This window comes from Cibotium barometz, chromosome 14, assembly GCF_041138505.1.
Source record: "Cibotium barometz isolate CiBa-2024 chromosome 14, ASM4113850v1, whole genome shotgun sequence".
Lineage (NCBI taxonomy): Eukaryota > Viridiplantae > Streptophyta > Polypodiopsida > Cyatheales > Cibotiaceae > Cibotium > Cibotium barometz.
In genome coordinates, this window is record NC_141059.1 from 50,295,211 (window position 1) to 50,439,389 (window position 144,179).

General features: G+C 43.9%; 2 protein-coding genes across 3 annotated transcripts; one reads left to right on the forward strand and one right to left on the reverse strand.

Moving 5' to 3' along the window:
* Window positions 1–24,285: 24,285 nt before the first annotated feature.
* Window positions 24,286–111,523, reverse strand: LOC147632145 (zinc finger protein-like protein). 2 transcript variants are annotated; one of them, XM_086808779.1, is made up of 7 exons: window positions 111,152–111,521; window positions 100,863–101,341; window positions 100,579–100,693; window positions 67,617–68,306; window positions 66,352–66,426; window positions 62,971–63,096; window positions 24,286–24,943 (listed from the first exon to the last, which is right to left on the reverse strand). In XM_086808779.1, the coding sequence occupies exons 1-7, from the start codon at window positions 111,452–111,454 to the stop codon at window positions 24,692–24,694; spliced, it is 2,040 nt and encodes a 679-aa protein (XP_086664905.1). In that variant the 5' UTR covers window positions 111,455–111,521; the 3' UTR covers window positions 24,286–24,691. The 2 variants fall into 2 exon arrangements, with proteins under 2 accessions (XP_086664905.1, XP_086664907.1); XM_086808781.1 differs by lacking the exons at window positions 24,286–24,943; window positions 62,971–63,096; window positions 66,352–66,426 and adding an exon at window positions 67,175–67,542 and having other exon boundaries at window positions 111,152–111,523.
* LOC147632146 (uncharacterized) lies at window positions 92,398–94,679 on the forward strand. The gene is made up of 3 exons (XM_086808937.1): window positions 92,398–92,923; window positions 93,022–93,670; window positions 93,794–94,679. Exons 1-3 carry the CDS (start codon window positions 92,398–92,400, stop codon window positions 94,677–94,679), a joined length of 2,061 nt encoding a protein of 686 aa, XP_086665063.1.
* Window positions 111,524–144,179: the final 32,656 nt, after the last annotated feature.

A 144,179-nucleotide genomic window follows, 5' to 3' on the forward strand; every position in this document is an offset into this window, starting at 1 on the left:
AGTGCCCAGAGATGCTACTTATTCAGGGTGCCGAGAGATGCTAGGTTTTTCCAAAAAGTACCCTGGATGTGAAAAGTAGTGTCCTTTTTTATTTAAAAAAATGTAAAATTTTGCCAAGGCAATGGATATTCCTTTAGATTTATTTGCACCTTAATTGTATGCTATGAAGTTTACATCAACTATAAGAAAATGCAGCTAGATAGAGTTTCTCTATTGCTCCAAGGGGATCCTATCCAATCTTAGGGTAAACATGCTATTTATACTTTAGAGTTGTTTTTCTAAATGTGTCAATATTTTTAGTTTGCTTATGAATTTGGATGTTTATGGTTGGCAGAAACATCAATATAAGAAAATATTTATGATTTTTTAGCTGGAGCCCATCATCATTGTCATAAGTTTCTACCAATGTTCAATCCAACCTTAAAGCTAGATAATATTTTAGAAGAGCATATGGAGTACTTCCAAGAGGAGGTTAAAGAATATGAGAGGCTTACTTTCAAAGATAGTTTATCTCTTTCATCATCAAAGACCTATGTGCATACGCAAGATCTTTCGCTTTACAATAACAGGTAAAAGGTTAACAAAAATTCAGCAAGCTACCAGATCTTTCGCTTTCTCCTCCATGTGAAGAATCTTTCACATGGAGGAGAAACATGGCGCTGAGGATGCAATAACACTAGAAGAGGAAAGAAAATCTGCTTCAAGTTTGGATATAACAAAGATAAAATTCAGCACAATACATGAGCTAAAGATGATGTCAATGTAGCATCAAAAAGTGATATTGCTATTCCAGTTCTTCCTTCTTTTAAGTTTGAGGGTGAGGAGTATGTTTTATTATACAACTTACAAGTAATGTTTAATATCCAGGAAGATTATACACTAGAGCTTATTCCCAATGCTTATAGGGATGAGGAAGGGTTTGTTGAGCATGATGGAGATGAGTATGCTACTCTCGAGGATATCTTGTCAAATAATGTTGATCCCAAGAATGTAGTACAATTATGCTACAACAAAGCCATAAGCTACAGAGAAGAGCTTTCATCTGAATAAGAGTTCTTTGAAATTCAAAAGCATCTGTTGAGCATGATTGAGATGAGTATGATGCTCTTAAGGATGTCTTATCAAAGTATGTTGATCCAAAGAATGCATTAGATTTGGCTCGCTGAAGCTCGCGCTCCCCCTGCTCGCGCTCCCCCCTGCTCGCGCTGCTGCCTGCACGCCCTCCCCCCTTCCCGCCAACGCGTCTGTCCCCCCCTGCCTGCCCTTTGTTTCTACCGCCCTCGTGCTTGCTCCCCCCTCGCCTGGTTCTCTTGTGCCCCCTGCCCCAGCGCTATAGCGCCCGTCCCCCCTGCTCCTCTCCATCGTGCCCCCTCCCTTCTTCAGCGCCCCGCCCCCCTGCTCCTCTCCATCGCGCCCCCTCCCTTCTTCAACGCCCCGCCCCGCTAGTCTCCTCCCTCTCACCCTTTCACGTTGCTTCCGCCCCCCCCGGGTTTTTTTTCTTCGCCACCGCCTTACTCCCCCCTCCCCTTCTTTCTGTTTTTTCCGTCCCCTGGGTTTTTTTTGCCTTCCACCTTCCCCCTCCGCCATTTGTGTGCAACTCGGCTCTTGCAGGACTCTCCGCATTCGCTCTGCCTTCGACATAGCTTCAGACTCTGATGGAGGCTCCTCCTGCCCCACCTCAGAGGGACTCTTCCGCAGCCCCCTCGCCCGCCTCCCCTGAGGATACTCCCATCAAGCTTTCTCTTTCGCCAGAAGAGGAAGCGAGCCTCGTCTCGGCACAGAGGTGGAACACCTCTCTAGGCACATTCCACCATCTGCCGTATAGTCGGCACTCGCCCCAGCAGAGGGGAGATCCGGGATCTTCTCCAGGCCCGCCTTCTTGCAGATGTGGGCAAGATCTTGGACGTTCAGCTACTACTGGGCCGTGGACACTACCAAATTGAGTTCGAGACAGCCCCCAGAGTGTGGCCTAGGTCCTAGCCATGAGTCCCCTTGACATCAGGGGCGCTCGGGCATTCTTCAAACCTTGGCAACATGGCTTTGACCCAACAGCGGGGCGGCCGAGCAGGGAGAGCGCCTTTTCCATGTTACAGTGTGCTTCCCTGGACTGTACCTTCCACTCCTTTCTAGGCTAGGAGCATTGGTGGGCTCGGTGCTTGAGACTGGCCCCACAGTAGCTTCAGTAGAGCAGCTGGGCTACCTTCGGTTAGAGTTTTGGTTCCTGACATCTCCTCCTCTGAAGGTTATTCAACTACCTAGGATAGGGGGGATGGATTGATCAAAGAGTGGAGTTTTCAGGGCTCCCGAACCAGTGCTTTATCTGCAGGCAGGTCGGCCACATGGCCAAGGCCTGCCCTCGCAGGAGACCCTGACCTTCACACCGCAACAGCAGGCCCCCGATGGCTCGCCCACAGATGCGGCTCGGCAGGCAGCCTTCGAGACACCTGCTCAGCCCACAGCGACCTCGGAGTGGCAGCCTAGACAGGGGCGCCATCGAGGGAGACAGCCACAGCAGCACGCCCAGAGACCGATGCAGCAGCAGCCACCATAGTCTCAGCATCACTGGGTTCCTATGAGGAACAGCTTTGCTCCCCTCCAGGAGGAGACCCCTCCCCCTTCCCCCCCTCCCACCTCGCTTCCACCTTCACCTCCTCCCGTTCCAGCTCCGGTTTTGGCAGCAGTTTCTTCTCCACCCCCTCCTCCCCCCACTTGCCTCATCTCCCCGGGAGGCCCTGGCAGTTCCCTGGCGCTCACCTGCAGTCCGACGGACGCTGAGCACCGACCTTGCTCGAGCACCGCGCGTAGAGAGGAGACCTACCATGCCGATTCGGGCTTCACGGATATCCTCTATCCGCAGCGCGATGCTGAGTCGTCTCGACACACTAGACAGCGCTCGGAGGCTTTTGATTACTCCTTCACACGGCTTTTTGGAGCGGAGGGCCCCCATGAGCCAGCACCCATCAGAGTTCGTGTAGTGATACCTCCGGCCCGAGGGGAGGAGGCACTTGATTCAGCGGTGGCCTTCTCATTTCCTCTCTGTGGCTCTAGCGACTGGGATGGACTCTGGATCTTGCTATTAGCATTTTGAAGACTCAGGCAGTTGAGTTTTCTCATCATGTGAGCAATCTGGAGGTGACATACGTGATAGGCCGACTATGGGAGTTGGCTCATTTTTTCTTTGATACCGGGAGTGTGGATGCCTCCGGGATTTGACATTTGGTGGTTCACATAGTGGCAGACTTAGCATGCGACCCTGGATATGTATGCATACATGAGGTTGCTCTGTCTAAGCGGGAGGCAGTCACCATGGGACACAACCACACTGGCGCCTGATCCGAGATTCTTACAGCACACCGGGTGGACAGATTCGTAGCCGCTCAGATGGGGACTATTCTCCATCCAAGCCGCTTGCGAAGGCCCGCCGTACGGCTGAGACAGCCTCCACCTCGGCAGGTCATCCTCCATGAGGATCATCTCATGGAATGTACAGGGCCTTGGCGGCGCACACTATATACGTTATCATGGTTGCTTGAGGCAGGAGCTTCAGAGATGCCTGGTTGGGGAGCAGTATTGATATTATGATGATGCAAGAGCACCATTTGGGTGAGAGCAGGATCTGGAGATACGGTTCGGTGATGCTTGGTAGATGGGACACTTGTTGGTCTCTGTAGGGTTTGGCCCCTTGGGTGGGCAGGGAGGAGTATGTATGGTCATTGCGGATGTATGGCGACAGGCCATTATGGATCGCAGGATCATTGTGCCTGCTAGCAGAGCACAATATGTCATTCTGAGGATGCATGATGAGCTCTTTGGCGTGCTCAATGTCTATGCGCCCAACCATGCTAGTGCCAGAGCAGAGTTTTGGACCCAGGTTACGGATGCATTGCCAGAGGCCGCACATTGGTGTGTCGGGGGTGACTTCAACATGCTTGAGGACCTGGCCGATAGGGTGGGAGGAAGTCATGTTACAGTGCACGGCTCGGAGCTCGCAGTGTGGGAGCGATTTTGCATGACACTGAGGATCACTGATGCATGGCAGCATGAGGCTTTCTCCCGCTCTCAGGACAGTCTTAGTTTCTCTCGGTCGGATCGCCGCGGTAGGGAGGGACTAATCTATCACAGATTGACCGCTTCTATGTGGGCGACAGGTTAGGGGAGCGAGGGGGCTCCGTCGGCATTCTCGTTGGCACCTCTTTTTCAAACCATGCGCCAGTTATTTTGACACTTGAGGAGAGGACACAGGAGACTAGCTTGCAGTTGAGGATCCCAGAGAGGGTACTTATACAGATCCTAGTCTCGCTGAGGACATTGAGAGGATTTGGCATGACAGCAGCCAGAGCTCAGACCAGGATGCAATAGGCCAGTGTGCCCAGGGACTCATCGAGCTCAGCTCTTTTTTGCACGCTGCAGCCTTGACACGGCTGGGAGAGACTCGCGAGCGGGAGCGTCGGTTGAGACGTAGCCTTGCTTCGCTTCAGCGCCTTCAGGAGCAGCAGCCTACATGTGAGTGGGTGGCGTCCCAACTGAGCCAGGCATGCTAGGAGGTTAGAGAGGCAGAGGAGCAGAGACATGAGTTCTACTATCGTCGCCAGGCCTCCCAGTGGACGCAGCTGGGTGATAGAGTGATTGGGGAGTTTTTTGAGATTACTGGTATGTGTAGAGGAGGGTCACAGATCGTATGCGCACAGTTCTGGGTGAGCCTCTTTCAGAGGTTGAGCTTGTTGAGGCCTTGAGGGTCCTTCCGCGCCATAGTTGCCCTGGGGAGGACGGATTGACGCCTGCCTTTTTTATGCGCTACTGGGACCTTTTGGGGCCAGGCCTCCGTAGGGGCTTTCAGTATGTTTTGGACACTAGGGTGATGCCACAGAGCTTTTCAGAGGGCTTGATCTTTGTTATCCCCAAGGGGGAGGGAGTATCAGATGATATTCGGCATTGGAGACCTATTATGATCCCCAATACTGTCTACAAGGTCTTAGCAAAGGCCTTGAGTTTGAGGATCCAGCAGGGGAGTTGATTCATGCTACCCATACAGGATTCGTCAAGGAGCGCAATATCCTTGACAACATTTTCACCTTCTGGGAGGAGGCGACGGCCTGAGCTAGATTTCTCGGTGAGGACCTGGTCGTGATGCTTCTCGATTTTGAGAAGGCATACGATAGAGTCGATTGGGGTTTCTTAGAGGGCACTATGCTTCGCCTGGGCTTTGAGCTAGTTTGGATTCGAGGAGTGGCGGCTCCGTAGGGGCCTTCAGTATGTTTTGGACACTAGGGTGATGCCACAGAGCTTTTCAGAGGGCTTCATCTTTGTTATCCCCAAGGGGGAGGGAGTATCAGATGATATTCGGCATTGGAGACCTATTATGATCCCCAATACTGTCTACAAGGTCTTAGCAAAGGCCTTGAGTTTGAGGATCCAGCAGGGGAGTTGATTCATGCTACCCATACAGGATTCGTCAAGGAGCGCAATATCCTTGACAACATTTTCACCTTCTGGGAGGAGGCGACGGCCTGAGCTAGATTTCTCGGTGAGGACCTGGTCGTGATGCTTCTCGATTTTGAGAAGGCATACGATAGAGTCGATTGGGGTTTCTTAGAGGGCACTATGCTTTGCCTGGGCTTTAGTTTGGATTCGAGGAGTGGCGGCTCTATATTCCACAGCAAGTAGCCAGTGCTGATGGCAGGAGGACAAGCCGAGTTTTGAGTTGACCAGATCAGCCCGTCTCAGGGGTGTCCTCTTACCCCGTTTCTTTTTCTCTTCTTTGCTGAGGCTATGAGCATGTATCTGACAGTAGAGGAGGATGGTTTGAGAGGACTCCAGCTCCCAGTCTGGGGGGAGGACCTCCTCGATGCTGAGTTTGCATGGCCAGGAGGACCTGCTCGATGCTGAGTTTGCATGGCCAGGAGGGCCAATCTTCAGCGGGCAGAGCAGTCGCTTCAGGTTTTTAGTGCAGCTTCGGGAGCATTAATCAATTGGCACAAGAAGACAGTGGCCTTTTGGATCAGTAGTGCTCCCACTCCGGCATGGAGCCCAGACGACCCGAGTTTTAGATGGATTCCTCCTGGCACAGCAGTGCGATATTTGGGATGCCAGATTGGACTAGATTTGTCACCTGAGCAGCAGATTGCCCCGCTTCTTCTGAGCATCCGGAAGAAGCTTTTGTATTGGAGTACAGCTCGGCTATCCTTGACTGGGAGGGTGGTGGTGGCAAATCAGGTGCTTTTAGCGACCATGTGGTACATCACGTCTTGCTGGATCTTCTCGAGCTCTTGCATCAGCCAGGTACAGAGGCTGATCAGGAACTTTCTTTGGTCTGGGCGGGATGGTCAGCCAGCCCGGGCTAAGGTTGCTTGGGCAGTTATTACACTTCCGCTGGCCCAGGGAGGCTTGGGCATTATAGATCCAGTTGATCAGAGTAGAGCCTTATTGGGGAAGCTTATTGTTCGGGGGCTGCTTCCACGCGCTGAGCCTTGGAAAGAGCTTCTTTTTCAGCGGCTGTGCAGGCTCGGACTCCCCCAGCAGGGGGAGCCTTGGAAAGAGCTTCTTTTTCAGCGGCTGTGCAGGCTCGGACTCCCCCAACAGGGGGCACTTGGGCACCAGAGATACGATGGATCTTCATAGAGAGATGAGGAGGACAGGCCTCAGTAGAGGATGGGAGGACAGATTTGCCTTGAGCATCTTGCGAGCTTGGGAGTTGCTGAGACCGGGACTCTCTCAAAGAACTCCTTCTTGTGATGAGGAGCGGGCCAGACAACCGCTCATCTGGAGCTCAGAGCGGTACGCACAGTAGGGTCATATGCTGGGTTCTCGGCCTCGTCTAGCCTGAGGACAATTGGCGACAGGCCTAGCACGTAGTTTTGGAGACTGGCAGGCCTTCTGTAGTCTCCTAGAGGAGATCCAGGTGGAGCGGCTGAGTCACTTTAGAGGGGGGCTGATTATGAGGGATGACAGAGGAGTGGTTCACGCCTCTCGAGCCAGTGGCCCCACAGTGGATGGGAGCCTTTACACAGTTGGAGATCCTGATTGGCTGTCAGAGCTTGCACTGAGGATGGTAGATGCCTCTACTATGAGATCCAGGATGAGGGCAGACTTCAGAGAGTGGAGGCGGAGTCGCCTTTGGTTGTAGAGTGCATCTTTTAGAGGATACGGGTAGTGGGACGGTTGCTTCCCGGAAGTGGCATATTGATCCAGACCCTACAGATGTGGACTCTGATTGGCGCATATGGGCATATGCAGCGTGCCCCTTGGCCGGCTCCAGTAGGACCCTGGCGAGTATGAGTGGCATGATCCTTATGCATTCCCCGAGGAGGCCACAGAGATCACCTTTTTCCAGTACACTGTTCGGTTGGGGAGACATATTTTGACGGATAGGAGGATGGTCTCTCCAGTTGCATCGGAGCATTGGCGGCAAAAGCTACTACAAGGACTCTCACAGGAGTTCCTAGAGGATTTTTGGACCAGTCTCTGGGCTAGTCGATAGGCACGCAGGATCTCGACTTTCCAGTGGGCTGGTCGCCCACACAGGGGCTCTGCAGTTGGCACCTGGCTTGTCTACAGCGGTCTTCCAGCGGCCTGCGTCCGATGCGGCCACCCTTTGGAGACACAGAGACATTGCCTATGGGACTGTCCTCAGATATAACAGATTTGGTTGCGGATGCTGCACATTCTGGCCCCCCTCTTTCCAGAGGGCATGTATACGTGGGGTGCCACTGCTTGGTCGACTTTGTCAGGGGGCCTGCTATGGGCTACGAGACGGAGCAGGACAGCCAGGCCATCAGATTCATTAGGGGCCAGCCTCACCTCGTTCCTTCACCGGATTTCTCGTCCGTTCGGCTGGACACAGGAGAGGGATCTACGATGGGAGCTCCTCAATAGCCTCACCATCTGGTTCACGTGGAGAGCTCGGTGTTTCAGGGCCTTTGAGGGGAGACTGGAGCCACCAGCAGAGACCGTTCGAGGGATTTGGCAGGAGTTGATCCACACCCTACGAGGACAGTATGACCGCATCCAGGGCGACTCGGATGAGGCGATCTTGTGGCGCCAGGCCTTTCATACCACTTGGCACAGCGACCCCTTCTATACCCTACACGACGCGGGTTCCCCCCGCTGGCACTACAGGGGCCACCTGTTTGGCTTTTCCCTCCTCCTATTGTATGATATAGCCCCTCAGTTCTTTGTACTGATTTTTGTATTTTTCGGCACCTAGGGAGAGTCTCCCTAGCTGCCTTGCTTGGATCTCTACTCTGTTTTCTTATGAGCAGGAGAGGGTCATTTGTAGCCCTACGGGAGTTTTTTATATAACTAATGAAAGGATATTTTCTCGAAAAAAAAAGAATGCATTAGATTTATGCTACAACAAAGCCAAAATCTACAAAGAAGAGCTTCCATCTGAACAAGAGTTCTCTGAAATTCAAAAGTGTCTTAAGATATTGGAGCATCAAAATTTATGCTAGATGATGTTAATGGTATTGAAGAGAAGGATACTCATGTAGGAAGTTTGATTGATCTATGGAAAGATAATATATTGGTTTTGATGAAAATACAAAGGTTATATATATATTAGAAAATTTATATTATACATTGTGTTTGTTTTAAGGCTATTATATATGTGGTACTAAATTTGTATGTTTGTTTTGTATCTAAGTGTTAAGTGTGATGATTTTCTTCTTTGAGCAAAAAGAAAGAAAAGGACCACAAAAAATATGTTGCATTAGCGCACTACATGAAGTATATGTATTATTCAAAGTTGTTTATTCTCAATCACAAATATACAACAAAAGACATAGAGCTCGGGATAATGAAACACCGAGCCTTGAACACTTTTGGATTTTCTTCTATGTTACAGGCTTCTAGGGTAGGGTATTTTCTTTCATACACTACATATGCCCTTGCACTTGGAATAGAAGATCCCAAAGAGCTCATTGCCTTTGGTAAGCACTACATGGTGAGGTATAGGGCTAAAGAGGAGGAGGAATAAAGTGAAGTTTCCCATAAAATATGTTCAAGCACAAGCTTTAGGTTCTACAGAACCACAGGCACCTATAGGATTAACCACAAATCTCTACAATGTGCCCTCTTACTCAAAGAGGAATTGGACACTTACAAAGTCTCGCAACCTTTAGACTATAGTAGGATCAATCCACCATTGATTGATACATACTTTTTGTGCCCTCCACTCTGCATGCCTTTGTGTTGCATTTGATTCTTATATGCATCTCTTCTTTTTTCCTTTTGTGGTAGTTGAAATGCTATCATGGGTTTTAGCTTTTGTACTTGGTGTTTAATCCTTAATCATTGTAGAATTCTTCTGTAGAACCATTGAAACAATTCTTTCAAATTGTTTGCTCTAACTTTGCCTCCACCATGTGTGTGCCAAAAATATGCACTCCCTCCTAGCGTGGTAATGGAACTTTTCCATTCCTTGAATTGACCAGATTGTTGGACTTCCATACTCCTTAAAAACCAAGGGAGGTGATTGTAAATAATATGCTTAAAAAATGATAATGCATGTTAACAATTACAAATGTTGTTTTTTATTTTTTTATATTTAAAATTTTAAATAAATGTGTGATATTAAAATCTATCCATGCATCCTTCATGGACTTGCGAAACACTTCTAATGTGACTATAAATTGTTTCAAGTCATTGGACTTCTAATCTTTCTTTTCACAAAAAATGAAAGATCTTGTCAATTGACTTCGACACTTGTTCTTACATTACCACTGTCAGCATAGTCTTTAAGAGCATTATGTAAGGCCTTCCACTTTCTCAAAACAAATAGTAGTTGGGTCCCCTCTTTCTAGGTTTAATGTCCTGATTTGAGATAAATCATCATGCTTTTACACCATTAATGGATGGCTTCAACACCATTTTTGGACTTCTTTACATCTACTCCAATCTTAACCTTTCTTTCGTGTAGGAAAATTTTTGATAGAACTTCTTCCAGTGCTTTGATTTCTTTTTTCCTCTTGCATACAAGCATGATCTTCCATGCAAATCCAATATACAAGGATATAATTTTTTTAATTATTTTGCATAGCGTATGTAGTATGCATATGTGTCCCTCGAGTGTGATAGAAAAATATTGCACCATTTCTTTTTGTATTAATTGCAGTGCTTTGATTTCTTTTTTCCTCTTGCATACAAGCATGATCTTCCATGCAAATCCAATATACAAGGATATAATTTTTTTAATTATTTTGCAAAGCGTATAATGTAGTATGCATATGTGTCCCTCAAGTGTGATAGAAAAATATTGCACCATTTATTTTTGTATTAATCGAAGGTCGAAGAATATGTATGAATCAAGATGTGAATAAATGATAAGGGATGTGAATGGATGTGATGTGATGTAAATCGGGATGTGAATGAACAATAAGGGACGTGAATGAATGTGTTAGTATGTGAATCGAGATGTGAATGAATGAGATATGATGTGGATTGATGTGTGGATAATGTGGGCTGATGTCATACTTCAGTTCATCTAATTTTGATCTATAAATGGCCTTGATGTGAAATGGATGACCAATGAATCCAGTAATTCTTTCATTTAATGTAACGCGTTCTTTTGTAACGCCCTAAGGTTTTGGCAAGATCATTGCTTTGATATTGTTTCCTTTAAGATTTTCGTGTCTAATTTTAAAATTTTATGAGTATCCTTTTATACCAATACCAACATCATCTAAACATTTTTGTATGTCAAGAACAGAGACCTGATTCTGAGTTATAAAGTTGTTCACCGAAATGAGCATACTTCCTTGCATGAGAGAAAGAAGAGAAGAGAAAAGAGACAATGTAAGGGTCAGTTCGAGAACATGCACTTAGCCAATCCTAATGAGGGTTAACTCCTCAATGTGAAGCTGCTAGTAGGGGCTCACTCCACCACCACTTGTGTCACCCAAGGGGAGATTTCCTTGAGCTAGGTAGGGAGAAATGAGAGAAGGATATATAGAGAGCTCAACTCCTAACTTAATGCCTTGGTGTGTGTAAGAGTGAAAGAGAAAGATAGACCAGGAAGAAGAAGAAGAAGCAGGCAAAGCAAAGAGAGTATCACCTACAAGCACACACATACAATCAACCAAGCAAGCATGTATTCACCACCATAGCCACAAGAGAGTGAGTGAGTGAGTGAGTGAGAGAGAGAGAGAGAGAGAAAGACCAAATTGTGATAATGGGATTGTATAACCTTTTCATATTTCATAAGTCACTTATATACATGAGCTCTCTTTTTACAATGGTTGGCCGCCCATTTAACAATTGGGGACCCAAAATTGGTTCTTCTAGCTCTATGTGCACCTAGGCTTATGCTCATGGTGGCCGGCATTACACATGTCGTAACCTCAGTCATCCCATATATATTTTACATGAAGCGCTTAGCGTGGTTTTAAATAAAAATGGATTACATGAAGCGTAACCATGCCTAAAATAATGTGAACCATTGTGGTTAACATACCTCCTCCCTAATTCTGGTCCGTCCTCGGAACTGCCAAGAAGACTCAGCGGTAGTAGAGGGAGTATGTGCGGACAAAATCGTGCCATGATTTGGGATACTGGGGGGATTCATGGAAGGATTTGTAGCTAGTCGAGAATGCAGTCTCCATCATGTCTTCGAAGGTTTAGAGACTCCAACTGGGCATCCACTGGATGCGCTCATCATAGAAGCTAAAAAGCTTCTTAAGAGAGTGAGGCCATTGTTGTGCGGTCGAAGGTGAGGCCTTGGACTCCTTCATGGTAATGGTTCCATTGGGGAAACTCCACCAAAAGGGTGGTGAGTGATGAGGTTAAAGAAGCAGATTGTGGCAACTATGGTAGGATCCATAACCTAATCATATTTGCTAAGTGCATGTTCCTGAACCAACACTTGCATTGTCTCTTTTCTCTTATCGTCTTCCTCTCTCATTGAAGGAAGTATTCTCATTTAGCTGCTCCCCTAATGAGCATACTTCCTTGCATGAGAGAGGAAGAAGAGAGACAATGTAAGGGTTGGTTTCAGGAACATGCCCTTAGCCAACCCTAATGAGGGTTGACTCCTCGATGTGAAGCTGGTAAGGCTCACTCCACCACCCCTTGTGTAACTCAAGTGGAGCTTTCCTTGAGCTAGGTAGGGAGCAATGAGAGAATAAGCGATGGAGAGCTCAACTCCTATCTTAATGCCTTGGTGTGTGCAAGAGAGAGAGAGAGAGAGAGAGAGAGAGAGAGAGAGAGAGAGAGAGAGAGAGAGAGAGAGAGAAAGGAGAAGAAGAAGAGGCTAGCAAAGGGAGAATCACCTAAATGCACACACATATAACCAAGCAAGCAAGCATGCATACACACAAGCTCACCACCATAGCCACAAGAGAGTAAGAGAGGGAGAGAGAGAAAAACTCAATTCTGATCATGGAATTGTATATCCTTTTCATATTTCATAAGTTACTTATATACATGAGCTCTCTTTTTACAATGGTCAGCCACCCATTTAACAATTGGGGGCCCAAAATTGGTTCTTCTAGCTCTATGTGCACCAAGGCTTATGCTTATGGCCATTGTTACATATCGTAAGCTCGGTCATCCCATATATCTTTTACATGAAGCACTTAGTGCAATTTTGCATAAAAATGGATTACATTAAGTGTAACCATGCTTAAAATCATGTTAACCATTGTGGTTAACAAAAGTCTTCAACAATTGTCCTCCTTAATTACCATCATATTCTTTTTTTTTTGCCAAAATTATTTGGCCATGGTAGAAGATAAAAGCATTGAATATTGTTTGGCGGCTCCTATTGGTTACTTGTTTTCCTTTTCAGGATGCAACGACCTGAATTAAACACATTTTGATATTGTTTGGCGGCTCCTATTGGTTACTTGTTTTCCTTTTCAGGATGCAACGACCTGAATTAAACACATTTTGATATTGCTTTAATACCAATATAATGTTTCAAAAAGATGAATAGTTTATAAACAAAGAACTCACTTACCTTGCTACTTGGATTTGTTTTTTCATCCCTCCACTATTTGGATTAAGGTTTTTGATATCCCAACTTTCTCAATCTTATTCTTATGCCAATGCTTGTTGCTTCTTTCAGGTTTGTTCCAACTTTGTTTCAAGTTCCTTAATAGTCTCATCTTGAGATTTGATTCTTTCTATCAGCTTCTCATGGCTTTGATTCAATCTACTATACTACTGATGAAGAACCCTCTGCTCTAACTGTGTTATATAATTGACATATTTATAAACTTGTGCTGATGAACTGAGATCATTACAATGGTGGCCATCTCCTATACATCTTATTAATAAAGTAAGATTTTTGAATGGAGGTGAGCTTAAAGAAAGAGGTCACTTTGGATATAGTTGTCTACTATCACACCATAAATCAATATTCTTTGATCTTGTCTACCTCATATTATCCTTGTCTTTGCTACTTATCTAAATAAGCTTGTTTCTCTCTTACAACAGCTTATACTCATTCTCGAGCAAGCTCAACATGCAAATGATAGACTTTTCGTTTGAGTGACATGGTTGCGTCGAAAAAATTAGATTACTACAACAAAATAACATATATTGTGCAACTAACTAAGCTTAAATAAAGATCCAAAATAAGACATAGTTGATTTAGAGGGAAAGTAATCTAAAAGGGAATTTAAAATTTCATATAATAAGAAGAGGGAGAGTCTGCTTTTCGAATGCAATACATGCATAACAGCGTATTTATTACTAAGGGTGGATAACAAATTATTCTTATGATTAAAAAGTGGAACATTTTTCGCGAAAGTGACATGGCTATGTGAATATTCTCGTTCTTCCATACTCATTTATGAATACTCATTAAATGAAAAGGATGAGTAACTGATTTTGTGTGTGTGTGTGTACTCTCTCAAAACATCAAAATATCATTTTATTCCTTTAAAAAGCTTGGTATTTTATAATTTTTAGTACTCAAAAAATAGAACGACGTGTATTTTCTTACAAGGCCGAGGAATGAGTCTAGATTTTTTCTAATGTAACCAAAACAAGCATCTCCTCTCTATTAGGAAGTGTAAGCTATTTTTCTACATTACTATATGTTTTTTATGCCACATGTAATTTAAACATGATAATTGTTTAACGTTAGTATACACAACCACTTTTTGGATTTGAAATATAATATATACCTATTTGAAACAACTATTTCTCACCAAAACATTATTTAACAAGTCTTGGTGAAGATCAATCTTTGTTAGGGTTTCCTAGTGGATGAAGTCATGGACCCTATTATTCATGTAAGATTCCTCCCTCCAGCTTTTGAGGTGTACAGGTGTAAGAACCTCCCCTTCTGATCTTGTAATCATTCCCCTCTTTGAAATAAAAGAAAGATTCTGTTTTACCCTGTTTTGACCTAGAGAGAGAAAATGTCTAGAGAGAGCTAATCTAAAATTGATATATTTTTGGATATAAAAATCCTCCTAGTGTCTAAAATGGTTTTCCCTGAAACAGAAATTCAAAAAGAACTTTCCAATGTGCAATTGGAATTAATTGAAAATAGGTAAAAAGGACCTTAGCCTAAGGGTCCAGATTTTTAAAAATTTTTGAATTATGCTCCAATTAAGGTTTCTATGGGCCAATTAAGGTTTCTATGGGCAAATAGGATCAATCCAAGTGTGGGGAGGAGATAAATCCAATTTATAAAAGAAAAACCCCTAAAAATGAGTAAATGCTCACATAAGATGAAGAGTTGACTAAGGACAAGGTTTATTAGTAAGAAACTATGAGTATTACTAAAAAAAATGAGATATTTTGGGTATAATGATTCAATTTTGACACCTTGGTAAGGAGAAGGGGGCTCTTCAAGGAGGCACCTATTTCACATGTGTGGTGGAGTTTTAAACTCAAAAATATTGTGATATTTTTATCTCTCCTCTCTCCTAGATCAAACCAAATCAAAAGAGAGCCAAACTAGGTCCAAATCTTGTCCAAATTTAGCCAAACTAAACTTGGAAAATTCTAGAAACTAGTTGGACTTGGTTAGAGGCCTTTCTCACCTATAAATAGATCCTTAGCCCTTTGTAAAAAAAATATGAGAACTATATCATGCCAGTATTATACTGAAATAATGATATTTTCTATTATCCTCTAAAAATCCTCTACAAATTGAAGAGATTGGAGCTTCTCTCTCTCTCTCTCTCTCTCTCTCTCTCTCTCTCTCTCTCTCTCTCTCTCTCTCTCTTCAATCTTCCTTGGAGACTTCATCAACATACCAAACCAATTGATTGGTTGGGGGCCTCTACTTTGATCAAAGAATCCAAGAATCCAGCAATCTAGGAGGTAAAATGTGGTTGGGGGCCTCTACTTTGATCAAAGAATCCAGCAATCTAGGAGGTAAAATGTGGTTTATGGTTTTTTTCTTTAATCTCCAAATGTTTCTCTCTTCTCAATCCCTCTCAAGCTTGATAAGCATTCAATTGAATGGCTTTTTAATACAATTGAAGTTCTTTAATGAATTGTAGTGATAAAACACAAAAATTTTTATTTATGCTTAAATTAAAAGCATGTCTCTCTCTCCCCCAAAGAATGGTCATTCCTATGACCTATTCTATATTCAAATGCAGCTTCTCATGAAGCAATTCTCTAATCTAAAAGTAATTTCTATGCTTGTCAAATTAGAGGCCAAATAAGTGGCTTTTTAATACTTTTATGCTATTTAATTTATGAAAAAATTAAGAATCAAGTCTATAATTAGATATTGATCCAATTAATGGTTATTCTAATCATAGGGATATTACTAAACTTTATGCTTTTAAATTATTGAGAATTATCAGTAATAGCAGCAACGGAGCTATGGTAAAATTTTTGAAAAATTAACACATAAATCATTTTCATTCATAATATGAAAAGAGGACTTCCTACCATATTCTAGGATTAATCATCCTAGATTAATTGAATGATTCTCATTATAATCATGGAAAATTTGATTTTTATGTTTATGCATAAATAGTTAATTAGAAAAAAGAGAAATTTTTAGTAATCCATTTTTATGTTAAAAGAGTAATCCCCATGACAATGGAAATCAATGAAGTAAGAGAAAACTTGGGATGCTAAAATAATGTACATTTTTATGTTAAAAGAGTAATCCCCATGACAATGGAAATCAATGAAGTAAGAGAAAACTTGGGATGCTAAAATAATGTATATTTTATTTAAAAATTAAAGAAAGATTTTAGTTAAATTTATCTTTTTGCATAGATAAGTTTAAATGATGAAAGAGGAGTTTCCACCATATTGGAATTCAAATATTTAAATGAGAAAAGTGTAATAAGTGTGTAAAGGAATTAATGGAGATTTTTACTTAAATTTTAAGAGAAAATTTAGTTAAATTTATCTTTTTATATAGATAAGTTTAAATGATGAAAGAGAAATTCCCACCATATTGGAATTCAAATATTTAAATGAGGAAAGTGTAATTCCTAGCATATTGAAATTAATGAGTATTTTAATTAAATTCAAAGATGGAATATAGATAAATTTATTTTATCTATGAGAAATATTTAAATGTTAAAAGAGGAATTCCTATGACAATTGGAATTCCATCATTTAGATGGGAAAAGAGAAATTCCTAGCATATTGAATTAATAAGTATTTTATTTTAGATGAAATTACTTTATGAGAAATATTTGATGATAAAAGAGGAATACCCATGACATTGGAATGCAATTAATTAAATGCAAAAAGAGGAATTCCCATGGTATTTGGATCCAAGAAATTAAATGAGAAGAAGAGAAATTTTTAGTATAATTCAATTTATTATTAATTATCAAAAGTGAAAATATGGGTAGAATTGATTTCTGTAAATCCCATGAATTCTTTTATTCAAAAGAGGAATATTGAATTTAATTCATTTGAGAAATTAAGAATGAATATGAAAATAGTCGTCGAGAAAAATAACCTTTAATTAGGCCAAGTAATTGGCAGAAATTTAGAAAAAGTCCCATTATCGAGATCAACCTCGAAAAGCTATTAAATGGAAAAAGCATGTGAATGGATGAGATAAGGTGAAAATAGGATGCGATAAGATGTGTATGGGATGTGATAAGATGTAAACGAGATGCTAGGGAAGCATTTTTGACCGTCTTGTGAGTAAGGTCGTGGTGACCTAACTGATAAAGTTGCAACAGCTGACGGAGAGTCAATGGAGGACATCTCCCATAGCAAGGTCGGCCGAGAACTTGACCAACCTCGGTTCAATTTAAATGGTGAGCTTCCGATACGGTGGATGAGGAACCAAGGAAGCGGCCTATGAGTGAAGCGCTAGGTCACCTGTGAAGGATCCTAGAGGGTGCTGACCATACGGTGCTCGGGCTTTGGGTCGTCGAAGATACCCACACGTGCATCGGGGAAGATATTGGAACAAGGAGTAAGAGTTGTTTTCTGAAACCGGGCACGGATCTGGTTGATTGACCTTGCTGGTCCTCAACGGATGAGTCCATGGCTCTTTTATATGGATCTATTGGTTGATCTTGGTGATCTTCAACGGCGATTCCATCTTGATTTTTATAAGTGAATACATTGCCGGTTACTACTATGAGCTAGGAACTATTGAAAAGGCCCCTGAGTGGACAGGTGGTCAGCGTTCTGGTTGCCAATGATGCCATAGATACACCGATGAAGGAATGATTGGAAATAAGGATTTAATCGGAGATTTTGAGGATTATGATCAGTGACACTACGATTTCATTAAATGATTGTTTTAAAGATAGCTGAATCTGAAAAAGGCAATTTCATATTGGTGTGTAAGTGGTGTGACTCGCATTAAATTTGCATGAATATCTGGCTAGGGGACCTGGGAACTCTTTTCCCTAGTACCCGAGACAAAACCTAACCAAATTCCTAATTGGATCCCATCACTATAGTGGTTGGCCGGTTGGCTAACCCATGGGACTGGATGGGGTTAGGATGGACTGATGGATCCGTAAAATAAGACTCAATTTTGTTATAGTACGATAGATGAAGTAAATCTCGGATAGTAATTATTCCATGGAAAAAGAATCAACGGCTGTGCCTCTCGATGGGGAAAAAAGCGTTGGTTTTCATGATCCAAGTGTAAGTTTCTTCCTTTATCTGACCAAGTGACCCACAGGTTCGGTCGGATCAGTTTTGTCAGTAATGACCCTGACTACGTTAGAGTACCAATATCTTGGTGGACTTGCCCGTGCTTTCCGATAGGGGGAAGTTTTTCCAGGTTTGATTTTTGAAGAACCAAGGGATTAGTCTCTTGTCCAGATATCCATGGGGGCGAGGCCCCGAGTGAGGGATCCTGCCCCACGCAAGAAGTGCTACTTCCGCCGCTCCTGGCACCCCCCGAATGCGTTGCGCAGAGGGGCATGGATCTTTCAATTCATGCCCAAAACCCTAAAATAAAACAAAGTAAATATGTCTCCATGGCATATAAGGTTTCTTTTTTCTATCCCATACTACAAAAGGGAACTCTCAGACACACAGAACTTTAAAATGGTAACAAAGTAAGCCACACCATTTGTCTTATATCCTTCTATGTTAACATAAAAGATGTTCACCTCATTGCACACTATGATAGACTTCCTAACAACCTCCCCTATCATGCTGTGCAGTTCATTGCACACCATAATAGACTTCCTAACAACCTCCCCTATCATGCTACATGCCTTATCAATATGCTTAGGGAATTATTTATTAAGTTTTGATCTCTAACTCATAATCTTTCCATTTGTACTTCTTGGACAAATATTAGGGGACAAATATTAGAAGGCACTTGATGTGTTCCCATTCAGGTAGAGGTAGTCTTCTATTTTTATTACTTCTTATATCCAAAAAAACTATTGACTGTAGTTTCTTTTGTTCAACTATGGAAAGTAAGTGTAAGTTTTGCAGAGCAGGTCCTAGTGGCATGCCTATAATGGAACTTCAAACCTCTAAGTATGTGACGTTAAATTGTTGCAAAACAAAACGAAATATTTAAAAACACCTTTTGATGTTATCCTCTACTGTGATATTGAGAAGAAAAAGAATAAGAAGAAGTTCTTCTTTTTCCACAAAAGATACAATAACTAGAAGGTTATGTTTCTCTTGTTTTCCCCTCTTGCTCCTCCTAGAAGAAGAAGAACATTTTCTTCTTCTTTTCTTCTTGAGATCTAAATATAGAACAAGAAGAGAAACACTTCTTTTTATACTTTTTTCTTTTTCCACAAAAGAAGAAGTACAAGAAGATAACACTCTTCTTCTTCTTCTTCTCCTCATCCTCCTCTAAAGAAGAAGAAAACAAAGAAAATGTTAAACGTTTGGCCCAAAAATTTATTTTAAAAAAGCCTTTCATTGTTCCTCATAATAAGCCTTGCTAAATAACATGATTCTGAGGCCTATTTCTAGGCTTATTGCTACAAGGGTAATAAGAGAGCCTCACAATGGTCTCATATGTTGCAACAAGGACTATTTCAAGGGCCCAAAACTAGGGAGGTTCATTGCCAAGCCCAATATTTTGATCCAAAACTATGTAAGACCCAAAGCAAGGGAGGGTTATGCAAGGCCCGATATTTTGATCCAAATTTAGGGAGGGTTATACAAGACCCAAAACTAGGGAGGGTCACTACAAGGCCCAATATTGTTCTCCAAATTTTGTCTAGATCCTTGAATCCCCTTTTCCTCACTATGCCCTTACACTATTGCAGTGTGCAATCTTGCTTGAAGGTATCTCATCTGCTAATGCTTTCCTAGTAGCAACTCTACAACCCTGGTGGGCAACGATGATTCCAAACTTTTTGGTGTCACCCTCTTCAACTTTCTTAGATTGTTAAGATCATCTAGGTCTAGTTGAAAGGTAAGTGGTTTCTTGAGAACTTAGATACAAGTTAGATATCTAGGTGGCTTGCATTTTGGGATCATGAATATGATGGTGTAGACATGTAAGCTTTCCTTAAATTTTACAAATGGAGTAGTGGTAATTTTTCCATTAGTTTGGGAATACCCCAATCAAATGAAGAGACCACCTACAAAGAATCCATGCCAAAAATAGAACACACTCACCACCATCAAAGCATTAGGCAAGAATCCCATAATAAATGTAACTTTGTAGCTGGCCTTTTTAAGTGGGTTTAAAGACCCAACTACTAGATTGCTTTGTCTTCAAGGCAAAGTCTGCATGAGCAGATCTTGGTGAGATCATCAATGCTATCCATGGTCTCACAAATTTGATCGAACTTTTTTAAATACTGAATGAAACCTCCAGCTCCATTAAATTTAGTCATCATCCTTGAGATGTGAATTGGCTTTGTTTTTTCCAAGCCTCTAGGTGTTATGTTTGTGATAAATGTTTATGGTAACTCCCCTTCCCATTTCAAACACCATGCTAAGCATGTCTTTTGTATATTCATGTGGCGGTAGAACGTAAGGGAGTGGTTACACAAAACCCTCTTTTTTAGGGATTTCTTATCCCATGAGGTTGGATGTGTGAGTTCCAATGGTGCTCGTCCGATGTCGGCCTAACTTAGAGGATGGAGATATTATGTGAATTCCCTTTTGAATCCCTTTAGTTTGAGATAGACCCATAAATTGGCTCTTTGCTCTTCCTTCCTCGTCCAAATAGAGCTGAACTCAAGGAAAAAATAGGGGCTAATCTTCACCAATTGGCTATTTTTAGGGTTTTTCCAAAAAACATTTACCTGGCATCTTAAAACATTCGTCCAAATTTTGGCCATTTTGAAGGGTTTTAGAAAATATTCACCCAATTTTGGACATTTTAGGGCATTTTTTTAAAACATTCGCCCAGTTTTCTATAATTTTAGATTTATATAGGAAGAATAATCGCCAACCCACCTACACTTATATATTCATGGAGGTATCTTATTTTTTACCCTTCCAAAACTGGAACATGGTTTTGTGGTGTAGGCGCTTCTATAATGAGCTATTATGGGAGAGTGGGATTCATGCTTGCATTGTGTGCACTTGCAGTTGGCTGTATTAAGGAACACTTATTCCTAATTCTATATTAAAAGAGACATGTCCCGATTGCTGTAACTGTGGTTGTTGAGATGCTTATTAGTTGTGGTCAGCTTGGGATAAAGTAAACCGAGGATCGAAATCAAATGTTTAAAACATTATAGTGTCAGACATGGTTTGACCACTTTTCAGGGAACAAACCTTGAGGTTCCTGGTCATACTCCCTCTCCTTCATTGGAGCTTCGCCCAAAGATAGAGTGCTTTAGTGCTCTTTTCATAAAGTTTATCATGTTATTAGCTGAGCTAATTGATGAATCTGGGGCTCAAAGGACCATGGGAGTTCATGTTTCCAGGAGTTCTTTTGTTCCTCTGCTCATGTCTATGTTTAATTAGCTCATTTTGTCCCAAAGCTCCTTACTTGAGGTGTATCTGAAGGAGTTTTGCCTTCTTAACGAGAGAGATCTATTGAGTGTTGGTCATTTGATGAAGGCATGGATTTGAGAAAATGTGGTTTAATGCACTACAATTGACTATATTGTCGTTTCCAACAATTAGTCCAAATCGAGTTTTGCATCAAGGGTTTCGCTAAGGAGAAACGTTCTCTAGTGCTTCTTGAAGCAAGTTTGAAATTGATTGCAAACACGGTATTCTGCTCAAGCTACAAAAAAACGTTTTTTTTCCATGAGCTTTGAGTTTTTGGGATCTTTTTACTACTTTTTTTTCCCTAGGTTTGCATCTCTAGGTTTACACCTTTAGACTCAACTGTTCATGCTCGTGTATGCAGATTCACTTCTTAAAACTCATGTATCTCATGTGCAATTTCACGTCTGTAGGTGCATGTTTTTTTTTAAAGAACTAAGCTCAAGTAATTTATTTTTATAAAATAAGCCTACCAACTTTTATGAAATAAGCTTATGATAAGGTTAGTGTACAATTATTGGTGGGTAATAATTATACTTTAATGCCCCAATTGTTTTACAAAGGACGAGAATTTTCCTTGAAAATTGTATCTGTTTTATAGAATGAAGTAAGTACGTCCTTATAAGTCTTTAAGGCAGTAATAATAGATTGGTACTATATTAGGTATATGTACATCTAGACTCACGTTTGCATGCTCACGTGTCCGGACTCGGCTAAAATCTCACATCTTTTTTCGCCCAAAGACTGTGAACTCACATTTCCCAACCCGAGAGTTGGTTTAGCTTGGTTTTTGAATTCTTTTGAGATTGTTTTTTTGTTGGATTTGTGTATTTCTAAGCTACTAATTCAAACAATTCATGAATGAAAATTACCATCCCACTCTAGTCCACACCTAATGGAACTTAATGCATATGTTTTCAAAGTGAATTCCACTCCTAATCACAATTGCTAAGCTATTCCTTAGCTCAATGCAACGAAATCTAAGCCTTTTAGGCTCCAAAATAATACAAATCACCAAGAAACTAGGATTTTTCCTTCCAAGATATGAGAATAGACCTCAAAGTCAAAATAAAAAACAAAAACACATCCAAGACTTCAAAACCGTATGTTTTTCAAAGTGTGACACTTTGCAATATCGAGTGATCCCAATAACTTCAAATGGACGGATGTACAAAACTAAGACCTAGGCTAGTCCCAATCGATGACGCCAATTATATTAAGGTCAAGGTAAGGCTGCTTTATCTATCCCAATGCCATCTTACAAAAGATTAGTGCCTGCTCAAGCGGATAAGATGACAAAGCTCTTACAATAAGTTGGGCGGGTGAAACCATGTAAACTACATAGTGGTTAACAAATATGTACCCTATGTTACAAACGTAATTATTCGTATTTATCTCCACGAGTAATGCAAAGGTTGTATCACTTGTAGCAAACCCAATGAAAAGGATGTCTTAAAGTTATGGCTTACAAAGTCGAGCCTTAAAGCTTAGGAACATGAACATACCACAGTTCACATAAAGATATGGGTATGTATAACTATTCAATGTAAAGTCTACTATATAGCTAGTTAACCATGTTTGTGTTCATGTCCCCGCAAGCATAATTGCACCACAAGTTCTACAACTTGTGACAACACAAGTATACAACTTATCTACACTGTAATCTTTAATATTCTCATACTTAGAAAGGATCTTTTCTTTAAAAGAAAATGGTATACAAATTATCTACTCATGAATTGGCTCTCTACAATCACATGCATGTGAAAACCATTGTAAAAAGGTAGCTTTTTCATTGTAGTCGTTAGTAATATAGGCGTCTTTATCATCAAAAACAAGTGTGAAGTTTGTCATGATAGTAAATGGAACACCAGATATAATCTCTTCGTTTTGAGTAGAAAGTTTAACGTCTTTTTGCTCCTGTTCTTGTTTATTGGGAAGTTTTACTTCTTTTTGCCACTATTAGCACTCTTCTCAGCAAGGAACAATGTTCTCCAAATGGACAATCATTTACAAAGTAGATTTCTATCAAACAAAGTCCCAACCAACAAGTTTTGCTTCTATCAACAAATTTCCACCAAATGGGACTGGAAACAATGTTAATCAATATTTTATTTTATCGTGATGTTTTTCTTGTAGAAGAGGCCTTACCCCCACACTGGTAATTATTTCTACCACAATTTGTTTTTCCCAATGGGGCGATACTTATGTCCACAGCTACTTCTCCCAAAGGGGAATGTGCCTCTCTTGGTGGCCTTTCAACCAACTTAGTAGCACTCATCCCATTCCATACTTCTCAAAGCAAACTATGAGTAGGGAAGGAATGCCTTATTCAACAAGCCAATAAATTTTATTGCTCCTTAATAATAGAAAAGTATTCTTCCTGAGCTAAAAATGATTGATCGCACGCATTTTATTCTTTTAAATGCCCAATTGGCTTAGTATTTTTTTTTTGTTTTATGATTTTGTTTAATTCTTTTATCGTTCTAGTACGAAAACATTTTGAGCCTCCAATATAAAAACATAGCAAGATTTCTCTCTTACCAATACTATAAACTAGCCAAACCCACATTTCCACTATTCAATCCAGACAACATCCTTTCACTAAATTTCTACTCCACTCTAACTCTATTTAGTAGCTAGCCCCATGAATGCTAGGCTCCTTGGATTTGGATCTCCAGAAGTGAAATATCCTGCACAACTGAGAAACTCAAGTGCAAAGGCAATTTAAATTCATTGAACTATGCAGTCGACAAGGCTCAAACCTTGTACCTCACGTCTACAGGCCAAGGTGTTACCATTCCCACAAGACTCCGATGGCATGTAGCAAAAAAAATCTTTATTGAGTGTCAAGGCACGAAATGAGCAAAATTAATGACCTCAAAAATATGTGCTATTTAGGTATTGGATTCCTCTATTCGTTTTCCCCTCTAATATTGCAAATAAAGCTACTTGACAAAAAAGGAAAGATCATTTATGTGATGATGAGACTGATAAAAAATTACAGAAGAAACAGGAGTCCTTGTGGATCTTCTCCCTTATTCACCTCCCAACAAATATTAAACCTTCTTCAGTTTCTCTACATGGAAGCTAGGTGGTGACCCATGTTACCATATTACATTCATTTTCTATCAAAAAATGGTTACATTCCACAACCGAGAAGCCTTGACTCCATTAAGCTCTTTAAGAACAACATAACATATGCATGGAATGCTACAAAAACCTGAAAATGCATACCTTATGAACATAACAAATGCATGGCAGTAAGAGGCTTAAATGCCATCTTTATCTCGTGATCAAGTTGAACTTTATCTAAATGGTAAAACCTGCCACAGCTTCTTGTGCTTCAAACTTGCAGCTATTGGCTCTCTAGAGCTAGCCTATGGACATGCACACATACTGTACTGCAATACTGAAACGAAAACCGATAGAACGGCGTCATCCCTGCCAGAGACACCCCACAGCAAGAGCAGCAAAGACTATTATTTGAGGAGCTTGTGCTGACATTGTTCCTGGAGCTCATCTCCGAGCCACTTGACATAGCTAATATCCTCTTTTCAGCTGCACAGGCACGCTTCTCTCGTTCAAGAGCTTCCACTTTCTTTACCGCCTGAAGTGAGGCACCAACATCACTTTCTAGTATAGATGGACACTATACTTAGATTAAAAAACGTAAATAAAGCATTTACAAGTGGCATGTTCATATCATGGAAGCTGCAACAAACCTCTCAAACAACCCAAAAATACATGAGATGTGAGACCATGTGAAACTCCCCCCTCTGATTGTTAAGGAGCCCCCTCCTCTGATTGCTTCTTGGTGTGCGCTAGACAATTTTTTGAAATGTGCTTGGTGGAGTCGTCCCCCCCTGGAGCTATCCTTACCTTCTTTTGCCTGGAATTATCCTTGCCCTTTTGCTGCTGTTGCTATGTCCTTGGCTTAGAATTGTTTCAGGGCTGAAGCATTGTTGCAGACACTCCTTGACTTGTGTGCAGGAACCTGCACGGGCAAGAAGGGCTTCAAGCCATCCACACACGTGCTCACTTCTTCCTACATTGTGAAGCATGAACAAGAGCTTCCTGAATCAATTGACTTCCTCAATTAAGGCAGGGTAGTCAATTATTGACTTGCCCTGCCTTGCAAGAAGTTCTCCCTTTGTTTCTTCAAGCTACAACAGTAGTCCAATGGTGTGATTTCTTTCAAGACTGCCCCGCAACAGGTTTCCAGAGGAGAGTGGAATGCTGTCTGGGTGAGGTGGAAAATTATTTGATCCACTGCAAGAGTGACGGACATTGGGCGGCTTCAAAATCTGCATCATTTGGGCAAGCTCCTGCTTCAATTGCCATGTTGAAGCAGGAGCTGCAATGGGTTGGAGAATGGAAATAGGAAGATGATGAACTAGAACTGGTCGTGGAAGAGTAATCCCAAGAGGGTGAACACCTATGGTGCATCCCAGGTTTTTTGGAATGAGGATCCCCAGCTGATGCTCATGTGAGTAAAAGGGTTGTGATTCGAGACTCAGGTCTTCTAGAATGACGAGTCTGTGAGTGGCTCGGCCGGATGTAGAGTCCGAATCTTCATGTTCCTTTAAAGGAATGATCACAGCTTCATGGAAAGACTGTTGGGTCAGGACTCAGCCCTTAGTAGTCTTCTTTTGCACCGTTACTTCAGCTTAGGATCTCTTTTCTCTCTTTATGCCTACCACTACTAGAGTTATGGAGAAACAGTTTGCAGCTCCAGCCTAGGACTTGGATCTCTTTTCTTCTCTTTATGCCTACCACTACTAGAGTTATGGAGAAACAGTTTGCAGCTCCAGCCGAGGACTTACAGGAGTATCGCTTGTCTTGGATGGAGGACCAATCGGCCAAATTGGCCAACCACTTAGCCTACCAGTCAGTCCTCTCCCAACACTAAGCAACTACTAACGATATATGACGTCTGCTACAGTAAGTACATGCGCAGGCATCTCTGATCATCAAACTACATCACCTGTGCCAGTGGACCAAAGCCCTCACGGAAGAGGCAGTGGAATCTCCCCCGTACCTCATAGAAGGCCCGGCAGCTAAGCATGTAGTGCCTCGTCTTCCACCTATCCTATGGTGCATACTTTGCATATCTGATCAAGGTTGTTAGAGGCGTCAGAGGCGTTTGGTACAAGGCGGGTATGGTACGCGCCTCGAAAGACTCGTATTTTTTAGAGACGTTAGAGGCGTGTTAGAGGCGTCTGTTATATATATATATATATATATATATATATATATATATATATATATATATATATATATATATATATAGTGATAGATAGATATAATATATATGGTGAAAGTTGAGAGAGAGGGAGAGACTAGAGTGTGTATGTATGAGCCTTGAGGGAGGGTGTATATGAGAGGGAGAGAGTGTGTGTGAGAAAGAAAGCTGTATTAAACATCTGCAAAAGGCCAAAATGACCTATGAGGCCAAAATAGTCCATCCTCATCATCTAGATACATCATCAAGATTCAAGGGAACAAAGTAAAATGAAATGAACTGAAATGAACCGGTAGAGTATAGAAAGATCTCCAAAAGTGGGTATAAAAAACATCATCCTCCTAGTGTGTTTGAAGTTTGAAGTTTGAACTTTGGGTCTTGAGACAGGCTTAAGGGAGGGAGGGAGAGAATGAGGGAGAGATAGTGTGTGAGAGGGGCTGCCTTGGGCCCTTAAAGCCCCCGTCTAAAGACTCAAACCAGCAAAATAATAATAATAATAATAATAATAATAAATTGGTGGACACCTCGATCAGGCAGTCGCACGCCTCGAACGCCTCTAACCGTTAGAGGCGCGCCTCGTAACAACTATGTATCTGATCCTCATGTGGGGTATCATCAGCTCTGCCACTCTCGACTCTAAGAACCTGAGCTGGCCAATCACGATACCCATGGCATGCGACATGACATCTTACTTCTGATCATACGTGACATCATCATAACCTGTAGCCTCTCTATGCTCTTCCAAGTAGCCTCACCTAGCCCTCGTCCCCAAAAAACTACACCATACATGGCTGTTGGGCGTATCAAAGTGTCAAAAAGCCAACACTTAGTGCGAGGCTCTTGGAAGTGGGGGCCTGGAAACATTGCCTCTCTAGACGGGCTTGGGAGGTGTGGCATCTGGCTGGTCGATCAGTGGCAACCATGGTCATGCAAAAGCGAGGACCCATAAAGGTCACTCAGTACATACCTCTGGACAATCTCCACAGGGCATCCCTGTACAAGAAGGATAGCCATGATGCAACATCATAAATTGTGCTAAAGATGATGACTTTGGTCTTGCCAAGGTTGACGGTAAGGTTTCTCTCCCAACAAAACCTCTCCAATGCATCCGAGGCTGAATCTAAGATCATGACAATGTCATATGCATACAGCAATATGGGCACCACTACATGAGCAAGCGGTGAGCCTCTGCCTCCAAAGCTGTCCTCTATCTCATCAATGTATATGTCACCGAAGCATCAAACAACAGGTAATATGCACAAACACAACACGCAAAAAATAATAATAAAATAAATGTCACCAAAGCATCAAAATATAGGTTGCTGATATGCAAAAAGCGGGGCGCGCAAAAACCCCCCAAAAAAAGATTTTTTTTGTTTAAAAAAAAAGTGGCATGGCGATGGTGACATGGCACTGACACATGGCAGGAAAGCAATGCAAGGTCACCTTACAAGCTTGGAATGATGCGACTAGCTTTTGGAAAGCAAAAGATTAAAAAGCTTGGCACATACCCCGCTTGGATCTGTCTTCATGCTCTAAGCTATCTAATTGAATTTCTTTTTAGACAGGAACTATCGATTTGCATATATCATTAACCATAGAGTTTAGTGAAAGCAAAAGATTAAAAAGCTTGGCACATACCCCCGCTTGGATCTGTCTTCATGCTCTTAGCTATCTTATTGAATTTCTTTTAAGACGGGAACTATCGATTTGCATATATCATTAACCACAGAGTTTAGTGAATGGCGCTAAATCTTGCCCATGGCTCGCCTTTCTTGCTTCTTTCCCTATGGTATCAGCTCCAACAGCCTCATGCGGCAGCCATTGGTCTAGAACCCCCTGATTCGTTTACCCAGTGGCCACATGTTGGGGGCCCGACCTCATGTGTCATGGGGTGCTTTGAGCATAGAACTAGCCAGGTCCCTTGGAGATTGGATAGCACATAGGCAATTACCCTCGGAGATGCAGGAGAGACCTGTCAGGAGTCCGAGGTAGAGACATGCTCAGCATTGACATCGACTTAGCTATTCCTCAGGAGTGGCTGACTCCTATCCCAGACCCAACTCCCCCCAGTGTGGCTAGGTGTGTTTACCAAATATGATATCCTCATCGCTGTCCATGGTGGAGATGAGGGCAGTGGTCTTGTCACCATTTGGCCACCCGAATGGTTCACTCTTGCTTTCACACTATGTACATATTGTGAAAGCAAGAGTGAACCATTCGGGTGGCCAAATGGTGACAGGTCTACTCACTTTTTCTATTGGATCCCATGGCAAATTGGAGCGATCCGGGCTTCCCTTAGAGGATTTCAGTGGTTGCACCTTGCAGAGGGTGAGGGTGATTGGTTTTCACGCACGGGAGTGGCACATAAACCCATCACCTGTCAAGGTGGCCACGGAGAGATTCTGGCGACTATGGATATGGGAGTGCCGACCTGTCATGCGTCTATAGTGGGACCCCAGAGAGTGGACTTGGCATGACCCCGCTGCTCGGGAGGAGTCTCTGGATGCCCCCTTCTTTGCATATACAACGCGGCTAGGCTGTAGGATCCAGATGCCAGAGATTGATGGCACCTCGCCAGTAGCAGCACATTGGTAGTCACAAGGCCTCTCACAACGTTTCCTCTCAGATTTTTGAAAGAGGCTCTGGGACAGTTTTCGGCCTAGAAAGATCACCCTCTTTCTCTTGCTAATGGCACACAGGGGATTGGCGGTTGGCACTTGGCAAGCCATTGGAGGTCGGCCAGCAACTTGTCCGAGGTGCGGCCACCCTCAGGAGTCTGAGCATCATTGTCTTTGGGATTGCCCGAAGGCTCAATAGATTTGGCGACGGATTCTCCGCATTTTCACTATGGACAGGGCCTGGACCCAAATCGTTACATGAGGCACTGTTGCTTGGGCCACAGAGGCTGCGGTGGTCAAGGCATATGAGGAGGATGGGGGAGGCTTAGCCCTTCAGCACTCTCACCGCATTTCGGCAATATTAGTCACAGCCCCAGCTACTATAGACCACTGGCGACTAGGCTCATGCCAAAGATGGGAGATTTGCACTAGCATTGCAACATGGCACATTTGGCAAGCTAGATCAGCAACGTCATTGCGGGTACCCACACTCCACCTGCCAAGTCCATCAGGAGTATTTGGCTAGACATTATTCATACCCTCCGAGAGCCAGTGGGGAAAGTTATAGGGAGGTTATGACCACATGCGAAACCATCGGGAAGCTTTCTTCAGACTCTGGAGGCCTGAGCCCTTTCCTCACAGATCGAGGTGGTGACCCCACTTGCCATTACAAACCACCTATGTGGTTGTTCTCCCCCCCCCCCCCCCCCCCCCCCCGGGGGTATGAGATAGCATTCTCCTCATAGAGCAACCAGCCGGAGGAGAAGTGTCTCTTCCCTCATGATCATTTGATTCATGCCCATAGATGAGGCGAGTTTGTATCTAGCCCATTGTGGCTGTTTTTTAATTAACTAATAGAAGGATCTTTTTCCTAGAAAAAAAAAAGTGCCTATGGTATCAGTTCATATTCGGTTACCCAAAGCCATGTAGAAGTATTTACAACTGGATCTATAATCTTGACAAGAATTCTTTCAAAATTGGAAACCTATGGTTTTTAAAGATTTTATGTACCCTTGTTTCCCGAAGCGACACTCTATTTCACTCCTTTTATTTATACTCCAAGTGTGATTGCCATTATATACACTATCCTGACTACCATAAGATAAATCGATCTGAAAAATATTATTACCTACCCTTTAGTAGCCTATATGAATTTTGTAACTATCAGTATGTCTAGTCGGGCGGCCATAAGGTCACCTATAGTTATGAACACACAAGGCCAAAACCTGTATGCCGGGTGTGCGACCAATTAACCTCCTAACCATAGGACAGAAAGCGTAGCATGTCATAGAAGTAGCTTGATTGAATTTAGCAGGAACTATTTGTGCTAGTAGATGTGGGGCCTTAGAGGAGAAAATACGTTGTTTCATTTTTTGCTTTTCTCATCTGAAGGCAAGGAAGGTGGAATAGCTTTTTAATCTTTTGATTTCCAAAAGCTAGTCGCATCATTCCAAGCCTGTAAGGTGACCTTGCCACATGTCAGTTCCACATCACCATTGCCATGTCATCAATGCCACGCCACTTTTTTCCAAAAAGAAATAATACCTCTCTTTTTTTGTGCGCATTGCGTTTTTTCATATCAACCTGTATTTTGATGCTTTGGTAACATATAGACCAAAGAGTGTAGGAGAAGTAGACAACCTTGTTTGACCCCAACGGTACTACATGTGTCCCAAGAGAGTCCACCTGGTGCACAAACTCAGCCAGTCACTACCTCGTATATGGCCTTGAAACCCCAAATCATGTCATAGACCTCGCCTCCTCTATGATGGCCCACAGAGTGAAGATATGATCCAAGTCGGAGAAATTCCTCTTGAAGCCTGCCCAACCTAAAGCTAATCTCTACCTCAAGACTGCTCCATAGATCTTGGCCATTCTATGGCCAATCATGATAATCCTTTTACTTATTCCGATCCTTAGGCCCTCTTGCTTTGTGGATGGGCACAATGGTGTTTGTGGTCTAGGATAGTGGAAAGCCTTCACAAAGAGCTCTACTTAAGAGATTTCCAAGGATGGGAGCAAGCACATGTTGCCCGTGGGCAAAGTGTTCGTGCACGTATCTTTGTGATCTTTTGCTCCCCATTATGCGACTTTTTTAGTGCTCAAGTGACATCTGCAAAACCTCCTAGGCTAGACCATAGAGTTCCATTGCAATACCATACAGCCATGTGAATTTTTTTCTATGGTCTCACAGAGCCCGTGTCATCACACGGGGTGTTTATTTGTGATTGTGACCCTACCCTTGTCATTAACCACCCAAGGGTGTGAAATCATCCCCTAATTATATCTTGGTAACTTTGAGCGCTTAACTCATTTTTTTCAAAAAAGTAGCCGGTGATTCAAGGTCTCTAAACTTAAGTATGAGGGGTTGTTCTCTCGACAAGTCCTTCCCAACTTGTCATGCGTCTACAAAGGGGACTCTAGTGACACCCATTTGCCTCCATAATGGCTCCCCAAAGCAAGAAAGATATATTAAGGGTCTATTAAAGATCCAATGGGCCTATGAGACCAAATTGATACAAAAATGTTCATGGCATATCTCATCATGGAATGGAAAATAAAATAAAACAAATCAAACTATCGCACTGGAGTGATACAAAATTGTCCATGGAAATCTCATCATGGAATACCAAGAGCATGAAACATGGAAGGAGCATCATAGCCCAATAGATGGTATGCCACTCTCCAAAATATCAAGCATGGGACTAATGAGTATGGCCACGAGGTTCAACTACGTCATGTGGAAAGGGATGTGGATAGAAGTGATGTGATATAATGTGGATACAATGTATGTAATGGGATGGTTATGAGAATGAATGCATACTCTAGGGTGGCCCTCGAGTGCTAGCTGTCTCGAGGAATCCACGGCAAGCCTCGAGTACCTGTGGGGATCCATGTGACTAATGAAATGGAGGTATGTATCCACTGCCATCGGGGCTGCAGAAAACTCTACCTGGATAATCTGGTGTGGGACTAATGGTTTGCTATGGATCATATGGGAGAACATCATGACCTAGGGCCTCTCAACTCGCTCCCAATCCTAACTCAAGCATGCCATACTCTAGGGTGGCCCTCGAGTGCTAGTTGTCTCAAGGACTCCACGGCAAGCCTCGGGTGCATGTGGGGATCCATGTGACTGATGCAATGGAGGTATGTGACAGTCTTGAAGAGTGCATCCACTACCATCTAGGCTGCAGCAAACTCTGCCGGATAATCTGATATGGGATTGATGGTTTGCTACAGATCATGTAGGAGAACATCATGACCTTGGGCCTCTCAACTCGCTAACAACCCTCATTGGATAAATATGGCCTCTAGAAGGCTGCTCCATACATTAAGGCTGGTGTGACAAGGATGCAATGTCACTCTAGCATGTGTTGTGGGAACCATGGTGAAGCAAGGGCCACTAAAAGTGACATCAAGGTAGCCATAGGATGAGACAATCTCCACAAGATCCCAATCTAGGCGGGAGGTATTGAAGACCATTAGCTTGGTTTTACCAAGGTTAATAGTGAGATCCCACTGAGTGCAAAGATCCTCTAAGGCATTCAAATGTCTCTAAAGCCCCTAAGCTGAATCTGAAAGGAGCGCGATCTCATCTCCATAAAGTAGTAGGGGGATCAATATGCTTGCCAATGTGGAACCAGCCCCGGCTAATCTCTCAATGAAGTTCAAGATCTCATCAATGTCTAGGCAAAAAGAGTGGGTGATAGAGGGCAGCCCTGTTTCACCCAATAGTGTTGGAAATCTCTTGCGATGTACCTCTTGGAGCTGTCACTTGTCCGGTGACGAACTCATAAGAGGGCGATGATGCTCCAAACCATGTCACATGGCACTCCTATCTAGAGTAGCAATAGAACAGGAACACGAACACGAACACGAACACGAACACGAACCGGCCACACGGAGAATGGAAACGAGGGGAAACGGCCTAGATAATTCTTAGAAATGACAATAAGTCTTAACATACATTGCTCATTTTAAAACCCGTATTACGTAACCTAAAAACAAAAAGACATACTTACAGAATTTGCAAAAGTTCGGATGTAACCAAATCAGACACAGTAAAGTCTAGTGCACCACACAATTTGTGAATGCATACTAAGAGATCTCAGAGTTCAAAATAAATTAGCCCATATCATACATGACATACGTGACAACAGACAAAATGTGGCCCATGACCTAGATAGGAGAAACAACCCAGGTCCCAAGGAATAAACTTGCCCAAAGCAGCACATGCATGCAAATGACAAAAAATGTTGGACTCCAGAGTCCAAGCCTCAAGGTGGCATGCAAATAGTAAGGGGATATCATGCATGGCTACTGCTAGTGATGCCTTCAAGGAGACTTATCATGTATGTCATCCAAGAAAGCCATATCATTAAAACCAACAGTTCCAACATCCAAAGCTTCAACCCCATCCTGACCAGGATCTGCAAGTACATGTGTCTCCTCATCATCCGAGGACTCCTCATCAAGCAATATAAACTTCTCTAGTTTGGGAGAAGCCAGATCACCAAGCAAGCGCAAATTAGCACTTAACAAAAATTAAGTCATTGACTTATTTTGTCCCAAATTTGTTCCTCTTCTTGGATGTAACAAGGCCGAACACACTTCATAGTTGCTTAATTGGAGAGGAGCTTGCATCTTGAGACAAGATCCTTACTATCCATGATTGAAGCTCTGGTTTATGAGCCCCATACTCCTCCCACCATTAAGCATCCCCAATCTTAAACCTGCCTCTTTGTGCATCACCCGATCCAAACCTTCCTAACTTGCTGCGATAAAATCCAAGTTGGTCTTTCACCAACCTTCGTTTATCATCATCACGAACCTGCCTAGAAAGCACCGTCTCCTGACCATCCATTGCCTCATCATCGGCCTCTTGTCCACGTCCTTGAAACTCGGGATCCAAGACATACGTAACAACATGCATGGGAGAATGATAACCATTCCATCGTGCTTCACATGATTCTCGAACCCCTTCATATTTCTCATCAAACAAGCCCATTTCCCCTATTTTCTCGATCATTCGGTCAGCCCTCTCATAAACCTTGCCAATGCATGGCTCCCGTTCATCTACAATCCGCATCAAGCAAATGATCGGCTTCATCACATCATTGATAGTGTTGGCTTCATTCCATGATTAGCTTCATCACACATTTCAGGTGTTGTACTTGGACATTTGTTCACTTGCACTTTCATAGATATGCTCTCACATGGTTTGCTCCTCCTAACTTCTCTTTGTTATGTTGCTTACATTTCCATTGTGTTGCACCTCCCCTAGATGAATAGCGTTCTAGCCTTTCAACCTTGTCCCACCAAGTAGCATTCGAAGCCGAACATTTTGAGCCCGAGGAAGCCATGATTTCTACAAATTTGGGCAACAAATTGATCAGCCTTTCAAAACTATCCATGAGAGAGGGCATGAGAGAAATTGAGTCCTTGTTTGTCTACTGTATAAGAGGGAGAGACTTCAAAGGGAGAGAGAACAAGAGGAGATTTAATGTTTGTTGCAGAATGTGTAAAAGTTTCAAACCGAGAGAGAAAGAGAGAGAGAGAGAGAGAGAAAGAAAGAAAGAAAGAAAGATTTTATTAACGTCTTCCAAAAGACCGAACTCGGCCTATGAGACAAATCGGAGTACCTGTATGGAGTATCCTCTGTCATCCCAACAAAATGAAAAAGTACTGAATAAAAAAGCTGAATCTGGGTGTGCAGGGGATGGAGCTCTATTACTAGGAGAATGCAAAGCTATATGCATGGAGTATACAATCATGATATGCAACCTAGCTAGCTCCATCCTGTACCATACTGGGGGTATAAAATGGTATACATCAGTGAAGGGGGTGTCCACAGCTCCCTGAAGAACATGCCTGGGTGTGCTCTGAAGCGAGAGATTAAGCGTCTACTAAAGACGCAATGGGCCACAGAGACCAAAGTGATACAATAATGTCCATGGCATATCTCATCATGGAATGGAAAATAAAAACATAAACATATCTATCTCACTGGGGTGATACAAAACTGTCCATGGAAACTCATCATGGAATACTAGGAACATAGAAACATGAGAGCAGCATCAGCCCCCAGTAGATGGTATAACACTCTCCAAAATATTAAGCATGGGACTAATGAGTATGGCCAAGAGGTCTCCCTCAGCTATGTCACGTGGAAAGGTAGCTCGATGGCGGTGGAGCATGTCCTCGATCTAGAGTTGATGAGGGGATCGTGGCCAACGGCCGGGGGCGTCGGGCACGCTGGAGTGTAGAGGCAGGTAACTCCTCTTGGGTGAGGTGGGTCCACAAGATCCATTGTATCGGTGTCCACCTCCTTGGTCTGGAAGAAACTGGTGATGGTTGGGTGGTGAGGGAGCGAGCGGAGTGGCTGGGACCGAAGCTCTCTCAAGAAAGTTTCCATGTGTCTGCGGAGCTCAAGCAAGAAGAGGCCTAGGCAGCGCTGGTCCTGGAAGTCTGATCCTGGAGAGTGGACCAAATTCCTCACGAAATAAACAATGAAACCTCCCGAGAGAGAGAGAGAGAGAGAGAGAGAGAGAGAGAGAGAGAGTAGCCTTGCTGCCTTGCCTTGGAAAGTTGGTGTCAAAGAAACTCAAGAGAGGAGCCCACTCAATGCTGTCAAGCATGCACAGGCCTAGGGAGTAGAGTACAGTCAAGAGATTGTCAAGCACACAGGCGATAATAGGTACGCTTTTTCTTTTTCCTTTTTTCCTGGCCAAGCGTCAAGCCAACAAGGGGTTTTAAAAACGTTCCAAAAAGGGAGAACCACAGCCACACGTTCCCTGTACCCATTCCCCCACGTCCCCCTTGCCGTTCCCTAGCGATCCGTTCCCCCATGGGCGTTTGTAAGCCCAGCGGGGCGTGCCGTGACAAACTCAACCACATGTCCAAGAGATAAAGATATAGAGAGAGAGGGGGGAGAGAGAAGGGAATAGGGATCTTGCACAGTACACCACATTGAGCGGGGAACAAGCCCCGTCCCCTTTCAGGAATTTATTTGGGAGCAATCCACGGGCACGCTAGCCAGGATCAATACAATCAATGAATACAAAACAGACAGATATGCTGATGTAGAATATCCAAGTCGATGTCAATGTCGATGTCGATGTCGATGTCAAGACACGAGATCTCTGATGTCGTGTACACCACAAGGATGACCCACAAGTATCTCTCACCGGGCTAATACCAAATCCAATATCCAATATCCAAATCGAATGAATCCAAGTCCAAATCAAATCCAAAACCAAGTCCAGATCAAGATCTAAATCTAGATCAAATCCAAGCTATATGTCTAAGTTCCATGTTCATGTCCAAGTCCTAAATCCACGTGCTCATCCCATGAATAATCTCCACAACTCCTATAGTCTTGTCGATGAAGAAAACCTTGGAAAAGCTCTTTCTGGCAAGAAAACTGATGTAAAACCTGTTTTAATGGTTTTCGGGCGATAAAAACCTCCAAACAGCAATTTTTAGGGTTTTTGGAGCAATTTTAGAATTTTGGAAATCTCAGTCCGTACAGCTCCGTACACGCGTCCATATCGCCCATGCATATGCCCATACAAGTCTAGGGCTGCCGTACATATGAAAAGCAAGTTGGAGAAGGTGTTGATGGCGAAGAAGAAGCTCTCCACCATGATTATAATGATGCCCACACACACTCCACGATCTCCTTCGTGATACTACAAGAGAGATTCAAGCCTTTTTATACTTGAAAAGAGCTTTGCTTTTTGCCAAAAGCTTATCCATGCTTTTGCTTTGCCTTTTTATGCTTTGTTTTTTCCTTTTTGCCTTTGCTTTTGCTCTTTTTACTTTTATTAATAAAATATTACTCAACTTTTGGTGCTTTTCTTTTCTGGCTTTAAGGCCTTAGAGCTGCTTTTTGAGAAAGCGCCTTTTAGCTTTTTAGTCCGGCTTAGTCTCGTCTTTCCAATGGTGCCCTTGGCTCACGGTCAACCCTGTTTGACTTTTTGCTTTTTCTTGCTTTTTTTGACTAAGAATGGTGCTTTTTTCTTAATCAAATCTTATGGACCCTATCCCCATGTCTTCTTCCACCTATTTAATGTCCGAGCATGGGTTTCATCATGTGAAATAGAACTAGGAGGGCCAAATAGTTACAACGTTTCACCCGGTTTAGGCATCTCAGCCTTGGGGGAACGCGTGCCACAATTCCCAAGGGGTGGAAATGGTGTTCCCCTCCTACTCTGCTCTTATCTCCTATAGATGTTGTAGGAGACAAGCTCGCGTTACAATATTAAAAGCTTTGCGGAAAAAGGGGTGACGATGTTGTCAAGGATACACCAAGAGGGTGGAAATCCTTCACAAAGGACTTTATTGAACATGTAGACTAGTAGGGGCGTCATGGTCTCATTGACATGTGATGTACTCGATAGTGAGTCCCTCGTGATCCTCGACCCACCCATTACGTAGTCTATGGATGGCCTTCAGGACCATACCCTTTGTGAGGAAGGTAGAGGTGGTGGGGCGAGGATTTGGTGGTGGGAGGTGGCTAATGTGGGGGATATGATAGAGGAAGAGTGCATAGGAGTGCCATGTGTTTGGGCATCATAGGTGTGGGATCAAGGACGATGTTCTCGAAGTTTCCTCCAAGAATCTTCGCAATTCGACCCTAAGTTGAGTCAGTATAGCTCATCTCAGCGTAAAACTCTTGTTTCTTACATTGGGAAGCGTTGAGAAATCTGTTGTGCTTGGCACTATGTAATTTCCCCAATCCGTACCTCATGCTTAAAACGGGAGCGTGTGGCTCCGCACTCGTAATCATACCAATAGTTTTGGGACATGGAACCGCAAGGTGGCTTGGCGGTAGACCACCGTGTGCATATGAAAGAAGTGGTGGCAGATGTGTGGAGAATGGTGGTGAGTTGTGATGTGAGGGCGAGTAGGGGGACAACAAGATCCACATCTTGGTGGTGGCCGTAGATGTGGTCGAAGAGTAAACCGGCCCCAAGGTCAAGCTCGTGAGGTAGTAGTGGGGGGGTGGGTGGTGTGCAAGCAAGAGTGAAAGAGAGGTAGACATGGTCAGCTTCAAAGGGCAATGGCAAGATGGAGAAGTTGGGGACAAGGTGTGCCAAAGCCGGAGATCCCATCAAGTAGTCCACAATGTTGGTACCTCTTGAGTAAGGAAAGGAGGTGAGGGTGTCGGAGGAGGGCCATCGAGACATCCCATTATAGATAACAAGACCATGTGAAGCTCCCAGCTCTAGAAAATATCTCCCATACACCTTGATCTCCTCATAGTCTTGTGAGGATCCCTATAGTAGTGATGTCCATCTCCTATAGTCTAATAGGGTCATCTAGATCAAGTAGTGGGACCTAGTGATTGTCCTGGCGTTGAAGTCCCCGAGCAAGAGGACTTCCCCCAACTATGAGAACTCAATATCCCCACATAACAGTAAGTATGGTGACTAGCCATGCTGTGCGGGATCAGGGGAGTGACACGATGCAAAATAACACACAGCAATGTGGATGACTCTGTGGTGTAGCCACACCGAAAGATACCGTGCATCCTCGTCCTTGCAGACGATTCTTGGAATCTATCAGAGGTGGGGTCTTAAAAAAACAGCCATCCCTCCCGAGCCATGTACTCCTCTTGGTGTGCGGGTCTCGCTCTCAGAAAGCTAATTCCCACTTAAACCCGACTATGTATTAAGCGTCTACTAAGAGAGAGAAACAAAGACAGAAAGAAAGTTATATTTAACGTCTTCAAAAGACCATAAGGTCTATGAGACATAAGGGATTAAAAAGATTATGTGTTACAAAACACTAGTAAATAGAAGAAAAAGACAAAATAATGCTGCCTAGCTAAAAGCGCCAAGGCTTTGGGCCTTGGGGCATGTGTACATCATGTAGTTGGTGTCCATGCCATCCACATTTACATCTATGAGGTGACACACATCCACTGCTCGGCGGGGAAAAGGAGGGGTGGGGGGGGGGGATCCAATACCGCTCAAGTATGTCTCGGATCTAGAATTGCTGTGTCGAGGGTCGGCACTTGGGTGGGGCGTGGACGTCAAGCCCATCAAATCTAGCATGCTCTCTCAATGGTGACCCCTCACTGATGGGTGCTCTGGGTAAGGCGCTGGCAGGCCTACCAGAGCGGGGGCTCCTCCTCCTCATGGGCACAACGTTCGGTCATCACCTCGGGGGTTGTCTGGGCACAAAAATGTGTGAGGACTGTCTGTGATGTGTCCCGTCCTGGCCTCTGTGCCCTGAATAGTCCATCTCTGGGGCAATGCATCTCCAACAGAAATAGGCCTAGGCAACACTGATCCTCGTAATCCATCACCCTGGGAGTGGGCCAAATCTCTCCCTGAATAGGCAATGGTATCGGCCCTGAATCTCATAGTAGATTGGGCATCTGCAGATATAGTGCTCCTCTATCTCTACCTCCCCACTGGTACACATCTGACAGATCCTCTACTCCTCCTGTATGCTCTCATATCTCCCTGTCTCTATTCTCATCGAGTGTGATGAGACTAGGATCTAGCCAATTGCCATCCTCATGGCATGTGACATGTGTCTTTGTAGGTAGTGCGGCCGCTATATGAATCCCATAAATCTGGTCCCCACCAAAAAGCTATCCCATAAGATAGTATGGGAGTGACCAAGATATCAAAGAGCCGCATTTTTGTGCTTGGTTCCTGGAAGTGGGCTTGGTAACATTGCCTCTCGAGCCCAGCCAAAGCTGCACAGAGAGAAAGAAAGAAAGAAAGATATATTAAGCGTCTACTAAAGACCCAATGGGCCTATGAGACCAAAGTGATACAATAATGTCCATGGCATATCCCATCATGGAATGGAATAAAACAGAAACAAAACATAAACATAGCTATCTCAGTGGGGTGATACAAAACTATCCATCGAAACTCATCATGGAATACTAGGAACATAGAAACATGAGTGAGAGAGAGAGAGAGAGAGAGTTATATTAGCATCTTCAAAAGACCCAAAGGGTCTATGAGACCAAAATGATGTCAAATGTATACATAGTGTCCATGAAATCTCACCATGGATGAAATAAGAAAAGGCAATAGTTAACTAAAACTAAAGACTAAAAGCTAAGATCTCAAACTCTGAGATTATACAAGATGATAAATCTCTATCCTACTATACCAAGTATAGGGTACAATAATTGATGGAAAATGGAAGAGCTGAATAAAAAAGAGTCAATCAACCTTGTATGCCTGTCCATCAGAGGTGACACAAGAAGGCTAGAGATGTCAATAGTCTCCTGTGAGGATGAGGCTGCTCGACAGTGGGCCAAGATCTCTTGAATTTGGGGCTGATGAACTAGGTGTGGCTAGGGTCCGATGGGACAAGGACATCTAGCTCTCTGGAGTGTGTGCCTGATCTAAATGTGACCCCCATAGGCCTATTGTGAGGGGGCTAGAATTCATAATTTTGCGTTTGGTAGAGACATTCACTTGCAGGAGCATGATAATTAGTAAGGCGCACCACAACTCATTAGGTGGTGTTCATTATCACTTAGGCTTTGGAATAAAAGTGCAAGCAAGTATACGGATCCTTCGATTCTACGTAAAGTTTGGCCTGCTATGAGGGGGCATGTGGTATAGGCTACCATATCCACTGTGGTGGGCTCTGGTGCCTCCCTATCTACCCTTCTAGGCTGGAAAAAAATGGTGATGGTAAGCTCAGAGGACTGTTGGGCACAAGGATCTCTGAGTAGTACCCCTTTTTTTTTTCCATAAACAAGATCCTTCTATCTTCTATTAGTTAACAAAAAACAGCCTCAAAGGCTATATACAAACTCGCCTCCATGCACACGGAAAAAATCAAAGAACAAAATAAGGGGGGAGGATGCACTTCTCCTGCAGCTAGCTGCTCTGAGGAGAAGGCTATCTCATACAAGGGGTGGGGGAGGGAAAAACCACACAGGTGGTTTGTAATGCCAAGTGGGCTCACCACCACAATCTATGAGAAAAGGACCAGGTCGTCAGAGCCTTAGGAAGGCCTCCCGACGCTTCCACATACAGTCAGAACCACCCTGAAGCTTCCCCCACTGTCCGCGGAGGGTATGAATGTTGTCGAGCCAGATGCTCTTGATGGACTCCGTAGGCGGAGTGTAGGTGCCTTCGATGGCTTCATTGCATGGAGCTCTCTAGATATGCTATGCGGCAACAATGCTGCAAATCTCCCATCTCTGGCTTGAACCAGGAGTCCAATGGCCAGTAGATGGGGCTAAGACTAGCACTATCAAGATGCGAAGGTGAGAGATGTGAAGGGCTAGCCCCCCAGCTTCCTCCTCATAAGCCATGACCACTTCGGCCTGTGGCCCAAGCGACAATACCCCATGTAATAGTACGGGGAGAGGCCATGTCCATAGTGAAGATAAGGAGAATCCGTTGTCAAACCTGCTCAGCCTTCGAGCAATCCCAAAGACAATGTCGTTGAGACTCCTTGGGATGGCCACATCTCGGACATGCTACTGGTCGACCGCTAATGGCCAACCATGTGCCAACTACCAAACGCCGATGGACCAGCAACCACAAAAAGAGGGTGTCCTTTCAAGGTCGAAACTGCACCAGAGCCGCTTCCAAAAATCTGAGAGAAAGAGTGGTGAGAGGCCCTAAGACTGCCAGTGTCCTGCAGCTGCCGGGGTGCCCTCGACCTCGGGCATTTGGATCCTACGGCCTGGCTGTGCGGTGTATGCGAAGAACGGGGTATCTGGAGTCTCCTCCCTGTCTGTAGGATCACACCAAGTCCACCCCCCGAGTCCCACTGCAGGCACGTGATGGGCCAACGTCCCCAAATCCATAAACGCCAAAGTCTCTCCTTGGCCAACTTGGCCAAAGGTGGGTCTACGTCCCACTCATGTGCATGGAATCCGATCACCCTCAGCCTCAGTAATGTGCATCCCCTGAAGTCCTCCGAGAGGGACTCTGATCTCACTTATATGCCATGAGGTCCGATGGAAAAGTGAGCAATGCGGAGCTCTCATCCGTGCCATGAACTACCACGAGAATATCATGCCTGGTAAACACTCCCAGCCACTGCGGGGGAAGAGGGTCTGGGATCGGGGTCAGCCACTCTGGAGGAATGGCAAAGTCGATGTCAAGGCTGAGTTTGTCTCTACCCCGAATGCCAGTCAGGCCTCTTCCCTAAGCCACTTAGGAAAGCTATCTGAATGCAATCCAATCTTCCAAGAGACCTAGTATGTCCCGTGCTCAAAGCTCCCCAAGATACTGTCAGAATATGCAGCAGAAATGATAACCAAACTTGGGTAGACAAGAGCAAGTAGACTGCAGAAAATAAACAGCACAAGAAACACAGAGAGATAGGTGTGTAAACTCTTCTCTATACACAAGATCCCGAGAAAAACTGAATGAGGAAGTGGTGGGGGCAAGGGGCCTATTTATATGCCCCTGGGAGAGCAGTCGGCCAGCACTGTACAACTCCACGACTGCATAAATGCAGTCGGCCAGCAAAAAAGGTCCACGACTGTGTGAATGCAGTCGGCCAGCAGTCCAGAGGCCTACGCATCATCTGTATGCAGTCGGCCAGCAATAGGACTGCTGTTGGGACAGTCGGCCAGCCCTGGAGTGCTCCGGCCACTCTCTGACAACCCTCCCCACCACTAGAAAAAATGGGAAAAAATAGGGAAAAATACGGGGAGTGTGGAAAAATGATAAAACACCTTATACAGGGCGGGCACACCCACAACAGAGGCCCTGGTGTATAAACATAGACAGGAGATGACTTCTAGCACCCCCTCTCAGCTCCTGGCTGTGAAACCAACCCAAGGGAGCTGGAGTGCCGCCTGAGCGTAGCCTGAGGTAGAAACTTCGTGAAGAGGTCCGCCGCATTGTCCTCCGTCGAACAATAAAGTAGCAAGATGTCACCAGCGAAGATCTTCTCACGTACAAAGTGATACTGTATCTCTATATGCTTGGTCCGGGCATGGAAAACCGGGTTCCGAGCAATAGCTATACAACTCTGGTTATCGCACTGGATGACTGTGGGCTCCCTCTGTGGAAACCCAATCTCGCCTAGCAGCATCCGCAGCCATACAACCTCACAAGCAGCACCACAAGCAGCCCGATACTCTGCCTCTGTCGAAGAAAGGGCAATAGTTGGCTGCCTCTTGCTGCTCCAAGAAACTGCTCCTGAGCCGAGGGTAAAACTGTATCCTGAAGTAGATCTCCTCGTGTCTGGATCTCCTCCCCAATCTGAGTCACTCCAACCTTGGAGCTTGACTCCATTCCCTCCTGTGTAAAAGAGTCCCAGATCCTTCGTACTCTGCAGATACCGCAAGATCCGCAATCCTGCGTCCCAATGAGACTTCAATGGCGTTTGCATAAAAGACCTCAACAGCCCCACGGAGAAGCTCAAGTCCAATCTGGTGTTCAGCAACCAAGGCAATGAACCAACCAACTTCCGGTACTGCGAGGCATCAACTGGCTCACAAGGATCTGTAACGGTTAACTTTGTGTTCGGGTCCATCGGCGAAGTAATAGGCTTGCAGTTCTCCATCCCAAAGGCCTCAAGCAACTCATGAACGGTTAACTTTGTGTTCGGGTCCATCGGCGAAGTAATAGGCTTGCAGTTCTCCATCCCAAAGGCCTCAAGCAACTCATGAACATACCGCTGCTGAGTGACAAAAAACCCCCTCTGGGTCTGCCAGATCTCCAATCCCAAAAAGAAGTGGAGTAAGCCTAAATCGGTCATCTCAAACTCCTTTGACAAGACAGCCTTCGTCACTCCAATGTGCTCCACATGACCGCCTGTGAGGATGAGATCATCCACATAAAGGATGATAAGTGTGACCATGCCGCGTTCCCGAAAGAGATACAGGTTCGGATCTGCAACCGATCTCTGAAATCCAATCCGAATAAAGAAGGAATCAATCTTCTGATTCCAAGCCCTGGGAGCCTGCTTAAGACCATACAAGGCCTTACGTAACCTGTAAACCATCCCCTCCGATCCTGGAACAATAAAGCCGGGAGGCTGCTCAACGTACACCTCCTCCTGCAGGTCACCATTAAGGAACGCAGATTTTACATCCATTTGATACACGGGCCACCTCTGAGAAGACGCAAGGGCAAGAACGGTCCGAATCGTGGACATCCGTGCTGTCGGTGCAAAGGTATCCTCGTAGTCAATGCCTGGCCGCTGAGCATAACCTTTAGCCACAAGCCTGGCTTTGTGTTTGTCCACCGACCCATCCCCAAGTGTTGTTCTTCTCGATGGCATCAAGTTCCACCTGCATGGCTTTCCTCCAAGTATCCTGTGAAAGGGCGTCCTTTACGGAAGTGGGCTCTTTATCCCGCATGATACAAGACATCAAAGCATAGTTCACCTGAAGAAGCTCCGCTGTGTTGCTTTTATCTCGGACTCGATGTGATCTTCGAGGGCCATCCTCTGAGGTCCACTCGGAGGGTAGCTCCGTGACACCTGACTCCCGAAGGGTGTCTAACAACCACCTAGGTACTCGAACACATCGTGGAGCCTCCTGTGGTCGTGGGGGCTCTACTCCAGCTGCGGGCTCAACCTCCTGTGATGACTGAGGTGGATCAACTGGAATGATAGACTGGGAATCATCATCAGACTCCTCTGGATCTCCAAGAAGTGGCGGCTCCTCGACAGTGGATGCTGGAACATGCTCGTCAAAGACCACATCCCGGCTGACAACAATCTCATTCCTATCTGGATCATACAACCTGTATCCCTTGGAAAGAGAGTTATAGCCCACAAATACCAGCTTGCGGGACTTGGAGTCAAGCTTCCCCCTCTGCTTCTTCGGAATATGTACATACGCATCACTCCCAAAGACACGGAAGTACGAGACATCGGGTTTCCTGCCAAAATATGCCTCAAATGGAGTCATATGGGGTACTGAAGTCGTCGGAGATTGGTTCATGGTATGGACAGTCGTTGCCACAGCCTCACCCCAAAGTGGACGAGGAAGATCACGATGCTCCAGCATGGTCCTCGCCATCTCCACCACAGTCCTGTTCTTGCGTTCAACAACTCCATTCTCCGAAGGCGATCCGGTATTGGCCAGTTCCCTTTTGATGCCATGATCTGCACAAAATCTGAAAAATACAGTCGAGGAGAATTCACCTCCTTTATCAGCACTGAGAGTCTTCACCTGATATCCAGACTCTTTCTCCACCATCACGTGCCAATCCTTGAACCGAGCAAAAGCCTGGTCTTTCTGGGAAAGAAAGTAGACCCACGTGAATCTGGTACAATCATCAACAAGCAGCATAAAATAGAGAGATCCTCCCAAAGATGGTATCTGCTGAGGTCCACACAAGTCGGTGTGAATCAACTCCAATGGTTTCGAAGCCCGCCTGGAAGCCTGCTTCGGAAAGGATTCCCTGTGCTGCTTACCACGTATGCAAGACCTGCAACGCCCTACCAACATCTGGCAAGCCAACCACCATCTGGTCCCGGAAGGCGCGCCTCAAAGCATCCACATTTAAGTGGCCAAAACGAAAGTGCCACAAATCTCCGACCTGAGAACCTGTCAGTGAGGAGTGCAGAGAGCTTGTATATGCCATTCTCCACACCGCCTTCCCAAACAACTTTGCCAGTCTCATGGTCCCTTAGAGCAACTGAATGCTCCTCAAATTCCACCCGAAAGCCAGTCTTGCATACCTCATAAGATGAAAACCCAGAGCAAGGACATAAAGAACACGGGAAGCATGCTTGCCCCCCTTGCCGTCGGGAATAATCTCCATCCGGCCCTCATTATGTATCGGAATAGTGGAGTTATCGCCAACAAAGATACGACCTGACTACCGTTTCAGATCCAGAAAGAAGTCACGGGATGGAGCCATGTGCCTGGAAGCACCACTGTCAATATCCATTCCCGGGTATCCTTTGTGGTGAAGCCAACTGCCTCCTCGCTCGAAGATGATGAAGCATCGGAGTCCACCATCTCTAAGTGCACAAATGCCGGAGTCTTTGCAGCTGAGGGTGAGGAATCAGCACTCTTCCCTGTCCGCTTAGGGCACTTCCTCCAGTAGTGGCCTTTCTCGCCACAATCATTACAAGATCTTTCGGCCTTCAGCTTCTCTCGTTCTGGATCAAGCTTCTTCTCAGAAGACTTCTCCGGTGAAGCCTTCCCTTTGCCCTTGTTGTTATTCCGGCCTTTCGACCGTTGGCCAATTAAGGCCTCCGAACCTCCGCCGTGAGGAGGGTTCGTGAAACGTTCCTCCTGGTCCAAGACCATTGGCACAAGCTCCTCCCACGTAATGGTGCTGAGCCTGCCACTCGTGACCAACGAGGAATAGAAAGCAGAATACTCACCAGGCAAGTGGGAAAGCAAAGTGATGGCCATATCTTCAGATGATATCTCTTTCCCAGCTTGTAGGACTTCCTGCTGAAGGGCCTGCAGCTTGTTGATGTGTTCCCGCATCGTCGAAGACTTTGCAGGGTTCATAACCCGCATCTGCACTTCCAAGGAGATCCGTTTCATGGGGGATACCCTGTTATACAAAGAAGCCAAGTGCTCCCATATGCCTCTCGCCAGCGTCATGTGCTTCACATGATTGATCACTTGTGGTGTGCAATTGAGGAAAATAAACGACCGGACCCTGGCGTTGACATGATCCCACATGTGTACCTGTGCCTCTCGGTCCTTCCTCGTCGATAGTAACTCCCCTTCCTCAGCTTCCGGCCGTGGAACCCCGATGATAATAAAATCAGCAAGGTCATATGACTCCAGCACCGACTCCATCATGACCTTCCAGATGCCGTAATTAGACCCGTCCAACTGACGATCCACTGGGAACATGGGGAGAGTCGGAATCTTCACGTGCTTCTCAACCATCTCTAGTAAATCTGCCATCGCGGAGAGTAACCTGAAAGGGTGGGTGGGTGGGGAAAAAAATCTGTAAACCTGCAAGTGGCTGTCCAACACCTTAGCCCGCCTTCCTCTTGCACCTTCTCTTCCCGTTCAGCCCAAAACAGTCCCCCAATCAGCAGCCTAACGCTCCCCCTCTTGCTCAGAAAAACTCCCAAGATCTATCTCGAGCCTAGGGCTCTGATACCATGTCAGAATATGCAGCGGAAATGATAACCAAACTTGGGTAGACAAGAGCAAGTAGACTGCAGAAAATAAACAGCACAAGAAACACAGAGAGATAGGTGTGTAAACTCTTCTCTATACACAAGATCCCGAGAAAAACTGAATGAGGAAGTGGTGGGGGCAAGGGGCCTATTTATATGCCCCTGGGAGAGCAGTCGGCCAGCACTGTACAACTCCACGACTGCATAAATGCAGTCGGCCAGCAGAAAAAGGTCCACGACTGTGTGAATGCAGTCGGCCAGCAGTCCAGAGGCCTACGCATCATCTGTATGCAGTCGGCCAGCAGTAGGACTGCTGTTGGGACAGTCGGCCAGCCCTGGAGTGCTCCTGCCACTCTCTGGCAACCCTCCCCACCACTAGAAAAAATGGGAAAAAATAGGGAAAAATACGGGGAGTGTGGAAAAATGATAAAACACCTTATACAGGGCGGGCACACCCACAACAGAGGCCCTGGTGTATAAACATAGACAGGAGATGACTTCTAACAGATACATGAGACCGAGCCCCTAGCATGTGACCACTAGGTAAACCGATCAAGGGGTAGGGTTGTCGAAGACGCTCATCGGAACTAACTGCTAGATGGTCGACCGACTACAAATCTGTCCTCAAAAGTTGGGCTAAAGCCGCGGGCCCGCATCTCTGTGCTCTCTGCGGTCAAGGACCCCCCGGCTCGAGATACAGGCTGAAATCCTTGCCAGGAGGAAATCCTTCCATGGCTCGCCACCCGGAAGAAGTCCTCTAACAATCAACTTGGCCGACATGGCACGACTCTGAATGGAGGGGTCAATGATGCCCAGGACCCCTTTGGCATGACTATATAATCACTCTCCAAGCCACCTTGGCCCGGGCAGGCCTCCCATCACTGCGAGCCCACAAAAAATTGTGGATCAACCGCTGAACCTGACCGATGCAACCCCGAGAGAAGGCCCAGCAAGAAGTAATATACCACATGGTGGCAAGAAGAACCTAATTCGCCACCAACACTCGAAAGCCTCACTGAACTCCAGTATAGAAGCTTCTTTTGAATGCTCACAAGAAGAGGAGCTAACTGTTGCTCTGGGAAGATAACGATCGACGATGCCCGCCTGCATCCAAGATACCAGACTGGAGTGCCCCTTGGGATCCACTGGAAAGCCTCAACTAGACGCCAAGTCAGGGTGGGTGGAGAGCCAACCCAAAATCCACATGACTTGTGCCAGTTGACCTGGGCTCTTGATGCATGACAGAAGATCTCCCACATCTCCGGATAAGTGTAATGATGTGTCATCTGTGAACTCTGAGTCTAGCAACTCCTCTTGTGTATGGATAGGGAGACGCAGCCCTTGGATCCCAGTCTCCTGAGCTGAGAGAAAACTGCTCATGGCCTCAGCAACAAATAGAAAGAGATAGGGTGGTAGACAACAGCCCTGTCGGGCCCAACGAGAAAGGGAAAATCTGTCACCTCTGGCTCCCTGAATGAGAACCTAACTGTGAGAGGCTGAGTAAAGTCCGGAAACACCATGAATTCACTTCTCTGGAAAACCCATCCGGTACATTGTGCCCTCCAGAAAGCCCCAATCAACTCTATCATAGGCTTTCTCGAAATTAAGGAGGAGCACAATGAGATCATGCTACCGCATCCTAGCAGAAGCTGTCGCCTCCCAAAAAGTGAAGATGTTATCCAGAATGCTCCGATCCTGAACAAAACCTATCTAAGTATCATGAATCAAGTTGGGGAGGAAGGGCTAATGTCTCCGGCTGATGGCCTTGGCCAAAATCTTGTAGGCGTTCTCGAGGAGGGTGATGGGTCTCCATTGCCGAATCTCCAATCAATCACCACCCTCCTTAGAAATCAAGTGAATCAAACCCTCTGAAAGCCTCTCTGGCATGGCACCTGTGGTCATAATCTCGTTGAAGGCTGCTTGAAGGCCACCTTCCATGAGATTACAGTGACGAAGAAAAAGGAAACTAGAAGCCCTTCCGCTCTCGAGTATTTGCCCCTAGGAAGAGGGGTAAAGGCCTCCGCCAACTCCTCAGTTGTGAAGGGAGTCAATCGGAAAGTCCAGAGAGTGGGGGGAAACACCTCTCTCGTGTGCCGCCAAACCCGCTCTCGCACATCCATCACCTGTGAGGATAATGGGGCACCCGTGGCTCTCACATGGGTGGGGGGGGGGGGGGGTCACAAACGATAGATCCATCTTGGTCTCGCAACCTACGAATAGCATCTCTCCGCCTATGGGGCCCTGCAACCTCAAAGAAATCCCCAACGACTCTATCTCTGGCCTGGGTCTAAAAGGAAGCTCTGGCATGGTCTATGTACTCCACCCTCTGCTCCTCTATGGACATGAGCTCTATACAGGCAATATCTAGGGAGCTCTCTTGAAGTTGTTGAAGAGAAGCAAGGTCCCGGCGAATGCTCCTCTCTTGCTCACGGAATCCAGCCAATCTGCTCTATGCTACCTCCTACAGTAAACTGCTAATCTCGCCAAGGCCTGCATCCAAGGTGCTTGCAGGCAGAACCTCATAGAAAATCCAGCCCCTCCCATATCTACCCTATCCTACTGCATATCTCAGTGTCCTCTATGAGGTTTTCAGGGATCCTAGTGCTCAAGTGCTTATCCTGCCTCCAGGGATCCTCAAGCGACATGATAACCAGAGCATGATCGGAGAAAGTAGTGCCTACCAAGATACCAATCATGCCCCCAGACCGCAAGCCCACTCATCCACATAGGGTCTTGTCCCCTAAGAGCCACGATCAACTCCTCCCAAGCAAAGTACTATGAGCCAAAAACTCTAGCCATGCCTCCTCCGAGTCTATCCTCTAGACTCTATCATGTTGAAGTTCCCACCCATGCACCAAAAGTCGGCCTGTGGAAGGGATTGGCTCTGTCTGCAGCAGCAGTGTTCGGAGCATATACATTTAGAAAGCCAACACAATCCTCGCCAATCCTAATGATAATCCACTGAGCCCGACTACGGTCAATGATGCCTGAGCCAACTACTGCCGGTAAGAGCTCTTCGATGACAGAAATACAACCCCCCCACCTCCCTGTGTCCCGGAGGGGCCAAAAGAGGGCGGTGACTCTTGCTTGGTAAAATCTTTCCGTAGAGCGGCAAGTACGTCCGTGTACATGTATGGCCCATGGAGCCTGACATGATGAAATTCTTTGGGACTAGCTATCTTGGAGATCTTTTGTAATTATGTTCTGGGAAGGTTCCGGAAGGATCATGAGCCCTGGACATTTTATCGGATACAACTGGGCAGATGGGTGTTTCTTCCAATCTAGCTACACTCGTGTGTGCATGACTTTGATTTTATCTTTGGATGACTTGTTTTGTTTGCCTGGACAATGCCTAAGATTTCTGCTTAAGTTGTCCATGGGGCCGAGGACGCCTGGGCACCCTGTAGACATGTATGTGCACACCTGTTTGGGACTGACAGGTGGTCTACATGTGTTTCGCAGGTGGTAAGTACTCCCAAAAACTCAATTTACAACTTTATGAGTTGACATGCTAATAATTATTGATGCAGGTTCACACTCACTTATAAGTGGCCGGACAACTTATAAGTGAGTACACATTGAGCAGGACTTATTTAATACACGTGGCGGTGGGCCTCCTTCAAGTAGGTGCCCCCTTCTAGACCTAAAAAGCACACGTGGGGGCTAAAACTGGCGGAGGATCTCTAATCTTGAGTAAGACTCCAGTTTTATGTGTGGCGCCTGCTTTTCCGGGTGCATGGGAGCTGGTCGACTGCTTCTACAGGCTGTTTACAGCCTTCTACCACGACAAAAATCTAACAGGTGCATGGGAAGTGCTAGCCGACCCCTTCTGCATGTTCTCCACTGCTGGCCAGCTGATTTCCAGCTTGAACAGAGGCTGGACAGAGGATAAAAACAGGGAGGAAGAGCTGGTTGAGGGCATCTGGACAGTTTTCTTTGTGACTGGGGGCTTGCAGGCTTGTGTACAACTGCTGGTCAAGTTCTTCTGAAGCTACTAAGGGCTGGTTGACTGCTGAAAACAGCCTTTGAGGGCTGGCCAACTTGCTCTATGAGCCAGACAGGACGAAGACGATGATGTTGATTTGTCCCAGGCTGATGTGGGAGTGCTATGGGCTGTCCATAGTTGTCCTGCATGTGCTTGATGCCGGGAATGCTCACTTGTGCTGAGAATTGTCAGCAAATTCAGTTTATGTTATGTTTTCTTGTTTTCATATTGTATTGGAAGAAACAAGTGCAGCCAATGGTGAACCCTGGGCACCCGCAAAGTTGTATTGGAAGCAGACTCCTTTTTGGTAATCTAACCATAAAGAGGGGGGGGGGGGGAAGGTGGTTCAGCCCATCTTTTGGCCCCTAGTGTGGTGTACTGTGCAGGTTTGTCATCTTGTTTTATCTGGCAAGCTTATGTGTATTTTCAGATTTCATGATTGATTAGATTTTCCGTGTACAATTGCCCTTCCGTTTTACAGTCTGAGCTTAGGAGTAAGTATAATCTGAGCTCCACTTGTAATAATGCACGTATCTGTAGGAGGAAGGAAGGGGTACTGCTACTGAGATATGAAGGAACACAAAAAGCAACACCTCCAAGCTGGAGGACACCACCTCCTCGTCCTAATCTCTGTGACCTGAACCTCCCAACTCCATCCAAGCCAAGGGCCAAAGATGGGTAAGCACGTCGGTGATGCGAAGATCATGTAGATGATGAGAGAGCTCATTTGCCTGCCCCTGATTGGCAGCAAATGTTGACTCTGTGTCCCAATCTATCCCCGGGGCTGCACTCAAGGGGAAGGAGAAGATCGTCGCGCCATTGTCTGACGTGGAGGGCCTGGAGTGATGAAAAACCACACAAATCTGAATGGGAGCCATCATCTCCTCGAAGATGCTAGTTCCTTTGACAAGGAGACACACTTGAAATATTCATGATCTCAAAAGATCGATAAGTTCAGAAATTGTAATCCATTGGCTTCCCCAGGACCCTTGAGGCTTGGGGGGGGCACCTGGCGACTCAAGCGGAAGAGCCCTCACCGCGGAGGCGGTGATGGTCATCTCTACCAGCTCCGAGATGCGATGAATCAAGCGGCGGATTGAACTCACCAGCTACCTCTCCTCCAGGTCGGAGATGAAGGTGCGGGGAAGGAAGGGAGGGGTGGGAGGGGGGCAAACAGGGATGGGGAAGCTGCGTGGAGGGAGAGGGAATCGGATGGGAGGAAACCTCTAGAGAGGAAGGGTGTGAGGAGGGGTCCACCGAAGGCTCGGTAGGGCCAGTAGGCCTCACTGGAATATGGGAACCTGGAGAGGAATCTCAGCGGGGTAACGGCCTCCAAACCGAGAGGGCCGAATGTGGGTTCCTCAAGGTAACTTTGGGGGGGGGAGGGGCAATCGCCATCGGGTGACTGCTGCGATAAATGCTCAAAACAGTTCTCTGACAAAACCGTGTCCTCCTATGCATTGCTAGGCTGGCGCGCTTGGTGGCGCCCCTTAACTCTGGAGGTCTACTGGCGGCTTCGTCGCGGGCCAACTATCTACCACTCTCCGGCATCAGTGTCGGCCACGGCCGAATCTTGGTGCTTAGCTGCCTAAGGGCGAGCTTCCCTCCCACTCAAGAGAATCTAAGCTAGGACATGGAAGGGCCACTGGGGGCAACCTCCTGGACTGTCGACGAGGACAAGCCCTAGCGAGTTGCCCCATCTACTTGCATATGAAGCATTGCCTTGGAAGGCCAAAGTACTTGACTCTCTGCAAAATAGGGGCTCCCCGGAGGCAAGGAAGAGATATGGCGTGCGGCACTATCTCCAAAGAGGCTATGCAGATGCAAAGGGATGGAATCCCGACTACCGAAGCGAGAGGTGGAGGGGGATTCCATCACTCCTGATAGCACCACCTATCACCTGGAAAGGAGGAAGGTATTCCTTCCTAAGGCGCGGGAAGTAGAAAGCGTAAAACACTAGCCAGAGGGTCGGATGCTGGGTCGAAGCAAGGCTCAACATGTTTGGCAGCGAATTCTCCTCATTTTCACAATGGACAGGACCTTGACCCGTATCATTTCATGGGGCACTATCGCTCAGGCCACAGAGACTCAGGTTGTCATGGCTTATGAGCCCCCAGCCCCATCTTCTGATCACTCGACTCCGGGCTCGTGCTAGAGATGGGAGATTTTGTGGTAGCATCGTAGCCTGGCACATATGGAGAGCTCGATGCAACGAAGCCATCGACGGCACCCATACTCCGCTTGCGGAGTCCATCAGGAGCACTTGGCTCGATATCATTCATACCCTCCATGATCAGTGGGGGAAGCTGCAAGGTGACTCTGACCGCATGCGGAAGCGGCGAGAAGCTTTCTAAGCTGTGAATGCTGCCCTGCACTATGCTCCACAGTAAGAGTGATCAAGAGAGATCACGATGGCAAAGATGAACTGCAATGCCAATGGGAAGCAAGCACTATATGACGGGGAAAAGGAGAATCCCCAATGTCACAGTGCTAATGCTAGAGCACAGTAGTACATAAACGCATCACCTGAAATGCATTTCAAAGATCATGTGACATCAATTGCATCAAATCAAGAGGCATCGCATAATACCCCCCTGAAGGCAAGCATCCAAATGCCAAGCTGAACTGCATGTAATCCATATCAATGACAACAAGAGAGCCAAGCATAGCTCTGTAACTGCACCAGTGATAAGCATAAGAAGTGGTAGCAGATATACGCATGTGTAAAGGCAACACGATCCAGAAGTCATGCTTGTGAGACATGCAATGTAAACTGCAAGAGAGAAACTCATCAATGGAGGATCCGATGAGGAAAAAATCAGCAATGGTAGGGTTGATAAAAGTAAAAATTCAGCAATGGGAAAAGCTGAAAATCGGGAGAAAAAGTGGGGGCTCGGGGCGGGCATCAAACAATGCTATGAGAGGATGGGTAAACTCTTAGTGATGCCATGATCAGTGGCATGTATGGCAAGTGTAAAGATGCATAATCCCACAATGAATAATATACATGTGACATGTCAAAACGATGAGGGCAAGCCAACACTGGCCAAGTGTGTAAAAGGCACTCCCAGTAAACATCACATGTGAGAAAGTGACAATGTCAAAACTGTAGAAACAATCCCGCTGCAAGGGTAAAGAGCATAAAAGGCATCTCCAGTAGCATAGACAGACATAAGGGTCAACAAGCATAAGTGACCATGAGGCATCACCAACTGCATGTGGGCAAGTAAAATCAATGACAACAAGAGAGCCAAGCATAGCTCTGTAACTGCACCAGTGATAAGCATAAGAAGTGGTAGCAGATATACGCATGTGTAAAGGCAACAGGATCCAGAAGTCATGCCTGTGAGACATGCAATGTAAGCTGCAAGAGAGAAACTCATCAATGGAGGATCCGATGAGGAAAAAATCAGCAATGGTAGGGTTGATAAAAGTAAAAATTCAGCAATGGGAAAAGCTGAAAATCGGGAGAAAAGTGGGGGCTCGGGTCGGGCATCAACCAATGCTATGAGAGGATGGGTAAACTCTCAGTGATGCCATGATCAATGGCATGTATGGCAAGTGTAAAGATGCATAATCCCACAATGAATAATATACATGTGACATGTCAAAACCATGAGGGCAAGCCAACACTGGCCAAGTGTGTAAAAGGCAGTCCCAGTAAACATCACATGTGAGAAAGTGACAATGTCAACACTGTAGAAACAATCCCGCTGCAAGGGTAAACAGCATAAAAGGCATCTCCAGTAGACATCACATAAGAGAAAGCATCTAGCATAGACAGGCATAAGGATCAACAACCATAAGTGACCATGAGGCATCACCAACTGCATGTGGGCAAGTAAAATCCCTCCCCACCCCCCCCCCCCCCCCTTCTGAAATGCATCTGCTAGACAATGCATACCAAGAAGTACTGACTATAGGGCATAGTCATCAAAAGCAACGGCATCAGAAGACATCTCTGCAGGTGATGAAGATGTAAGGGTCAAGGCTAATACATGTGTAGCCAAATTGGCCTGATCTGCACTTGTGGAAGAAGATGCCAACTTCTTCTTTTTTTCACTGTCAATATGCTTCCTACAACGCTTTTACTTTTCAGGCTTGTCCTCTGTCTTGGGAGGATCTGATGGGCTAGGTTTAGGCCCAGATCGATTCCCACGAAAGGGAGCAACTATTGCTGACTCAGCAGACATCATATTGTTCCTATTGGAACAAGATTGCTCTTCACTGAGCAAGAGAGTCACAAGGTTGTCAAAAGTGACTGCATTAGGTGCATTGCCAGCCAACAACCGTAGAGTGGTGCCAAATGTCTGATAAGAGTCGGGCCATCTGTCAAGACCTCATCAATGTTAATGAGCTACTCTCGTAGTTCTTTCACATGCGTATGGTACTAATCGATAGAGTCACCTTCAAGCACGCGGTCAGTCTCAAGCTTGTCCCAAAGGTAAGCTACACAAGCCTCATTGCGACCTGAGTACGCCGCCAAGGTATCCCAAGCACCCTTTGCAGTGGTGCAAAAACGAATGTGCGGAATGATATGCCTGCGGCACGATGAGAGCAATCAACGCATGGGCCTGAGCATCCCTAGCATCCCAAGTACGCTGCTTCTGAGTAGGAGGAGGACGAGGAGGTGGACCTGCAGGAGGGTGAGTGGGAATCACTTCACCTTCCGCTGGAGCAGGTGCAAGAGAACGCTCCTCAGTGCCATCCACATATAGCCATACATTCTTGGCAACCAATACATGATGCATCATATAAGCTCACATAGGGTAGTTATCCCCATTGAGCTTGTTCTCTTGAGATAGCATTCCAAAGAGGTCATTATTACTGTTGGCCATGATAACACAGCAAATCTGTCACAAGTCACCACGAGTAGGCAATGCCCAGCAAAACCGTAAGAATGTGGAAGATAAATAGCAGGATAATCAATAAACTGAAAGGAAACTCCTTCACCACGAGAAATATATATGCTTGTTCCAAATCTGCAAGTGTACTCCACGATGATGCAAATCTGTCAAAGTGTCCACAATGGCATACATATACGGTAGAAAACCACAAATGTATACATGTGCCGTGAAAAACACGATCAGCTGACACCTATAAGAGCTGCAAGTGCTCAAATCCTGGCAAAATCAAAGGTAAATTGATCGAATGCTGCAAAAATGGGCTCAATGTAGAAAAGCTCAATTTTTAGGCAGCCAATTCGACCAAATCTGAATCGGATCTAAATCTGCTAAAGCAATTGTCACTTGTAACAAATGCTATAATGCCCAAAAAATTGGGAGAAATGCCCAAATGCCAAGTAAATAAGTCTATAACACCCAAAATGCCTGCAAATAGTGTCAATTTCTGCAAATAGTGCCAATTCCTGAAAATAGTGCCAATTTCTATAAAATCCCTAAATTTCTAGTGCAATTATGCACCAAATCCGCTGAAATCAATGCCAATGTGTGCCAGTGTTGCAATTGCAGGCTCAATGGTGAAAAGCCCCAAATTTCAATGGACAAAATGTGCAATTTCAAGTCAAAAACTACCAAATCCCACAAAGTTAACTTGTAAACCTGTATGGGTTTGAAATTTCTGAAAAGTTTCAAATACCTCAAATTTTGCAGTGTGCAGATACACTTGCAAGACGAACAGCAGTTGTAGATACTATTAGCGGTGCAGATCTGTATGGATGGGTAGCTAGGCGGATGCCTCTATGGCAACACAGCAACGAATGGTACAGTTGGGCTGTACAATGGCACGTTGCAATCGAAGAGGCGGCACAGAGCAAAACGAGTAAAGAGGCGACGCAGATCTGGGGTAGGACGGCGCAGATCTGGGACAAGGCGACGCAAATCTGGGGTGGCGAAGGTACAATCGACGAGCAGCGCGATGGCGGCAACGGCGGCACAAGTACAGTCGGCGACGACGCATGGCGCAAGTACAATCGGGCAACGGCGATGACGGCGATGACGCAAGTACAGTCAGCAACGGCTCTAGTACAAGGCGGCAGGTTGTACAGTAGCAAAGCAGCGCGCACAGCAACATATGGTCGGGCTGTTGTAGCAAGTACCAAACAGTCGAGCAGTACAAGTCGCCAGCAGCAGGGGAGAGAAAACACGACTATTTTTTTTTTCTTTTTTCTTTTTTTAAAGAGAGAAATGAAATGAAATGAAATGTTATATTAACGTCTTCAAAAGGCCATAATGACCTATGAGACCAAAAGTTACATCATGGTGGATCTGATACAATGTCTGGATAAAAAAACCCAGAAAATGAAAAAATAAAGATGATACTACTGGCACCTAAAAAATGAAACTGGAACTGGAAGGTACACTATGGAGGTACCTCCATCTCATAATATGTGCCGCATCGGACACTGGCGGATCTCCTCAATATCCTGTGTGGTCAGCACCCTGACTGGGTGTCTCGCATGCCTCGCAAGAATAATCCGAATCTGCCGCTGCAACATCCGTCTATGCTGGGATGCCCTCCTCCGTGGTCGTGGGCGTCTGGACCACCCAAGCTCAATCGCACGATCAATCAGTGTACCTCTGGTGTGGGCGGTATCCATGTCCTGCTGCTGCTGTGGTCCATCTGGCGCAGTGATGGCCGGACTAAAGAAGTCTGTAATGTGCCTCTGAGTCTGGCTCTCTGTGCGCCTAAGCAGGCTATCTCTATGTCTCCGTAGCTCAAGCAAGAACAATCCCAAACACCTCTGGTCCTGGTACCCCATGACTCTGGAAAGTGGTCCAAAACCCTCTCTGAATAAACAGTGGAAACGACCACGTATCTCATAGTATGCAGTACAATGGCATATATAATGCAGCTCTGTCTCTGGCTCCCCATGGCATACTCGGCATATCCTGGCCTCAGCTGGTATACCTCTATATCGGCCAATCTCAATCTCAAGCTGGTGTGAGGATGTGCGAATCTGACCAATAGCACATCGTACTGCATGAGACAAGTGTACATCCATGTAACTGGGTCTGATCACAAAACCATCTGCTGTGAGCTGAAGAAAATGTTCTCTGTAGAAAGCCATCTTCGTGCCCAGCTCCTCAGTCGGCTGTATCCATGTCCTCCTAATGTCCAGCTGAACTAAATCCTGACGGATGAGTCTGGTAATCTCTGTCCGTGTAAGAGTGAGAGAGGGTGCCTCCAGAGAATACTGGAAGGGAGGCAATCTGTCCATGCTAAAACCATGTGCCTGGAACCAAGATGTCATCTGTCCATACCAACAAGCCGTGTCTCCCTGTAAAGCTAACTGTCGGGAGGACTCCAGGGCGAGGCGTGCATATCTGTCTCGGGGGAGATCCCACAAGCCATGTATGTAGGAGACTGATCTCGTAAGAGCCTCAATCACCAGAGGGGCAGCCGCCAGCTCTGCTCGAATAATCTCATGAGGTACCACAGCCTTGGCTCTAATAAGCCTAGCAATCATAGATACCAAAGGCCTCTCCATACCTCTCCACCCGCCTGCGCTGTGATGGCCCACTGAAGGTCCCCATATCTGCACTCCATAAAGCATCGCTGATGTCACTAGAGTGTCAAAAAGCCAGAGTTTTGTTCGAGGTTCCTGAAACTGAACCTGCGAACACATCCTCTCCAAACCACCCAGGGCTGCATGTGCTCTAGTCAATCTAGTCTCTGCTGCTCTCCTCATCGAAAACACTGGCCCACTAAATACTACCCCAAGATATGTATATGCATCTGTATACTCCACAATCTCCTGCCCATATGTAAATGTGGAAGCTGATCGCCGAACCCACTGTGGCGTGGTGTTAAACACCATAACCTTGGTTTTGCCAAGGTTGACAGACAATCCACTATCATGTGCAAACTCATGTAAAGCATCCAGATGACGCTGCATACCCTCAGGAGAGTCAGAGATCAACACAATATCATCAGCATATAACAATAGTGGGATCCATGTACCTGCTAGCTGGGCTCCTCTGTCCCCCAATCTCTCAATGTAGTCAGAAGCCTCATCCACATACATACCAAACAGTGAAGGAGATAACGGGCAACCTTGCTTCACTCCTATAGTGGAGTGAACCAAAGTAGAGACCCCCTCTGGGGTGCGTACCTGTCCTGCAACTGATCTGTATAAAGCCATAATTCCCCATATGAGCTCTGTGGGTACCCCCATCTCCTGTAATCGCCTCATCAATCTGGCTCTGGGCACTGTATCAAATGCTTTGCGGAAGTCCACAAAGCTACAATAAATCCGTCGCCCATGCGACCTGCCCTCCTCAATAATGGCCCGGAGAGTCAAGATGTGGTCAAGAGTAGAGAAACCTCTCCTGAACCCTGCCTGTCCCTCTGCTCGAATGCCAACTCTCTCTGCCCATCTACTCAACTGCTGCTCAAGAATGGATGCATACAATCGTGCTAGTGTGTGACCAATCATAATAGTGCGATAATTCCCTGGCTGCATAGGGTCCCCTGACTTGAAGATAGGCACGATGGTGGACCTACTCCAAGTCTCGGGTAAGCCTTCGCACATAGCACGATTGAACATCACTGCTAGAAGCTCTGCCAGCATGTCTCTCGCATGAATAAAGTGCTCAGCAACCAATCCATCGTGATCATATGCTCTCCCAGTCTTCATCCTATCAATGGCCTTCCTTACCATCTCTGCGGTAAAGAAAGTACATGTCTGTGGGCATGGTGCTGGCGGGTCAGGAAAAGGTGTCTGTCCAGGAACTGTATATAGAGATGCTGCATAACTACCCCAGACCTCTGTAGAAGTGATGGCCAAAGCAGGGGAGGACTCATGAAACAGACGCCAAGCCTCCCTCGAATCCTGGCTCAAGAATAGCTGGTATAATTCCTGCTCTAGCTGAGCAAGGAAGGCCCGCTTCTTCCTTCGCACAAGGCGTCGGAAGGCAATACGTGACTGTCGGTAAGTAGTGACTCCCAAAGCAACCTCCCGCTGCAGTCGGGCTCTGGTCTCTCTGCACTCCTCATCATACCAGCTGTTCTGGGGCATACATCTAGAATGCTGTCTCTGTCCAGGCTGAGTATGTGGATATGCCTCTCTCGCTGCATCATGTAAAGTCTCTGTCAGTATATGGGTCAACTCCTCCAAAGGTCTCCCTGGCTCCTCTGTGTACAGACGTCTATAAATCCCATCTGTGTAGACAGCATCAGTCTCTGAGGTAAAAGTATATCGAGTGTGATCTGCCCCTCGTGTCCTCTGAGCTGTGGTAAAGTGAAAAGAGATAGTCAATGTCAACAATGCATGATCCACTACTACCCCAATGGGCCGAGATCCAACTGTGAAGTCCTCAATGCATGAAACAAAGCTGGGCATAGCCATAACATAATCCACTGTGCTAGCACCATGTCTATGTGGAAAGCAAGTAAATCCAGCTGCTGACGGAAACCTCTGCAAGCCATTAAGTATGGCCAACCCATGCGCAGTCCCCATATCTACCAAATGTCTCCCATACTCTGTGCACTCCACATCCTGTGAGCTTCTGTCTAATCCCATATCCAGAGTGTCCAACTCTCTCAGCATCTCCTCCGAGGTATCATAAAAGGCTGTCTGGCGGTTGCCCGTCCGGGCATTAAAGTCCCCTAACAGGATGATGTCTCCATCCCTAGAGAACTCCCATATGTCATCATCTAGCACAGAGAAAGGAGACTGCCCTCTAGGTGCTGCATATGTCGATGTACTAGGAGCAAAATAGCATATGGCAATATACAGGAATCTGCATGTGTCGGCCCTCAGTCTCACCCACATATATCTGGCCTGATCATCTCTCCGAACTATGTGTATAAGCGGTTGCAGCTCCTCCCTGAAAAGAACTACCACCCCTCCTGATCCTCTACTACTGTGTACCGATCTCGTCCCTACTCTGCAAGCTGTCTCCCATCTGTATCCAGTCACCTGTGGCATCATCTGACCAGGGGCCTGGTGAGTCTCCGAGTAGAAGACTATATCTCTATCTCTAAAGCTGTCCTCAAAGGCACCTACATCAAGTCTGAGGGATCCATTGCAGTTCCAGGCTGCCAGCTTTAATTTGGTCCCATAGGTCTCGCACCGTCATGTAGAGCGTCGCTCCACGATGACCACCCTCCCTTCTCTATAAAATGCTATCTTACCCTTTTCTCTTGCTGCTCTAATCTCTGGCATGACTTCCTTCATATGTGCAAGCTGTGAAAGAGTAAGATCATCACCAAGAAAAATGCCTGTATTCTTTAAAGTGGGTCGTCTCTTCAAGAACTCCTTCTTCGCCTCAATAGAAAGGAAGCGAAGTATGAGAGCTCTTTCCTTTGATGTTTCCCCGTTGCCTCCGCTTTTTTTGCCCACTCTCCAGGCTTTTGCGTGTGTCGGACTATCAATCCCCATCAACACCATAAGCTCTTTCACCTCCTCTTCAACTTTATCCCCGTCTTTAAGGCCGGTAATCCTCACATGCAAAGCACGTGTACGTCTTCGTTGTTCCTCTTCGTTGTTCCTCACAGAGAGAGAGAGTGTGGCATGTATGCACGATAGGCTGAAGCGGGAGGGAGAAGCTCAAGAGCAATGGGGGTTAACCCTAACCCTAGCAACACCCTGCTCTGATGTGTAACTCTAACCCTAAACCTAACCAAGCTCTCATACCAATGTTGGGTAGGAGGGCAGCTAGCCTGCACGCACACACACACAACCTCAAGCACAGAGAAAACGTGAGAGTGCTAGAAAAGATATACTCAATAATGATATGAAATGAAAGTATAAGTGAGTACTAAAAAGCCTAGGGCTAAGTGCCCAACACACATAAGTGTGTTCACACGGGGAAAAAAACATGTGTCCAGTCACAGGGAAAAAGTGCCCGTGAGTAAGCTAGGTTCACACCTGAACTAGCCGAGAGTGGACATGACCAAGAGTGGCGGCCTGGCCCTTTTCTCACAGAAAGAGGTGGTGATCCCACTTGGCATTACAGACCACCTTTGTGGTTATTCCCCTCCCCTCCCCCTGTATGAGATAGCCTTCTCCTCATAGAGCGGCCAGCCGAAGGAGAAGTGCATCTTTCTCCACCTTTTGATTCTTTGATCCCTGCCCCGTACATGGAAGCGAGTTTGTATCTAGCCCTTCGTGATTGTATTTAGCCCTTTGAGGTTCGTTTTTTTTAATAGGACCACGGGAAAAAGGAGATTGGGGGTGGTTGGTGGATGCAAATGGCTACTAATGCACTTTGAAGTTAGTGAATTGAGGACAAGGCGATAGGAAACATCAGGTACACTCCGTATTGTACAAATATGTAGAGTACTGATCAAGATCATTAGATACAAAGCCTTTTTCTCATTTAAAAAAGTGTGTATGTAAATTGCCTTTTTCTCATTTAAAAAAATGTGTACATAAATGATGTTATATTAGAAAGAATTCTGTACAGGCTTCAAGATTAGGCTACATGGATAAGGCTGCACAATAAGGTCTAAGACAAGTTGGGCATTTAAATGTGAGATGATTTTGCATCAAGTGTGCAGTACATAAAGTGTTGTGTCATGGAGTGTACTGCACCAATCAGGGGGCTCCATATGCAGCTGTGATCAAGGATGAGAATTTAAAAAAAGCAAGGTGCATGATGGGTATTATCTCTAAAGATACCATTTTGTTCGCGAAAAAAACTAATTTTTTTTTAAAGAAAACTATTTTTTTGTCGCAAACAAAACAACTTTTTGTTTGCGACAAAAACTAATTTTTCTAAAAGAAAATATGGTAAATCACAAACCCTTACATCATTGAATTCGGAAGCGCTTAGGTTTTTCTTCAGTTTCAAAGAGTCCTCCAAGACAGCTGTCTTCCCATCGCAGACAAGCTTGGAAGCAGCTGCAGCAAGCTCCTCCGAACTCTCGACTTGTGCCTGGAAGAAAACAAATAGTTAAGTACATATTACAGACTAATGTTTCTCCACTCAAAGGTCCTATTCCTTAACATATGGGCATGCTTGTGTGCATGCTCAGGTGACCGCTTTCGTGTGAAAATGAAGGGATATACATATATATCTTTTTTGGGAATCAAACTTTCTTTATAATCCAGGAAAAAATTTCTTGGAAATAATTTGAAAGTAAAAGTGTATCTGCGAAATCACAAGGATATAAAACAATACAAACATTGAATGGCTCAACTACATAGCCTAGCTTAACCCTCATATTGCCAAGTGCCATTAACATATGTAGCTTTGTTGTTCCCATGACACTCTAGCTAAGGGTAGTTTGTGAGACGATGGGCATTTTATTCCTCGTTTGAACAGGCCTCAATTACGCAACATGGTAATGGAGGTCTCCACTGGGAATACCTGGGAGTGGTGCCTTGGGATAACTTGTAGCTATTTGGCAGCCTAGCATACATAAGAAGTCAATGCATTGCACAAAAAAAAAGAAAGTAGAAAAGTGTCAGAAAACAGAAGAGAAAGTGGGAGAGCATGAATTACAGTAACCATGGAAGGCCACAGCCATTGGCCTTTCTTAGACAAGAGATTTCCTTGATGTTGAGTGACCCTCCTAGTAATTTCAGTTTTAGGTTAGATGGTAAGAAGTTGAGGAGAATATTTGAGAACTCCTTCACCTACACAGTGTATTGTCCCCCACATCTTAGAGATTGCGGATAGGCACAAGTCCCAGCGAAAAGACAAGTCTACCAGATATTCTGGGCATGTACACACAGACACAAGTCCTAGCGGAAACATCTAATCCCAAACATGACATTCCGGGCATGAACACATCAAGTCCCAGTGGAAGATCATGTCCATAGTATCACATGACACACGTTAATCCCATGCATAAGCATAAACCAACAGCCATGGACACTAGTCCAATGCATACAAAGTGAGACCTCGATTCCCAATATCTACTCGATGCGTTTGGGCCTGTTTCTTGCCCTTTGCCTTAGCACCCCGTGCACACACAAAAGCTATCTCATACAGAATTTGCGAAACGCAACCCTGATTAAAACGCAATAGAGCAAAAGACCTAGTAAAGGATGGAAAGTTGTGTGCATTGTTTTGATGCCAAGGCCTTTCTTATATATGGCCGAAAGGTTACAAGTGAAGAGTCATGTCCCGAATGCAAGGATGTACCTCTTAGATAAAATAGTTATGTCCTTTGATTAAGAGTTGTATCTCTTTGATGAGACATCTCCTTTCATGATGACCCATGTGAAAGGTTGTGACCCTTCACTAGTGTCTTCACATTAATTTCAATGATTAAGGCTTAAGAAAGGAGATTAGTCACACTCACTCAATTTTACATTTCCCCCCTCAAATTCGTATTTCTTCCAAATTTTCCCCCTGAATTCACATTTTGCCCGTTGATTTTACATTTCCTTTGGAAAATTCCCCTCAAATTTACTACCCCCCCCCCCAATTTTTTTTTTAAAAAAAACCCTTCATAATGACTATTCCTAGCCATTGTCATTTCCTAGTTTCAAGCCATTGTCATTTCTTAGAGGGCGTACATTGCTATTGCATGCCATTATGTTATAAATAGCCTCCAAAACCCCCTTATTCGCCTTCTCAAGATCCAAGTCATTGGAAACACATTGGAGGCCTTCTACAAGTTGAAAGACATTGGTACATCAGCACTTGTCAATGGGATAAGCCTTTTGTGGTAATTTGTGAAACTAATATTTATGCAATCCATGCAACTTTGCAACACAATGGGAAATCTTGTTGCATACACAGGCCAAAAGCTGCTTAATTACTGCAACTGTGACCAAAAAAAATAGCAATAATTCATTCTTTGAAGACTTGGAAGCATTTTACAGTGCCTAGTTTGTGGTAAAGACTGATTACCAAAGCCTGAAGTGGTTACAAATAATGTCAACAGCGCATTGGACCGAGGGACAATTCGCTGGAGTTGAATTTTCCAACAATATGGGGGCATGATTGAGCATGTACTCGGCAAAGAAATGGCACCACTGAAAGCTGAAAGCAATGGTGGTGCACTGCAAAGCGACAACTGAGTTCTGGGCAACACTACGCAAAGGCGGCCGCAGTGGCAGCTAGGGTGGTGGTGTGATCCGGCACTGCACAACGAGTGCAAGGCAGCACAGGGCATAGCAAGGGGGCGTAGAGTGGCATTGCTCAGGGAAACACATGGCAGGAAAGTGGCAGTCCTTAGAGGAGCAACCACTGCAGCCTGTACAACGATGGTGGCTGCGGCTGTACAGCAGTGGCATGCTGCACATTGCCTGGCTGAAGGTGGTACTTCGGTTCAGGTGTCAAGACCATGGCATTGCTTTAAGTACCCCGATGGAGAGAGATTTGATTCCTTCCGTATTGATGTGTCAGGGAGGATAGAGGTCCACATGCTTATAAAGGGGAATGCAGATGCTATTCCCTCCACGCTTTTCCACAGTGTTTTCTCCCATGAGCTTTTTCTTTAGATCTTAATGCATTATAAGACTCACATGCCATTAAAACACAACCATACTTACACCATGATGTAAGCTTCATACATTTAGAAGAAAGAAAATCACAGAAGTGGAAGGATCATGTATTTCATCTTCTTTCCTCTCTTCAAAGACTTGTGCATTGATCTCTTCACTAGTTTTGAGTAGAAGCATATACCTAGATGAATCCAAGAACATGCCCAAATCCAACTTATAAGGAAGTGCAATTTATAACATCGTGGTAGTCATCCACAAGACAATATACCATCACTCCATCATGCATAGTATGGACTAGATACCCTGACATCCCCACTAACATCATCAGTGCCAAATAGCGGGTGTAGAACTTGGTATCAATATATGCTCCCACACACACTCCCCCCCCCCACACGCAGACACACATACATAAGAGCATACATTCATACAAAGGTTTGTGTACCGAGTTTCTGTTCACAGCTCCAGAGATGCAAGGTAGACTCAACCATAATAAGGGATCATAACAAACAGAAAGAATTATTACAACAAAAAGGTAGTTGATAGGGCATATGCACCACTAAAGATAGAAAGAATTAACACAATATCAACTGGCCGCAACTTGGACGAAAACTTCACAACGTGAAATTTGTATGTCCGCATAAAGATATACCTAGATGAAATCCAGGATCTCTCTTCTTCTAAGCCGGATCCCACAAACCTAGCAATCTTCTTTTTCAAGTGTAGAACATACCCGGGCTTTTTGCTTTGCTTTTCTCAGCTTTTTCTGTTCCTTTGCTTTAGCTTTCCGCTTGGCCTCCTTCTCAGCCTGCCAACAACCAAAATCTTATGATCCTCAAGATAGATCTGTGCACTGATAAACACACTTATGCACAGTTTTTTTCATACTTTAAGTGTGTCAAAAATAAAAAAGAATACAAAATATTAAGCACAAGCAAGGACAAACTTAGGTGCAGGGGCAGCTAAGGCCGAAACATAATGCGGGTGAGATGCGTCCATGACGCAGATGATGCTCAGGTGAAAGCTCAAGATTGGCCTTTGTCTATCGCATGGACCTATGTACATTGTACACTTGGCGAAAACGATATCAGATTTAGATGTAATTGTCCATGACCCCCCCCCCCCCCCCCCAAAAAAAAAAAAAAAGAGGAGCTTGAGGTCTCCAAAGAAGGGACTGGTACATGTAACATGTAGGGCACAACCATATGATAGTGAAAGATGGTGATCTGAGTTCATGTGCAGCAAATAATGTGATCAGGCAGTAATCAAAGTGTGTGAGGAAACACACGAGGGTTTCAACGGTATGGAGGGAAACAGAGGACAAGCATATTGAGGATATGCATGATAAAGGATAGAGTTATTGGATAGTATGCAACACCAGAGTAGATGAAGATCATTGATTGTACTAAACTGTCTGCGTCAAAGGTGATGATGAAAATTTTAAAACACGCAGCAGAGATCACGAGCACATGGAGAGTCAAGATGGATCAACAATATGCCAGTAGCACCCATGGAAGGACTCAGTTGGAGCTATATAATAGGGAAGAGACATTGACCTCCACCTCCACAGTCTGCCACTATCCCTGGTGGTGGCAGCTACACCCTAAGTCCTAGCTCCTTACGCGAGTTTAAGCATCACAGGCCTGCAGGCACCAATGAGCATGGCAGCATTTGTGCTAAACAACAGAAGCCATATATTGAGGCGACTCTGAGAGCTGCTGGTGGAATGGCCACCGACAAGGATATCTCATTAGTCATGGGCGCAAAGCCTATGAAAAAGGGCCGACCCTCCTCATTCTCTGTCCCTCTGCTCTTTCACCTGCCCCACACTGGCCTATGTGGCCCCAACTATGCACTTTATCAGCAGATTAGTGGTCCATCTGTTGCAGCACATTCCAAGCTCTTGCCTCCTCCAGCCTTTATCCTGGATACCCAGTGCATGGTTGGAAAACCACACTAAAAGCATTTAGCAAATTCCTTCTTTTTCAAAGGTCTTACCAGCTTTGCTGCCTGTGCTGCTTCCATTTCATCTGTAAGGGCACTAGGCACATTCGCTGCATTCCAATCCCACATTTCCATGTGCTCCGCCATAAACTTGCGAAACACATTCCTTGTCTCTTTGTCAACTGCAACCGTGTAAGGTGTTCGGCCCCGGTCATCTCTTGCACATGGATTGGACCCTTTCTGCAACAACTCCAAAACCAGATCCACATGTCCCGACTTAGCTGCATCATGAAGAGAAGTTGATGTATTTCCTTCTTTTGCATCAGCTGCTCCAACATCAGTGCTGAGATTGCTTGGCTCTTCTGACAAAATTCCATCACAAAAAGGGGAATTTTGAGCGATACTGTGATCCACTCCATGCAGCTCCTTGCCTTTTCCATCCACACACAATCCTTCCAGAAGCTTCTTGTTGCTTGATTTTGATGAACTTGCTCCATCATCTAAAACCATGCACTCGAGTTTTTTAAAAGAGACAGTGGTTAATTCACTAAAAACCCGCTTAGCTTCCTTAAAAGTCGGCCGGCGAGTTGTGATCGGCACTTGGCAAACTCGGTCATCACTCCGATTTAAAGGCCCATCCTCTCCTCCAAACAAGGCATGGCTGTTTCTGGAAGGGGCATGTACAAAGATGCAAGAAGCTGCTTCAAGATAGACCTTCCAAGAGGCCAGTACATCCCTAATTTCCTGCATGCGCAAAAAAGTGCTCAGTTTTAAGTAAAATATTCTGTGAGCATTGCTATAGAAATGAAGAAAGAAAAAGACGAAAAAAGGAAATGGATAATGCATAACTTAGACCCACAAGCCATGCATAATTATATTTCACCCCCACAATAATACGGACAGATATATACATACAAACATTTACTTAATTATTTATCTTTATTACCTCTTGAAGGGCTATGTGTGTGTGTGTTCTCACACACACACACACACACACACACATATATATATATATGCATATGTGTGTGTACATGTACATACATATATATACACACACACATTTATATACATGTATGTATATGTGTGTGTGTATACATGTATGTATACGTGTGTGCGTGCACCCACACACATGTATGTGTGTGTGTGTGTGTGTGTGTGTGTACATTATATCTATACACACACACACACACACACATATATAAATATGTGTGTGTGTGTGCGTGTGTGTGTGTGTGTGTGTACATACATACATACATACATATGCAGGTATGTATGTGCATATACATATTACATATGCATATGTACATGTGTATGTATGTGCATATACATATACATATTACATATGCACATGTACATGTACATATATATATATATATATATATATATATATATATCCTTAAATGCTAGGCCACGAAGGGGGGTGACTTTGCAATCTCGATCTTGTTTCCCCGGTTGGTCTAAACCATCTGACCTATTCGTTTCACAAGAAAGCCGTACATATATATATATATATATATATATATATATATATATATAGGCATGTTGTTTTTGACATAAGTTTTCTGTTGACCACTTAAAATTGGGTGACAGCAGCTTTACCTCTTGTCTGCATAACTTAATTTACATTAACTGCTTTAGCATCAGATTTCTGGGCAGACATTGCAGGAGGTGGAATCGAATCTACCGGGGGTCGCAGAGCCAGATTTGGACAATCAGTAGAGTAGTGTCCAAACTTACCACAAAGGAAACAAGCTCTAGTAAATGCTCCCCATTTTAAAGCATAAAATCTTTCTCCCACATGCACTTCTCCTACATCAAATCCAAAGGATTCAAGAGTTGGCTTATCTGTGTCCTAAAGTACACAAAAGGCTTGTCACAGACCGCGGGGGGGGGGGGGGGGGGGGGATGGGATGCAGGGGGCGCAAATAACAGTTCCCAATTCATTCGCTATGTAAGGCAAAGCATTTCTATATAATGCCGAAAAGTCAACTACCTCCACCCAGACAGGGCACTGATGCCGCAGCAATGACTAATACTCAGTAGTGGGAGACCACGGGAGCACATGCACCATCTGTGTTCCATAAAACAAAGGGAACTTTCCAAAGAATCACTTTTTGATGTATGCAAGTTTCAAAATAACTTCATAGAAACCTCTAGCAGCATAGTAGATGCTTTCAACAGCTAATCCTTCCATTTGGCTGTTCAACCATTTGCCTACATCTTCAGCATCATTGCACGTTCCGAGAATTTCCTGACTTCCGGGAGGATCACATCCTTAGAAACCGCACATTTAATAGAGGACTTAGGCTTATCCCAATTGATCCTGCTTAATGCAAAGTCCTTGCGCAACACATCGTACAAAAACTGAGCATCAAGATCGAAAGCATGCAAGCCAAACTCCTTGAGATTCTTAGTATTAGAGCCATCCTGAGGCTTGTCAATTTTTCGAGCATAATGAAGGATTGAATCTGAGTCCGCCATGACGGCAAGAAAAGAACACACACACTCTCCCACAAGCACACACACACACAAGCCAAAAAACTAAAAAGAAACAGAGACCGAAATTTTTAAAAAAGGCAAACGACAAGCACGAGAGGATATGCAATGTGTCATGCAAGCATTACATTCGTTTGGGGAAGCAGCGAGGCTATTTATCAACTTTCAGAAGTCTACTTTGTTGCCCCTCAAACAAGCAAATCAGCATGCTTTCGTGTGGCCAGGAATTATATGCCAACCTCATGAGATAGTGCGCCATTTGGGTTATCCATTGGGTTGGAATTTTTCTTTTAAAGATGCCATAGATTGGGTTATGCAAAACTTCATGTGAAGCTGGATTACTGGCATTTATCAACATGGCCTTTCCATGTTCGCCTCAAAATTGTGCAATCAATTCTTATGGCATACATACGATTTTCCCTCCCACTTTTGTTCTGGGAAAAAAAGCAACTTGATTCTTTTATGGCTCAAGTGATGGAAGTCTTTGATGATCTCTGACATGTGTCGAAACTTTAAAGTTGCTCTTTTGGTAAATGGGAGCTCACTCCATGGGAGATATTGGTAGGTCATGTGACTAGCAAAATTGTGAAATGCCCTTATTCTACTCAACTGATTAAAGATTGTACAAAAGATTCTACAATATCTTCATTGGTCGGCCGGGCCCCCAGAGAGAGGAAATTTTCTACAACATGAACATCTACATTGGAATCAAGCATTTGATTGTCCACTTGCTTTCTGATCTCCAAGAAAGGCACACTTCCCATCCACAAAAGGGATTTACTTGTGTCAAGATGTCATCACTAATGAAGGAAGAGTAATGTCTTTTCTAGAAGCACAGCAACGTTGGCATTTGGACATGCATTGCAGACCAATCTGGACACTTATTAGAGAGTAGTTACAGCCATTTGGTCAATAGTGGGTGACCCTATGCCAATGAGGTGGTAGCTCAAGTGGTGAAGTGTTTGTCTTGGGACCGGGAGGTCCTAGGTTCAAATCCCCACTAGGTGCTCCCTCGACGGCATCGCCTACGGGCAAAAAAAAAAAAGGAAAAAAAAAGCATTTACGGGCGAGGAAATGCGCCTACGGGCAGTGAAAAAATGGTAACTATGGGAGGATCTTGGGCCTAAGGCCAGTCGGCAAACCGGGTGGGGGAAAAGTGGGTGACCCTATTGAAGGACGGATTGAAGACTGGACTTTGCAAAGATTGGATCATGGACCATTCCCTAAAGTCCCTTTATCACAGTTCATTGATTCTAGATTATATTGATTGATTCTCCCATAACCATGGTTTCCCGATTATGCTAATCATCTTTGGGGAATCAATCAAACCGCAAAATAGTGGAAGCAAAATTTCTAGTGCAACAATTTACCTCTGAAGCAAAAAGTTTTCATGTGGAGATGTATTCCTAGAGTATTCCCAGTTGGAGATTTTTAAAAAAACAGACATATTGCGTCTGCTAAATGCCCTTCTTGTCGGCATCAAAAAGAAACAGTGCGACATTCATTTTGGTGTTGTTCAAACAGTAGATCTTTTTTGTGAAGACTTTCCAGATTACTTGTGATATTTCTTGGGAACACTTTTTCCAGGAACTTTTGGATGTTTGGAACATATGCACAATGAATGGATAAACATGCTCTCTTTATTGCCTGGCTGTGATTTTGGGCACTATGGACTATATGGGTTGCTCGCAATTAGATGGTTTTCCATTCATTAAAGATTGATAAGTACTCCTACTTCCGTCAATCTTTACAACAATCTTGGCACGACAACTATCAGCTACAACAAATTGATCAAGCTCAGTTTGAATTGTTTTTTCACTATTTCTAGATGTATGTCATAGTGAAGATCCCTCTTTCAAGGCTTCACTCTATACATTAATATAGACAGTGTTTTTACCCCCAAAAAAAAACCATGGACCAATGTTATGTACCCAAGGCTAACCGAGGGGCTAGATTCGTAGCATGGGGGTTAGGCTGGCTAATCTGCGGGTTAGCGCCCCAAAAGATTTGAAAGTAGGCTGATTATAGTGGCTAAGGTTCATCCCACTTATATAGTCACTTATCAACTATGAAAAGCTATAACTTTACTACTGAGCCTCAGGCACTATATCATCTAACCCGTGTTGTTTAGATGATTATTAACTAATAAACTTGCTTTCAAATCTTGTGGGCCCCCTAACAAATTTAAACCGCAAATTAGCTTCAGGTATATAACATACTTCCCTTCTTCAAGCCTTTACATCCTCGTAAATGAATCAAAGAAATTTCTACTAGCAACTCAACTCCCACGTTGAGTTAATCTCGGCCTTATCTTTCCACATCCAACAATTATATAATCAAAGCTTCTATTTCCTAGAAATCCCATAAGTTATAGATTTTTATATCTCATAAGTGACTACATAAGCGTGATGAGCCTATAGAATGGATTATTGTATTGTCATGTGACAAGATGGTCTTTGCCTAGACCATGGAACGCAGACAGTCCACCACCAATGGCCCCTTAAGGGACGTCCTAGTGTCATGACCCTGTGAAAATGGAACAGCACGAGTGTGGGCATGGTGGTTGCTGAGCAAAATAAATATTAAATGATTCATATTTGGGGTGCTCGGACAAATGAGATGAGGTGTGGACATCTTCAAATGTGAAGGGGGACCAGAACATTAGTATTTTTAATGTTTTATTCATGGGTGGCCCCTAGGCCTAAGTGGTCCCTAGGAACTTTAATAAATATTAAAGTTGGGGGCCTAGGATATTTTTGGAGAGAGGGGCAACTCCACTTTTGGAGTTACACACCTCTCTCATCTCTCTCTCTCTCTTGCTTTTGGAAGAACGTGCAAGCAAGCTGTGTGGAAGAGAAGAGAAGCTAGTCGACTGGTTTTGCTATGAAGAGTGCAGGCTGTACTGAATACCGGCCGTACAGACCACGTGGTTGCAGGCCATACAGTCAGGCGGCTGCAGTACTATTGGTTATTGGCTCAGGCGGCGTTTGCAGGTATAGTCAGCAGGCTGAAAACAGTACAGACAGTACTGTACGGACAGAGCAGGTGGCTGCATTTCAGTACAGCCAGTACAGGTGGCGTTTACTGTACGACAGCTGGTACAGTCTGCTGGGCATCTTCTGATTCACGCGGCGCAGGCGACCAGAGTCTAGTCAGCAGGCGGGCAGATTCAGGTGACTGTTGGTACAGTCTGTACAGTCCTATACGGGAAGGTACAGACAAGTACTGCTGGCCTGTACGGACAGGTACAGGCAGAAACAGTACTGTTCAGTCTTGAACATTATCAGGCGTTGAATCTCCATCTGCAGACAGTGCTTTATCAGAGCATATTTGGTGCATCAGTCAGATGGTTACATAGAGAAAAGTACAGATAGTCTTTCTCAAGTGCAGACTAGTACGATCGGCCTCACGAGTGCAGAACCACGCACTGAATTGGTAAGCTCTGAACTTGTCAATCTTTCTTTCTTTCCATTGGCTTATGTCTGTTGCAGACTTGTGTTATCTGGCCCCTTGTGAGAGGAGGGGTATGGCAGATTGAAAGGGTGGAAACAGAGATTGGACAGTGGATGTATATGTGAACTGAATTGTGGAACCATGTACATGGGATATGCCAGATGTGTGCTCAAGGCTGCCCTGCTGAATGGTCTTGGCTGATCAGAGGGAAACACAGAGTGTTGCTTTTGTGGGACACAGATCTGTGTGTGAATCCTCTGTGCTAAGAGGTCTTGTGGGCTGCCAGATTGGACATACAGGTGTATTCTCCTGACTGGTTTTGTTTTACTCAGTTTTACATCATTTTGAATTTGAATAAAGAAATACCGAAAGGGGAACCAACAGGTGTCGTTCTCATTTCAGTTTTGGGGCACTCTAGCTCCAATTAAATTTGTTTTTATATTTGGACTACAAGTGGAAGGGTGACTGCTAGTCTATTGCACTTTGGTTTCTACCAAAGGCCGGTTTCAAGGTTCCGTTGCCAGGACCCATCATCAACTTTCTTAAGGGGGTGAGCTCGTGGTTGACTCGAGGAAAGTCATCGCTGAAAAATTCAGCAACATGTCTGATACAAAAGACGAATATTTTTATCATGAAGAGGAAGAGCAAGAGAGACCTCTCCTGAGAGAAATGAATCTAAGGATATTCTTGCAGGACACAGGTTGCAGATGATAAGCAATATGAGGATGTAACACAGCCAAAAGATCTGCCTAGTAAAGAGGAAGATGATGCTCAGTTTAAAAATCGTTTGGCCGGTGTTATGGATGTGTTTATGCAGCTCACACAAAGTGAGAAGTTTGCTGAATTTCTGAGATCCCGTTCTGAGCCTGAAAAGAAGAAGAAGAAGGTGCGTTCTAAGAACCTTCCTCAGGGTCATAGTGGTGCCTTCCCACAGGATCCATCTTTTGGACAGTTTCCGAACATGCAGCATGCTTTTGGTGCTAACTCTCAGAGTTCCTTCTTTGGACAGCCATCTATTCCTCAGCAGTCTATGCATCCAGGTTATTTTGGTGGTGGCTCTGTGTTCCAATCCATGACTGGGGGTTATCCTCAGGGAGGCATGGGTATGCCAGGGACTTTTGGAGCACATTTTCAGCCTGGTATGCAAGGGAATATGTATGGTGGTATGCAGTCCGGAATGCAAGGAAACATGTTTGGGGGCATGCAACCTGGAATGCAAGGAAATATGTATGGGGGCATGCAGCCCGGTATGCATAATGGTATGTTTGGAAACATGGCTGGAATGTATGGCATGCCAGGTGTGGGAATTGGTACTTTTGACCCTATGATGGGCATGAATGCTGGGGGTAGCAATCTTGTGAAGCCACTTCCTTACAATAATCTAACGCCTATGGGTAAGGCGAAGGATTATAAGGAAGGGGGAGCTGCTGTGAAATTTGATACATTCAGTGGGGCCAAAGATAAGTAAAAAGCACTTACCTTTTTACAACAGTTTGGTGCTGCTTTTTATGGTGGTAATTACACGGAGTCCTCTAAGGTGAGAAAAGCTGCGACTTTTCTCAAAGGCAATGCATTGCAGTGGTGGTCTACTCTTCTTTTGCATGGCATAGCACCATCTACTTGGGTACAATTTAAACAGGTGTTCTCTTCCGTATGGCTCACATCTACTTTTGAGGTGGATGTAATGACAGCATGGCACAAGTTGGATGCATCAAAATGTGAAAATCTGGAAGATTACAATAAGAAGTTTTGGGAAGCTTTACTCCCAGTTACTTCTTACCGTGCAGTGCCTTTGTCTGAGCAGGTAGAGAAGTATTGTTGTGGGCTGCCCAAGGAAGTGCGTGACTATTGCATCAAGACTCGAGTAACAAATATGTCACAGATGATAGAGAATGCTATGATAGCTAATGCGTTACTCACTGGAGTCTCATCTGGATTTAAAGGAAGTAAGAACTCGAGCAAGAAATCTGAAAAGTCAGGGCATGCTTCGCGTGATGCAAAAGGGTCTACAGAGACACGGTATAAAAAGTTGCCAATGCCCAAGAGAACTCCTGAGGAGCGACAGGCTTTGAGGGATGCTCGGAAATGTTTTTACTGTATAGAAGAGGGACATATGTCTTTTAATTGTCCCAAGAGAAAGTCTCAAAAGGACTCTGACAATAAAGGAGAGCCCAAGTCAAAGAAATCAAAACCGTCTGCAGGGTTAGTTCCTGATCTTGTTGGGGAACAGCCAGGTGGTGAAGAGACTGAGTTGTGCAGGGCATGGGGCAAAGTGAGAGATCAAAATGCCTTGATATTCTTTGACACAGGTGCCAGAGCCAACTTTATTTCACCGGATTTGGCTGGCCGATTGGGGATTCGTGCAGAGGAGATGGGGCCGTTATATGAGGCTAACATGGCTTGTCCTGGGTATGCAGAACCCGTCACTCCTATTATTGGGAAGCTCAGGCTTCATTTGCAGGGTTATGTGGACAGCGAAGAGTTTTTCATCATGCCACTTGATGGATGTGATGTTTTGTTGGGTATGCCATGGTGCCACAGAGTACATGCGGTAGTGGATACATACAATAGGAAGATCACTTTGACTCATAGAGGGAAAGAACATGTTTTGGATGTAAAACTTAAAGGGGAATCTGTTCCTATTGTATCAGCTTCGGCAATTTCATCAGTAATGAAAAAGCATCTTTCCGCATACTTGATTTATGTAAAGGATGCAAAAGATGATGAGTCTAAGTCTAATTTGTCTATGTTAGATAAGGACTGATTTCTTATGTGGGTTCCAAGATTGTTTTTCCTAGTCATTGCCAGGGAAACTTCCCCCGGAAAGGCCAGAAGATCATGCCATTGATCTAATTCCGGGTAGTACTCCACCAAATAGACCGCCGTACCGTGTTAGTGCAGCCCAACAAGAAGAAATTATGAGTCAGGTACAGGAGCTTTTGAATAAAGGATTGATACAGCCTAGCTCATCACCCTTTTGCTCACCCGTACTCTTAGTGCAAAAGAAGGATGGTTCTTGGCGCATGTGTATTGATTACAGAGCGCTGAACAAGAATACCATCAAGAATCGATTCCCCATTCCCAGGATCGATGATATTTTGGACCGCTTACAGGGCTCCACATTCTTTGATGATATGATTGTGCATTCACAAACTGAGGAAGAGCATAAAAGGCATTTGGCCATTGTGTTTGCAGAACTCCGAAACCATAGGCTGGTTATTAATGGCAAGAAGAGTGAGTTTTTCTTGCAAGAGATACATTTCTTGGAGCATATTGTGTCTAAGCATGGAGTCCGTATGGATCCATCGAAGGTGGAAGCATTCTTAATTGGCCAGATTTGAGGACCGTGCATGATGTACGTAGCTTTTTGGGATTGTGTTCCTATTATAGGCGGTACATACAGTATTTTGCTGAAATTGCTTCGCCCCTTCATGCCTTAACAAAGAAGGCAACTCCGTTTAGATGGGCTGATCAGGAAATTACAGCCTTCAAAAAGCTCAAAGAAAAGCTTACTTCGGATCCAGTATTGGTATTACCGGACCTCTGAAAGGCTTTTGTTGTCCAATGTGATGCATGTAGAAACAGCATTGGGGCAGTTCTCATGCAGGAAGGACATGTGATAGCCTATGAGAGTAGAATATTGCAGGATGCCGAGAAGCATTTACAGGTTTATGAGAAAGAGATGTTGGCTGTAATTCATGCTCTTTTTACATGGAAACACTATTTGCTTGGGGCTGATTTCACTGTGCAGACAGATCATCAGACCTTGCATTATTTCCTCACGCAAACTAAGCTTTCAGAGAAGCATATGCGATGGGCAAACGATGGGCAAACTTTTTGTCTATGTTCCACTTTCAGATTGTGCATGTGGAAGGCAAAAAGAATGTTGTGGCAGATGCTTTGTCACGCAAGCCACAGGTCTCAACAGTTTCACTTGCTTATCATCATGAGCTTGATGAAATGAAAGAGCAGTATGCCCATGATGAGGACTTTGAAAGGTTGTATGATCAGATATCTGAGGGTCAGCGGCATGAGCACTATACTCTCAGAGATGGATTTTTGTTGATGCATGGTAGACTATGTTACCAGGCAATTGCACCTCAAGGTTATGATTGAAAGTCATGCTCCACCGTATGCAGGTCATAGAGGTATTGACGCCACGGTAAAAGCAGTGGAGACTTTCTTTTATTGGCCAACCTTGAGAAGAGATGTTGATGCTTTTGTTAGGCAATGCATTGTTTGTCAGAAGGTAAAGTTTGACCGTCAAAAGACACCAAGGTTATTACAGCCTTTACCTATTCCAGATAGACCATGGGAAAGCATTGCCATGGATTTTATATTTGATCTGCCACGGACACAAACGGGGAATGATGGCATTTGGACTATCATATGCCGGTTCAGTAAGCAGGCTCATTTCATTCCCGTGCGTAAGACGATCAAAGTTGATCATATGGTGAAGTTGTTCATGGCGAACATCTTCAAGTATCATGGCTTGCCTACGTCTATCATTAGTGACCGTGATCCACGGATGACGAGTTTGTTCTGGAGAGGGTTGTTTGACAACATGGGTACAACTCTCAAGTTTTCATCTTCATTTCATCCACAAACAGATGGTCAATCGGAAGAGGCTAACTCTACAGTGTTAGATCTTCTTACGTGTTATGTGTCAGAGCACAAGCAACAATGGGAAAAGTATCTTCCTTTGGTGGAGTTTGCATATAACAACATTGTCCATACCTCGACGGGCAAGGCGCCTTTTGAGATTGTGGAAGGAGGGAGGAAGGTACCACCCATTTTGCATACAAAGGATAAGATCTTTGAGGCGGCCGATCAGTATGTGGAGAGTATGGATGAAGCTTATCGGAGAGTTAAGTTGGCACTCCAGAAAACTCAGCAAAAGCAAAAGAACGCAGCAGACCGTCACAGACGTGCTTTAGAGTTTGCATTGGGTGATTGGGTTCTTTTGCGATTTGAAAAGGCTAGGCTCAAGACGATGAAGGGTAAAGAGCGCTTATTCCCTAAGTTGAGCATGCGCTATTATGGGCCTTTTCAGGTATTGAAAAAGATTGGTGAGGTGGCCTATCGCTTGAAGCTACCCAGTGTTAGCACTTTCATCCCCAGTTTCTGCTCTTTATGGTGCCCATTTGGTCCCCTTTTGTATGGCCCTTGCTTGTGGACTGGCCACCCCTTTTTTACTATTTTCCTGGGATTTTTCCCAGTCATTCTGGCATTTTTCCAGTGAGCCATGTCCAACAGCTCCAATCGGCCTGTTTATGAGCTCGAGTCGGCCAGCACTTCCCCACTATAAATAGTGGGTGCTGGCCTCTCATTTTTTCATTGAGTCTTGTACATATTTGCTCCCTCACTTATGAGACTATCACTGTCTCTTGCTTGGGACTGTTTTGGTTCAGTATATTCAGCATAGTTTGCTCCATATCTCTCTCTCTTGCACTCTCTGTTCAGCACATTCTAGTGCCACTCTGCTTCCGCTCTGTGCACTCTTTCATGGTATCATCGCTCCAGGTTTAGCAACCTTTCTGCTGCCCCAGATTCAGCCCTGTTTTCAGCACCTTCTCCTCTGCGTTTTGTTCCAGATCCATAGCTTTTGCTGCTGCGTTTTCTGGACAGCACTCTGCTGGTCGTTTTTTCTTCAGATTGGCTTCACCGATTCAGCCGTCTGGCTCTTGTAGATCAGCGTTTCATTGCCCACTTGGAGATTGGACTGCAGGCGGCCTGTTTTCTACAAGACATCACTTGTTCACTGCTGCGTTTTCCTCTCTAGTGGTCCTTTCCCTTTGCAGAGGGTGTTGCAGGCTTTGGTGGCACTCTTGGTACCTGTGGAGGACACCTTTTCTTCACAGTTTGTGCATTTCTTGAGATTGAGCCCAAGCTCTTGTGATGGCTGCTCCCACTTCTCTTCATATGTTTGCTGAGTCTGCCAAGTTGGATGGTTCCAACTACACCCTATGGAAGGTGAAGGTGAAATCGGCCTTGCGTGGCGTGGATCTCTGGGATTGGCTTGCTACACCAGCCAATGCCACCCCTCCCACCCTTGCTTCCGGTGGTGTGACTCAGGCACAGATTGATATTTGGCAGTCGAATGATCGACGTGTTTTCTCCTTCCTGATGTTGAACTATCAGGATGCTGTTCTCACTCATGTGCGTACAGCAGACGCTGCACATGAAGTTTGGAAGGCTTTTGCAGATCTCTATGAGATTAAGTCTCCGGGTCGGATTTTGGCATTGGAAAAGCAACTTATGAACTTATCAGTTTCTGCGTTTCCATCTTTATCTGCTTTCATCTCGAAGATGAAAGATCTCCGGGACGAGCTTGCTGTTTGTGGCAAGGACATCTCCACAGAGGATATGGCTATTCGGCTGCTCTCCAAACTTCCAGAGAGGTTTGATGCATACTTTCAGTCTCTGGTTTCTTCTCCTCGTCCTGTTCCAGTTACTTGGGAGGAAGTTCTCCCCTCCATTATGCAGATAGAGTCTCGCTTTGAGGAGCGGACTGGCACCTCCAGTGGCCCTGATGGAGCTTTGGCAGCACGAGATAAAGGGAAGTCTCAACAAAAGAAAGGTAAAGGAGGTTCTGACAAGAACTCCAAGGATTCCGATAAGGATAAAGACAACAAATCTTCAAAGACTAAGGACATTGAATGTCATTATTGTGGCAAGAAGGGTCACAAGTCACCCCAATGTCACAAGAAGAAGCGTGATGAAGCAGCAAAGAACTCTTCCTCAACGGCGGTGTCTCAACCCAAGAAGGATGATGGAATTCTTCTCTTAGCAGGTACTCGGCGTATACTTGCTCTTGTGACTTCTCAGTCACGGTCTTGGATTGTTGATAGCGGTGCTACTGCTCATATGACACCCCATCGAGATTGGTTCGAGGACTTCACTGCCAGATCAGGCGAGATCACTCTGGGTGATTCTTCTTCTGTGCCAGTGCATGGTCATGGCACTATCCCCATCTTCCGTTCTGACGAGGACAAGAGGTACTTCTCTGACGTTCTGTATATTCCAGATTTGGCTTTTAACCTTTTGTCAGTGAGTGCTCTTATAGCTCAGGGTGCGGAGGTGATCTTTTCTCGTTATGAGATTACCATTCGTGATAAAGCGACTGGTAGCATCTTGGCTCAGGGAGTCCAAGATAGTGGCCTCTACAAATTGACCGCTCTGCTTTCTTCTGGTGCTTCTTCTGCTCTTTGGCATGCTCGGTTTGGCCATTTGAGCTATCAGCTTCTGCAGCGAGCTTCGAAGGATGGGTTGGTTGATGGATTACCAACCATGAAGGCTCCGTCTTCTGCTTGTTCCTCTTGTTTACAGGGGAAGCAGCACCGAGCCGCCTTTCCGAAGGACGCGACACACAGATCTTCGACATCACTTGCTCTCATTCATGCAGACTTATGTGGTCCCATGAGTACCGCGTCTTTGAGTAAGGCGTTGTACATGCTCGTGATGGTGGATGATTTTACCAGATATACTTGGGTTTTCTTTCTGAAGACCAAGGATGAGACTTTTCATCACTTCTGTGATTGGAAAGCCGAGGTGGAAAAAGAGACCGGTCACTCGGTCAAGGCTCTCAGGACAGATGGAGGGGGTGAGTTCACATCCCAGGAGTTTCAGCAATATTGCAAGACACATGGCATACGGAGACAGCTTATTACAGCATATACTCCTTCTCAGAATGGAGTTACCGAGAGGAAGAATAGGACCATTATGGAGATGGCCCGTGCTATGCTTGAGCATTCTTCATTACCTCGACGTTTTTGGGCTGAGGCGGCTTCCACTGTTGTCTACATTCAGAATAGGTCTCCTACTGCTGCTCTTCCCGACAAAACTCCATATGAGGCTTTCCATGGTGAGAAGCCCTCCGTTGTTCATTTCCGGATATTTGGATGTACCGCGTAAGTTCATGTGCCTAAGGAGCACCGCTCCAAGTTGGACTCGAAGTCTCAACGCATGACTTTTCTCGGATACAGCATTGTGTCCAAGGCATATCGTCTTTATGATCCTCAAGCCGGTAAAGTTGTTGTGAGCCGTGATGTGGTGTTCGACGAGACTCCTACATCTTCAGAGGGGGGTGGTGAGCTTCTTCTTCCTGCACCTCCTTCTCCTCCTCCTCCTACTCCTCCTCCTCCTCCCACTGTTACTGTTACACCTCCAGCTGAGGATTCTCAGTCAGATGATGATGACCCTGCTCCTCCTCCGGCGAGTTCGAGCAGATCTGTACCTGGTTGGTATTATCAGACAGTTCGTGACTCTGGGTTACGTGAGCTTCCTTCTGCTCCTCCGCCTGGTTCTCTTCAGCGTTCTTCCAGAGTTACAGGGAAACAAATTCATGAGGGCAACATGTTTGTTAATTATGCTCTTATGTCTACAATCATTAATGGTCCTTCTGATCCCACTTCTGTAGACGAGGCTCTTTCACATGAGTCTTGGCGTCATGCTATGCAGACAGAGCTGGATGCTATCGAACGGAATGGCACTTGGATTTTGGTGCCTCGGCCTCTGCAGCGTAAGGTGATTGGTGTGCGTTGGATTTTCAAATCAAAGTTCCGAGCTGATGGTAGCTTGGACAAGCACAAGGCGAGGTTGGTTGCCAAGGGTTATGCTCAGCGCCCTGGTGTCGACTTCAATGAGACCTTCGCTCCAACGGCCCGGGTGACTACCATTCGTACCGTTCTTGCACTTGCAGGACATCATAGATGGCCCGTTTTCCAGATGGACGTCAAGTCGGCTTTCTTGAATGGAGAGCTTACACAGGAGGTTTATATTGATCAGCCGCCAGGATTTGTTGTTCCGGGCAAACAGGATCATGTGTACCGGCTGAAAAAGGCTTTATATGGTCTAAAGCAGGCTCCGCGGGCTTGGTACCAACGGATTCATGAGTTCTTTCAGAAGCTCGGCCTGCGCCGTTCTCATGCAGATTCGAACCTTTATATCCTCCTTGAGAGGGGGTTGATTGTTATCATTGTGGTCTATGTTGATGACCTCATCTTTACAGGTTCTTATTCTGTGCGGATCCGTTCTGTTATGGATGCTTTGGAGACAGAGTTTGAGATGACGGATCTAGGCCTCTTGCACTATTTTCTTGGCTTTGAGATTTGGCAGACCTCGAAGGGCATTTTCTTCTCTCAGCAAAAGTACACTCGGGAGATTCTCGACAGATTTCACATGACTGGGTGCAAACCAGTATCTTCTCCTTTGGATATTGGTGAGAAGCTTTCTTCGCTTGATGCTTCTCTAGGGATTGATCAGAGACAGTATCGGGTTCTCGTCGATTGTTTGGTATGGTTGACCTACTCCCGATTGGACATATGCTTCGCAGTCAGTTTATTGAGTTCCTTCTCATCCAAACCCCGTCAGCAGCATTAGCGGTGTGCTCTCAGAGTTCTTCGGTACTTACGTGGCACTCTGGATTTTGGCATCTTTTATGGCCAAGGACGCACTCTTGTTGGATGGTCTGACTCAGACTGGGCTGGAGATCCAGATACACGGCGTTCGACCACTGGTTGTGTTTTTTCACTTGGGTCTGGAGCCATTTCTTGGAGCAGTAAAAAGCAGCCTACTGTGGCGCTTTCCTCTACCGAGGCGGAGTACCGTGCAGTTTGTTATGCTGCATGTGAGGCGATATGGTTGCGGAGATTATTGGAGGAGCTTGGCTGTCCTCCTACCGGATCTACTCTTCTTTGGTGTGACAATCAGAGTTGCATCGCCATCGCCAAGAACCCTGTGTTTCATGCTCGTACGAAACACATTGAGATTCAGTATCACTATATTCGTGAACGGGTTCTTGCTGGAGATTTGTGTTTGGAGTATTGTCCTTCCGCGGAGAATGCTGCAGATTTGTTCACCAAGCCGGTTTCTCAGGCTTCCTTGGCTCCTCATCTTCGGATTCTCGGAGTTTGTTCAGCATCTGGTGCTGAGAGGGGGTGTTAGCACTTTCATCCCCAGTTTCTGCTCTTTATGGTGCCCATTTGGTCCCCTTTTGTATGGCCCTTGCTTGTGGGCTGGCCACCCCTTTTTTACTATTTTTCTGGGATTTTTCCCAGTCATTCTGGCATTTTTCCAGTGAGCCATGTCCAACAGCTCCAGTCGGCCTGTTTATGAGCTCCGGTCGGCCAGCACTTCCCCACTATAAATAGTGGGTGCTGGCCTCTCACTTTTTAATTAAGTCTTGTACATATTTGCTCCCTCACTTATGAGACTATCACTGTCTCTTGCTTGGGACTGTTTTGGTTCAGTATATTCAGCATAGTTTGCTCCATATCTCTCTCTCTCTCTTGCACTCTTTGTTCAGCACATTCTAGTGCCACTCTGCTTCCGCTCTGTGCACTCTTTCACCCAGATCACTGGAGGATTCACAATGCTTTTCATGTGAGTCTCCTTAGACCTTTCCGTGGGGATGTGCCTGAGGATGTATCAGATGAGGCTCAACCGGAAGTTGAGGAACTTGATGAGGTTCTTATTCCAGAGCAGATACGGGCACATAAGGAAAGAAAGGTACGAGGTAAAGTTTCCCGTCGCTATCTTGTGAAGTTCAAGAACTATTCACCGATGGATGCGAAGTGGATGGAGGAAGGTGACTCAACAGATTCACCTCAGGTTTTGCAGCTTTATCTCGATGCCTTTGAGTTGGAGCCGACTCTTGTTATGGCTCATTCAAGTTCAACAGAGCATGGGTCTGGAGCATTGGCTGATGCTCAAGAGGAGGATAGCACCTCCACTCCCTTGGTACTGACAGGCTCAGATGACATCCAGAGGTCGCTTGGTGCAATTTTTGTCTCACCCGAAGGTATTGATGGTTGACAGTACATCTGTTTATGGGACTTCTATGATATGTGTACTAGTCACATTGGATGTTGTGGTTGTGTATGGTTCATAGTGGTAGACAACTTGGACTACTACTACGCCATTGGTTTGCAGTGAATATTGATACATGTGCATGGCTTAGAGAGATTGGGACGCTGATCTTGCCATATTGTACATTTCACTTTGGATATTTTGCTGTATCACCCGAATGCAATCGAGGACGCTTGCCATTTTTCAAGAGGGGGTTATGTCATGCCTTGTGAAAATGGAACAGCACAAGTGTGGGCATGGTGGTTGCTGAGCAAAATAAATATTAAATGATTCATATTCGGGGTGCCCGGACAAATGAGATGAGGTGTGGACATCTTCAAATGTGAAGGGGGACCAGAACATTAGTATTTTTAATGTTTTATTCATGGATGGCCCCTAGGCCTAAGTGGTCCCTAGGAACTTTAACAAATATTAAAGTTGGGGGCCTAGGATATTTTTGGAAAAAGGGGCAACTCCACTTTTGGAGTTACACGCCTCTCTCATCTCTCTCTCTCTTGCTTTTGGAAGAACGTGCAAGCAAGCTGCGTGGAAGAGAAGAGAAGCTGGTCGACTGGTTTTGCTGTGAAGAGTGCAGGCTATACTGAATACCGGCCGTACAGACCACATGGCTGCAGGCCGTACAGTCAGGCGGCTGCAGTACTATTGGTTATTGGCTCAGGCGGCGTTTGCAGGTACAGTCAGCAGGCTGAAAACAGTACAGACAGTACTGTACGGACAGAGCAGGTGGCTGCAGTTCTGTACAGCCAGTACAGGTGGCGTTTACTATACGACAGCTGGTACAGTTTGCTGGCATCTTCTGATTCAGGCGGCGCAGGCGACCAGAGTCTAGTCAGCAGGCGTGCAGATTCAGGTGATTGTTGGTACAGTCCGTACAGTCCTGTACGGACAGGTACAGACAAGTACTGATGGCCTGTACGGACACGTACAGGCAGAAACAGTATTGTTCAGTCTTGAACATTATCAAGCGTTGAATCTCCATCTGCAGACAGTGCTTTATCAGAGCATATTTGGTGCATCAGTCAGGTGGTTGCAAAGAGGAAAGTACAGACAGTCTTTCTCAAGTGCACACTAGTACGATCGACCTCACGAGTGCAGAACCACACACTGAATTGGTAAGCTCTGAACTTGTCAATCTTTCTTTCTTTCCATTGGCTTATGTCTGCTGCAGACTTGTGTTATCTGGCCCCTTGTGAGAGGAGGGGTATGGCAGATTGAAAGGGTGGAAACAGAGATTGGACAGTGGATGTATATGTGAACTGAATTGTGGAACCATGTACATGGGATATGCCAGATGTGTGCTCAAGGCTGCCCTGCTGAATGGTCTTGGCTGATCAGAGGGAAACACAGTGTTGCTTCTGTGGGACACAGATCTGTGTGTGAATCCTCTGTGCTAAGAGGTCTTGTGGGCTGCCAGATTGGACATACAGGTGTATTCTCCTAGCTGGTTTTGTTGTACTCAGTTTTACATCATTTTGAATTTGAATAAAGAAATACCGAAAGGGGCGCCGAGCTTTGCGGCCAATAGTTGTCGTTCTCATTTCAGTTTTGGGGCACTCTAGCTCCAATTAAATTTGTTTTTATATTTGGACTACAAGTGGAAGGGTGACTGCTAGTCTACCACACTTTGGTTTCTACCAGAGGCCGGTTTCACCTAGTGGTATGGACACTAGGACTGACGGACTGACTGGTGTGGGTCTATATGGATGGAGCCTTAGCCCCTATGCTCAAGGGAGATCTTGTGTTGTACGGGATCTATGGTTGGGTGGTGAGCTACCTAATCAAGATTAATCTCGTGCTTGTCCTGTGTTTACGAGAGCTTGGAAGGATTCTATCTTGTGAGAATCCCTCATAACCAGCCATGTGCCGACATATTTATGCACATAGCTGTGTTTAGGAGAGCTTGGAAGGACTCTGTCGCGAGAACCCCTCATAACCAGCCATGTGTGGACAGATTTACACACTCAATATATTGAGCCATGGGTTTGTCCAACTGGCTTACCAGCAATCAGCCAGCCGACCAACCATCAGGATGCATATAAATAGTCATTTATAGCATGAGAAGGCAAGGATTTGCAGGGCCACATCTCCCAGCAGCAAGCAGGGTTTCCATGGTCATTAGTGTAGCTTCTATGAGCCTATACCCCTTGCTGTGGAAGACAGAACTACATCAATTTTAGGTTATGTATTGCAGCAAGGGTTACACACCATTAGTGCAAATCTGAGCTCGTCCCCCCCTCCTGTGTTTTTCCTTTTCCTGCGCCTCTCCCCTTTCGCCATCGCCTGTGCCTCTTTCTGTATCACCCGCTGTGCTTCCCCCTCCAGTCTCCGCATTGCCTCCTCCACCCCTGTTTTGCCCTCCCCCCCCCCCCTCCGCCCGGCGCTCCCTTCGTTCTGCATCCCCTTTCTCTGCTTCCGCCCTCCCCCTCCCCCCCCCTCTCCCCTTTGTCGCCTGTGCCCCCCCCTCCTGCCCTGTTATCCGCCTTCCCCCTCTCCCCTTTGCTCGCCCGTCCAGCCACGCACCCCCCCCCCCGCCTGTCTCTCCCTTCCCTCCTCCATAGCCTCTTCTCCGATCTTTTCGCCCCCTCCGTCTTCTGCAGGTTAGCTCTCTCAATTCTTGGGGCTTTCTTCATTCTGCAAATCTTGGTATTTTTTGGTCTTCACCCTCACGAGGACTCCATGGCAGCCGCTCCATCAACTCCGACCGAGGTCGCTGTTACTTGCTTATCCTTCTCTGAAGCGAACCTTCAGCTCCTCGCTATGACTGTTGCATCATTAGAGGTCTCCACTCTGGTATGCAAGATTTTCAGTAGCCGCCTAGCGCGCCGACAACTCACAGATCTTTTGCAGGCAAGCCTCATCGGTGGGCCTACAAAGATCATAGGCATTCATTCTCTAGGGCATGGCTACTATCAGGTTGAGTTCGACTCGCCACCAGTGGTGTCAGATCGAGTCATGCAGCTAAGCCCCGTTGCACTACGTATGGCCCAAACCTTCTTTGCACGGTGGCAACACGGCTTCGACCCCATGTCCGACCCCCTTGCTGGTGTGTCGGGCTTCACAACACCCACCGATCGGCGATGCGCCCCCTCCAATCACGGAGAGGATCCCTCCAGCCCCTCTGGTTTGGAGGCCGCTTCCCTGCCGAGACTCCTCCTCCGGCTCTCAGTTTCATGAGGCCATTTGGCCCCACTAAACCCCCGGCGAGCCTTTCCCAGCAGCATCCTTTCACTCCCATCCGCACCCTTTTCCTTCCTCTCCGCTCCTCAACCCCCTCTGCTCCCCCCCCACCCCCCCCCCCTCCCATCCTCACCTCCGACTATTCCTGCAGCAGTCCCCTCTGCCCCATCCTCTTCCTCTAAGCCTGCTCTCTCTCCCCGCCCCCCGGCCCCCCCCCCCTTTTCCCCCTTTTCCGCCTCTCCAGAGCACTCCTGCCGCCCTCCAGCACCACCCAACCCAGAGCGGAGGTAGCCAGTGAGCTCCATTCGCCGATTGATCCATAGATTATCGGAGCCGGTAGAGATGACCACCGTCCCTTCCCCCGTGAGGGCTCTCCTGCCAAAGTCCCCAGGTGAGCCCCCCAGGATCTTGAGGTTGCTTGTGTATTAAAGTTTCTTCCGATGTCTTGCCGGGGAAGGGACAGATCTTTTTGAGGAGACAATAGCACCCATTCAGATATGTGTGGTGTTTCATCACTCCAGACCTTCTACACCAGAGACTGGCGCGATGATCTTCTCTTTTCTGTTGAGTGCAGACCCGGAGACGGAGTGGGACTCGGAGTCGGCGGCTGCTGCGACCCAAGGGCAGGCAGTTTAGCTTTCACACCACCTTCACAATCTTCGCATCACCGACGTGCTCACCCACCTCTAGCCCTTGGCTAGGATGGAGCTTGGAGGCTCAGGCCATAGGGACCAGGACTAGGAGGTGGTGGCCTCCAACCTAGAGGTACTGCTCTTTGTGTTCCTGCATATCTCAGTTGCAATACCACTCCCCCCCCCCCTCTTACAAATACCTCGATTGTGATCGATGGAGCCTACTCTCCCGCTCGGACAGAGTGGCAACACATGGAGGACGGGATCCGCGCCCACTTGGCGCGCCTTCGCCCCAGAACTGATTGTGATTATTCCCCATCTAAACCCACGCCCAAGACTCTTCAAGTGGAGGGCAGTTCCGATAGTTCCGCTTCCCATAGAGATTGATATGCGGATAGCCTCATGAAACATTCAGGGTTTAGGGGGGCCTCAATGCTTTCAAAGGCGAGGCGTCCTCACAGGCGAGCTTCACAGAGCTCCAGTTGGGGCACCCATCAACATTCTCCTCCTTCAGGAGCATCACCTTTCCAAGGGGCATACCTGCCGCCACTGCGGGAAGATTTTACCAGGCAAGAGCCACACTTTTTGATCACCGTCTTTTGGCCCCTCGAGGACGCAAGGAGTTTTTTGTATTTCTGTCAGCGAGGAGCTCTTGCCGGCAATGACAGGTTCAGGTGTCGTAGTCTCTGGGCAAGCACAGTGGGTTGCTGTTATGATTGGAGCGGATTGCGTGGGCTTCCTCAATGTTTATGCCCCGAACGTCGCAATAGGTAGAGCCATATTATGGTGCACAGTTCGTGAGGCCCTTCCTCAGGCTGATTTTTGGTGCATGGGTGGTGACTTTAACATGATTGAGGCAACAAAGGACAGACTCGGAGGAGGCACGCCCACAGTCTCAAGCACAGAGTACTTTGCACGGGAGGTGTTGATCCTCGCACTCAGGGGACAAGATCCTCAGCATCTTCCAAAGTTTGGGTGCAGCCCTGGAAGCCTGTGCTTCTCGCGGTCTGATAGGAGGAGCACAAGCCTCAACCTCTCTGGACTTGACAGGTTTTATGTGGATGAGTGGGCTTGCGGCCATGGGGGCATGATCGGCATCTTGGCGGGCATTACTTTCTCGGATCACACTCCAGTTATTCTCACCTTAGAGGATCCTTGAAGGCAAGACAAGCACACGAGCTCTAGGATTCCGGACAATCTTATTCAGGATCCCGATATCTGCAGCAGGATAGAGCAAATTTGGGCGGGACTGGATTTTATTTCACACTCTGCTGCATGACCCTTGGATACAAGCCTTGGTGAGATCAGCAGCTTTTTGCAAGAGGTAGCTCGGAGCAGATTGGAGGGATTTTGTGAGCAAGAGAGGAGTCTGAGGAGGGGTCTTGCTTCTCTTCAACGGCTTCAGGAGAGTTCCCCCAATAGCCCTTCGATTGAGAGTCAGCTTGCTAATGCCCGTACAGAATCGGCTCCATTGAGGAGAGGAGGGTGGAGTACAGATACCATGCCATAGCTTCTTTTTGGACCTAGGCTAGCAATAGAGTCACGGGAGACTTCTTTGAGATAGCAAGCCCCCACAACAGGAGAGATGGTATTTGCAGGTTGAGTGGCCAGGATGGAGCCATTGTCTTTGACTATCACCAGCCTGGACATTTCCCAGTATGAAAAGGGGTCTGGTGGACTCCAGGATGTCTAAATATTTGGAAAGTAAAAGCTTTGGGAATTGGAGATTATCCTAGAATACAAAGGACCACACTCCTAAAATTTAGGAGAGTTGCTATTTTTGGCCCGACTCCGGATATTCTGTTCGCGTCATTACATCTGGAATTGAGCAGATACCAAGAGTTGGCAAAGTGCCTATGACAGAATGTCTACTAGTTGGGATATTTTTATAGATAAAGTTTATGGAAGGACCCATCTCTTAGATTGGGACATGTGGCAAGAAAGTGGACCAAAGTGAGACAAGCGGCCTCACACTTGTTAGAAAGTGGATCAAAGTGAGACAAGTGGCCTCACACTTGTCACTTCAGCTATTGTGTGGCTCTCCACTTGTCATTGTAGCCTTCTCTTGCCATTTTAGCTCATGGGAGGCCCAAATCTATAAATTGGAGCCCTCTCTCTTCATTAATAGAGGCTCTCTTGCTGCACACTAGCCTCTACCACCGTTGAAGGCTTCCCTAATGATGGCTACTCTCTTTCTCTCTCTCTTGAAGGCTGCCCATGAAGAATACCGGCTGTTGGGGACTGTTTTGGAGGCTTCCATCGCGAAGAAATACTGAATGCAAGGGTATTTAATCATTTATTATGATTTCTAGACATTGTACTGGTTGTACCAGTCCTTGTACTTGTTGTACTTACTGTACCACGGTCCATAGCAGCTATAAAACGCGTTTTTTATAAAAAATACTCAACGGGACGTTTTTTATCCAAAAAAACGTGAGGTTTTTTTTATTATTTAAAAATTTGCCAGGCTAACGTTTAACGTTATGCTTGGGCTTTTTTGGGATCCGCGTGCGCTCTGTTACTTCCCGAACCTGCACGCCCAACCTCACACGGTACTCTCTCTCTCTCCTTCACCCCCTCTCTCTCTCATCTCCTCTCTCTCCCCTTCTCCCTCTCTCTCTCTCTCTCTTATATACTCTCTTTCTCTCTCATCTCTTCTCTCCCCCCTCCACCCTCTCTCTGTCTCTCTTGTGTACATGTTTCTCACGAAGCTCTCTCTCTCTCTCTCTGTCTTACAAGTTACATAGTACATATACTCTCTCTCTCTCTCTCTCTCTCTCTCTCTCTCTCTCTCTCTCTCTCTCTCTCTCTCTCTCTCTTAGCCCTGGAGTCTTCACGACAGTTCGCATCACAGGGAGACGGATCATGTTGGTATGCACAGATGACAGCTTGGTTCCAACTGCATGGCTTTAGTATGGACAGGCTACCTCCATTTCAGTACTCCCTGGATGCACCCTCCCTCTCTCTCACACTCTATAGAGATCATCTTCTCCAGCTCACGGAGGATGGGTTTGTGATTAGACCCAGCTACATGGATACTCATCTTTCTCATGGGGTACGGTGTGCTATTGGTCAGATGCGCACATCCTCACACCAGCTAGAGATTGAGACTCGCAGATTCAAAGGAGTACCAGCTGAGGCCAGGATTTGTCAGCTGTGCCAGATGGAGCCAGAGACAGAGTTACATTACATATGTCACTGTCCAGTATATTATGAGATACGAGGCCGTTTTCACTGCCTGTTCAGAGAGGGCTTTGGACCACTTTCTAGAGTCATGAGATACCAGGATCAGAGATGCCTCGGATTGTACTTGCTAGAGCTGCGTAGACATAGAGAGGGTCTCCTGAGAGGGAGGGGATCAGAGAGGGAGAGACACCTACAGAGGCAGATTACAGACTTCTTTCGACCAGAGATTGAGCAGTCAGGTCAGCAGGCATTGCAGCTAGCCCCAGAGTACAGCCGCACCAGAGGTACACTGATTGATCAGGCTATAGAGCTGGGGCGGTCCAGGCACCCCAAGATGAGAGGCCCATCTCGACACCGGCGGAGACTACAACAGAGGATCAGGACCATACTAGCACGGCATGGGAGACGTCCAGTCAGAGTACTCACCATGGAGGACATTGAGGATATCCGCCATCGACCGATGAGAGACATCTTTGGATAGTGATGTGTATGATGCTTACCTTTGTTGCTGGAGTTTTCCTCCCAGATGTTATCCATTAGCAGCTCCTAGTACCGTACTTTTCCTCATAGTTGTTTCAGTTTCAGTTAGTTGTTTAGTTGTTTTTAGCTTTGCTTACACAGACATTGTATCAGATCCACCAATTGTTATAACCTTTTTGGTCTCATAGGTCATTTTGGCCTTTTGAACACGTTAATATATCATTTCATTTCTCTCTCTCTCTCTCTCTCTCTCTCTCTCTCTCTCTCTCTCTCTCTCTCTCTCTCGTCTCAATACATATTACATACTATCTACACACACACACACACACTCACACACGCATACTTATTACTACCTACAGGCTACGCGGGTGGCGGCACTCGTGTGAGACGTAACATGGGGAGAAAGAAATTAGCGGTATGGGATGAAGTGATCGAGAACAAGGCTGACAAAAATTGGCGGTGCAAGCATTGCAACATTGTCTACACCGGCAGTGCACCGCGTGTTAGAGCTCACCTTCTCCACATTACTGGCCAGGGAATTGATGTGTCCCAACGACATTCCCGACGATGTCATTCAGAAATTGGGTGAAGATCCAAGTGTTGTTCGTGCCAGAAAGAGAGCCCGAGTTCAGGTTCAAGGTATGGCACCTTCCATCATAATAGATTCCTCCCAGACTTCACCACAACGGGATGTTCCCGCATCATCAGTTGCCGGTTCTTCTCGAGCTCCAGCCTCTTCTCATCCACATAGCAGTGGTGCACATCCATCTTTCACCACAAGCCCTCCACCTCCAAATGTGCCAAAGAAGTCTCTTCAACAAAGTTGGGCCAAAATCAAGCATGACAATACAAGACGAAGAGTTCGGCAATACTTCTTCGAGTGCAATGTGCCCTTTGACCATGCTCGCAAGCCGGCTTTTCTACACATGCTTAGTGCGGTGGTGGATGAGGGGCCCCCATTCAAGCCTCCATCATATGAGATTCTTCGCACCAAAGAATTGAAGGCAGAGGTCATGGACATTGAGAAGGAGCTAGCACCAATACGGGCGGCATGGGCAAGGTATGGGTGTACTATTATGTGTGACGGGTGGTCGGACACCAAACGCCGACCTCTATTAAATATCCTTGTCTCTTGTTGTCTCGGCACCATGTTCTTGACTACATAGATGGCTCCGGGGAGGCACATACAGCTAAATTTATCTATGGGCATCTAAAGGCAGCAATAGAACAAGTGGGAAGCGAGAATGTGGTTGCGGTAGTCACAGATAATGCATCCAATTGCAAGGCTGCCGGCGCACTAGTGGAGAGAGACTATCCACAAATCAATTGGGTTCCTTCTGCTTCGCATTCGATTGATCTTCTAATTGAAGATGTGGGAGCCATACCATGGGTGGCGGATGTGGTGAAGAAGGCAGAGTTTATGGTAAACTATGTGACAAGAAAGCAACGAGCTCTTGGTATCTATCGGGCAAATTGTGAGACGGTGCTCGCAAAGCCTTCAAGTACCCGCTTTGCCTACCTCTTCATTGTCCTCCAAAAATTGGTAAAATGTCGACGTGGTTTGCGGCGTATGATTACGGATGACAAATGGATTTCATGGGATGGTAGCCACACCGAAAAGGGCAAAAGATTTGAGGATCTCATCTATGAGGCAATCTTTTGGCATGATGCGGAGTGCATTGTAGCATTCATGGAGCCATTGATCGCAGCACTATGCCTTAGCGACTCGGAGGGATGCACCATGGGCCTCATCTACGAGTTCATGGAGAAGGTGGGCGCGGCCTTCAATGCAAGCAACCTCTTTGATGATGATAGGTATGCTACTTGCAAGTTGTAGGACGTAAGTCGTTCTTTGCTTTTGACTCTTGAGTCTTTTTTCTTATAATGTATTCTAGATTCTAATTTATTGTCTTTTGTGCTAAACTTCTATGTCAATAGGATGGATGAAATCAAGGAGATATGGCAAACACGATGGGATTGGTTTCATCGTCCAATTCATGCTGTTAGCCACATCTTGCATCCACTTTGGAGACAAGATGCTCAGAGACATGATCGCGAGCTAAATGTGGGATGGAGAGAGTACACCACCAAAGTGGAGAGAGACCCAGTAACGCAAGATCTTCTCGAGACCCAACTTCTTCGGTTTCGCGACATGCATGATGTTGATTTTGGCTCACCACGAGCTAGTCTTCGAGATGCCCAGCTTAAACCTGTCAGCTGGTGGGAGAAGTATGGTGGTGACTGTGCTGAGCTACAGCGCATTGCTATGAGGGTTCTCTCACAAGATTGCTCCTCCGGCGCTTGTGAGAGAAACTGGAGCTTGTTTGCGGCCATACACACAAAGAAAAGAAATTGCTTGTTGCCTGCACAATTAAAGCGTCTTGTCTTTGTCAATTCCAATCTGAAGCTTCTTCGAAAGAGGACAAAAATGAAAGCAATCAATGAGATCAATCCCGACACTTTCAAGGTTGAGATTCGCATGGAGGAGCTAGTGCACCCTCGTGACGAAGAAGATGAAGTGTGGGCTTTCCTTGCAGCAGAGAGAGCCTCTTTTGCACATCAGACTCGCACAAGGACCGGCACCAGAGGCAGGGGCAGAGGCAAGGATAGAGGCAGAGGCAGAGGCAGGGGCAGAGCCAAAGCCAGGGGCAGGAGCCTTGAGACAGAGGCAGGGGCAGGGGCAGAGGCAGAGGCAGAGGCAGAGCCCGAGCCCGAGCCCGAGCCAGAGGGAGAGGCCAGCATTAGTGATTGGAGTGTTAGCGAAGAGGATGAGCATGACCATGACCATGGTGGGGATGATTCTAGCTCAGAGTCCGAGTCTTGACTCGATGAATGACTCATGAGTCACATTTTGTATGCCACATTCCAGTATCTACAGACTAGTGGCTCATTTTTATGTATGACATATGTTCATTGTTATTATGTTGCGGCTTCGTCCTTATTTATGTTAGGATTCAGGATTCAAGATTCAAGATTCCCATTTTGTGATTTTAGATTCATGAGTACTCAGTACATTTCATGATTATCTTGTATTCTCTAATCTCTTTAAGCATGATAATGATTCATAACTCAAGTCTCTCCTTGTCTTTCAAAATTAAAGTTTAAAGTTTAAACATACATAAGTTCATAAGTTATAACTCCAGTCTTGAGTCTTGACTCTTTGGTCTTTTAAAGTTCAACACTTCAAGTTTCAACTTTAAACATGTATGTGACATGTCTCGACCAAATGTAATTAAACTAGTGTTTTTTATTTTTTTTTAAACGACGTTTTTTTTTTGGCCCCGCGAAAAGACGTATAATACGCGTATTATACTTTGCTGTATTATACGTCCCGTCGCGTACCTGGCTGCTATGGTACCACCCATTTTGTACCGGTTATACAGCTTCTGTACTTGATGTACCAACCACTGTACTTGCTGTACTAGTCATTGTACATGACATATCAGCATTTGTACTTGGTGTACCTACTGTACCAACCACCGTACCGGTTGTACCAACCATTGTACCTGTTGTACCAACCACTGTACCGGTTGTACCAACCATTGTACTGGCTGTACCAATCCTTGTACTTGTTGTACTTGCTATACCACCCATTGTACCAACTGTACCAGCTTCTATACTTGCTATACCAACCATTGTACCTACTGTACTAGTCACTATACATGCTGTACCATCATTTGTACTTGCTGTACCTGCTATACCAACCACCGTACCGACTGTACCAACCATTGTGCCTGCTTTACCAGCCACTGTACTTGCTATACCGGCTGAATGGAGAGTTGTACTTGCTGTGCCAGCTCTATTGCATGAAGACCGTGGTTTTTGGAGAAGAATCAGTACCCACACGGAGGTATATGGATTATATTGTTGGCTCGGCATTTCTACAGCCTGTGTTCCGGCTGGTAGCCTCGTGTTGGGCTATGTTATGGCATTTGTATATGGATAATCCAGCATCTCCCGTGGGGAGAGTAAGGCCCTCAAAGCTTGTATATGATATTATTCTCCTTGGGTAATAAAATACTCCAAGGGAGGGGGGGGGGGGGGGTTCGGCCCATTCCGGCCTCTATGCGGTGTCACACAGGCAAGCTTCATTTTCAGCATTTGTGGATGTTTTTGTCCAGCTTTTATGTTTAAATGTTTTAATATGCATTGATGGTATCAACAAGTGTGTCAAAGGCCCTAGTCCCCCGGGCACCCATCGCGAGTTACATTGGTATCAGAGCATAGGCTTTCTTGTGCCCGGGGGACTAGGGCCTTTGACACACTTGTAGATACCATCAATGCATATCAAAACACTTAAACATGGCCACAACCTTAACACATATCCATCATCACTTTGCATAAAACATAAAAGCTGGACAAAACATCCACAAATGCTGAAAATGGATCTTGCACATGTGACACCACATACAAGCCTTAATGACCCCCCCCCCCCCCCCCCCCCCCCCCCCCCCCCCCCCCCCCCCCCCCTTGGAGTATTTTATTACCCAAGGAGAATAATATCATGTACAAGCTTTAAGGGCCTTACTCTCCCCACGGGAGATGCCGGATTATCCATATACAAAGGCCCTAGTCCCCCGGGCGCCCGCCACGAGTTACACTGACCCCCCCATGTGAGAGCCATCACCACTAATTTTTTCCTCCTCTCACGGGTGCCCCATTATCTTCACAGGTGATGGACATACGCGAGAGGGCTTGGTGGCACACGAGAGAGGTGGTTCCCCTCGCTCTTCGGTCCTCTTATTGACTCCTCCCTTCACTGCATAGGAGCTAGCGGAGGCATTGACTGCTCTTCCTAGGGGAAAATGCCCGGGGGTGGATGGGCTTCCAGTTTTTCTTTCTTTCTTCGCCATTGGGACCTCATGGAAGGCGACCTTCGAGCTGGCTTCAATGAGATTATGACCACAGGTGCCATGCCAGAGAGGCTTTCAGAGGGCTTGATACACTTGATTCCTAAGGAGGGTGGTGATAGATTGGAGATCCGACAATGGAGACCCATCACCCTTCTTGGGACCACCTACAAGATCTTGGCCAAGGCCATCAGCTGGAGACTTCAGCCTTTCCTCCCTGACTTGATCCATGACACTCAGATAGGTTTTTTTCAAGATCGAAGCATTCTCGACAACATCTTCACCTTCTGGGAGGCGACTGCTTCGGCCAGGATGCGGCAACAGGACCTCATAGTGCTACTCCTAGACTTTGAGAAAGCTTATGATAGGGTGGATTGGAGCTTTCTGGAGGGCACAATGAGCCGGATGGGGTTCCCCGTGGAGTCACGAGTGGATCCATGGGGTTTCAAGACTTTACTCAATCTCTCACAATCAGGTTCTAATTCAAGAAGCCTATTGCGATAAATTCCCCCTTTCCTCCTTGGTCCGGCAAGGTTGTCCTCTCGCACCTTACCTTTTCCTATTCGTCGCCGAGGCCATGAGCGGTTTTCTCTCAACCCAAGAGACGGGGCTCCACGGATTGTGTCTCCTCCTTCGTACTCAGGAGGAGCTGCTGGACTCAGAGTTTGCAGATGACACAGCAACTTACCTATCAAGAGATGTGAGGAATCTCCAGAGATTCACTGAAGCGATGAAGATCTTTTGTCGCGCATTAGGAGCACAAATCAATTCGCACAAGTTGTGCGCTTTTTGGGTAGGCTTTGCACCCGCCCCGACTTGGTGCCAAGTTGAGGCTTTCTAGTGGACCCTGAGGGGCACTCCCGTTTGCTTTCTCGGATGCCAGGTGGGCATCGGCATCTCTCCGGAGCAGCAGCTAGCCCCTCTTCTTCTGAGCATTCAGAAGAAGCTTTTGTACTGGAATTCCACTAGGCTCTCCCTACCTGGGAGAGTGGTGGTGGCAAACCAAGTCCTTCTTGCCACCATGTGATACATTACTTCTTGTTGGGCCCTCTCCCCAGCATGTATTGGCCAGGTACAAAGGTTGATACGAAACTTCTTATGGGCCGACAATGACGGGAGGCCTGCCAGGCAGGGCCAAGGTGGCATGGAGAGTGTCATGTGCGCAGAGTATCTACCGTGTGCAGCACGCACACAAGACTAGCTAAAGGCTTGGGATAGCTTCGAGCTAGGCAGACCGATTGGCGATTTGGGCTAGGGATGGACTAACATGCGGGCGCCCGAGTGTGGACGCCCGGTGACCGGCCAAGAGCCTATAAAAGGGTGGCCAAGATCAGTTAGTTGGTCAGAGTCTCGCGAGTCTTTGCGAGATCTCTATGGTCAGAAGCCTGAATCTAGTGCATACGTGCACTGCTTCATGCATCTGAGGCCGGCAACAGTCTCGAGGCCCATGAGGGTAGCTCCGTCGCAATATGGGACGTCATGGAGTAGAGATTGGTCGGTGCGTCTTGCTAGTTAGCTCAGCTCGTGGCTCGGTGGGGATAGCCAAGTCTTGTGGGTTTTTCCCACGGCTTTCATGGTTGGGTGGTGAGTCATGCCTACACCCCCTTCACGTTTTATGGCTTTGTTTTGCAAGTTTTGGGTCATGTTTCAAGATTGCTCTATGAGGAGACCCTTGGGGATTTGACAGAGAGTAATCATTCAGCCACAAAGTAGACGGGGGCTAGGCATCATTGACCCTGCTATTCAGAACCGCACCCTTGAAAGGACTTCCTCTTGGCCCAGATTTCAGCATGCACCCCGAGTCTAGGGGGCCCTTCGCCGCAGAGGACCAGATGGATCTTCACAAAGATGCGGGCCCATGGATTTAGCCCAACTTTTGAGGACAAATTTGTAGCCAGTTTACTTCGAGCTTGAGATCACCTCACGCCGGCAATTAGGTAGATAGCTCCGGTAGCTTCAAAGGGGAGCGCGTTGAGCATAGGACCTACCACGTCCCTTGGAGATTGGCTTGCGCACAGACAGTTACCCCCGGAGGTTCAGGAGAGAGGCCCAATAGGGATCCGGGGTCGAGACAAGCTCAGCATCGACATCGATTCTGCTATTCCTCAACAGTGGCTGACTCCTATCCCAAACCCAACCCCCCCACTGTGGCTAGACGTGTTTACCATGCATGATGTTATATTGGCAGTCCACAGAGCGGATGAGGACAGTGGTTTGCTCACTTTTTCTATTGGCCCCCATAGCAGACGAGAGAAATCTGAGCCCCCCTTGGAGGATTTCAGTGGCTGCACTTTACAGAGGGTGAGGGTAATTAGATTGCAGGCACGGGAGTGGCACATAGACCCCCCGCCGGCCAAGGTGACCAAGGGGAGATTCTCGCGGCTATGGATATGGGAGAGCCCACCTCTCACGCGCCTCTAATGGGACCCGAGAGAGTGGACTTGGCATGATCCTACTGATCGGGAGGAAGCTCTGGATGCCCCTTTTTTTGCATATACAGCGCGGCTAGGCCGCAGGATTTAGATGACGGAGATTGATGGCACCCCAACAACAACAATACATTAGCAGTCATCACAGTGCCTCTCCCAATGTTTCCTCTCAGATTTTTGGAAGAAGCTCTGGGACAATTTTTGGCCTCAAAAGATCACCCTCTTTCTTTGGCTGATGGCACACAGGAGCTTGCATTGGAGGTCAACCAGCAGCTTGCACGAGGTGCGGCCACCCTTAGGAGTCTCAACAACATTGTCTCTAGGATTGCCCGGAGGCTCAACAGGTTTGGCAATGGATTCTCCACATCTTCACGATGGATAGGGCCTCGACCCAGATCATTACATGGGGCACCGTCGCTTGGGCCACAGAGGCTGAGGTTGTATGGGCTTATCAAGAGGATGGTGGGGGTCTAGCCCTTCAGGTTTCTCACCTCCGCATTTCGGCAATACCACTCACAGCCCCATTTACTACCCACTAGAGACCAGGCTCATATCAGAGATGGGAGATTTGCAGCAGCATTGCAGCTTGGCACATATGGCGAGCTAGATGCAGCGAAGCCATCGAGGGTACCCACACTCCGCCTACAAAGTCCATCAGGAGCATTTGGCTCGACATCATCCATACCCTCAGTCAGTGACTCGGTGGGGGAAGTTGCAGGGTGACTCGGATCGCATGCGGAAGCTTTCTTGAGGCTCTGGCGGCTTGGCCCTTTTCTCACTGACAGTGGTGGTGATCCCATTTGGCATTTCAGACCACCTGTGTGGTTATTCCCCCCACCCCCCTCTTGTATGAGAAAGCCTTCTCCTCATAGAGCGGCCAGCCGGAGGAGAAGTGCATCTTTCTCCACCTTTGATTATTTGCTCTCCACCCTGTACATGTGGCGAGGTTGTATCTAGCCCTTTGTGGTTGTATTTAGTCCATCGTGGCTGTTTTTCATTAGGATCTATTTCCCGGAAAAAAAAGGGTTACACACCATACATACAGATATGAGTTTGGATGTGTGTCATCATTGTATATAATCATGTTTTGGCAATATACAGTACTTGAGGTCTATGACCTTGTCTATTGTGTACTTGAAGTTCACTGTTAACCAACCAGCATTAGCGTTGATCTTAGCTTCCACAATTATGTTACATTGGTATTAGAGCATCAGGCCACCTTTCTCCTAGCATTTGTGTTAGGTGATCTCCAGGCGTTTTTGCATGTGTGTAAGGATTTGCAGGCAGCTAGGTCGGTATTAAGGGTTTGTGTTAAGGTTTTCTAGCAGCCATGTCTTGCACATAGCATTAGTTCTTACAGATTACTGTGTAGGATTGGTGTCACTAACCATTACCACATGATTATGAACATAATGTAAGAAAAAAGAAAAGCACAGATATTTACTCTTTGTAAAGATGCTTCATTGTGACGCCGCAGAGAGGCACCTGCAGACTTGGGAGCTCTACCAGTTGCATCTTTTGTTGATTGCTTCCCACCAGCTTTTGCACGCACCACATACCTGCAACCTGTAAAAGCTTCAAAATCTCTCTTTTCTTTTTATGAAGATTCAAGCCCAAGATACAGCAATCCAAGTCCGCAAAGGGTATTCATTTGATAAAAATAACTTAGTTTTAGGTGCTAAATCAACTGCATTCGTGTGTTGAAGTCTGCCTTCCACAGCTGCTCACCTGTGATGTGTTTTGTGTGCAAGAATTGAGCCCTTCTTAGCATCAAACACGCAACCCGCAAAGTGTCCACCTCTTGAGAGCAAAACAACCCACACAATTTTCTCTTCAGACCCCCCACTGGTGACAAAGCTCCTCAACCTTTGCAACAATTCATTCTCAGTAACAAAACCTCCACTTCCCATGCTATAATCGGCCTTAGCTTTGCATAGTTTCTCATTGTCTCTTAGAACCACACACTTCCAAAAGGTAGCTATTTCATCTGAGGTTTGAAGCAATAGAGAGATGTGATTGTGGCTTGCTGGCTTAGATGCAGTAAAGGATCGGGTGCTATGTGCTTTCTCCTCGTCACTGCTATCATTGTCCTCTTCCTCTGACCCAGAGATGCTGGAGACATCGTCATCTCTTTCACGATGTCCTTGAGCAAGCACCTCAAACTCCTCTTCAGAAATGGGATCCTTTCCAACCAGCTTGCGCTTAACCTGGAAAAAGCTTCACCGAATGAATGTGTTTCTTTGGCATATGTCACAAATTGCAACCCTTTTGTTCAAAATAAATACTCAACCTTTAGTAGCTGTGTGTAAGAGATAGACATACATCAATTTATCAATCTCCTAGCTGAAGTTGAAACGCTCCACCTCATCACATGATTTATACTCTCCCTCTCACATGTGGAAGTCTTTCACCTAGACTATGTCAGAATGCACAGCGGAAATGAAGACAACTGCTGTAGAGAGCAATACACAGATGCAAGAGAGAGAAGATAGTGTAACTTTGCTATATATACACCAATAAATCCCGGAATGCTGAATAACGAGTGTGGGGGGCAAGGGGCCATTTTATATGGCCCCAGGCTGCTGGTTGGCCAGCACTAAAACAGCTGACAGCAGCCCAAATGCCCACGACCAGCACAAAATCCAGTCGGCCAGCATAAGGGCAGTTGGCCAGGGCTGACAGCAGGTCGAGGCCCAGGATCCAGTTGGCCAGCAAATGGAACAGCCGATACGAAGAGGACAACCTCCCACTACTGGGCAAAAAATGGGAAAAATACATGGAAGTGAGGAAAAATGGGGAAACACCAAAACTAGGCACGCACACCCACAACAAAGGCCCTGGCATAGTGTACAGACAGGAGATGACTGCTAACACCCCCTCTCAGCTCGTGGATGTGGAACCACACCAATATGAGAACTTGTCAAAGAGGAGAGTGGGGAGAGATCGTATATACCATTCTCCACGCCGCCTTCCGAAACAATCTGACCAGTCTCGCAGTCCCGTAGAGCAACAGAATGCTCCTCAAACTCCACCCGGAAGCCAGTCTTGCACACCTCATGCACCGACAACAGATGAAAACCAAGTGCGGAGACATAAAGAACACGAGAGGAATGCTTCCCCCCTCTACCATCAGGAATGATCTCCATCCGGCCCTCACTGTGTATCGGTATGGTGGAATTGTCACCAATGAAGATGCAACCTGCCGTTTCAATTGATCCACTTTCTAACAAGTGTCAGGCCACTTGTCTCACATTGGTCCACTTTCTTGCAACATGTCCCAATCTAAGGAGATGGGTCCTTCCATAAACTTTATCTATAAAAATATCCCAAGTGGTAGACATTCTGTCATAGGCACTTTGCCAACTCTTGGTATCTGCTCAATTCCAGATGTAATGACGCGAACAGAATTTCCATCGGAGTCGAGCCAAAAATAGCAACTCTCCTAAATTTTTAGAAGTGTGGTCCTTTGTATTCTAGGATAATCCCCCATTCCCAAAGCTGGTACTTTCCAAATATTTAGACATCCTGGAGTCCACCAGACCCCTTTCATACTGGGAAATGTCCAGGCTGGTGACATCCTCCCCAACTTCTTAAAAGTTGTCCGCAACTTTAAGCTTCAAGCCATATATTCAAGATAAAATCATGTCCCATCAAGTGGGCGAGACGAGACCGTCTCAAAAATCTAATATAACTCAAGAATCCATGTCCCAAAGAAATGGGTGAGACTAAATAAGTCTCCATAATACCAATATCAAAATCATGAATGGGCGAGACAAATCAATCCCATAAGTCCAGATATCATAATCCATGTCCCAAGTAAATGGGCGAGACAAATCAGTCCCATAAGTCGAGATATCATAATCCATGTCCCAAGTAAATGGGCGAGACAAAATAAGTCTCCTGCCAACAAGACTACGTCCACATGACCCTTGGCATAGACATAAGTCCCGTGCCAACCAGGCGTCATGTCCACTTACCACTTGCACTCCGTGTTGGTACTCTGATCACACACCTTGGATGGAGGTGGGCTCAAGTAACAAGATAAAACAATCACTCGCAAGCATAAATAGCCTGGTGTTCCATAAGCATTTCTGCTACACATAGTTTATAGGCATTTCGGCCACTAATAGTTTTGTAGGCATTTCGGCCACCAACTCACATTACCCTCTCAAGTGCCCATGTTCCCTTCCATATGCTCTCTATTGTTCCACCCAGATATGGTAGAAACATCTTCAAGAGAGCACGTAGGACAAGAGAACACTACACACGGTATGTTGTGCTCAACACTACCCTCGAAAGTGTCCATGTTCCCTTCCATATGCTCTCTATTGTTCCACCGACACATGGTAGAAACAATCTTCAAGAGAGCACGTAGGACAAGAGAACACTACACAGGGCATGTGAACCATGAGTTTCATAAGTCCAATGCATCCCAAATAAAGGGAGCCAAAAAGAATAATCCATAAACCTGAGGATAGATCCAAATCCCTAGAAAAGAAGTCCAAGAATCCATAGAGCTGTATACTATAATCCTTGTATACCATAACTCTTACCATATACTCCGTGCTAACCACACACCTTCAAGTAGAGGTGGACTTTTATCCATAAAAGCATCATATCCATGAGATATCCAAATATTTCTTCTCTATAAACTCGGGCAATGTTGCTTGTGAAGCCCAATATCTATATAAATCTCGTCCCAATATCTATATAAATCTCGTCCAAGAAAGAAATCTCCATAGATATAGTCCATCCAATAAAGGGAGCCATAAACAATGTTTCCCTGAAACCATTTCAAGGCAAACAACACCACCTTTCTCCTTGCATGGCTATACAAGGGTTAGTGAACATCAAAAATACTTCATAGTAAATAGCAAAATCACCAACTTTGCAAACTCAAAGTATACTTAGCTTTTCTTTGCCAGGTTAGTCGTGAAGCCAAAAGAAATATCTCGTCACCATATCCTTAAGATATCCTAAGATATATCTTCATATAGCTTGTTGTAAGCTTTATAATATAATCCACAATATCTATATGGAAAGAGTGCTAAACATGTGCACATAAAGCCAACTCCACACTTCCAAGATAAAATTTTGTGAATTCATAAATCCTTATATCAACAAGCTGTCTACTGCTCATGCTCTTGCTTCATAAGCTATGAAGCAGCTGGCCATGCTTAACAACAATGATGGTAAGTGTGGTCCCCACTTGAGATCTTTTCTCTTCCTTATTGATAGAAGGAAGCCTCCGCTTCCAAGAAAGCCTATGCTCTGATACCAATGTAGCTCGCGGCGCCCAGCAGACTAGGGCCTTTGACACACTTGTTGATACCATCAATGCATATTAAAACATTTAAACATGGCCACAACCTTAACACATATCCATCATCACTTTGCATAAAACATAAAAGCTGGACAAAACATCCACAAATGCTGAAAATGGAGCTTGCACGTGTGACACTGCATAGAGGCCGGAATGGGCCGCCCCCCCCCCCCCGTATTTTATTACCCAAGGAGAATAATATCATGTACAAGCTTTGAGGGCCTTACTCTCCCCACGGGAGATACCGGATTATCCATATACAATTGCCATAACACAGCCCAACACGAGGCAACCAAGCCAGAATGGTTGTAGAAATGCCGATCCAACAATAAAATCCATATACTTCCGTGTGGGTACTGATTCTTCCCCAAAAACCATAGGTCTTCATGCAATAGAGCTGGTACAGCAAGTACAACTCTCCATTCAGCCGGTACAACAGGTACAATGACTCGTACAGCCGGTACGGTGGCTGGTACAACCGGTACGACAAGTACAAAAGCTGGTACAGCCGGTACAAGGACTGGTACAACAAGTACAATGGCTAGAAATCATAATAAATGATTAAATACCCTTGCCTTCAGTATTTCTTCGCGATGGAAGCCTCCAAAACAGTCCCCAACAACTGGTATTCTTCATGGGCAGCCTTCAAGAGAGAAAGAGAGTAGCCATCATTAGGGCAGCCTGTAATGGTGGTAGAGGCTAGTGTGCAGCAAGAGAGCCTCTATTAATGAAGATAGAGGGCTCCAATTTATAGATTTGGGCCTCCCATGAGCTAAAATGGCAAGAGAAGGCTACAATGACAAGTGGAGAGCCACACAATAGCTGAAGTAACAATGTGGGGGTCCATTTTATATGGACCCCACCCAGGCAGCAGTCGGCCTGCTCCAAGGGCAACCGAGAGGTGCAGATCCTCCACGACCGGCTACAAGACCAGTCGGCCAGCAAACATAAGTCGGCCAGCACTATACTGAAGTCGGGTATAGTCGGCCAGAGGAAGAATGCGCCTGCCAGCTCACGACTGCCCCCCCAAGCCACAGATAAACGCGAAAAATATGGGAAAAAATACGAGGAGTGAGGAAATAATGAGAAAAGCACCTACAAGGGCGGGCACACCCACAACAAAGGCCCTGGTGTCTCAGTAAAGACGAGATGACTTCTAACAAGTACTTGGTGCATGAGGAGAAGTGTCACCATTTGGCCGCCCAAGTGGTCTTCCCCTAGTTCATGCTAAGGTACGGGAGGCCATGGAGCTTCGTGTCGCCCGTACTAAGGCCAAGACTCGCATCACTGTGGGAGGCCAGGCCTCATGTCACCGGTAGTGTGGCCAAGACGTGGAGCCCACTGTCAGGGATCCCAATTCCATGCTCGGGAAGACCTGCTATTTAGACTTCCCACTGAGCCAGTTCCATGCTCGGGAAGACCTGCTATTTAGACTTCCCACTAAGCCAATTCCGTGCTCGGAAATGTTGGGGTTGGGGAGAGCTTGCCTGTACACAAACACACACACGCAATGAGCTTGAACAAGGAAACGTGAGAGAAAGAAAGAAAGAAAGATATATTAAGCATCTACTAAAGACCCAATGGGCCTATGAGACCACAGTGGTACAATAATGTCCATGGCATTTCTCATCATGGAATGGAAAATAAAACAGAATGAAAAAATAAATATAGCTATCTCACTGGGGTGATACAAAACTGTCCATGTAAACTCGTCATGGGATACTAAGAACATAAAAACATGGGAGCAACATCAGCTCCGAGTAGATGGTATACCACTCTCCAAAATGTCAAGCATGGGGTTGACGAGTATGGCCGAGAGGTCTCCCTCAACTATGTCACATGGAAAGGTAGCTCGATGGCGGTGGAGCATGTCCTGGATCTGGAGTTGATGAGGTGATCGTGGCCGATGGGGGGGTCGAGGGAGTCGCGCACGCTGGATTGCAAAGGCTCGGTCCGAGGTAACTCCTCTCGGGCGAGGTAGGTCCAGAGCAGCTCGCGGAGGGTCCACAAGATCCACTATGTCGGTGTCCTCCACCTCCTGGGTCCAGAAGAAACTGGTGATGGTTGCCTGCCGAGGGAGGGGGTGGGGTGGCTAGGGCCTGTCTCTCAAGAAGGTGTCCCTGTGTCTGCGGAGCTCAAGACGCCCAGGCAACGCTGGTCCTGGAAGTCAATGATCTTGGAGAGTGGACCGAATCCCTCACGAAATAGACAGTGAAACCTCCCGCGGATCTCATAGTATACTGGGCAGCAGCATATGTAATGCTCCTCCGTCTCAACCTCTGTGTGGCATAGTCGGCAGATCCTCTCCCCTCTGGGTGTCCGTACGAGCTTCCCGGCTCTGAAGATGCGCTCAGCTCTACTTGTCTCCACTCTGAGGCGGTGGGAAGAAACCCGTATCTGGCCAAACAATCCGCATGGCATGGGACATGTGAACACTCAAGTAGCCCGGCTGCTGGATGAATCCATCCTCAATGAGTGTGAGGAAGGTCTCTGTAAAAGTGCATCTTCGTGGGGAGCTCCAGGGGTGTGATCCATGTGCAATGTGTGTAGAAGCTTAGAAGATCTGACCAGATAACCCGGTTGCTATCCTCGTGAGACAATCGGAAAAAAGGGGAGTCCAAACTGTACTGAAGGAGTGACTTGCCTTTTCCACTTGTCATGGAGATAACTCACGACTTCCTCAAGAGGAGGGAGAGGATCACGGAAATAAATATTATCCTTAAAAGAATCAAAGGAAGCAAGCAATTTACCAAGAAGTTTATGGATGGGATTGTTGATGGTGCTCACGTACTCCTCAAGCTGCAGCTTGATACGAGTGAACTCTCCAATCTTCTCAATCAAGTTATTTGACTCATTGATTGTAAGCTTCTCCAAATCTGACTCCAATTTGGTAATCTTCACTGTGCAAACTCTCCCATATCTCCTCTGGATCTCTGTCCACATCTAATGAGCATTACTCCGAGTAGAGACAAACTGTGCCTGTATAGACGGAGTCATGCAATGGATGATAATAAAACGAGCCCAAGCATCCAATATGCTTCTCAAAGCAGGGTCCACCAAGTGAGGACACCCCAGCTCCTAGCAATAACTGAGTGTAGAAAGACCAAGTATGATAGTTGGTTGCTGCAAGCCTTATGGAGTCGCTAACTTGGGGAGGATTGTAGGATGGTATATGGGTAGGGTGGGAGTAAGACCTGGATGAGAGAAACTAAGAGAAGAAAGATTGGGAAGAGGAACCACCTGGGGAGCAGGAGCAGGGGATCCAAGCAATGGAGGAGCTGGAGTATCAACTGGAGAAGGAGCAGCAGTAGAGAAATCTCCTAAAGCCATGTCCTCTGACAAGAAACCTTCTCTAAAGAAAGAGGGCTATTAAAAAAATAGCAAATAGCCTCCTTTGAAGCTGTGCACAGCAAGAGGAGAGAAAGAAGAGAGGGAGGGAGGGTGGGAAAAGATGAATAGAGAAAGCAAATCTCTCAGGAACCCTGTCCTCAGTACCTAGAAGAGAGCTTCAACCTCCAACAGCAAAAACGCAGTAGTCCAACAGTACAGATGCAGAAAAAACGCAGCAATGATGAAGCCTCTACTCCAATCAAAAAAACGCCGCAATTTCTTACATGTAGAGTAGTGCTTGGCTCAGATACCATGAAAGAAAGAGCATCACAGGTTGTAGGCCCAAAGCACAAACTGTAGAAGGCTAGAAACAGTTGATTATTGCTGAAAATAAGCACGAGGGAAGCCTGTAGGTGCTTACAAGCATAAGAGACTGTTGCTACAGCCAATGACCTCCAACAGATATGCAAGAATGAGATGAAAAGTGAGGGAAAGGGTGAGCACCCTTATATATCCCTACAAAGAGCTAGTCGGCCAGCTGTAGTAGGCCAACAGTGTCAGAATACGCAGCAGAGATGATGACCAGATCTGGGAACACAAGAGCAAAACACAATGCAGAAAATAACAGCACAAGAGAGAGAGTGGTAGAGGCGTGTAACTCTACTCTATATACACAAGAAGATCCCGGGAATGATACAGAATGTGGCAAGGGACAGGGGGCCATTTTATATGGCCCCCCTACAGCAGTCAGCCTGCTGCAGCCGACAGAGCATAAAGCTCCACGACCAGCCATGAGGACCAGTCGGCTAGAAGCATGGTGTCGGCCAGCTCATCTGGGGAGGTCGTGGACCTGAAGCAACACAAACAGCCAGCAACATGTCAGATGCAAGAGGCCAGCTTCAACTCCCCTTCCTCTACTTCCGGCTTGTGGAACCCCAACAGCGACGAAATTAGCGAGGTCGTAAGACTTCAGAACAGATTCCATCATAACCTTCCATATGCCGTAGTTGTTCCCGTCCAATTGACGGTCCACCGGGAACGTGGGGAGTGTCGGGATCTTCACATGCCTCTCGGCCATCTCTAACCGATCTGCCATTGCGGGGATGTACTCTGAAAAAGGATGGGTGGGTGGGAACAAAGAAGAACTTACACCTGCAAGTGGCTTGTCCAGCAAATCAGCCCGCCGTCCTCTTGCTTCTCCTCTTCCCAAACAGTCCCGAACAGTCCACCAATCAGCAACACAACAGTCCCCCTCTTGCTTACACAAATCCCAAGAACTATCTAGAGCCTAGGCTTTGATACCATGTCAAAATACACAGCGGAGATGATGACCAGATCTGGGAACACAAGAGCAAAACACAATGCAGAAAATAACAGCACAAGAGAGAGTGGTAGAGGCGTGTAACTCTGCTCTATATACACAACAAGATCCTGGGAATGATACAGAATGTGGCAAGGGACAGGGGGGCATTTTATATGGCCCCCCTACAGCAATCGGCCTGCTGCTGTAGGGCAGCCGACACAGCATAAAGCTCCACGACCAGCCATGAGGACCAGTCGGCCAGAAGCATGGTGTCGGCCAGCTCATCTGGGGGGTCGTGGGCCTGAAGCAACACAAACAGCTAGCAGCATGTCAGATGCAGTCGACCAGCTTCAGAGGTCCACCATCCACCACGGGGCTACCACCCAAGCCACAGAAAAATAGGGAAAAATGGAGAAAAAATACGGGGAGTGAGGAAAAATGATAAGACACCTAATAAGGGCGGGCACACCCACAACAAAGGCCCTGGTGTCTACAGAAAGACAGGAGATGACTTCTAACAAACAGCTGTCCAATAGCATAAAATGCTATAAAATGCCTTAAAAATGGTAGAAAAAAATCCCAAATAATATCTGCTAAAATATGCAAATGCAAGGTCTCATAAAATGACCAGTACAAGCATGAAAAGGTGATGTAGACCCTCTGGAAATGATATATAATCCAACAGGGGTGGTGGTGAATGAAGGATTTGGAGCCATCCTCGGAGGGATGCCAGAATTTGTGCCATCGTCTACTGATGCTAGGGTTGCAGAGCCCCCCAGTTGAGTCTTTGTTGGAACTCTCGGTCGGCTTCTTCTCAACAGCGCTGGCCTTCCTCACATTTGTGTGTGGCTTCCTTATCCCTTTGTTCCTCCACATGTCTTTGTTCTTTATTTTTTTCTTCTTCAACTTTTCTTCTTGCTTCTTCACGTCTTTCGTCGTCTTTTCTTCTTTATTCCTCACGTCTTTTGTCATCTTTTCTTCTTTATTCCTCCATACCGAATAACATTTTTGCCAGATTTGAGAGACCTTCTTTGGGCTTCTCTTTTTCTGTAGGCAAGTTGCATCTTCAATGAATTTATTTTCTCCATTATTATTCTCAGGAGCTCTTCTGTGCTTGGCAGAAGCGTACTTTCTTTTGGTGTGTCGCTTTGGAGACTTTGTTCCTCCATAACTTCCTGTTAGCTTTCTTCTTGATGTGATGTCTCTCCCAACATGGTGGAGGCCTGGGTGGTTTTTCCGGACTGCAATTTTACCATCCACCAGATGCTTTAACTTCTTTAGGTAGCTGAATTGGGTCACCAACCTGATGCTCTAATACCAATGTTACATGCACTGAGGTTGATCGTTGTAACGCACAAGCAATCTTCTTTAAACCTTTACTTTGGTGAAATCTTTAGCATCCATTCACTGAGTAGCAAGAGAGAATAGAAGAGAAAATAGACAACACAATATTGGGTCCCAAATACCCACTGAAGGACCCCCCCCCCCCCCCCTACTAGCAGGAGTATTTGCTTATTTACTTCTTTGGAGGCTATACACTTGTTAATGCTTATGATGCAAACCTAAGCTATGGCGTGAATTCTCCAAGTTGATTAAGAGGACTGACTCGAAACTGACCTCTATAAGGTGCAAGATCTTTGAGTACACAGCCCCAAGATAAAATTCACATCACCATCATTGCAAAATGCTAATCAGTCATTATCTTTGAGAATTTCCACCATTTCATCTTGGTTGAAATAAGCTCCAAAGATAAATCATGCTTAGCACGTAATTAGTCATGGTATTTCCAATCAAGCATCATTTGCACAAGCTCATTCATGATTTAGAGCAGAGGTAAATCAAAGATTAGCTCTAGTTAGTCATTAGGTGATGACTTATCATAATTAGCAGTTCCAATCAAGCATGCGTTGTGCAAACTCTCCATCCGCAATGTGAAACAAAGGCACACCATGATTAGCACTTGATTAGTCACTTAACTTCCGAATTGTTGTCATTTCAGCTTAGTTTGAGAGAAGTTCTCAAGCAAGTAACTGTCATAGAAAAAGGTATGTAGAAACTTACATTCAAGCGATGGAAGTCTGACTTGAAGTGAGATCTCTGGTCATCTAAAGAGGCGAAATCCAGGCTGCCACACGTGCTGCAGGTCCATCGGTTCATGATTCCCTGGGTGAGGGTGTCCTGGTGTGAAGAGACTTCCAACATGGGGTTCTGTGTGGAGGGAACTGCGCCATCGCTGTGTGGGGTTCCATGAATATCTCCGTGGTAGTACACAAGCGCACCATCGAACATCGAATCGGGGACTTCCAGAAGGTACTTCGTTCTACTCTTGTCGTTAGCAGAAGAATGAACTGAAGGCGGAGCCATCAGGCGCTCAGTTCCTTAACAAAATTCCTCCTCTTCTTCTTCTTTTTTGTGGATTAACAGAGGCAAACAATAATATACTTTTTTTATATAGGCCACCGTGTTGTTTTCGCTAATTTATTTAATAAGGGCACCAGATAACACCACATAATTAAGGGCCTCCATTATGATATTGTGGAGCTCTTACCGGGAACGTGGGTATTACTCCACTCGTGCGAGTTTGCTTGGTAAGGCTAGTGGGGTGTGTGGCCGATGTATGTCGCATGCAGGACGTCGAGTAGTAGTCATGGAGGAGCAATGTTGGGGTGCACAAAGAGCTACACGACTGGGGAGATTGGGACCAGGTTGAGCTCAAGGCCATGAAGCGCAAAGGAGGATGACACCACGGATGTGAAGAGAATGCATCCGGATTGGGTTGCTGCTAGATTGAGCTCTAGACTCCCTTCAGAACAGTCAACCAAGGCTAAGGTATGTGCAAGGGTCCTTGCCGAATTGGTAAGTAGGCAGATAAACTTGTTCTCTCTCTCTCTCTAGCGTGATTATCTTCTGTCCGGGTAGACCACCTTCTAAGGTGGAATTGGGAAGATAGCTACAAGAGGATATATTTTCATGAAAAGGTGGTGTCTCAAGTTTTTTATCTTAGTAAGGGGTTCTTTAATGTCCTTTTCATTAGAGGGCAGGCTGTCTCTGATCTCTTTGCTAGGGCTCCTCTATTTATGGGCCAAGAGCTGGTGCATGCAGTACCTTTTGACCCTCTTTTTATGTTAGGAAAAGTTTAAAGTAGGCATGTCCTATGTGGGTTGAGTTTGTTGGCCTTCCTTCCTGACGCTTGGGGATTTAGCTAGTTCTTTGGGCCCGACTTTGTACGTTCCAAAAGAAGATGACTCTAGTCGATAGGCGAATAGCATTTGTATCACCTAATTGAGACCCCTAAATCTATGGAAGTGGATCTAGGGGAACTTGGTAAAATAAACTTGGCCCTAAAATTCGGCCCTCTCCCAAGGGCATGCTTTAAGTGTGGGGGTTTTGGTCACATAGCCAGATTTTGCGGAAGTGGGCCTCAAGTTAAAACTAATATTGAAGAAAACAAGGTAGTAGATTCAGAGGGGGACATGGAAAAGGATAAAGTGGAGTCTGTCTCGAAACTGGAGGATTGAAGAAAATTGAAGAAAAAGGTAAGAAGCTATTGGACCCTCAGGGAAGCGAACAAGCTAAAGGAGGGTGGACCAGAGTTTTTGAAAAGCCAAAGAGTAAATCTAGTCTTAGATTAGATAAGGAGGAAGCTAGGAGGACCCAGAATAAACCCATAATTAGAGAGAGGGTCGCCAACAAATCTCCTAGTGATCTTAGTCCATTGATGTACTCCAACCCTTTTAGTCATCTTGGAAGAACTGAGAGTGAGACATCTTCTGTTGAAAGGTTTAATTGGCAGGTTGAATGACCCTAGAAAGACACCCAGAAACCAACCCCTGATAAAGATGGCAGTGAGGAGGTAGAGATGGTCCCATAAACTTCCCTTGCATGCATAACAAAGTATAGATTAGGGGCTGCACTTGGAATGTGGAAAGGCATCAAAGACAGGACGAAAAATGCAGCCTTTTGGGGATTAGTACAAGAATGGGGGCTTTCCATCCTAGCTATCCAAGAACATAATTTGTATGGGTTGAAAGGGGTCAGCCAGGGATAGTTTTAAAGACTGGGTAGTGTTATATGGGGGGGTTGGATGTGGATACAGTGGGGTGATGTTCATTATAAAGAAATCCTTGAAACCTTGTGTAGTTGCCAACCAACCTAATGGTAGGGCCCTGGTTGTAGATATCCAATTAGGGGGAGAGAGAATATGGGTTGTGAATATCTATGGAGCTCATAATTATAAAGAGAGGGGGAGTCTATGGGATTGGTTATCTACATTGAACATTCATGGTCCTTGCATTCTGGTGGGGGATTTCAACATGGTGGAAAAACTCTTCATAGGAGTGGAGGAAGCACTATTTTGATGGGCCAGTAAAAAAAGAAGTGGGAGAGGAACTGAGAGGCAAAATGGGTTTTATAGATGGGTGGAGCTTGGGGGCCCTGGACACACCTATTTTGGCCTAGAATACTTTGGCTCCTCTTCCAGAATAGTTAGGGTCTTTTTGAGTCAACAAGCAACTTGGGTGCCTCACACTTTGAAGTTGGAAATTGATAATTCCTCTACCCTATTTGATCACATGCCTCTCAAATGGGAATGGCATGTGCTCATCATGTGAAGGATTGGGAGGAGGAGAAATTGAATCATTTTCCCACTAGGAAATTAAGGGTCAACAATTCCCTACTCAAAGATGAGCTTTTGATCATGTATACTAAAGAGGCCATTAGAAGACTAAGAAATAGGGGCATCAATAAAGGAGCCTAGGGATCCTTTGCCAAGGACATGCAGGGTATCATTAGAAGGGTGGGGAAACTGAGAGCCTTTGAGAGGAAGCAGAAAAGGAAAAGCTAGAGTGAGCAACTAGAAGTTCTTCCAAAAAAAAGACAATTGGGCAAGCTTACTATGGATGAGATTAACTTATATACTAAATGCCAATTAAGTTTAAAAGAGGAAGATGATAAACTTGCTAACTTTAGCCTTGGGGCCCTCAAAAGGAGAACTTTCACCTCTAGGAAGAAACCTAATAGATGCAAGTTAATTGAAGACAAAGGTAGTAGGGAGCTGGTAGGGCGCATTAAGGATGAGAATGGGCAGGAGCTGGGGGGGGAGATTGACCAGGTGGCAAGGAAATGGGGTGAGTTTTTGGGGCCTACATTAAGCTTGAAAGAAGATGGGTCCAAAAGAAGGTTCATAGCTAAAAACAACCTCTTAAACCTAGTAAATAAAAGAATTGATGTTGATAAGGCTAGATGGATGGAGAGAGAAGTGGAACTTGATGAATGCTGGGTAGCCCTTCTCAAATTGGGTAAAGAAAAATCTCCAAGATGGGATGGGCTCTCAGTTGAATTTTTAATCTCTTTCTAGCCCTCCCTTAAGGATATAGTGTGGAACATTTGTAGAAAGGCATTTAGCTTAGGATTCCTAGACATAGACCTTAAAGGAGGAGTGCTGAAGCTTATTCCTAAAACAAGCTGCCTGTAGAGCAGATTCAATCACTAGAGACCCATTACTCTGCTGACTGTCTTGTACAAAATCCTTGCCAAATCCATTGCACTAAGAATATCTCCTATCCTAAGATGTTGTATCCAGAAAACAATATGGGTTTATAAAGGGGAGATCCATCTATGACAATATTCTTGCTGCAATGATAGGGAGAGGTGTAGCCCAAAGAACTGACCAAAAATGTATTATGCTCCAGCTGGACCTGGAAAAGGCTTATGTGACAGAAAACTTTGTGGCAAGGGTAATGGATAAATTGGGGTTTGGCTTCAAGATAGCCTCCAGCATCTTCACCCTCTCTCTATGGGGCTTCTCTAGACTTCTCCTAAATGGCAAGCTGGTAGGAAATTAGAAGGTCATTAAGACAAGGTTGTCCTCTTGCCCCATTATTGTTTGCCATTACCTTACACCCCCTTATTGTGGCCCTTGAAGATGCTAGTGAGAAAGGAAGAGTTGTTGGACTAAAGCTGAGGAGTGGGAGCAACTAGTAATACAATGCTTTGCTGTTGATTCTCTACTGTTCCTTAAGGCAAACAATGATAATGTCCTATCCATAATTCAGGAATTTGCTGACGCTTCTGGCTCCAAATGTAATATTCATAAATCCAAAATAATTAGCCGAACTGAAGACAATGACTTTGACCTTGAAATATGGGATTGTGAGGTGATTTGGAGAGGCCAAATCATTAGGCATCTGGGAGTACCTTTTGGAGTGGAGGTTACCAACAAAAAAAAAATCTGGGTGGGCTTTAGAAAGATTCTTTCAGAAATTGAAACAATGGGAAGGAGTAAGGCTTCCATTCCATGATAGATTAATCATTTGTAATACTGTGTTGAATGCTTATACCATGTTTTTGTGCCCAGTTATCAATTTTGGCAAAACCCAGTGGAACAGAATCATAGGACTTTCTTTGGAGAAATAGGAGCAACAGTAGAAGAGTGGTAGCACGGTTAGCCTGGGATAAGCTACGTAAGCCTAAAGTGGAAGGAGGTCTGTGTATCTTGCATCTTCCCACTCATGCTTCTGCCAAAATTGCTCTTCTTCCTCCCAAATGCCTACTTCAGGAAGAGGGGTGGTCTAGAATGTTCAAAGATGTGGTGGAAGACTCACTTGTTATTCAGAAGGGTAGTTGGCTATGACTCAACTAGATAAATAAGTTGCTTTCCTATGCCCCCCTCAAGATCTCAAACTCCCCCTTTTGTAACTTCCTATGTGAAAAATGGAAGGAAAAGCTAAACCTGACCTATTGGAATTTGGGATGGGTTCCCCAAAGCAATTGGCAGCTCCTTTCTTAGCTTGGGGATTTGGTGGTCTCATAACTTTAACCCCCCTTTAGCTTTTCTAGACATCTCTTTAGCAAAAAAATTGAATAACAAAGGGTTGAGGAGATTAATTGACTGCTAGGTCATTGGCAGGCTGGAAAGAGTTAGATCAATTGGTCATAGAGTTTGATCTACTTCCCCCAGAGAGAGACAGCTAGCAGGTCAGATGATGGTAGAAATTCAGAAAGTATGGGTATCAAGTGCTTTTGATGACTCCTACTGGATGAAAGACTGGATGTGGTTTAATAGAGTGAAGCTGAATAAAGGGACAACTAGGGTCATTTCCCTGGAGCTGAGATTTGAATATTGATTATTATAATAGGGCATGGAAAGTAAACTGGAAAGCTGGGACTTGGAAGAAGAGGTGGAAACATATATGGGAGGCAAACATTCCCTTAAAATTTCAGGTATTCTTATGGAGAGTCTGCATGCTGGCCCTACCCCTTGGGACTAAACTTCTCCAAAGGAACTTCACCTTGGGTTGTTGCCCCATATGCCAAAGAACCCTGGAGGATGGGAGGCATGCTTTCTAGGAATGTCCGGCCATTAGGGAAACCTGGGTTAGAATTGGGAAATGGGTAGCCAAGTCCTTAGGAGTTCATGGTCTTTGGGGAGATTGGGTGCTTGGAAAGGGGGTGGATAATGAGGATGTCACTAGTCTGTTATTCAATATTATTAGATTTACTTGCTTATGGGAGATATGGGTTTTGAGGAACCTTATAGTTTTTCAAAAAGGGGGGCCCACTAGTCTGGATGTGAGCTAATGTATAAATGTACCCATTTGTGTTGGTCCATATACTATGTTAATAAGTCTAATAATGCTGACATGTTCCAAGCTATATACTCTCTACAAGCTGGGATCAGTTGATCTGCTGGGCAGCTGACTCTTGTACATACTAAGTCTCCTAACTTCTAGTGTTATGTAGGGCTACTCAGCATATGATGTGAAGCCAAGGCTCCCAAATTTGGGCCAAAGACAAGAAGATGGTACCTCAAAGAAAAACATCACAGCAGTTACACCTTTGTGGCTTTTATTGAGAAACCCCTAGGCACCATGCGAGTGGGCAAACAAGTGTTGGAGAAGCTACCTCCCAAAAGGTATACTTTTGAAGTAATGATGATAGCATGTATGAAGCTGGGATACCATGTATCTTGGAGCAAGTCTTCCTTTGTTTGGGAAGATGAGAGATGGGAACTTTTATGTAAGCTACTCAATTGTAATTTAAAAGATCTAGAATAGGCTCAGATCTTGGACATCTATGAACTTTTTGTAAAGGAGTTTTTGTTATAACATTATATATATATTTCCCCAAAAAGGGTTTCCATTATCTGTTAAGGTTCAGGCTTTAACCTTACAAAGTTGCAACTATGTATAAATAGAAAAATTCTTCAAAAGTAGCAACTTATGGATTCTGTGGGCAGTTATGCACTATGCAGAAAACTTGATTACTCTCTCTTTCTCAAGGTTGCTAGAGAAATTCCTTTGACCTCTCTGGTTCTCCTATAGCTGCTAGAGATTCTCTCTCTCTCTCTCTCTCTCTCTCTCTCTCTCTCTCTCTCTCTCTCTCTCTCTGTGGGGAGGTTGTATGACTAATGCATGGAGGAGATCACCTTTCAAAGCCATACTAGGATGCTTGCACCCTTGTTTGCATCAAGGCATGGTGCCCTTTGTAGAGTGGCTAGTGGGAGCCAGTGGTACATGTGTCGTCCCCCCCAGATGATACAACAAGGAAAGGGAGGGGGTGGCCGACAAAGGGAGGCGATGGGGAGGCTTCACGGCGGGGGGTTGAAAGAGCCACCTTAATTTTTTTCTCTAACCCTCCTTAGAAAAGATTCTTAGACTAATCTAATGCCCACCTCAGAGTGGCATTAATCAAGGTACCAAAGATAGTATGCCAGTATCCTTTTTTTTCACACATTAATTAATTATGATGCTTTTTTAAACGTTTGAAGACCTTAGAAGAGGAGATTATGATCCTTTTTTTAGTGTTTAGATTTTTGTGATGATGGTAGATTTAGTGATGTGAAAACCTTAGCAGAGGAGATTATGATCCTTTTTCTTTATGTTTGAAGACCTTACAAGAGGAGATTTTTGTGATGAGGATAGATTTAGTGATGTGAAAGATTGCATGCGTTTTTTGACACTTGCTGGTGTGATGTTGGTGGGGAGGTCGAAGTGAGGGTGGAAAGGAGGTGATGGACATTGCTCTTTGTTTTTTGACACTTGCTGGTGTGATGTTGGTGGGGAGGTCGAATTGAGGGTGGAAAGGAGGTGATGGAGGTTGGGGAGGTGATGGACATTGCTCTTTGTTTGCTATTCCTTCTTGTTAGGGTTTCGTGTAGGTTTCTTTGATGTAGGCTTGCTTTGGTGGGGAGGTGATGAGATTGCTATTTTTGGTTCCTTCTGGTTTGTTGTTGTAGTGATTGTGATGCTGGTGACATGCGAGTGGAGGTGAGATGTGGCAACCCTTATCGCTATTTCTTGTTTGTTGTTCCTTCTCATTAGGGTTTCGTGCACGTTTCTTTGATGTAGGGTGTGGCTCGCTTTGGTGGGGAGATGCTGATGGTACACCTTGTTTGTTGCTCCTTCTTGGTTGGTTGTCATCGTTGTCTATCCATATGATGTTCCTTTTGGTTAGTTGTCATCGTGCTAGTGATTTCGGCCTACCTTAAAAATCTTTGTGCAGGGTCTTTGTCAACCTGCTTTGTAATGCATGTGTGCTGTGTTACTCATGTGTCATTGTGCTCTGTGTGCATGATGTCAGTGTGCATTGTGGCCTGTTTGCATATGCCTCTGTGTTTCCTTGCTTGTAGTTGTTGTTTGTGTGGATTATGAGGCTTCTATGATGGCACCTTGTCATATTTTAGGCCTTACAGATATCACCAACACACCTCTTCACCAAGTCAAGGAAAAAGGGGCAACATGCCCTTCTCAACCTCCAGGGTTGTCTCGTTGTGTGCCTTCACTGGCTACTACAAGAAACCCGACTAGATCCACAATCCCGCCCACATGCATGGTCATGAAAAAGGCAAAGCCCCAGTAGAACCTATATGTCCTCATGTTATCACGCCTCTTGAAGGAAATATGGTAGTTAGAAATCTTCGGATGGTGATAAGCAGGGCAAGGTTTGTTGATTATGGTGCTGTTGTTGGCATTACTCTATTTGACCCTAGTGTGAATAAGGTCACCAATATAAACAAGGTGACAAAGCCCACTCTTGTGAAGTTGACAAAATTGTTTGAGGTGTCAATGACTATTGGTGTTGGTAGCATTGATACAGACCTTGCATTTTGGGAGCCATTGGAGGATTTTGTGCAGGAAAATGAGGAATAAGTGGACAACAACAATGGAGAACCTGGATCAAGAAGCAACCCTACAAACTTGGTCATAAGCAAAGAAGATGCTTTGGTGAAATAGCTCTTATATGGTACTTTTGGCACCATGTTCAACGAAGAAGACATCAACAATTCATTCTTGAATGTTAATGAGTTTTTTCCTTTGGATCATGTCCACATGAGCAACAAAGATGTCATCTTTATGTGAATGGTTTTAATGTAATGTAAATATCATGTGGTTGGTAGTTGTTGAATTGTACAATGCAATGAAAATATCATGTGGTTGGTAATACTTCCTATTGTATTGTAAAATGGAACGAAAATATCATGTGGTTGTGGTAATACTTCCTATTAAATTGTAAAATGCAATGTAAATATTCTGCCCAGCTTTATGTAAATGCCAAATGTGAATGGATGTGTCCCTGCACAATGTATAGTTTGAGAAGTATGAAACCCTTGGTCGAGTACATCTTTTTTTATATATGAAAGGGGCATTAATTAAATGTAAGTGGATTTCATTGCTTGGTGTCAAGGTTTAAAGTTTTAAGGTTTATGGACATTGAGGTTGAAACCTTAGGAGTGAAATGTCTAACCTTAGTGTAAATGTTGATGAGCTAGCATTCATTAATTAATGTAAGATTTTTTTCTGAGTGAATAGACATGCAAGATTTTTTCAAGTGAATAGATATGCAAGACTTTGTACCAAAGATATAGAATGCTTCACATCTTAGAATAAAGCATTCAACCTACAATCATACACTATAAAGCATTCAACCTACAGTCATACACTATAAAGCATTCAACCTATGATCATACAATCAAGCATTCAATCTACCCAAGATATACAATGCTTCACATCTTGGAATAAAGCATTCAACCAACGATCATACAATATAAACCCTTATAGTTCTAGAAAAGTAGATAATTTCATATTCTTAAAAATAAGGGTTGAAGACTGTGTAGTGAAAATTAATTTTTAGTAACAACACTCAGTGATCGAGTATAATTTGGTGGAAGTTTAAGAACAATAACATCTTATAGACTAAACATTGATGTTGATGCATTTTTACAACTAAATTTTCTAAATTTCACTCCCAAATAAACCACTCTTTGAAAGAATCCTTCCAATTGTTGACCCCTCATTATGAGTACACCACTCACTTATCTAGACCTAGAACATTAGTAAAAGCAACTCTATTATTATATTAAGTCCCTTACACACCCCGCCCAAGGCACGCTTGGCCTAACCTCAGTAGTAAAGCCACCTCGTTTACGGCTTTTTCACTACTACACGATGCTTATGTTCCGACAACGATTTTCAAACGATTGTCCCAAAGTCCAAATAAACATCTATAATGTTGTCGATATTAGCGTTGGTATCAGCGTCAAAAATTTCATCGTAAAAAATGTGAAATAAAAGTTGATTTTTTTAAATTTTTACCTTATTTATATCCTAACCAATATATATGTTTCTTTTTCACTTTTGGTATATACAAATACTTGTAAAGTAAATGAAACCAATGAATACATTACCATCAAATCATAGCATGTGAGAATATTTGCATGTTTACAAAATCAAATTTGATGATTATCAATTCTCTCATCTTCAAAAAGATCATTGGTCCCAAAAAGATATATTCTAAGGAAAATCCCTCTATCTTCGAATCATGTAGGAATAGAAGATGCATCTATGTCGGCCTCTAAATCTTCTAACTCTGGCTCTGGTTCCTCATTTGTTGTTGCTGGCTCTTCGTCAAGATCACCATCTCTTGTGTCTGAAACATCTCTTGTGTCTGATTGTTTGATCTCTATACCTTTGTCTAGCCCTTGCTCTTGTTGTACTTCGACATGTAGTGGAACTTGATCTTGTTGGTAGACACCAATCTCTGCTTCATCTCCGTCTATTTCCATGTCTTCATATATTTGTTTACTACATGGTGCCACTTGGATTACAAACCACCATCTTAGATCTCTTGGGTCCTCCTTCAAGATTATTTACTCGCAAGGCTTTGGTAGTACAAATGTGTCTTTTTTTTTTTTTGTCTGTCCATATCTTTGTGGAGTCCACTTGAACCAATCTGGATTTGTCTCTTCGTACGGTTGTATGTGCTCCTGTTGTGACTACCTCGAACCACTTAACATAAAAAATAAACATATGAATAAAGCCAACCTTGATGATATCTTGGATGGTTCCAAAGTAATCAAGCATGTTCACATCCATATTTGAATCACTTGCACTAGTCCTGCTTTCTTGCATGAAATTTGCTTTAACACCACAATCAAATGTTGTTCTCTTCTTATCGATCCGCTCCACTAAAAAATGGCATCCATGTGATCAAAGTGCTACAAATTTTTTATACTACAAGAAAATAACACATCGTTAGATTATGGAAAAGTTGGTAAACAATATTTGGAAAACATGTGAACATATCGAGGCTTAGAATGAATGAAATCACCTACATGGTAGTCACAACCATATGCAAGCTCCTCTTCCTCATCTGTAATAACTTCATCACAAAGTTTTGCTTCTTTTTGGAGCCATTTACTTGTTGGAATGTTTGGAAGTATAGCAAGTGATGAAGGGTATGGTTGGCAAGCCGTAGTCTGACTCCTTCGAAAAGCTTGATGAGCTCGATTCCTTTCATTCTTGGTCTCTCCATACCACTCAATCCACTTTTGCATACTCTTTGAGTTTAAGATGCAAAATTTATTAATCTTATCTCCATAAGGCCACATCCATGCTTCTCTCAATCCCTTGTCCTTGTGGCTGTTCTCTAATTACCCTATCATCCTCTTCCGTCGACCAGAGTCCCGGCGAGTGTTGTCACACCGCCGCGTTGCACTATGGGTACTCATCCCTCCTCTCACCTCACTTCACTCACACACACTGACTAGCATGCATTAGTGAGAGAGATTAGCAAGAGGATCAGCAAGAGTAAGAATCAATTTCATATCTTGAATGTATGATCCTCTGGTATATCTACCTCGACTCCTTGATGTAAGATAATGGTGGTAGATCTTGTTAACCCTAGGAATGGGTTAACATCCCCTCCTTCCTGATGGCAATCGCGTCCTCGTGTGATCGCGTTGAAGATCTTTGTTTGGGGAGAATGGACAAGCTTTGTCAATGGCTTTGATGTTGAGTGACATTCCATCGTCTTTGTTTCTTCGGAAGGAATAAGAAAAGCTAGTTAGTGAATGAAAAGGTCAGTGGTTTATTGGGAATTCCTAACGGGGTAGGGGGTGGGCGAATGATTGCATTTTTATATGTGTGTGAGCAGTCTTCTTCTTCTTCTTCTTTTTTGCGATTTTTGCTTACTTTATTTTTTGCAATCATAAGCAAGGTTACATGTGATGTGTGTTAATGGGGATACTAAGAGATGTTAATAATGGGAGAGAAGAGGGTAAGGATCCGGAGGAACGTAGACATAATCATCAAAACAAGATGGTGATTCTCAATTTCTCATTTGATTCATTGAAGCGACATTCATCATTTGAAGAAATTGGCCTTCTGTAAGATCCATGTTCCCACCACGCAACGGATTCGGGTGCTAGCAGCGGAAGTAACACATCTTGCGTGGGTCAGGGTCTCACACTTGGGGCCTCGCCCACGGATATCCGGACAAGAGACTAATCCGTCGGTTTTTCCAAAACCGAACCCGAAAAAACTTCCCTTATCCGCCGGAAAGCACGGGCGATTCCACCAGGATAACTCTTTACTCTAACGTAGTCAAGATCATATGAGAATAACACTTTTGAATTGAAATTCCATTCTTTTATGCATCTTCCTATGCATAAATTCAATTTAGATGAGAATGACACTTTGAATTTAAAAATCAATCTTTTATGCATAAATTCAATTTGGTAGGAATTACACTTTTAGAATAAAAGAATTTCTCTTATGCATCTAAGTTATGCATAAAATCCATTTATGATGAAAATCACACTTTTAGTATAAAAAGAATATCTTTTATGCATACCTATATACATGAAATCCAATATGATAAAAGTAACACTTTTACAATAAAATAATCAACTTTTATGCATACCTCTATGCATGAAATTCAAATATGATAAAAGTCACACTTCTATAATAAAATAATCAACTTTTATGCATACCTCTATGCATGAAATCCAAATATGATAAAAGTCACACTTCTATAATAAAATAATCAACTTTTATGCATACCTCTATGCATGAAATCCAAATATGATAAAAGTCACACTTTTATAATAAAATAATCAACTTTTATGCATACCTCTATGCATGAAATCCAAATATGATAAAAGTCACACTTTTATAATAAAATAATCAACTTTTATGCATACCTCTATGCATGAAATCCAAATATGATAAAAGTCACACTTTTAGAATAAAATAATCAACTTTTATGCATACCTCTATTTTTATGCATGAAATCCAAATATGATAAAAGTCACACTTTTATAATAAAATAATCAACTTTTATGCATACCTCTATGCATGAAATACAAATATGATAAAAGAAACACTTTTATATTAAAATAATCAACTTTTATGCATACCTCTATGCATGAAATCCAAATATGATAAAAGAAACACTTTTATATTAAAATAATAATTCTTTTATGCATACCTCTATGCATGAAATCCAAATATGATAAAAGTAACACTTTTACAATAAAATAATCATCAATTATGCATAACATAAAAATCAATTTCTCCATGATTACAATAAAATTCTTTCAATTAATCTAGGATGATAATTCCTAGAATATGGTAGGAAGTTCTCTTTTCATGCTTTGAATAAAATTATTTTATGTGTAATTTTTATAAAATTTTTGCCATAGCTCCGCTACTATGACTGATAAATCTCAATTTATTTTGAAGGATAAAGCTTATCATTAAGGAAATGATTAGAATGATCCCTAATTGGATCATTAACCCAATAATGGGTTGAATCATCAATATTCATGAAATATATAAACTAAAAGCATAGAAAAAAGCCATTAATTTGACCTCAAGCATAGATTAATCTTGGATTAAGAAAAAGCTTTATGAAAAGCTTCATTTGGATTGAGAATGGATCATGAGTATGACCATTTCTTGAGTGAGAGAGAGAAATTACATAAAAACCATTAGAATTAAGCATAAATGAAAATTTATGTAATTCTTTACTATCATTAATCAATTAACTTCAATAGCATTCATCAAATTATGTAATTCTTCACTACCATTCATCAATTAACTTCAATAGCATTCAAAAACCATTCCAATTAAGCTTCTCAAGCTTGAGAGGGGTTGAGAAGAGAGAAGCATTGAGAAATTATAGAAAAGATCAAAATTCACCATTTACCTTACAAATTGCTTGATTCTTTGTTCACGGTAGAGGCCCCCAACCAATCAATTGGTTAAGTATGTTGATGGAGCCATCAATGGAGATTGAAGAAAGAGGGAAGCTCCAATTTCTTCAATTTGGAGAGAATTTTAGAGAATAGTAGAAATTAGCATTATTTCAGCATAACTCTAGTATAGTAAAATTCTTCTATTTTTTTCAAAGGGCTCATGTTCTATTTATAGGAGAGGGAAGCTCTAACCAAAGCTAACTGAATTCTAGAATTTTTCAGATTTAGTTTGGTTGAATTTGGACTAGATTTGGATCTAGTTTGGTTCCTTTTTGATTCGGTTTGGTTCTATTTTGATTTGGTTTGATTCAAGAGAGAGGAGAGATAAAAATATCACATTATTTTTGAGTTTAAAACTCATTCAAGCATGTGAAATATGCACCTCCTTTAATGGACTCCCCTTCCTTACATATGTGTCAAAATGGAATTATTATACCCAAAATATCTCATATTTTTAATATTGCTCATATTTTTTTACTAATAAACCTTGTACATTTTCAACTCTTCATCTTATGTGAGCATTTACTCATTTTTGGATACCCAAAATATCTCATATTTTTGATATTACTCATAGTTTCTTACTAATAAACCTTGTACATAGTCAACTCTTCATCTTATGTGAGCATTTACTCATTTTTGGGTATCTTCTTTTACAATTTGGATTTATCTCCTCCCTACACATGGATTGATGCTATTGGCCCATAGGAACCTTAATTGGACCATAATCCAAAAATTTCTAAAAATCTAGACCCTTAGGCTAAGGTCCTTTATACCCATTTCCAATAAATTCCAATTGCACATTGAAAAGTTCTTTTTGAATTTCTGTTTTAGGGAAATTAATTTTAATAATATGAGAAATTTTTCTATCTAAAAATATTTAAAATCTGAATATTTTCTCTCTAGAATATTTTCTCTCTCTATGTCAAAATAGGCAGAGACAAGATCTTTTATATTTCTAAAGAGGGGATTGATTACAGGGGAAGATGCTGGACATCTTGAGAGGCTAGGGAGGAATCTTACATTCTCTCCCACTTGAAAAACGCGAGATGTCCTCATCTCGCAAACTGGGGGTAATTTCGCAAGATACACGAATATGAGACTTAGAGAAAAAATTTAATTAAGATTAACCACCAAGAAAAGTCTCAAAGAGAGCAAGATTCAAGACAAGAACAAGATTTCAACTTTATTCATTCTTGGAACATATACAGTAAAGATAGGAGAACTCTTTACACTTCCATAAACCCGTCCATCATATGGTCACAAAAGCAGCACTCACAAGCTGCACATGTATAAGGTAACTCATCTATGGAAATAATTATGCTGGTTATTGCTGCACTTATCTCAGTGGTATGAGGTGATCTAACAAAAGGACCTCTGAGAGGCAAGCCAAAAACGGGATAAAGGCATATCTTCTGATGAGGAAGAAAACACGCCAGTAAGAAGACCCACTCAGAAAACCCAAGATGCCTTGATCTCATCACGCAATAGTATCGGGGACCCAAACCCAAAGCTTCAATAACCATAGCCAAGCGGACATTGTTGCGAAAGTGCTGCTGACCCCACGGTGTTACCCTGGTTATGTCTTGATAGGTTTGCCATTTGGTTTGAGCTACAGAAGTTCCTAGGTGAGGAAAAAGTGAGCGCTCATACAGTTCTATAAAATCCTTCTTCACAGACTCGCTTGCGTCTTGAAGGTGAGAAATCATCATGGATAAAACTAATTCCTGTTGCGAAGCCATGAAGGAGATTAAGAAAGAAAGGAGATCGATGGAAGTAAGATTACTGTGAGCGACAAGTAAAAGTTACGACTTATATAAAGGAAGGAGCTAGCGTAACCTAGAAGCCAACGGTATCTTTCCCCACTGAAGTTTTACCATCTTTCCATGATTTGGGTTTGGCACATATTTCTATAGAAGGCATTAAGAACTTTGAGATGAGGAGATAAAAGAAGTTCGTAGGCTAAGTCACTTACTTTCTTTGGTCCACAATATCTGGGGGATAACTACTTATACTCCCCAAGAGATAAAGAACTTCTTTTGGTCCGTACTCAATTGAAGACCATATCTGCTTCTTTGAATTCTCTGACTGTCCTCTTCTTATATGTATATTGTTTCTGTCGATCCTGGGCAGTTTTTATATCTTTATGAATTTCCTGCATCTGTTGCTCTATGTCGCCAAGCATTTGACTGGTCATCTCGACCCTAATCAATGGGTCGGACCTAGTTAATGGAGTTAAGCAATCTTGTCCGAGAGATGGACCCTAATCAATGGGTCGGACCTAGTTAATGGAGTTAAGCAATCTTGTCCGAGAGACGGACCGTGATTAGATTGGTATGAAGGAATTGGTCTCTGAATTTGGGTTCTAGACTTCCCTGTGCCCTTTTCATGGTAGGAGTCGGGCAGTCTTTTTAACTGATGACCAAAACCTTGGCATCCAAAACATCGGTTCTCACTTCTGAACTCATCGTTCTGAATCCTTAAAACAGGTGGGCTCCTGAGAAGGTATTCTGGGAAAAGTGTCTTCCCTTTTTAAATAGAATCTTTCTTTTATTTTAGAGAGGGAATAATTATAAGATCAGAAAGGGAGATTCTTACTGCTGCATACTTCGAAGGCTAGGGGAGGAATCTTATTTTCTACCCCACTTAAAAAGTGCGAGATGTCCTCATCTCGCAAAGTAGAGGACAACTCTTTTTCTTAAAGATCCCATTTATTCTAGGGTTCCTTATATTCTGGTCAACCCAACAGAATACGGGGATAATTATCCCTTAAATAGAACTCATCATTAAATAACAATTTATTCAATCATATCATTCATATCTTTAACACGATAATGGTCCATTAGACCGAAAAATTTCTTTATGAACATTCCTCCACGAGAATTTCAGACAAGTTCTCAATTTGTTATCCCTTAACTTGATCTACTGTGTCAAGTGTTAACAGTAGCAATTTGACAGCACAATCCACTAATCTCATAGTGATTTGTTGAATTCATTATCATCATTCTAGTTATGAATATTATCACAGGGACTCGTCCCAATCATCCACATTGTGGTTTCGCTCAGTTTATTACATTTCAACCCATTTTCAGGGATCATTATTTTTCAATCAGAATCCAAATCAATTCATCAGTTCTCAAACAGAATTAAAAATTCATATCAACCACATTTGAAATCATCATCTGGATAGCATTAATGCTTATAATTTCAAGTCTTGGATTTACTCGTATATACTGCCGGTAAAGAGCTACAGTTATACCCTCAGTATATACGGATAGTCATGATACTCGAAACTATAAGGTAAATACCATCATGTCTAGGCCTCAAGCAAGTCAGGGTTCCATACAATTGCGGTACTTCTAATTGAAGTCCTAATTACTAATTTACGAATTTCAGTTTGAATAACAAATTGTATGAATTATATCACACAATTACAACCTTTTTGTGTGTCTTGATAAATTTTTGACATGATTGGCTCCTCAGTTGATCTTATTGGAGATCTATGACATATGTCTGATAAATAAATTTTTCTTTATCCGATCGTTCGTAAACAATCACTTAAACAACATGAATTTTTTTATTTTTTTAAAATAAAAAAAATATTTATATATTTATATACAAGTTGCAATAAGTACATAGAGTGGCTCGGCTCCAAAATTCAAAATCTCCTCGGGAGACGCATAAGACGACGGTGCTGGGCCATAGTCATGCCTTGTTACATAATTTCTCTAATTGCAAAGGGAGCTATTATTTTCTTCTTAGGGATAAATCGACTAAAGAGTCTATAAACTCGGCAAGCAAGTCTGAAATTTTGAGGCGTTGAATGATATAGAATGACACCATGCGTCATTTTTAGCTTTATCAAAATCATGGCCAATGAGAGGTTCTGCCTCAGCATTGCATGCCGGTTGCAAGAGATGTGGATATATAGCCCTACAAACCACTTATGCTGTTGTCTCTCCACTAGGTTAGGAAAATATAATTCCTCGAAATGGCGTGCGAGTCTTACTCAGCTTGTTCGAGTTGAAGCGGAAGAGATGAGATGTTCGAAGGCGAACGTAGTCATATCTTGAGACTGGGTGAGGTCGGGAATACCAGATAAGTAGGGAACTTCCATCTATAAAAAAATTCTTTGGAGGCTTACGGAATGAAAATATATTATGAAAAAATGCTTTTTCTGAATTTTTATTATCAATTTATGATAAGAATTTGCTTATCCGTATTAGTTTTCAAATGCTCTGATACCAACTGTAAGATCCCTGTTCCCACCGCGCAACGATTCGGGGTGCTAGCAGTGGAAGTTACACATCTTACGCGGGTCAGGGTCTCACACTCGGGGCCTCGCCCAACGGATATCCGGACAAGAGACTAATCCGTCGGTTTTTCCAAAATCGAACCCGAAAAAACTTTCCTTATCCGAAAAGCACGGGCGATTCCACCAAGATAACTCTTTACTCTAACATAGTCAAGATCATTACTGATCAAACTGATCCGACTGCACCTCTAACGGTACTTGGTGAGATCAAGGAAGAAACTTGCACTTGGATCATTGGGATCAACGCTTTTTTCCCCATCAAGAGGCACAGCCGTTGATTCCTATCCATAGAACAATTACTATCCGGGATTTACTTCCTCTATTGTAGTAATAGAAATTAAATCTCGATTTACGGATCCATCAATCCAGCCTAACCCCATCAGTCCAGCCTAACCCCATCCAGTCCCATGGGTTAGCCAACCTCCCAACCACTGTAGTGATGGGATCCAATTAGGAATTTGATTAGGTTTTGTCCCGGGTACTAGGGAAAAGAGTTCCTAGGCCCCCTAGCCGGAAGTTCATGCAAACATAAAACTAGTCACACCACTTACACACCCAATATGAAATTGCCTTTTTCTCAGCATCAACTATCTTTCAAACAATCCTTTAATGAAACCATTATGTCGCTCTGATGACAATCCTCAAAGTCTTTGGTTGAATCCATATTTCTCGTCATTCATTCATCGGTGTACTTATGGCATCATTGGTAACCAGAACGCTCACCACCTGTTCACTCAGGGGCTTCTTCCATAGTTCCTAGCTCATAGTAACCGGCAATATATTCATATAACAGAATGGAATCTCCGTGGAAGTAGGTTCCTAGCTCATAGTAACCGGCAATATATTCATATAACAGAATGGAATCTCCGTGGAAGATCAGCAAGATCAACCCACAGATCCATATAAAAGAGCCATGGACTCATCCATTGAGGACCAGCAAGGTCAATCAACCAGATCCATGCCCGGTTTTAGAAAACAACTCTTACTCCTTGTTCCAATATCTTCCTCGACGCACGTGTGGGTATCTTCGGTGACCCCCTAGAGCCCGATTACCGTATGGTCAGCACCCTCTAGGATCCTTCGTAGGTGACCTAGCGCTTCACTCATAGGCCGCTTCCTTGGTCCCTAATCCACCGTACCGGAAGCTCACCATTTAAATCGAACCGAGGATGGTCAAGACCTCGGCCGACCTTGCTACGCGAGACGTCCTCCCATTGACTCTCCATCAGCAGTTGTAACTTTATCAGTTCGGTCTTCATGACCTTAATCCTCAAGACGGTCAAAATGCTTCCCCAGCATTCTTGACATAAAACAGTCATTTACAAACAGTCACAAAATACAGTTTCTATAACGAACTCTCGTCTTTCCACATTATCCACTCTCGGACCACGTTACTTATTCCCTATTCCATTCAATGTGTACTCATTCTCATCCATTCACTCATATAGACTACACATTATTTCACATACGCATTCACATTCATTATTCTACATACATATCCATGTTCGTACGTCCACATCATACATCCAATTTCACATTCATACATACGCATCTACATGCATACATCTATTTTCACATCCTCATTCATACATCCATATTATACATACATCCAATTTCACATTCATACATACGCATCTACATGCATACATCTATTTTCACATCCTCATTCATACATCCACATTCACATACATACATCTACATCCGAATCTACATCCATACATCCACATCCACATCCACATCTTCATTCACATTCACATCCATACATCCACATCTACATACATACATCCATTTTCACATCCTCATTCATACATCCACATCCACATACATACATACATCCGTATCTACATCCATACATCCATACTACATCCATTCTTGCCCTAACACATCCCTTATACATCTTATCCCATCAGATACACTCTCTACCTCTTCCCATACACATCTTAACACATCCTAACTCATCTTAACACATTCTATCACATCTCATACACCTCTTATCATATCCTATCACATCTCATACACATCTTATCACATCTTTTCACATCTCATACACCTCTTATCACATCCTATCACTTCCCATACGCATCTTATCACATCTTATCACATCTCATACACCTCTTATCGCATCTTATCACATATTATCACATCTCATTTAAAAATCAATCTTTTATGCATCTTCCTATGCATAAATTTATTTTAAATAAAAATGACACTTTTGAATTAAAATTCCATCTCTTATGCATCTTCCTATGCATAAACTCAATTTAGATGAGAATTGACACTTTTGAATTAAAAATCCATCTTTTATGCATCTTCCTATGCATAAATTCAATTTGGATGAGAATAACACTTTTGAATTGAAATTACATTCTTTTATGCATCTTCCTATGCATAAATTCAATTTAGATGAGAATGACACTTTGAATTTAAAAATCAATCTTTTATGCATCTTCTTATGCATAAATTCAATTTGGTAGGAATTACACTTTTAGAATAAAAGAATTTCTCTTATGCATCTAAGTTATGCATAAAATCCATTTATGATGAAAATCACACTTTTAGTATAAAAAGAATATCTTTTATGCATACCTCTATACATGAAATCCAATATGATAAAAGTAACACTTTTATAATAAAATAATTAACTTTTATGCATACCTCTATGCATGAAATCCAAATATGATAAAAGTCACACTTTTATAATAAAATAATCAACTTTTATGCATACCTCTATGCATGAAATCCAAATATGATAAAAGTCACACTTTTATAATAAAATAATCAACTTTTATGCATATCTCTATGCATGAAATCCAAATATGATAAAAGTCACACTTTTAGAATAAAATAATCAATTTTTATGCATACCTCTATGCATGAAATCCAAATATGATAAAAGTCACACTTTTATAATAAAATAATCAACTTTTATGCATACCTTTATGCATGAAATCCAAATATGATAAAAAGTCACACTTTTATAATAAAATAATCAACTTTTATGCATACCTCTATGCATGAAATACAAATATGATAAAAGAAACACTTTTATATTAAAATAATCAACTTTTATGCATATCTCTATGCATGAAATCCAAATATGATAAAAGAAACACTTTTATATTAAAATAATAATTCTTTTATGCATACCTCTATGCATGAAATCCAAATATGATAAAAGTAACACTTTTACAATAAAATAATCATCAATTATGCATAACATAAAAATCAATTTCTCCATGATTACAATAAAATTCTTTCAATTAATCTAGGATAATAATTCCTAGAATATGGTAGGAAGTTCTCTTTTCATGCTTTGAATAAAATTATTTTATGTGTAATTTTTATAAAATGTTTGCCATAGCTCCGCTACTATGACTGATAAATCTCAATTTATTTTGAAGGATAAAGCTTATCATTAAGGAAATGATTAGAATGATCCCTAATTGGATCATTAACCCAATAATGGGTTGAATCATCAATATTCATGAAATCCAAATATGATATGCATCTTCCTATGCATAAATTCAATTTAGATGAGAATGACACTTTGAATTTAAAAATCAATCTTTTATGCATAAATTCAATTTGGTAGGAATTACACTTTTAGAATAAAAGAATTTCTCTTATGCATCTAAGTTATGCATAAAATCCATTTATGATGAAAATCACACTTTTAGTATAAAAAGAATATCTTTTATGCATACCTATATACATGAAATCCAATATGATAAAAGTAACACTTTTACAATAAAATAATCAACTTTTATGCATACCTCTATGCATGAAATTCAAATATGATAAAAGTCACACTTCTATAATAAAATAATCAACTTTTATGCATACCTCTATGCATGAAATCCAAATATGATAAAAGTCACACTTTTATAATAAAATAATCAACTTTTATGCATACCTCTATGCATGAAATCCAAATATGATAAAAGTCACACTTTTATAATAAAATAATCAACTTTTATGCATACCTCTATGCATGAAATCCAAATATGATAAAAGTCACACTTTTAGAATAAAATAATCAACTTTTATGCATACCTCTATTTTTATGCATGAAATCCAAATATGATAAAAGTCACACTTTTAAAATAAAATAATCAATTTTTATGCATACCTCTATGCATGAAATCCAAATATGATAAAAGTCACACTTTTATAATAAAATAATCAACTTTTATGCATACCTCTATGCATGAAATACAAATATGATAAAAGAAACACTTTTATATTAAAATAATCAACTTTTATGCATACCTCTATGCATGAAATCCAAATATGATAAAAGAAACACTTTTATATTAAAATAATAATTCTTTTATGCATACCTCTATGCATGAAATCCAAATATGATAAAAGTAACACTTTTACAATAAAATAATCATCAATTATGCATAACATAAAAATCAATTTCTCCATGATTACAATAAAATTCTTTCAATTAATCTAGGATGATAATTCCTAGAATATGGTAGGAAGTTCTCTTTTCATGCTTTGAATAAAATTATTTTATGTGTAATTTTTATAAAATTTTTGCCATAGCTCCGCTACTATGACTGATAAATCTCAATTTATTTTGAAGGATAAAGCTTATCATTAAGGAAATGATTAGAATGATCCCTAATTGGATCATTAACCCAATAATGGGTTGAATCATCAATATTCATGAAATATATAAACTAAAAGCATAGAAAAAAGCCATTAATTTGACCTCAAGCATAGATTAATCTTGGATTAAGGAAAAGCTTTATGAAAAGCTTCATTTGGATTGAGAATGGATCATGAGTATGACCATTTCTTGAGTGAGAGAGAGAAATTACATAAAAACCATTAGAATTAAGCATAAATGAAAATTTATGTAATTCTTTACTATCATTAATCAATTAACTTCAATAGCATTCATCAAATTATGTAATTCTTCACTACCATTCATCAATTAACTTCAATAGCATTCAAAAACCATTCCAATTAAGCTTCTCAAGCTTGAGAGGGGTTGAGAAGAGAGAAGCATTGAGAAATTATAGAAAAGATCAAAATTCACCATTTACCTTACAAATTGCTTGATTCTTTATTCACGGTAGAGGCCCCCAACCAATCAATTGGTTAAGTATGTTGATGGAGCCATCAATGGAGATTGAAGAAAGAGGGAAGCTCCAATTTCTTCAATTTGGAGAGAATTTTAGAGAATAGTAGAAATTAGCATTATTTCAGCATAACTCTAGTATAGTAAAATTCTTCTATTTTTTTCAAAGGGCTCATGTTCTATTTATAGGAGAGGGAAGCTCTAACCAAAGCTAACTGAATTCTAGAATTTTTTAGATTTAGTTTGGTTGAATTTGGACTAGATTTGGATCTAGTTTGGTTCCTTTTTGATTCGGTTTGGTTCTCTTTTGATTTGGTTTGATTCAAGAGAGAGGAGAGATAAAAATATCACATTACTTTTGAGTTTAAAACTCATTCAAGCATGTGAAATATGCACCTCCTTTAATGGACTCCCCTTCCTTACATATGTGTCAAAATGGAATTATTATACCCAAAATATCTCATATTTTTAATATTGCTCATAGTTTTTTACTAATAAACCTTTTACATTTTCAACTCTTCATCTTATGTGAGCATTTACTCATTTTTGGATACCCAAAATATCTCATATTTTTGATATTACTCATTGTTTCTTACTAATAAACCTTGTACATAGTCAACTCTTTATCTTATGTGAGCATTTACTCATTTTTGGGTATCTTCTTTTACAATTTGGATTTATCTCCTCCCTACACATGGATTGATGCTATTGGCCCATAGGAACCTTAATTGGACCATAATCCAAAAATTTCTAAAAATCTAGACCCTTAGGCTAAGGTCCTTTATACCCATTTTCAATAAATTCCAATTGCACATTGAAAAGTTCTTTTTGAATTTCTGTTTCAGGGGAATTAATTTTAATAATATGAGAAATTTTTCTATCTAAAAATATTCAAAATCTAAATATTCTCTCTCTAGAATATTTTCTCTCTCTATGTCAAAATAGGCAGAGACAAGATCTTTTATATTTCTGAAGAGGGGATTGATTACAGGGGAAGATGCTGGACATCTTGAGAGGCTGGGGAGGAATCTTACACCTTCGATGATGCCTCTTTATGTGGCAGGATCCTTGTCAAATGTTATTGAGTAGGACATGTTCCTGCTTTCTTTTGCCCATGTGTTTTTTATGCTTTTATGTATATTTAAGTGCTCTCATAAAGCAGATATACATGAAGTACAAGAATTGAGTCAACTGCTCTGTGTTGAAGTAGCCACTTGTTTGGTGAGGATTGAAAGAATTACGTCGACTTGCGAGGCTAATATAGATATCTTCACTAAGGATTGAAGATCATTGATTTGTGAAGATGGTAGCATCGTTTGGAATTTGAAGGAAAATTCCAAGCGATGGGTTGTACCATTGACCAGGCTTTCGCCCACCATGCCCCCCCCCCAATCCAGAGATGTATCTGCGATGGTGAGGTTTTGGTGCAAATGTTCTCCAGTGCATGAGTATGGATATATACTCATGGAGCGGCAGCTGCTACATTAATTTAGCCAAAAGAATAATAAGCTATAAGCTTAACAATTATATAATGGCTATTGAAGATCGTTGGGAAAGTGTTAATACGTGAGATGGCTTAATCTGTGATATGGCTTAAATTGTGAAAGTGCAGGTTCTTAAGCCGTGAGAGGGGTTAACCTGTACAAGCTTAACTTGTGAAAATGTAGGGTCTTAAGCTGTGAGACTCTTAGCCCGAGAAACTTGAACTTGTGAGATTGCAGGTTTTTTTTGGCTGTGAAGGGTTATTCCATGAAATGGTCTAAACCCATGAAAGGTAATCTCGTGGAAACAGTTTAAACCCGTGAAAGGTAATATCGTGAAATGGTGTCTCTGTGAAAGTGCAGGTTTTTAGGCCGTTTTGAAGGGTTATTCCGTGAAATGGTGTCTCTGTGAAAGTGCAGTTTTTAAAGGCCGTGAAGGGTTATTCTGTGAAATGTCTTAAACTTGTGAAAGTGCAAGTTTTGACCCTGTAAAGTTGTAGGTTTTGATCCCATGAAGTTACAGGTTTTGACCCCATGAGATCACAAGGTTTGACCCTGTGAAGTTGTAGGCTTTTATCCCATGAGATTGCAGGGTCTGACCCCATTGGTTTTTGATTTGAAATGATTCTATGGGTTAGCTAGGGCATGACATGCGAGCAACAGGTTCTTGTGCACTTATGCTTCACATCCAGAGGGGTGACAAGAGTATTGTTATTTTGTTTTTGATGCGCTCATAAGTCTCTGTTTTGTAGACATGGGAATTGATTCTTGAATTTTTGGCTCAAATGTCGTTGAGGGCACTAGATAAGACTGTTGGTTGGTTACCATTGGGGTTACTTGAACACACAAGCTCTTGTGTAGGTGCTAAATGCACGAGAGTGGTTGAGTGACTTGCTTGGTGTTGCTTGGGCCTCCATTCTAGTCGAGCTTTATATGAAGCTGTTGGGGTTGAAGTCAGTGGTGAGGCTTTGTTCACATTATTTGATTTTGGTAACCATATGATGGGATTACCATCATAGTATCCTTATTGTTGAAGCACATGCATAGGCACCCATCTTTGATGAACATTATAAATTGGTGGCTGATGTGTTTGGTGCTTTCCTTCTTTGTGCAAGCTTAGGGGCCTTTGTGGTGCGCTTGGAAATCTAAGCGTTGGTATTTCCTTACTATTACCCTTGTGCTTTTCATAATCTTTTTGGTACCCACACTTGATAACTTGGTGGAGTTCTTTGAGGAACTTGCATAGGATTTTTTGGACCACCTATTGTGGAGTACTTTTCTTTTTCCTTGGCCTTTGAGTACTGCGTTGAGGAAGAGGTTTTGATTGTCGAGGCACCCAAATTTGAATGGCACCTTCGTAGTAGCCTTGAGCTACAAGTAGTTGCTTCTCTACCCACATCTTGAATGGCACCTTCGTAGTAGCCTTGAGCTACAAGTAGTTGCTTCTCTACTCAGATACCTTGATCTTGGTTGTCTTGGTTGTCTTGGTGGAGTTTTCTTTTTGGTTGATGTGGAAGGTTTGGGGCCCTCCTTGACATTGGTTTGCGCTGAGAATATAGGTTTGAGACTCATGGCTATTTTTGACGATGATGAGGCTAGAGTCTCTTCTAGAGTGGCTATCATGATGAGGCTTTCAAGCATGCAGTTGTCTCCTTTGGTGGGGTTTGTCAATGAAAAGGCTTTGGGGCTTTTCCTTTTAGTTCCTTGTTTAGAGACAGATGGTTGCACGGGGGAAACTTCTTCAGGACTAGTTCTTGATTGCGAGGTTTTGGCATCGAACTTCATTTTTTGTTGAGGATGGAGTTGGAGGAGTAGATGCTTTATGCGAGTCGGTTGTTGACGTAGATGTAGGTCATTGTGTAGAGGGGCTTATGTGGAAGAGGCTTGTAACCTTTTGCGTTCAGCATCATAGAAATCCATTAAAGTTGGATCCTCTTCCTTGTAGTATGGTATTGTCAACTTTTTGTCGTTGACCATCATGATGACTCTATCGCTAGCAAAGCACAGTGATGCTTGGGCAGTAATAGTCCATTTATGCGCTAGGATCAAATCTGCTTTCAACACATACTCAACCACAAGTAAGGGGGTTAGTTTCAATATACATTGTATGTTCAAAGTAATCCAAACATATATTGGAAGTTCCAGTAAGATATGTTAGAGATTACAGCTCCTCCAAGGTCTCTTCCTCCCGTAATAGTAATTGTACATTGCCTGTAGGAGTGTTCAAGGTGACTGTTTGCATGGATTCATCTATTGAATACAACGAGTCACGTATCCACAAGTTCCACCAAGGAAGACATCATACTCAAGGGAATCTATGGTAACATGGAATGTAAATTCCATATTCCTAGGGTTAACGAGAGCTATCACCATTATCTTACATGTTCCTAGGGTTAACGAGAGCTACCACCATTATCTTACATTAAGGAGTCAAGGTAGATACACCAAAGGATCATACATTCAAAATATGAAGCAATGGTTTGACATCAAGCAATGAAACTTGATTTTGTACATCAATGTATCTTTGTTTGTGTTGATTCTTTAAGTGTGTAAAATTTCACTTGAATGCAATAAAATCTTTAGATATTTGGCATAATGGTGTATCTAGGTATATAATTGTACCTGTATGCACCATTGAACCAAAAAAACCTACATTTGTTGGTATGAATGTTGGAAATTCCCTGTGTCCGTCGGTATAGTTGTCAAAATATGCATTGGAAGAGACATGGAAAATAAGAGTAATACCAATGTAATTAGCGACGGTTTTTGTGAGGTAGTTATGGACAATATTATAGATGACAGTTCTGACGTTTTTGTAGTGACGGTTTTTTCGATGCGAATATAGACAATCGTTGATTTTACAATGCAGTTGTAATTAGCGACGGTTTTTGTGAGGTTGTTATGGACGATATTATAGATGACAGTTCTAACGTTTTTGTAGTGACGGTTTTTTTGATGCGAATATAGATAATCGTTGATTTTACAATGCAGTTGTTTTACGTAAAAAAAACGTCGATATTTTATTGTCCTGTTAGTAGTGTTTGTGTTCATAACATATACACTCATATTTTATTATCCTGTTAGTAGTGTTTGTGTTCATAACATATACACTCATATAAACTACACCTCCTATCAAACATTAAAATATCTAGTGAGGAATTAGAAAAGTATCACTTAAGAAGTCATCTAAGTTTCTAAGCCCGTATCATATATAGTTTGCTCTCTTTAAAGAATATGTAAGTTAGGAGTGTTTATGTCCTTCATGCATATTCTGAATACATGCAATCATCTAGGCTTCTAAGCCTGTATCATATATAGTTTGCTCTCTTTAAAGAATATATAAGTTAGGAGTGTTTATGTCCATGCATATTCTAAATACACGCAATCATCTAGGCTTCTAAGCTTATAGCATACATAGCTTGCTCTCTTTAAAGAATTTGTAACTTAGGAATATTCATGTTCCTTTGTCCAAAAATATAATGAAAACTTTTGTCAAAACCTCTATGAGTGCTAGTATTAGAAAGCCTTAATTTTATCACAAAAGCTTGCATTTACCCCCCCCTCTCTCTCTCTATATATATATATCGTAGAGAGAGAGAGAGAGAGAGAGAGAGAGAGAGAGAGAGAGAGAGAGAGAGAGAGAGAGAGAGAGAGAGAGAGAGAGAGAGAGAGAGAGAGAGAGAGAACCAACATAAGAAGCTCAACCTCAACAACCACTTGGACATGACAAATCACATCGTCGAGAAAAATAGTTATGTTGTAACCAAGCTTTGATACCACATAAAGTATACCCTTCCCTCTACAAGTCACATATGCTTATAAAAAATGACAATGTATTGTGTGTGTGTGTGTGTGTGTGTGTGGTAACTAGCAAGCTCCATTTGGACCACCCCAAGCTTGAGGCTAGACTCACCATCAATTGACAAATTATAATTATGTGGCAAATCCCAATGTTATATACCTCTAAAACCCAACATCCAATTGTCGAGCTAGTGTAGGATCTAGTAGAAGCATGACAAGATCATGGTCTTTTGGGTATCCTCACAATTGGCATTAATTATAAGCACATTTATATAGGCCTAGAATCCTATATCAATATTCGCACATGAGCACCCACCCATACACATTTGACCTACCCTATGCAATAAAGCTAGCTCATTATGGCCTTTGGGCTCATAACATGACCAAAGTTGTTACAAACATCACATGGTGGATAATATTGTATGGACCATGTGATAACTAAAAGATGAAAGATAGAAGGCTAATGGGTTTACAAGAGGATTCCCAAAGATTCTCCGGTAATGAGGATTGGAAAAGTTTGAGTTGTCTGTGAGATTTTCTTATGGCCCTTATTTGATCTTAAAAAAGATTAGTGAGATAGATTACAGAGCTTGTGTCTCCCAGACATGTGTATCTTACCTTTCATGTTAATATATTGAAATAGATACTTGTGAAGGAGATAGTAGCTTCGTTTCAAGAACTGACAAGGATCTATTTGTTTGTTTTCCACATGAGCCAGGCAAGGTTGTTAATCATAGGAAACAACCTTGGAAAATTATTGTTGATCAAGGTTGTTGATTATAGGAAACAAACCCTTAGAAAATGGTTCTGTTTTGAGTGGTTATTAAAATGGAGAGATCTTAACATATGGGAGCATGATACTTCAATTTAGAGCCAGTTTTTAGATTATCTCCTAGTCTTCCTCTTGTTAGGAAGGGGAGAATGTTATGTCCCATGATCGGACATAACGTTGCTAGTATAGAGACCCGCCACCTGTTTCACTTAGTGTGAACTAGTTATAGGGCTATATTTTTGGGTTTGTGGCTCATTTGTGAGAGAGTTCATATGTAGAACTTTACCTTGGGAGAGAGGCCTCCCAAGGGACCTAGCTACTTGTTTGGCAAACACAATTTAGGAGGTGTGATATCCCGATTAGGGCCATTTTCCTAGTGTTTAAAAAAGTGTTGATTATAAATTATGTGTCCCTCACTTTACCTCTCCTCCAAAGCCAAGTTTTTGTGGATATGCATGCATAGGTGTACTTATAAGCATGCATGTTTTTTGAGGAGTTCATCCAAAGAAGGAAAATTGGTAGATTTTTGACCATCTTTAGAATTCTAAGATGAGGGTTTCCACTGCATATTCTAATTTGTGAAATGTGAGTGAGGTGGGGATTTTGATATTTCTAAATTATTGTAATCACATCAAACCTCTATGGAGGGGAGATAATGGAAGTGTGAGTGTGAGTATTGTTCAGGTCAAGAGTTTACCTTAGCCTTTCAAAAGCATGTTTCGTTGGTCCTTGCCTTTGAGCCACCAAATGTAACTTCTTGATATAGGTGTGTAGCTTGCCCCCACCGTTGCGTTCTCATCACTTCGGTGTCACACCAGAATGCTCACACCAAAACACTCCTTTCCCAAGGGGTTAAGGAAGAGATCTCTTCACCTAGATGAAGGTAAATCAAGATTCATCTTTGTGATGGTTCTCTTATAAAAAGGTGGGGGAAGAAGAAGCTAATGAAAGAGGGAAATCTACAAGAAATATTCAAGCAAGCATCCATCTAGCATATATGATCCAATAGTATACAAGCAAGAGTAGAGAAGAGAAGAGCTCACAAAGCAAGAGTAGAGAAGAGGAGCTCATATATATGAATCCAATAACATACAAGCAAGAGTAGGGAAGAGGAGATCTCACAAGTATTAAGGGAACGATTGTGTATTGCTTATTGTCAAAAATGATTTATATACAAGTGATTAGTTTTCACACTAAGCTGACCAAAGCTAAAAATGGTTGAGTCTCGATTACTAGTCTTAAGCAAGTATGTACATAAAATCTTTAGACTCTCCATATTTGACATTAAGCTCAATGTAAGATCACTTTGTATATTTGAGCACCTCACTTACAAAAGGTAAGTGTCCGTTTTTTGAGCAGGTAAGATGGCAAAGCACCTTACGGTAGGTCGAGAAGATGAAACCATGTAACCTATAGAGTGATTAACAAACCCTCATTCCTAATGGTTTACAAAACCTCCTTCCCAATGGTGATTGCATCCTCATGTCACACAAGTCGGTGGTGAAGTTGCTACCAGAGTGGAAAGGTATGTATGGTCCAAGATACGCCATGAAGTTCGCATACAAGGTTTCAATAGCAGCCACATGCAGGGGATATTGGTGGTAGGTAGTTTATCAAGGTGGCATGGAAAGTATAGGCGATGTAGAATTTCTTCATGTGAGGCCTCATTTTGTTGCTATGGAAGTGGATGGGACTCTTGAAAATTAGGCAGGTTATAGAAGTGCATGCAACATGATATTATACCCTTAGGATATGGGCATATGGTTCAAAGGTCTTAAAGCCACCATTCATATGGTGTAGTATGGTTAAAGGAGGATCCATATCATCATATTCTACTGCTGCAAGTTAATTTGCTTTGTCAGTGTGACATTTGAGTATGCTTTTGGTAGAATCCACTGAGTTGGTTCAAAGGGTGTTATTTGCATTAACACCTTGAACATGAGTTTGGGTTTTAGTAAGCGGATTCCCGGCTCTTATGAATCCTTCGTACTTTGCAACAAACAAGGACTCAAGAATAGTATCATCAGTAAAAGATTCAATGGTGTCTTGTGGAAGAGTGTGACGTACCACCTGAGTTTGCCTGGGGGAGACGAGTTAGGTGCCGGTACCTCCTCAGGGGCAAGAGTGTTAGTGGGAAATTCTAAGGGTTGAGAAGGGAGAGTAGAAAAAATACAATCCACTCGAGATTTGTCAGTAAGGTAGAGCATTTGTATATAGATTAAGTAATTTACTGGTGACATTAAAATATACGGGGTAAGTAGGGTTAAATGATGAACTTGATGTTTCTTCTTGACCATGGCCTGAACTTGGGGGTGGGTGGCTAGGTTTGTGGAGCTTCATAAAGTCTTGGAGCTTAATTATATCCTTCGGATTTATGTTGGGATACTCAATATGTGTTCTAGCAAAAGTATAAAGGACGTTGGTTAACATGGCTTCTAGACATCTGTAGATATTATGATATAGTTTTAGAATACAAAAAGGATGATATAAAGAGGATTCACATAGATTTAAGTGTTGGTGAGTATTATATACCTCTAGCCGCCCATGGCTTATGATCCATTGATAACTTTGGGCTACAATCTCGTAGTTGGCCAGTGTGTTAGGAATATCATATCGAACAAACACGTCCAATTTATCGACGTTATTGTCTAGGATTTCGGAGTTCTATATAACCCGACACCAACTATGAAGGTTGAGCACAATTGGGTACAAGGGATAAAAGTAAATATCTTGAGGATCATTTAGTACTATGTCCCTCCGAAAAATTCCCATGATGATGGTGGGATCAGCATCGCATTCTGTGTTTTGTTTAATGAGTGTTAGTTCTCGTAGGCTTAGGTCCTCAGACAGATTTATATCATATTGAAGCAAAGAGAGGGTTAGTGTAGACAAAAAGAGAGTCAGAGTTTGAGGAGGGGCCCGAGGAGTTATTGGAAAAATAACTGGCCTATCTCCAAGGCTCGCTCAAGGAGTAGGTGCATCTCGTCTATGGGTTCTTGTCATTGACTTCGTTCTTGGATGGCTAGTTGGTGTTCCAACTCTTGGATGTGCAAGTCCTTGGTGCTTAGAAGGTTTGAAATAGTTGTTTCTCTCACCATCCTGGTAGCATCCAATTCCTCAAAGCACCTTGTTGCTTCTTCTTGTGCTCGTCTGGCGGTAGCCTCTCTTCCCTAAGCCTCTGTAATCCTTTGAAGTCTTTCTGCAGCCAATTTTTGACTTTCTTGTAGCTATTGTGTGACTTGCACCATAGCTTCTTAGTGTGCAATCATCGCTCTTTGCATATCAGACTGATTGGTACTGATGGTGTCATTGAGTGCTCTAATCTTCTCAGCATTTGCTTTGTTGATCTATTCTCTTTCTTGTTGTAATTGGCTCACTCTATTTTTTGCTTCATTTAGAGTTAAGGATAGTGTATTTAGTTGGCCTTGTAGCTCTTCTTCTTTAGCTAGGGAGGTGTGCTTGAGCTCCTGTAGAGCTGTTGAGCATGGATAGCTGCTTACTCCTGGTTATGTGTGACTTCCTTCTGAAGTTGCTCTTTTGCTTGCTCCAGATGCACTTTCAAATCTGTATTCTCGTTAATCTTTTGCACAATTGTTTGGCTTAGAACCAGAATATTGTCTTCTAGCACTTGGTATATCTGGTTTCCTACTCCTTGGTTGCCTTTAAGCTCTTTAGGACCACATCCTTATGGGTCTCTTCTGCCACTGTGTGAGGCGTTCTTGCAATGTCTGTACTTGGTTGGTTGCCTCTTGAACCTGCTTCCATACTGTGGCATTGGGATCATGAAGCATGTGGGTCATGAGGAAATGGCACCGCTATACCCGTTGTTCTTGCTCCCAAAGGGAAGAAGCACTTGTTGCTGTGGCCCCTTCCAGTCTAGCTTATGGGAAATTCAAGAGTCCGTCCAGTCCCTCCATTGTTTCTTGAAAGAATCTTTCATAATCTAAATTATGTAGGAAGGATGTTTCTGGTATCACCTCCTCATCCTCCAAACGTCTTCTTTTTGCTGGGACTTGGTGTATCTTCCAGCCCGTGGTGGTTTTCCTGTATCCAGTGGCTCTTTTGTGAGTTGCATTGCGAGCGATGTAGCTTC

Coding starts and splice junctions, on each gene's coding strand:
- LOC147632146 (XM_086808937.1), top strand. CDS start 92,398: ATGTGTCCCAACGACATTCCCGACGATGTCATTCAGAAATTGGGTGAA. Junction 92,924..93,021: donor GGCATGGGCAAGGTATGGGT/GTACTATTATGT, acceptor TTGACTACATAG/ATGGCTCCGGGGAGGCACAT. Junction 93,671..93,793: donor AACCTCTTTGATGATGATAG/GTATGCTACTTG, acceptor CTATGTCAATAG/GATGGATGAAATCAAGGAGA.
- LOC147632145 (XM_086808779.1), bottom strand. CDS start 111,454: ATGGCTCCGCCTTCAGTTCATTCTTCTGCTAACGACAAGAGTAGAACG. Junction 101,342..111,151: donor CAGACTTCCATCGCTTGAAT/GTAAGTTTCTAC, acceptor AGCTTTTTCCAG/GTTAAGCGCAAGCTGGTTGG. Junction 24,944..62,970: donor GCGCTTCCGAATTCAATGAT/GTAAGGGTTTGT, acceptor GCCTCACTTCAG/GCGGTAAAGAAAGTGGAAGC.